Source organism: Anguilla anguilla, chromosome 10 (genome assembly GCF_013347855.1).
Source record: "Anguilla anguilla isolate fAngAng1 chromosome 10, fAngAng1.pri, whole genome shotgun sequence".
NCBI lineage: Eukaryota > Metazoa > Chordata > Actinopteri > Anguilliformes > Anguillidae > Anguilla > Anguilla anguilla.
Genome location: NC_049210.1, coordinates 44,881,363 through 44,998,771, shown reverse-complemented (window position 1 = coordinate 44,998,771; position 117,409 = coordinate 44,881,363). Strand labels below are relative to the sequence as shown.

Below are 117,409 nucleotides of genomic sequence, written 5' to 3'. Positions count from 1 at the left end.
GGAAAATAGAGATACCAATTATTTTCAAATATCTTACTAAAACGTGGGATTCATATCTGTTCAATTCATATAAGTTCAATAATACAATTTTAACCGACAGATAAACAAAGGAAACAAAAAAGAGAGAGAATGGGGTTGGAAGAAAGCTGTACCTTCAGAAAAACTTTTTAGACTTTTTAGATAGGTTTGTAATCCTCATAACAAATCGAATATAGCTATCATAAGCATATAACAAAACATTAAAATATTAAAATGCAGTTTGCTTCTCTGTCTCTCTCTCTTTAAAACCACTATCTAAAATGTATGACCATGATTGTAGGTTGTTTGTCGATTTGAGGAGGGGAAGGGGGTAGGGGGGGTAGGAAGCTGCCTATTCTCACTCTGTAATCAACCAGCTGTGCTACTGCAGCTAATGCTGCTAGCGGGAGCACTGCACAGCTAATGCAGTTTATGAGTGGTGTCAGGTCACTGGTACCCAGAGACACAGATATGGGGGGGGGGGGGGGGGGGGGGGTCAAACCGACACTCCCCCACCCCCACCACCGCCCAGCAATGCCAAAGATATGTGTAAAATGTCCAAGCTGATCACGAAGAATGTGGATGTCCCCGATATCAAAACAGAGGCTAAAAGCTCATTACTGGGGAGACAGTTGAAGTAGTCATTCCTCTCCCACTCCCCAAACCAAATTCCCAGCCCCGCCTTCTGGCCCCCAATAGGCCTGATAACGGGATGGGGGGGGGATTACACTTCTGACCGGCTCCCTCCCTCCCTGGCCAACGCTGTGACCGGAGGATTCCCGCAGTGGGAACCCAGATCTGGCTCTTCATAAATGTCTGAGCTGCATCTGAGACCTGGCATTTGTCTGGTTTGAAAAGGCTAACACTAAACAAAGACTGGATTTGTCTGGAAATTAGAATCATAAAGAAAGGAACTTTCGGACTCAAGACAGAAACAGAAATAAACGATCATTGAAGAAAACTGACTTACCCTCCTTGGGTTGACAAGCTGGATAAAGTAGTCTTGACATAATGAACATAAGTTTAAGTCTCACTTGTAGCCTTTCACCACAAGTACATGTGAAAAAACCACATTGAATAGAAACAGTCCAAACTACTGTCTGTATGAACTATTGTCTTAAACCAGTTAGACTGTTGTTTACATATATTTGTTGTTGAATTATTTAGTTAATTTTGATGTCATTCATGCAGTACACCTGCACTTTGTGGGGTAATCTCGCTGGAATTATAATCCTGGAGGCTTCGGTGTGGTGAAGCAGGGTGGGAAGCAGCCTTCGACACTGTTTCCAACCTTTTGGTTTGTCATTTAGTCTCAAAATTCCTCACCCCGCTGTTGATTGGCTCTCGTAAAGAGGCAGGTGTTTATGATGTTCGCTTTACAAGCCACCGCATTGGCCGATCGAAGTCTTTATTTGCTAGTGACAGATGCGTCTCCACCCGTGGGGATTTCAGATTTGTTGATGCTTCCTTGTCTCCTGGCGATGAAGGCTAACCTTTGTTCAACACGAGATTCCACAGACCTGTGTCATAAACTGTACGCTGATATTTCTGTCAGAGATGATGAGTGAGGTTGGTGTTGGGGGTGGGTTGGGTTGGCGGGGGGGGGGGGGGGGGCACTCATTAGAAGATCTGCTCTTGTGTGGTCATTTTACAGTGATAAACTTTTGGTGGTAGATGTGACCGACTTAATTTTGCAACTCTGTGCAGAAAAATGGCAGTTACTCAAATCTCAGAGGGGAAAAGGATAAAAGATTCTTGGAGTTCAGTTTGAGTTCCATATTCCAACTTGGAAGTCTATCAAGGGATGGGTCTGGGCTACTTGAAAACCTGTTTCTTGGCACACAACAGTCAGCCACAAGATACCTGTCAGTATTGATCTATTCCCCAAGATTGCAGCTTTGGCATGTTCAAACAAAATAAATCAGCTGTTTTCTTTTTGATGACCATGGGAAAAGTTAAAAAAAAAAAAAAAAAATCAGATTCCCAATGCACCACAAATGTGTTGTTGGCCCAGACTCATAGACCTCTGCTTTAACTGAGGAAATGAACTATGGCTGTGGATGTGGATGAGAAAAAGATCATAAACATTACGATCACCAGGATTTAACACATTTTGTTGAACCCGAGTTAGCATAAGCTCACACGGTTTTAAAAAAAGGTGTTGTTTCAAAGAGCAAACGAAACCACCTCCTACCTGTTCTCTCTTTAATTATCAAAGAGATCCAAAATCCCTGTGGGCTCGTGAAACACATGAGATTCTTGGAACAGAGTTGTATTACTATTATTGCGCTATGGCGGTAAGCTGGGAGTTTCCCTTGAACAGCTATTCAGTTCCTTTACCTTTGAACAAAAGGGTGGAGAGAGAGCGCCATTGTTGTGACTGCCACACAATACATTTCAGGATCATACACAATGTGTAGATTAGAACTCAATTCGCTTCCTTTATCAGGTACGCACCACGCCCCTGGATGTCCAAGTTGCCATTCACTTATAGCGGTTCACGCACAGGCGGCCATTTTGGACCTTCGACGATTCAGTTAGGCCGCTGTCCAATTGCTCAGTCAACCTAACTTGGCATTCAACAGGTAAAGCGTTGGCGTGAGCAGGCTACATGCTAACAGTGCACACACACACACACAAAAGCAGCCGCCCGTGCACATACTGTTAGCGTGTTTACGATACTTCCTACAGGCTACATGCTAACAGTGCACACACATACACACACACACACACACACAAAAGCAGCCACCCGTGCACATACTGTTAGCGTGTTTACGATACTTCCTACAGGCTACATGCTAACAGTGCACACACATACACACACACACACACACACAAAAGCAGCCACCCGTGCACATACTGTTAGCGTGTTTACGATACTTCCAACAGGCTACATGCTAACAGTGCACACACACACACACACACACACAAAAGCAGCCGCCCGTGCTTATACTGTTAGCGTGTTTACGATACTTCCTACAGGCTACATGCTAACAGTGCACACACACACACACACACACACAAAAGCAGCCGCCCGTGCACATACTGTTAGCGTGTTCACGATACTTCCTACCCTTTTCACGTATGATTTGATTCCTCTCCATTATTCAGCAAGAGCCGCTGGAGTCGAAACGCAATTCTTGATAGACTACTCAGGTCATATTCTGAGTGGGGGGGGGGGGGGGTTGGGGTTGGGTTGGGCTGTGGGGGGCTGGCGGGGTTGGGGGAGGGGGCGTCTCCACCTGCAACATGCGGCCTGTCTTTTACAACATTTCACTCTCTTCGTATGGCGGGTTTCGCGCCCGCTTAATTGGTCTCTCGGAGGGTTGCAGCGAAAAAACCTGTTTCTCGTTTTAACAGGATATCAAGGCAGCACACCTTTTGAGCGACTCCAGACACATTCATAACACATTGATTTTTGCCACGGCTAATCGCATCCGAGAATATCGGGTCGTAGACAAAAGGGAACGGGTTGCGTGTTCCCTGTCAAGAAACACCGGTGTGTGTGTGTTCATGAAAGGCTGTCGACAGTCTGACAGACCTGCCCACGAAACCGGTAATGACTGGAACTATTTATTTTACCCTCTGTTGAAAAAAGTTTCTAAGGAGAGAAGAAGAAAACTTAAAGTGTTCTCGCACTGGAAATTCCGTCATCTTTTCGAACGGGGGCACAGGACATGTAGGATCTAGTTGTTTTTTTTTTTTAAAAAGTCGGGCTGGTCAGGAAACGACTTTGGCAGCCCCTGCAATCATCTCATTGTTTAGCCTCAGATGTACGTTTTAAAACTTGAGTGAAGTTTGAGAGAAATAATGACAATAATGAGAAGGGGCTCGCACAAGCAAAGCAAGTGGTGCAACCCCTCATTGACTTTTGAAGAACGCTGAAACCCTTCCTTGGCGCGATCCACTTTTCAAATCCCGACGGAAGTAAACAGTAAAGCTAATAAGCACGTCCGCTTTCTTACTCATGGATGTGGTTAATTGGTGAGTGAATGGGTGAGATACTTCAGAGGGAAAAAAAGAGTTATCGCTCTCTCTACCTTGATGATATTTTAATTAATGGCAAGAGAGAGTGTACAACTACAGAATCCACACATAAGACCTTAAAATATATGTGTCTCTATGCTTATTTTTACACCTCATTTCTCAGTTTATATACTTGCTCTCTACAGGAGAACACAATTCTTAATATACCCAGTGAGTTTTGTTTTAAATCGCATGCAAGCAAAGTAAAATATGAGACTTCAGTGCTATGGCACCAGTTCAAAATGGCCCAGGTAGATATGGAAAAATGGCGATTCTAGAGCTTTTCTGAGTGGTGGATCCACATACAGCAGGAGTCATTAAAACAGTGACCCATAGAATGCAATCCTTACCAATACAGTGTGGCAGTGATGGGACAAGACTATAAATATGATCAGGAAATCAAACTTTGGAGAGAGATGAATCATGTTATGTGGGATCGAAGGGGCTGTTGGGGGAAAGTCATCCAGTTGAAAAAAGTGTAGTGGCACACTCTGCTATCTGGTATTAAATCTTGACCCTGACCAGACCAAGACTGTGAAGGACATTGCAGCAATGAGTGGAGTCAACAGATGCCTCTGGGAATTCCAATTCTATAATTCCAGAACGTTCCTTGAGACTGCCGATAATGTATCGAACCATCTAAGCACACCGCGTGTGACCAGTCAAGGTGTTGTATAATTGTAAAGTCCTGTCACATTCAACTACTTTTCTAATGGAGTGGCTTCACCTCTGAAGCCCTATGGCCGTGCCTGATCATTACTTCACCACATCACTCCCACTGTAAAACTGCAGCCAGCGTCCCCCGAAAGCCTCATTTAAGCGGGGACCTTAATCCACAGTCAAAACTGCTGATGCCGTTCTAATCGCCGTTCTTTATAATCCACTTGTTATGGTAAATCACTGCATACATTCCCCCCCCTTGTGTCCTGATGCTGCTGCCAGCCAAACAAGACGACTGCAGTATCGAAGAAATGCGCTTTCGAGACGAGTTAATTGCTCTTTTAAGGCCAGATTTGCTTAGATCAGCCCTTCGGATGATCTGACCTTCTCCGCGGGGTCCTGACCGGGCGGCGGCGAACCCGTCGCCGATGCCTGCAGAGAAGAGGCATCTGCTCCTTCACCGTATCCACGCCTGATGTTTTGGGGACTTAAGCGATCACCTTGAGCCGGGTAGGCGGCGCGGACAGAGGCTAGCGTCAGGCCACGTGTTAAAATCAGCGCCCCCGTCCCCCTGACGAAGACGGGCGGGCCGTTTTAAGAACCGGCCGGCGTGAGCCTTTTTAGACGGGAGCAGCCGCCGACGTCACTGTCACAGCAAGCGGGCCTCTCGCGAAGAAAAACAATTAAACAGAAAAGCCGCCGCCCCCGCCCCCCCCGTTTCGGACGTCGGGGAGCCGAGGCCACGCACTACCGCCGGTCTGTGCGTCACGCGCGCGGAGGAGTCACCCCTCCGCCCCCCCCCCCCACCCCCCTTTCCTGCCCCGACTCGGGATGCTCGCTGTGTGTAAACCAGCTGATTTAATAACAGCCGCGCGGCCGCTGCTGAATAAATAATCCCAGCGCCAGCGCCAGCGCACACCGTAGCGCTCATTAATTTTTCAGCCCCTGCATTTTCGCTTACGCGCCGCGTGCATGCGGAAGGGCTGTTTTCCGCCGATTCCACTCTTATATTTTTCATGCTCTGAATTTCCCATTCCAGCCATTCATCTTTCCCTGAGTGCTGCGCGGAGTGCTTGTTTTCGTACTGCGACTTCATCCCAGAGCTCGTTTCTCCTGTTTTTTTTTTTCTTTTTTTTTCTTTTGCAGTGCGTGGGGTAGCTGGCGAAGATGGATTGGGAGGCTGTTCGCCGTTCGTATAGTGAGCACATGGCGCTGCGCACGTTGCAGACTGCTGGGAATGCCCAGGAGTGCCAAAACACCAACTGCTCCAGAACAGATCACAAAACACGCAAAGTAGCGACCAAGACAAAAGGAAAGAGTATGCATGGTGTGCACACAACAGAGTGCATTACAGAGGCGTGCAATGTCGAGCAAAGTAATGCAATGTCACTGTATGCCACATGATACACAACACACAACATTGAAATTATGATACTACGCAACATTGTGCGTAGGCCAATTATCAACATACAAAAACAGGCAAACACGGCACGCAGTATTGGGAGAGGAAACCCGGGCCAGAGGGCGACGAGGTTGGAACAGAAATTATGGCTCATGGCGAGAGAGGAAGGAAGAGAGTTTCACTCTCAGCTCTGACTGAGCTGTGCCCTCGGTCAGGGCAGTCCTGTTTTTTCTCTCTCTCTCACACAGCTGTTAATAACATCGGGCTTACACTGCAAAAACAAAAAAAAGTCCATCTCAACAAGAATTTAAGGCTGATATTTAAGTCTAAAATTTGTATTTCTGTTATTCTTATGCGAAATAAAACTGATCGACAGTGAGGTGAGACAGTTTTACTAATTTCAAGATTTATCAACGGGGTATGACAATTTCACTTGTCAAGCAAAGAAGTAACTTAAAAACAAGCTACTATTTTCTACTTGAGAGAAAAAGATAAGATTTTAAGTGTCATTACAAGCCTGCATTACTTGTTATGACGTGTTTTTGCAGTGTATTTGAGTCAGGATGACTGCCCCAGCATGCGTTGGGGTGAAAGGCAGGAATACATCCTGGACAGGTCACCAACCATAGCAGGGCGCACACAACATTCACTCACACGCTCATACCCCAAGGACAATTTGGACTCCCCAGAAGACCTAACCTGCATGTCTTTGGACTGTGGGAGGAAACCCATGCGGACACGGTGTAACATGCAAACGGTACACAAAAAGGCTCTTGGCTGGGATTCAAACTCGGTACCTTTCTGCTGTGAGGTGACATCACTACTGACTGCATCACAATGCCACCCATTATGACACTCATTTCAAATTCACTAATCTTTATTGGCAGGTAATAATTTGTAAATATAAAGAGAAGAGCAATAAACTTGAGCTAACACAGATGTGTTCTGTCTCTCTCTCTCTCTCCCTCTCTTTCTCTCTCCCTCTCTCTCTCTCTCTCTCTCTCATTTCTACAAAGCAATTAGTGCATATCAGTTATACATTAATTATAAAGTAATGCAGCTGGAATGGCTTCAGTTTAGACTTAGCTGTATAGACGATTAAATATTTAATTTAAGTAAAATAGGTCACCTTGGCAGAGGGTCGCCGGCAACATAAATAAAACAGTTCTGAAAATGGTAAAAGCATGGGCAAGGATCACAATTCAATTATCATTTGCAGGCCTGTCATTGTCAAGCCTAGATTTCCTGCAAACGTCTCTGACACATTTATAATCTTTCTACATAAACCAAAAGAGCAGATAATAATGTGCTAAAATGATCAGCTAATCCAAACTGAAAATGTCATGGCATTTTCTGCAGGCAAGATTTCAGGAGTTATTTCTACCATTCATTTCTGAAGCCTGCCATGTGATTATAGAGTCAGGTTGTCATTTTGTGTTTTTCCACATTAGCTAAAATGCTAATTCCTGAACTTGCGCAATATGATCCCTGTGCAAGCCTCTAGGACGTGCAGCCTTTTTAATTTTACTCTGAAAATAATTAATGCATCTTACTTAGTCACAAACTGCCTGAAATGCTAAATTGTTTAACGAGAGACAACGCACTTAATTACTGAAACGGAAAACAACCGCATCTTTGATTAATTAGACGTATTACACAAATATTCATGAGAAAACATTTATTCAGATAGTGTTTACAGTTGTTGGAGACATCACTGAAGAGAAGAGGTATGTGACCAGAGAACATACTTTGTATGTAAAGAGAAATATACGATTTTGACTAAAATCCATAAACTAGAGGCCTGGGAGCTGTCACATTTTTTATTTCTAACACAATATACCATGTTCCTTCCGTCCCCTCGAGTCCTGAATGCACTTTTGTGCTTAATCTTTCTCAATAAACTGGAAATAAGTAAGTATCCTTGTTTTACCCCTTTTCAACATATTATTATCAGGAGAAAAATCAACGCATGAACGAATATGAATAGCCATTATTTTCAATAGAGCTTTGAGACAATAATGACGCACTTAAGCGAATCAGGTCCTCGAACGTCCAGGAGGCGGAGTTAACCTGCAGGCATTCTGGCTCCAAGATCAGCAATAAGCGCGAAGTTCCCCTGAAACAGGAGCATTTTTGGTATTTTACAGAGAAATTATGACGGTGTGCTACCCGTGTGTTGTGTTACCTGAGTTACGGTTTGTTTGGCAGTACCCTTTTTGACCTCCCAGATGAGCAGAAAATGACAGGCAGGGTACAGGAAGGCAACACATTTTAAGTCTGCTTCCTTTACCACGGCACAAATATACCTTTTTTTGTGTTGCGATGTTGAAAACCTATCTAGTTGCCCTTGGAGTCAGGTATGAATTGTGCTGATGCACACAAAGGGAAACTCAGCCCATAATATTGGATGATAGCTTGAAAGATAAACGCTCTGCTGTGGGTTCAAATAACCCACTTACAATGCTAGCAATGTCGACCTTACACAGATGCTTTGACCGATTAATGCTGTACGATTTCTTTTAGTGGATCAGTTCAGGTAAAATACCTTCCTCACAACAAGGTTTTCTAGCTAGGGACACAAACATATCCTCCTGAAGTTCACTATCCAGTCCTGTCCTAAAAATACTGTCCAGCACAGTCATTAATTAATGTACAGTTCATCCAAGCTGCTTGGATCCGAGTTTAATTAATTACAGTCTGTGCTGTGATACATTTTTAATTGCCTTTTTTCCAAGTAAGCACACATTTTCAGATTAGAGTGCAAGAGTATCTGCTCTTTTGAGTGTAATAAAACGTTTCCAACCTGAACGTGTTTTTGTAATTAAACTTGCTGTGGTAAGTGAACCCAGAGACTTGTTCCAACTCTATCCTGTGCTGTAGGTCTGACTTATAAACATATGTGATAAAGAGTGATTCAGCAATGAAACATTTTAGACAAATACTATATCAGCACCCCACCCCCCTCCTTTAGACATGTTTGTGAAGCAAGATAAAAATTCACATGGTACTGATATAGGAAACAAGACTAGAGTTGTCACCTCAAGGTGAAAGTATCAGTTGCTGAATAGTTTCTTACCTGATGCCAAGTTGGCTGTTGAATACAAAACTGCTCATTAGAATTGCTCTTCGGTAAAATAATGCAAAAGAAAGGGTAAATTTACCTTGCTATCAATATGAGTACTGCATTATTTCATTTACTAAAGGCATTTGGTGGATGCTGTACATAAAATTTGTCTTCTAAGAACACCATTTCTGTGCTATAGGCTATATTTGAACCAAAGCTGATGCAATGGGATGCCACCTATGGTATGTATCTGAGGTTCAACAACAGCTAAAAAAAATTAAAAGTCAATTTTTTAAACTGACATACTATGAAAAATCATCATTTCACTTGCTCCAGTGGATCACTAAAGGGTTAATAATTGTCAGAATAATAAGTACCAGAATCAGCCTGTTATATCAGATCTTGTAGATTTCCCTTGATCATGGTGATATGCTATTTTTAAGTGTGTTATTTTTAATTGATTAAAGGACTGCTGAATCCGCAATACTGCTGTTTGCAGCAGAGGAGCAACTTGTTAATCTAAAGTAAACAATTTTTGCGATTGCTTCGGTTATGCAGAGTGATGGTGAATTGATTCCATTAAGAAGATAGTCGCGTGGACTTACAACTGTCTACCAGCTCAATGCCATTTTCTTTGCGTTGCGTTTCTTTTTTGAATGCACGGTTAATTAAACAACAACTCAGCTTAAGTAGGCTACTTGGCAGAAAAGAGAAGTCAACATTCGGGAGCGGCAAATTGCAGCAAAGATAAGGACAATATCAATAAAGTCACGTTGTCATAAAGCTGTCAAAATCCATTCTGGATAGGCGGCAATAAGATATTGGTTCAGAGTTCGCAGAGCCGAGCTGTGAAGGAGAGAGCCACGTTAGGCATACTATTTTATGTTTTGACAAGGCCGCCAAGCTCGCGCGGTCTAATCGAGCAGAACGCCGTGCCTCGATCCTATATTGGGTGTAATACAACAGAAGTGACAGGGAGGCCTGTGAGGTGTGTGCCTGTCCTGTGGGTTTTTTTTTTCAGCTCGTGGTATTTAGCATCCGCCGCCCTCACGTGCTAACGTTCGCATGCTAACTTGACGTTCGCAACTGCATCCAGTATGCGCGTTGATTGGAAGTAGGCTACTGTTTATGCTGTGGCAGCGTGCCCTACAAAAATAAGTGTTAAGGGGGAAAATAGACGAGCTAGAAACATTTTAAGAGGATCTGCGTAAACAAATACCCCCCCCCCCCCCGCCCATTATTCATTCTCAACCAGCTCCCGGATATTTTATGCAAGCACTAGCCCTGACTGAGCATGGTCGTCAGCGCGGCTGCTGATTTAAACGGTGACAAAATGGAGAAATATTCTGCTTCGCTCATTAAACCGGCTCTCCCTCCGGGCTTCACATTTCTCCAGGCCAAGACAGGCATCCAGATAAGGACCAGTGCAAAGCATTCAGCTCTCCTAAAGGGAAAGTCGATACACACCCCCATAAGTAAATCAATATAAGCATGAGACATCACTGCTTATACTTAAGAGTGAAAAAAGAGGGTCCAAATGATCGCGCTTTCATTCATTTAGCCAGGGGCAAAAAAAAAAAAAAAACAACAAAACAAATGGATAAAGAATCGAACATGCTCATCAAAAAGAGCTTGTGTATGTGCTGCGTTTGGAAAGGGGGCCCCTGCCAGCAGTGCAATTATTTCTGGTAAACAGAGCAAAATCTCGGGTAGTCGTCGCTGTCAAGGTTACTGACTGAATCAGGTCATTGACTGGCTTTTTCTTCGCATATCAATATTTTACAGAATGCAGCCTGGGCCTAGGCGCGGCGAAGCAGCTCATGCTCCTCTCGTCTCGGTGCATCTGATTGCCCGGCTCGCTTAACCGAATCATTTTCATCTCCAATTCAATTTTATATTAATTTTTTTTTTCTTTTTCCAATGGCTACCCCGTGGCCTGAAAAAAAAAAAAATCCAGCGGAGATTATTCATTTCTCAGTCATGCACCGATCGGTGCGCCCCGCGGAAACCGAGCCACTGAGCCACTATTAAACACTGCCGGTCTTCGGTTTTCATTGGCCGTCTGCGTAACAGGTATAATGTCCCCTGATGACGGGCTATAATAAGAGCTGGAGCGGGCTCAGGGACCCCGAGCGAGCCTTTGGGGGGGGGGGGGAGGGGGGGTTTGGCGGGGGAGAAAGTTCTGCTGTCAGCACAACGACGGCAGGTGATGGACGAGAAACGGGGGCCAGACGAGGAGGTGGGGGTGGGGGGGGCCTCCCTCCCAGCCGGACGACCTCTCCCGACCTCTTCCTGGAGGACTCTGGGAAGCGCTGGGGGAACAGCGCACGGCTAATGCTCCGGGATATCCTGGCTGCCACGCCCACCCCGTCCCTCGCCCCCGTCCCTCGCTGCCCCTCGCCGCTGTTCCCACAGCCCGAGTCACCCGCGCAGGATGCCGAGCGGTGCTGGACCTGTACCATGTGCCAGGGCGGGGCCTCGGGGGCTGGGGGGGAATGGAGAGGGGGGGGGATTGTTGACGTCACGGCCCCCCCCCCCCAGCGCGAGCGTGGGACACTCTCTCGCTGACGATGGCAGGGTGATGAGATGAGGGACGGGCGCGTTGGGGTGGCATTGGGGCCACAGGGCAGAGGAAACGCCATCACTACCTGAGGACAAAACAACAGCTGGACGGGTAACGACCGCTCAGCGCTGTCCCATCATAGCCAGCTCTCCCCTCAGCCCTGGCCTCCGAGCCCTATGTGTGTGCTGCTCAGTGCTGTCTCTCAGCCCTGCCCTCCGAGCACCTCCTGAATGTGCTGCCCCAAGCGCTGTCTCTCAACCCTGCCCTCTGAGCTCTCCTGAATGTGCTGCTCAGCGCTGTCTCTCAGCCCTGGCCTCTGAGCTCTCCTGAATGTGCTGCTCGGAGCGCCGCAAGAGCACCACAGCGACACATCTGCGCCCGATAGCTGCGAAAATTAAAACCAGCGCCCCGACACGGCCATCTTTAAGCCTTTCACGGTGTCACACTACCACGGAGCCTCACGCAACAAAGACGGGGGCACTTCGGATCCCCTGCGCAGATGTCATAACGCGTTATTCTCGCCACACACCGCTCTCAGCGTAATCCTGTCACCGACGCTCTGCTGATGACTGCCTGCGCCTGCGTTTGAAACGTTCGCCAACAGCCGAACGGATTTGCAGCAGGGCGACTTCCGACGCTCTCTGGCACCACCCATTTGCCTCAGACCCTGTAATCATGGCTTGAAAGGATAATGCCAACGGATATCACAATTACTCCGCTTTCAGGACAGGATATAATAAGGCTGCAGAAATATCAGGAGGTCTCAAGTTTAAAAGGGAGGAAATAATGACAAACATATGGATGGCGTCGAAGAAATAGCATAACATTTTAAAGCAGATGCATTCAGGCAGTTGACTTGCGCAAAGCCAGGCAGGAGCGTGATTACATCTCGACAGCCTCACCTGCCCAAACCCCTCCTCCCTACTGAAAAAGGAGGAGCCAGAGGAACATCAACGCTGGAGACAAAAACCAGGTATCACCTGTAGAGGTTCTGAAACGCAGCAGCCACCATGCAGTCCGGTTTAACGCTTCAACACTGCCCCCTTGTGGCCACTGCTTTACACTCTGTATCTGCTTGGCAAACTGTCATGTCCATATGCTTACAATTTTACGTATACTGTTACCAATTTATACTGCTTCTTCTTGGAACAATCACGATTTTACGGTGATTAATGGTACTTCATCCAACAGATGCCCGTTCATAGCAATGAAGATGAATAAGCATTCCTATCAATTAAAACTGTATTCTAGTATCCCATAATGATCATAAACATAAACACATTATAAGTCTATGTTACCTCTTCGTTTGTGTCTTTTGTGTTTAACCACTCACTCTAAAGTAACTTGGTCAAGGCTGAACATCACACCTGGAAATAAAAACCTCAGGTCCCTCAGGTGCAAAACACAGAATACTCATGACCTCATCACCTTATACCTAACAAACAAAGGCTGACTACAAATAATAGATATATTTAATAAGGGCCTTATACAGCAATATGGCATTAAAACCACCCAGTAACTACAAAAGTAGATCAATGTTAGATATTAGTACTGTTCGGATGACAAGTAGTTTCTCTCTCTCTCTGTATGTGTGTGTGTGGCACATATGTTGGAACAAAGACATGAATTTGCAGGGGGGGTGGGGTGTTAAAAATTGGGTACGTGGTACATGGCATTTATCAAACCATTCAGTCTGTGACGGGTTTTGTTGACAAATAATGTATGAATTGCATTTAAATTTGCGAGGAGATTGGTCTGCATCCCCTCCTGCAGATTGGGCTCCCCGTTCCCTGTAATTGCCTGCTCTCGGACGGCTCGAATCGCACTGAGAAAGACAAACTAGATTCTGCGGTGATCGGGGAGGCGGCAGCGACGAAACGTCCCGGCGCATCAGCACAGTCGAGGAAAAATGCCATTTTCCATGCGAGCTGTTACGCACATGTAGAGGCAGACACTCAGCCAATTCCGTGGCTTTTACAGTTACCCTAAAAAAAAACCCATCTCTGGCGTTGACCCCCAGAAGTGACACAGCGCCGAGAGTGACGGCTTCCAGAAATTGCCTTTTAAAGATTTCTCGCGCACAGTCAGGGGAAGTTTCAAAAAACACAAAAGAAACTACAAAGAGCCTCCATGATGTTGCTGTCATGACTCGAGTCAATGTGACATATTTTCAGGGGGGGGGGGGCGGAGTGGTGGTGGTGGGGGGGGATTGGAAGCGACTGTGCTTTTTAGAGCAATGCAATATTTAGTGTGTGGCATAAACTGCATCTTTAATAGCTCTGTGACCTACTTCCGTGGAGCACTGTAAACCGTTTTCGCCAACTGCCTTTGCAGCAAAAAAATAAATAAATAAAAATGTCCTTAAACCATCTTAATGTCAATGACATGTAAAGGCTTTTAATTATTCACAGGGAGTCGGTCTGTCCTACTTATCTCTTCTACTCTTAATTGTGCTTGAAATGCCCTTCCTGCACTTTCCCTGTGTCAAATGTTCTGGCAGACAATATAGACTAACAAGCGGGTGTTGTCCAAAACGCACCTGCGATCATGTGATCCACTCCGGTTCCAAAGCCACAACCTGGAGCACTCACATCACACAAAATTAAGGGAACGCCTCTGACCCCAAACAGGTGACTGGCACATCTGTGTGAGCTCCATGTATACGAAGAGTTATACAGACAACCAGCATGTGACATGCCAGCTGAACCCCAACCAGATGGGTGTACAAGGTTCATGGTCCAGTGGAACTGCTGAAGTCTTCGGAAATGAAGGGTTAAATATTTTATGATAATTCCAGCAAAAGCCTTGACAGAACCTGCTGTCGTAGATTGTTATTCTAAATCACAACACTTCCGCTCTGGATCAAGCTTTTAAGGCCACTTCTATTATATTTCCTTTACAATCTAAATATTTGACAGTAAAACAAAGTTCATGAAGACATCTAAGGCAACAAAAAAAGAAAAAAAAAACTGAAAAACCAGATAGGCAAGTATCCACTTATGCAATGAGAGACAATAACAGATTAATGTAACAACTACAAATAACTAAAACAAAGAATTAATCAAAATATGTACACAAAACACACACAGACACACACAGACACATTAGTGTAGACATGTAGATTGAGGGAACATGATTTGAGGTGATTTATAATCCAGATGAAAACTGTGATTGGCTAAATTTGTGATAATCAGTGAGCTGGCCTGTTGTGTTGGGTGCTTCTACAATTTTAACCATTTTAGCCTAAAACATGATTTTTTATACACATGTTCATTTATTTCACATAGCAGGCTTTTTTCCCCCAAACACAGCAACCACATGCAATGTGCCTGGTAAAAAAAATAAAAAAATAAATGACCATTCATTCGGCTGCTCTGGCTTTGTGAAGCTGGGCAGCCATTTGAGTGAATTGTGGCCCGTTCTAAGCCAGAAGACAGCCACAGAGAGCTATGCTGAAGTGAAGACTGTCTTCACTACTGCAAAAAAAAAAAAACTCTGTCTCCACAACGCCTCTACAGGGAGTGAAGCAGGCAGGCAAGAGACGGACAAGAGACCCGCAGCTCAGGTGGATGCTGTCATCGCCGATAATACAGGGGCTTGTAAGATTGGCCCCGGGAGCCGTAGCGGCCGACGGGATTCGAGCTCGGGGGTAATGCTGTGATAGCCACAGACAGGGTCAGCGCCGATGTGGGACGCAATCTCAGCACGTCCTCCCCCAGTCTCAGCGCGTCCTCCCCCAGTCTCAGCGCGTCCTCCCCCAGTCGCCGAAGGCTCTCTCTGCCGCCGGCGGGACGCACCAGAGGCTCGGTGCGAGAATCCCGTCAGGCGCAAGGCGAGATCTCGCGTGACACATTGCGTACTGGCAGCCGGAGGCGCCCGGAGACGCACAACCTTTGCTTCACCGAGCTTCGTACGGCGCTGCAGGCACCGAGCACTTTTAGGGGTTCAGGCCTCGTAACCCCCCCCACCGACAGGAGCACTTCTCCTAGCCTCATTGCTGCTCCAGTAAATCCACAGCCAAATACTGCCAACCGGGGCCCTCCAACTTCCACTTCATTCATTGCGCAGTTAAGCAAACGCATCAAATATATGACCTGTAAGACAGCGACAATATCCAGGTGATTTAAGGTTTTATTATTTCTTGTCTGGAAAATTTTAGGCCAGCATTAATTAGAAAATATACCTCCTTGGGCGTAAATTCCTGAAATGAAATTACCAAGCATAATAAACACAACTGCAATTTAATACCACCAATATGTGAGAATTGTACATTAATTGTAACCTGGCAACCTGAATTTGGTAGGCTATAAACAGTTCTGATCAATGTGTATTTAATTGCACTTACTTCATATATAAAATATGCAGGACAGAGGTTACTACAGATGAAAGGGAATATGGGTAAAACCATTTTGGGCTAAAGTGTGGAACGTCCCATGTAGCAGGAAAATATGGCAGCCCCCCCACACCTTCAATTTGCACACATTCTTTCTGAGCCACCTTGTTTACGAAAAATGTATTTTTTATTTTAAACAATTTACACACCGCACCTATTTAGCCTTTATCTTTTTGCCAGGTTTTTGTTTCTTTGGAGAAATGGTTCTATAGCAGAGGAAAAAGAAAAAGAAAAAGCCTTTTATAGCAATGTGGCATGCTCATTGAAAAAAATCTGCCAGTGAACTACATCTGCGCAGGAGGATACGCCAGTCATAAAACATAATTTTCCATATTCGTGACAAATTCCATATTCATGAGACAATTACAACTTTGGAAAGCTCCTGCTTACTTTCTGCATAAAATGTGGCTGAACCACTGTTCATTGGTCTGAATGAATGACTGCAACCCGTGCAAGACAAAAACCGGAAGTAAAAAACTTGGAGTAACTCTGCAGGAAGTATTTTGCAGTGCACTGTAAGTGTTTGAGCTTCTGGTAGCTGGTTGAAGTCATGTGTTATAAAGTTGTACGTGTTAACGTTTAAGAGATTACATGTAAACTAACTTACGTTTCAAACTGAAAACAAGGGCTCAGGTTATGGCATGTCAAGTAAGAGCATACATGACGTCAGCGTAGTAGTTTTTGTGGACTACAGCGACCATAGTGCACTGCCTTATACAGCCCAGCCAAACATGTATCCCACGTCTGAAATTATTTAACTGATAAATTCTACATGTAATTTATGTTAAATGTCTCGTGACATGTGTCGGTTCGAATGGTAGCTTATAATAAGCACTCTTTTTTGTGCCTCACATTAAGCAGCACAGTAACGTTCAGCTTGCTAACCAACTAGCTCGCTAACTGGCGGTTCGTGTTGAAATGTTAAATCTTATCAAGCTAGCAGGCTATATTAGCAATCGCTGGGTAGCCTGCTAGCTACATAGCTACGACGTATTGTCCAAGAAAACGGGACATGAACACAGAGCGGAAGGTAAGTAGCAAGTTTGTTATGATACCGAACCTATCTAGTTCGCGATATAGCCACGCTACAGCTATATACTTACAGAAGCTAGCTAGTTACGTTCCGGCAAACTAGATTGCAGGGAAGCTGACACGACATGCAAAGCAAGACAGCTCGAGATATATCGAGTTTCCAAGTCAGTTAATAAGGCCAGGTAAGCGAGAGAGTGAACCTGCATGTCGGTGTTAATTCCTTGAGCACTTGGCACTCCCCGCCATTTGGTAGCTAACGTTAGATGCTCAAAACAAGGTCTTTCTTTTTTTTGTCGTTAACGTTATAACCACTGACTCGGGTCCCACTGTCTTGGCCTGTATGAAGTGATAAGTCATACGTGTCACTGTCAAATAGTTTATTTTCACTTCTTTCCGACGAAGTAGATCACGTGATTAGATACATGGAACTAGTTGAAGTAGTGTCTTGCTAGCTAATTAGCTAGCTAGCTAGATTGCTAATGTTTGGTCACACGCCTGGAGGCCCGTAAGCAATGAACTGGGTCATTTGGAGGCGAAAAGAGTCCACTTGGCCAAATATGAAAAACGTGTTCCGTAGCTTTGCTAGCGTTAGCTATTTCACTCATTAACAGGTTTTGGTAAATGACAATGACATAACTGAACCAACTGTATTAACTTGACTAGCAAACTAGAAGGACAACTAGTTGGACACCGCGTAAAAGTGTTGACTATCAATTCTCTTGACGTCTACAATAACTTATGTAGTTTCGTGGTTCACTGGCAAACCTACAGTAACGTTATTCAACTGCAACTTGAGTTAACTGTAACTACCAGCAAGCTGTATATCATTGTGCAGGTAGGCTGTTTCATTTACATGAATTTTGTGAATCCTGTGTGAATGACGCTAGCTGTTTCTTTAGTTTAAAAGCTCAGGAAAGTTCTCTCGTGTGAAGCTTATTGTATGGATTTATTTCTACGAGAAATCCGTGTAAGTAAATAACGTGATATTATGCGCTTTCATTTAATTATTTTTACTTTAGAATTTGAATACAGGTATGCCGGCATAGTAGATGGCTTTTCTGGCAATGCTAGCAAAATATAGTGTTTGCCGATTGGTTAATGGCGTTATCTTGGTTTGGATTAACTAGACGGCGAACCCAGGAACACGTTTCAACCCCGCCACGACATATCTGCTGGAAGCACAGACCCGAAATTATAATGTCATTGGCTTCATCGTGCTGTCCTGTCCTGGGTGCAGCTCCTAGTGTGATGCCACGCTGAGAAAGGGAGGGTGAGAAAGAGGGACGTACAGCATTAAGCGCCATGAATCTACACCAAGTCCTCACGGGGGCCGTCAACCCCGGTGACAACTGTTTCGCTGTAGGCAACATAAACGACGAGCCTTTCACGGTAAGGAAGTTCATCTAATCGCTTTTCCAAGTAAGGTGTTGGCCATGTTCATTAAAGTGACTTTGCATTCCCGTGTTTGTGACTGGCAAGCAAATCCACGTGCAGAATCTGCTTGTGGAACACCAGTAAAAACTTGTAACATACAGCGAAATTCATGTGCCCATTTTGTTGTTTTTTTTTTGGGAATGAATCCAAAATATTTTTTAGTACATTGATACCCACGTATCTCTGAGTCATGTGAACTCGTATGAGGTCTACCATCCTTCAGAAATCCTGCTGTACACTCTAGGGCAAAGAATTCAATACCCTGGCGAGCCAGATCTTCCCTCAGTAAAGATCAATGGCAGACTATTTCTGCGCCTGCCCTGCCTTGTGTTGGCAAGGTAAAAACATTGCTGATTCAAAATGACCTTTAGTTAACTCCTGTGTCCAACAATATGTCCTCTGTATTCTGCCTTTCTTTCTGTGCTGACAGACTGCATGCTGTGTCGTGCATGAGGTGATTACAAATGCCTTTGTCTGCGGGAGTCTATTGCAGATAATATGGAACTGATGATCAACTGGTTTTCTATTTTGGTACCGGGATATATTCAGTCACCTGAACTGGCATAGGAGAAGAAATTAGAAGTCTAAAACTTATGAACTGGTGGGGGAAAAAATGAATTTTGGGAGTTAAGTTTCTGCTGAACAAACATGAAAAAATATATTGCCAGCTGACTTGATATTATCCTTGTTAATGTGGTCTATGTATGAGAACCAACTGTTTTGTCTACTCATGCCTTCTGTGGCGAATGTAAAGTTAACATTAATGCTAGTGGATATTGCGCTTGTTTTGTTAGAGAGCACAGTAATTATCCTGACGTTACAGGCTAAGACCAACACATTACAGGCCAATTTGGATATGCACGGTCATTGCACACAGTCTATTGGACAGCTACTTTATTAAGTAGCTCTGCAATTTTGCCAGATACATCCCAGTGCATCTTGTCTTGCCCAATAGTTTTGCCGATGCGTCACAAAATCTCTCCACGCAGTTTTGCTGGCCAAACCTGGCCGACACTAGGTAAGTTGAGCTCAGCTGACGGTCGTTTGCAACTGCGGCTCGGATACAGGTAATAGGAAGAGGATTTGGAACCAGTACTTGGTGAGTTAGCTTGGCTCCAGCTCTGAAAAAATGGGAATTTCACAGCTATAGAAGATGCAGAACTGAGAATTGGCAAGCCAAAATAACAGGCAGCAGAATAGCCTATGTTGGTACACACCCAGAAAACTGTGAATGCCTGGATGTGGCCGTGGTCTAATTGATGCACTTTCTCTGCTCTCTCTCTCGTCTTGCAGGCCTATGCTTCTGGCTGCGACATCGTGATCCTGGGCAGCGACTTTCAGAGGCTGCAGATCATTCCGGGGGCGAAACATGGGAACATCCAAGTGGGCTGTGTGGACTGCTCGCTGCTGGGGGGCCAGGTAGGAGACCGTCCCGCTTGCTGTCCTCTTCATCCCCTCTTACCCGTCTACTCTCTCTTCTTAATCTCCACAGCGACAGTCCTCTCGTTGCAGTGCTCCTCTTAGCGCACAGGCTTGCAAAAGCTTGGTTTGATCAATTAAGTCTCCTTTGGCTTAAATCAAATTTTTTTTTTTTTCTTTTTTTTTTTTTTTTTTTTTTTGAGCATTTTGGGTTGCCTTTGCAAAGTCTGGGTACTTGGGAGGTTCTGAAATCTGCAGGTTATGAAATATAGCTATGAAATATAGGCCTGTGTTTCTGAAATCTGAATGAAGCGGGTGATCAGAAATAGGGCTTTGAATGATTTGCCCTAGTTGATGAGGGTTGATTGTAAACTGCTTATTGCCCTAAAGCTTTTCAGCTACCCATGTGAAATCTAGCACACTGGCTGCAGGGGATTGTTTTAAGTTGCCTGAGATCTGCATAGAGGTTACATGTAACTAGCACATAGTTACATGTATGCATCTTGCAGTCATTGGAATTGATTTCTTTTTTTAGACTTCACCAATAGGTATGATTGCAAAGTATTTCTATGACATCTCTAAAACTCGACGGTGAAAATAAGAACACAGCTAATCAGTTCATCACTGGAAATATTGTGGCACTAGTGAAAGCCAAATGTAGCTTTGTCAGGTTTCACTTGAAGGCAAACTAGCGGGGAACATGCAAGAAAGAGTTATTTGTGTTATTCAAACCTCAGGCTTCTGTTACATTTCAGTGTCTGCAGTCTGATGTTATTTCAGACGATTTTGCAGTTTTCATGTAGGGGTTAAGGCCTGCTGCCAGTGCGTAGAGCGATTGTTTTCATCATTACTGTCTGACTGAAATATCAAAATTCTGAAGTCTTTTTAATTTAGCTTTACACAAGACTAAAATGTAGTCGCTCAGTTTGTTCTGTTTTCTCAAGGGCAAACATTTTCTGTCAGTTAAGTCACTTGTATTTCCGTTACAAGTGTCCAAGGAATAAAATCTTGATCTTAATCCTCTTCTGCATAAATTTCTTTCGCATGAATCCTCATCTGTGGAGCAACTAGTTTTCCTTTTTGAACTCAAATCCCAGTTGACTTCAGCATGGTGCTGAAATTGGGGGGGCGTTCTCTGGAGAGCCATTTTGTTTTTGCTGTCGCGGTTACCTTTTCTAATGTCTGTGGGAGAAACAGTCTCGCGTTTGTTGCAAGGCCTTCCAAGCATCACTGCATTTCCCAGGCTTCGCTTCCCGTATTCGTTGTGCGCTGGACACACAGCGGTGACTAGCGCTGGACATGCTAGCAGTGAACATACCTGCAGTGACTAGCGCTGTACATGCTATCACTGAACATGCTAGCTGTGACTAGCGCTAGACATGCTAGCAGCGACTAGTGCTGAACATGCTAGCAGTGACTAGCGATGAACATGCTAGCGCTGGAGATCAGGTGATCTACAACACAGCTTGGCTGAAGACTCACAGCTGACCAATGCCAAAGCAGAAGTAGTGCCTTGTGGTAATCTGTCATTCCACGAGCCTTGGAAATTTAGTCACTGCAGCAGACAGTCACTTGCGTAGATGAGCTCAATCAGTATGACTCAGTTCTCTGCTTTCCACCCAAAACCATGAGCAGCTGGAGCAGAGAATTCAAAAGAAAATACCTTTCTTATAATGGTCTGTGTACGTAACGCTGTATGAAGATGTGGCTGCACATATGCATGCGTTAAAAAATGAAACCTCCATGGAGCAGTTATGCAAGTTATTGTTGTCGTAATGCTGAGCGAGTGTGGAATGGCTTTTCTGCATTTTTTCCCCCCCTTTTGTTTAAGCCACAAAATGACGCACGGAAAATTGCAGGCAATTTCATGGTGTTTGAGAAAGCGGTAGCCTACGTAATAACCACTCAAAGGAAAGCAAGTGGTGGTGCATTGTCCCAATAATTCCGTCAGCAATGATGCCGGAAACGTTGCAGACGTACACAGAACGATTCGTCTCTGTTAAAATTCGGCGAACGAAACGCGGCAAAAAACGTAATTGACCCGGCTGATGAGATGGGCACCGCTGCCAGCGAGCGTATTTGGGTGAGAATGGGGCGGTGTAAATAAGAAAGCCACCCGTCATAAGTGTCCTCTTCTACACCGACGCCACGATTATGATAAAGACCACGCTATTTTGGATCGCGCTAGAGTGTTTGAGGTCCTCACTGTTGTCGATTGTCAGTTTGCGAGAGGCGAGTCTATTTCCTCCCCCGGTCAGCCGAAATCGTGCTTCCCCTCCCTCGGTCTGTTCGGAAGCCCAGACCGTGTTGTTTACAAGTTTACTTCTGAACTCGCAAACGGATGGTTTCAGTGCCAGTTTATCACAGAGATTAAAATGGCCCGTGTGGTCCTTCTCCTCGACTCGTTATCCCAGCAGGAAATTACAGCTTCCCCTGCGAGCTCCTGCCTCGGAACAGTTTTTCTGAGCTCACGGCCTCCGCTGTTTCCAGGTCTGAGTTGTAGGGCCCCCCCGGGGACACAAACGGCCCCTCTCTCTCCGTGCTTCTGCGCCGCGCAGCGTTAGCACACCAGCTGCCAGCGTACCAGGAGGGCCCTCTTCCCTGCTGCAGAACACTTTCCTCTCATTGCATGTAACACGCATATAACACGCATATAACACGCATCGCAAGTCCTGGAGTTGTCCTGCCGTAATCACCGCTAATGCACCCCCCCCCCCATTTTCTTCTGGGTCCTCTTTAGTACCTGCAAACGACCAAGGCCGAGCCTCCTCCACGCATCTCTAATTTGGACTCTGCAGTCTGTAATTTCTTTACACGGTCCCTTCCACCCAACCCCCCCCCCCACAGTAGTCATCTGTCAGGCGCTTATCACTTCGATCTCTTATTCTTCCTCTGCGTAGTGTTCTGCTTCTGTAGAGAGAGTCTTACAGTGTGGTGCTGCTGCTGTGGTGGTGACGGTGGTGAAGGGAGGAGGGGTGGGTGGTGAAGGGGGGAGGGGTGATCAAGGGCAGAAATGCCCATAGAGCCATCACAGCTTCTGTCTGTCTCTTCTTCCGGAACATTCATCCACCATAAACGGGTCACGTTATTGGGTTTCCCAGCGCTGCTGAATATTCACCCCGGTGTGAGAGCTGCTCGACCTCCGTTGAGACTGCGTTCGAGGTCATGTCTGAAACCGCAAATGCGCGATGTCTGCCTTTCATTCTCGCTTTCGCTTTCAGATTCGAAAAGGGGGGGGGGGGTGAGCCTTTGTGTCGCTGTCACTCCTCGCTGACGCCTCTCTCTCTGTTGTGGCAGGTGGCGGCCTCCTACGGGAACGTCGTGTGTGTGTTCGAACCCGTTCGCCTCCTCAGTCCGAAGGGAAAGACGTCTGCGGTGAGTTCTCCTGAATCTTTGTGTCTCTGCACACGTGTACAGTTTGCTTGTGTCCTTTACAGTCGGGATACGTGTGCTTATTATACTCTTGTACCATTTTAGTGTTGCTTTGTTTTCTGAATTTTTGTTTAATTGATGTTTGTTTGCAGAAATTGAGCTACCAGTGGCAGAAGAGTGGGCAGTTTGTTTTGCAGTCGGTCGCGCACAACCTGGCGTGGGACCCCACAGGTGCGGCCGAGTCACGATTTCGACCCCTTACCGCCGAAATCATCTAAAGCCCGAGCCTCCGCACATTGCTAGCTTACCACCGAACAGTCAAATCCGTTCCATATTCCTTCTGTTCAAAACCAACGGGTAACCTTTGACCTGAGACAGCTAGCTGACGCTAACGCTTGCGCTTGTCTTTGACCAGGGCGCCGTCTCCTGACCGGGTCCTCCAGTCTGCAGTTGTGGTCCGGCTCCGGTTCGGACCCCGAGGACGAGCAGGCCGACGCGCCCATCCGAGCGCCCCCGTCGTCATGGAGATGTGTCTGGGAATGCAAGTAAGGTTCTGGAAGAGCTGTGCTGTGAAAGCTGCTGAACGAGCTAGACAGGCCCGACGGGCCTGGGTCCACTATGAGGCCCAGTTTGCGTTTAAAAACCAATGAAGAAGCTGATTCTTAAGTTAGGCTCCTATTTTAGAAGTGAAATTTGCTGTAGTCTTAAGACCAAGAGGAGACTTATTACAGCTACTTATTTAAAAAAAAAAAATTATTTATTTATATTTTTTACCTGCTTGAGACTATGGAGACACACTTTACATGTGCGCATCCTCGACTGCTTTGCATACCTTGGACAGTTTTCTGTAGTTTCATGTTTCATGCTAAATTTGCTAAAATTGCTACCCACCCTCCACCACCCCCCCTATTGTTTTTTATGTGAATGGTCTGGTCTAACAGGCGGCAGTGTAGTATAACGGGTATGGAACTGCTCTTGTAACCTAAAGGCTGCAGGTTTGATTCCTGGGTCAGACTGTGCCGTTGTACCCTTGAGCAAGGTACTTAACCCACATTGCTTCAGTACATGTCCAGTTGTTTAAATGGGTCCAAAAGTTGCGTATGTCGCTCAGGATAAGAGCTAAATGGTGATAATGTAGTGATGTAACATTCTTCATTCTTAATCTATTAGTCTTCCGACAAACCAGTGGTGCAACCATCCGCTGGTACACATTCAGCTGTAAGGCAAAAAATCGTATGAGTATCACCATCATCACCTCCACTGAAGTAACGAGTGACAGAATAATAAGTAATCCTATGCATATTTTATGTAGTCATCTTTGTTCTATATATCTTATCCACGTATTGTTTTATAAATAGAACATGGAAAATGTTTGCTCTGTTTGCACCATTTTTGAAATTGGGGGGGGGGGGGGTTGGAAGTAGTCTCCGGGGAAACCGAATCCAGAAGAGAGAAGACGTGCACTTCATAAGCTTTGGAAATCTATTCATAGAGCTACTGCTGTCTTAATGACCTGTAGCTGGATCTTCTGTTGTCTGTCTGTTTCAGTATAGCGGGCCGTCACCTCATGTGAGCCACACCAGCTCAAACACTCAAACGCTTCGGCCAAGGAGCAGGAGATAAGATCTGTCCCCGTTTCTGTCTCTGTGTTTGCAGAACCGCGTCCTCGACACACCTGATGAAGTTCTCCCCGGGGGGCGAGTTTTTTGCCACGGCCGGGCAGGTCGGTCTTCTTCCGTCTCATTTAACCCCCCCCCCCCTTTCAGACCCACTTTTACAGGATGTTAACAAATGTTAACAAAACGCTGCCTCTGCACGGTGCGTGTGAACATATGCAAACCTGCAAAACCCATTCATCTCCATGTAACTGTACATCAAACACTGGCGAACTGCACAGAGGCAAACTGCTCATATACATGCATAATTTGAATAACAGTTTCTCTTTTTTTTATACTGCTCATGGCAAGACTTAATTCGACCTATGCTTTATACTTCTGGCTGCTCGTTGAGAAGAGGCATTTGTTAAACTGGCGTGCGGACACAAACTGTAAAAATATGTACTTAAAATATGCGACTTTGCTCCCTTATGCATATGCATGTTATGATAAATGTATGAGGTAAAATGACAAAAGAAGATTTAAAATATGTATATAATCTAAATAAAGGAAACCTATTCATTTTTTGTGAAATTGAATTTTGCTGCCTGTTAGTGAAGATGCATTTCTGCACTTGGCGCAGAGCTATAGATCAGCTTTTAAAAAGTGATTTTCGTTCCCCAGGCGTCTGAGATCTGTATTATGGGCTGTGTAATGAGATAAGTCTCCCCTTCCACGCATCAGGGGATTCGTTGGCTCATGCGAAGTGTCTCACCACTTCTCTCGGATCACTTTTAGAGGATTAGACTCAAACAGATAGTATGACGGCTTTGCGTTTTCTCGTTTGCGGATATGTTATAAACCCCGTGATTTTGGCTACGGCGGGGAGACGGCCTTCTTGGCGTGCCGACAGCTTGGCGTAAGCGCGTGTGGCAGGGCACGCTTCACGGGTGGGGTCCTTCCTGGGTCAATCTGGGGTCAATCGCGGTGATATCGATGTGGCTAGCGGTTAGCATGAAGCGCTGCCTTAGCCATTAGCCGTTGCGTTCAGAACCAAGGCGTGCGTTTGACGTTTCATCCGCGTGTTATGGTTTTAGTTGCTTTTCTTCTTTTGAGGCGCGTTAAGAATTTATTCTTTTTAATTTTTCAGTTCTCCAAAACGTTTCATATTCAATAGATCGCTGGAAAACATTTTTTTTCCCCTTTGTGCTAAAAGTTTATTGGCGCGTTCCTGCACATAAAGTAAAGTCGGTAGAACTACATTGTATCTTGCTCTGGAACTTGCTGTCAAATATAATTTATAATACACCCGGTCATCACAAAAAAAGTAACCAGCATGGTATAATTAAGAAAGAACAGTACGTTTTCAGTACAGGGTATTATTAAAAAAGAACAGTACATTTTCAGTTCTTGGCGTTACTTAAACATTTTCAAGAAAGTCTACTCGCCCGGTGAAGAGGGCAAAGACTCTCGATACAACACCAAGATAATCTAGTCATGTGCAGATCGAAAGCCGCAGAGCTGTAAACTGAACCAGAGCAAGGGCCCAGGTCACCACAACTTCGATTGGCCAGGAGGGGGAAAAAAAGTCAGCCGCCATCGCCGTGGGAACAACGCGCGTGCCGACATTCGGGACTGCCTGAGAGGGGGGCCGTTCCAAAGTTGGGCGTATCTCACCCAGACCTTCCAAATTAGCCGTCGCCCCGGTCTTGTGACAGTGCCCGGGCTGGTACATGTGTGGTGTATAGTGAGGCAGGGAGAGCCAGAGTAACTGCCACAGTGTTGGCAGCAGGACTCTGTTCCTGGTCAAACAATGACACACTGTACCATTAATGAGTCAATAATGGCTGTGATGTCAGACTTGGGCAGCTGGTTAGTGATTAAAAAGGGGTGTGTGTATATGGGTGTGTGTGTATGTGTGTGTGTAATATACGTATGTGTGTGTGTACACACTGACTGGTATATGTAATTTACATTAGTATTATGTTGTACAAATATTTTTGGATGTTCAACTTTGTAACTTTGTCTTCCTGCATGTATGTGAGTGCATATGTATATACACAGGAGGAAGACTGATATATAATATGCAATGTGCACATAGTTTGAGTAGTATTACAGTAGTATGTTTGTGTGTGTGTGTATGGACATTTGCTGTACTTTCTAAGCGTGTGTTGGGTGTTGGAGTCATGGTCCCCCTCAGTCACCGTGTTGATGGTCCCCTCAGTCACAGTGTTGATGGTCCCCGTCAGTCACAGTGTTGATGGTCCCCCTCAGTCACCGTGTTGATGGTCCCCTCAGTCACAGTGTTGATGGTCCCCTCAGTCACAGTGTTGATGGTCCCCCTCAGTCACAGTGTTGATGGTCCCCCTCAGTCACAGTGTTGATGGTCCCCCTCAGTCACAGTGTTGATGGTCCCCCTCAGTCACAGTGTTGATGGTCCCCTCAGTCACAGTGTTGGTGGTCCCCCTCAGTCACAGTGTTGATGGTCCCCCTCAGTCACAGTGTCGATGGTCCCCCTCAGTCACAGTGTTGATGGTCCCCCTCAGTCACAGTGTTGATGGTCCCCTCAGTCACAGTGTTGATGGTCCCCTCAGTCAGTGTTGGTGGTCCCCCTCAGTCACAGTGTTGGTGGTCCCCCTCAGTCACAGTGTTGATGGTCCCCCTCAGTCACAGTGTTGATGGTCCCCCTCAGTCACAGTGTTGATGGTCCCCTCAGTCACAGTGTTGATGGTCCCCTCAGTCACAGTGTTGATGGTCCCCTCAGTCACAGTGTTGATGGTCCCCTCAGTCACAGTGTTGGTGTCGCCCGCAGGAGGACTGCCTGGTGAAGGTGTGGTACAGCACCCATTGCTGGCAGTCGGACGGGAGCGCGCTCCTCACCCTGCCCGAGTGCCCGTCCGAGGGGGAGCTGGACTTCTCCTTCGTCTACCTGGCCCACCCGCGCGCCGTCACCGGCTTCTCCTGGAGGAAGACCAGCAAGTACATGCCACGGTAGGGAGGAGGTGCAGGGGAGCAAGGAGGAGGCGCGCATGAGAGGAGGCGCGACAGAGGAACGAGGAGGCGCGGGGGAGGAGGGAGGAGGTGCGGTGGAGGAGGGAGGGAGGAGGCGCATGGGAGGGAGCGCGTGCTTAAGTACCAGCTCATTTCTCAAAGCCCTAATTCTGTTTACAGATGCGTAATCCGCTCCTTAGACACACCTCGGCTAAGGTGTCTTTTAAGCAAGCGCGCCTCGTCGTCGTTATCTTGCCAATCTTGAAATACGACTTCGGCTAACGATATATCGCCGCTCGTTCATCATTCCGTAGTTTATCGCACGGGAGGGAATTTCTCAAAATGAGCTCTGCTGGGCGTTCTTGCCAGGCCTTCGCCGATTCGCAGCTTTAATTACCTTTCGGGCCTAATTATCGCGGCGTTCAGCCCGCTGTTCGCCCGCGGAAAGGCCTCACGCTGAGTCCGGGGTAAAATGACGCCAAAACCGCCTTCCCGTTTCCATGGCGATTCGTTGGCCCGCGACAGACCCTTTTGTCTGCTGTAATTTTGGCGTCTTTATCGCTGACACATCATTTCCTGTCGCTTGTCAGTCTCGAATCTAATGCAAATGCAGCGAGCTCTCCTCAGGGGTTACAGAAACTGGATCAAATTTCAACGTGTTGCCTTTGAGCCTCGTCTCACAATTTGTGATCGAAATTCCTGGTTTTTCACCGCATACTCAAAAGCAGCTTTAGCGTAGCGATTAGCGTTCGCGCATGGCTGCGCGGGGAGCTCTGTGACGGCCGTGTGGGTTCGGTGGGCTTTAATCCGGCGTGTTTGATTTCCCGCGGTTATGATGCGTGTTTTTCGACCTCCTTTTCCTGAGGTGAGGGAATGGTTTCCCGGTTTTTCTCTGGCACGGGATTGTTGTTTCCCGCTCTCTGCTTCCCTTAGGCGGGCACACAGTGTTTCGCACACTGATAGTCGTCATAAAGATGCACTATAACAAACATGTTGTCCATTCAATTATTTATTTATTTATTTTTAATATCTTTTAACAAGAATAGGTTTTCATGCTACCCCAAGCAGAACTGTCAATTTGTTGAAATAATCTCGCTGTGTGGGCTTGGTTGCGATCTCTAGCGGTCCCATTACTTGATTGGTGCTCTTGTCTGAGCGTGCTCAGTGGGTCAGCAGTTTGTAGTGCTCACCCTTGGCTTGCCTTTGCCCTTCCCCCTCCTCCTCCTCCTCTCTCACTCTCTCTCTCTCTCTCCTCCTTCCCTCCTCCTCTTCCTCTCTGTCCTCCTCCCCCTTGTCCTCCTCCTCTTCCTTCTCCCCCTTCCCCTCCTCCTCTTCCTACTCCTCCTCCCTCTCTTCTTCCTCTCTCTCTCCCCCAGGGGCTCAGTCTGTAACGTGTTGCTGACGTGCTGCAAGGACAGCGTGTGCCGGTTGTGGGCGGAGACTGTTCTCCCGAGTGACAGCCTGCTGTCCGGCTTTGGCGGTTGTCACGCCAACGGGGACGTGCTCCGGCCCGCCGCCGACGTCAAGAGGTGCCCCTCCGTCACCAAAACGCCGGGCAGGGCCCCCCAGGAGGTGAGCGAAACGTGGGACGCCCCCCCCCCCCCCCACCTTCCCCCTTGGCTTTTGCAGGACCCGAGGACGAATTTAAAGCGTGTATCTAAAGTAAATAAAGAGTAATAAAGACTGGGAGAAACACAGCACTCCCACTTCTGATTTTCCCAAAGATCGTACCTAAGCTCGTTAGCTCGTGTCACATGACGTACTGGTGTCCTTTCAGTCCGTTAGCAACAGTAAAAGTAAAATGCCGAGACCAATTAGCTTCTTAAAAAACGAAGAAAGGAATGCTTTTTAGGGGGGAAAGAAAAGGGATGTGATAATGACTGGACAGAGGGGCTCATAGCATAACCCTATCAATGCCCGCTCCAAAATGACCCCCCCCCCTCCCTCCCCACGGCACGCTCGTGTTGCCTGGGAGCAGAGAGGCCCCGCTCGCCGTTACCGGGGGCGACGGCAGCTCGGCAGCCGAGCGGCAGTTTTGTTTATCGATGAGAGCGGCCCGAGGAATGCGAACGCCGCGGTCATGTGACTTTCCTTCTTTGTGTCGCGGGGACAAAGAGCGAGCCTGAGCCGCTGCTCCCGCCCGCGCGGACGGCCGGCGGGATTTCGGCCTCCGGGGGGGGGGGGGGGGGGGGGGGGGGGGCGGTGGGGGGGGGGGGTGTAAGGATGTTGGCATTAATCCGCAGGGTAAAGTCAGAGAAAGTTCGGGGGGGGGGGGGGGGGTCAGCGGCGATCACATGGTCGCGGGCTCGCTGGCGGCTGTAGGCGCTGACTGTCGCATGATCAGTTTGGAGGAGGGATCATGGATTACATTTTTTACAAAAACATTTTGGGCATAATTACAAAATTCTGAGACTGTGGAACAGGAAATCTTTTTCTACGAACATAATTTTGGATTTGGTGGATCCCTACAATCTCACTGGCATTTCAAAGTCCCATGTGTTTGCAGTCATGTTGACCTCTGACCTTAGTGACCCACAGTCATGTTGACCCACTGAAACAGTGTTCATAAAGCAAGGATCTTCACTCCCTGTCCTGGAGCGCTGCAGGGTCTGCTGGATTTTACTGTACCTTAGGCCTGCATTGCTAAAATAAAGTTACGTAATTAACTCGTCTCACCTGGTTTCTTGCTGTGAACTGGTTGCTGATTGTAAGGTGGAAATAACAACCATTAGCCCCAAGCCTACATCATAGAGTCAGAGTACCAGTGTCCTGCCTGTAGTCTAGCTCACGCTCATTGTTCGTTTAGCCGAAGACGTCCCGTCGATAACTCTGAGACTGTGCTGGTTTTTTCGGTTTTTGCCAGCTGCACCTGAAGGACGCGTGGAAAGGCCCGGCGCGGAACCTGGCCCAGCCCTCGCACACAGGCTTCCTGCCGCACCAGCGGGACCGGCACCAGGCCCACCGGGTCAGCGCCGCCCCGCATGCCAACGCGCTCTGCCACTTCCACATCGCCGCCAGCATCAACCCTGCCACAGGTACACGCGCCGCGCCCGTTCCCCTTCTGAACTGGAGTCGGTTATGGTCATCTTTCTAGATTTTCTGTGGGGAGGATTATGCCATATTTCAGATTTCACATCACTCTGAATTCAGATTCAGATCATATTTCAGATCACTCTGAATTCAGGTTGAGTGTTGCGAAGTTGAGCATTGTGCAGTTAAGCATTGTGTGGTTAAGCTTGTGCGGTTAAGCATTGTGCTGTTGCTTGCTGTGCGGTTCAGCTTGTGCAGTTAAGCGTTGTGTGGTTAAGCATTGTGCAGTTGAGCATTGTGTGGTTCAGCTTGTGTGGTTCAGCTTGTGTGGTTAAGCATTGTGCAGTTGAGCATTGTGTGGTTCAGCTTGTGTGGTTCAGCTTGTGCGGTGAAACAGCGCTGTTAAGCTTCACAGGCTCGCTCTGCGTTGCAGACATTCCCCTCCTCCCCTCCATCTCGGCGCTGAACGGGTCGGACGACGAGGAGCCCGGGGGACCCTTCACCGTCCACTGGCTCAACAACAAGGAGCTGCATCTGACGCTGGCCATGGAGGTCTACCTGCAGCAGCTCCGAGCCAGCCTGGAGCAGCAGACCCCCGAGCAGGCCGCCCAATCAGACGAGGGTAGGGGCGGGGCTCGCGTTCCCTTCCAGCAGTGCCATTGGCTGGTTGTTTGTTAAAGGCCTTCTTGGGCTGCCGCAGTTGCATTGTAACTTGTCAAAACCTTTACAGTGTTAAAGCTTAACTTAAAAACTAAAAAAAAAAAAAAGAATTTGCTAAGTAAATTTAGTGAAGAACCTCTCATTCTGTTCATCTAGACATGAACCTCAGGGAGAGAGCTTAGCTGAGCATGGTTCCTAACGTGGTTAGCATATTTGAATGCGGTTGCACACGGTTGGCATGCTAACTCTGTAGCGCTCACAAGGCTGAGTCATAAATTCCAGGCCCGCTTGGTCCAGCCATACTATACTGTGTGTGGGTTTCATGTCCTCAGAGCAGAGCCTCTAAGTCAGTGGTTCTTAACCTGGGTTCGGTCGAACCCTAGGGGTTCGGTGAGTCGGTCTCAGGGGTTCGGTGGAGCCTCCGCCGCAGAGGTCCACCCCTCAGTCTAGTCTGCAGTCATATTTTATTTTTTACTAAAGAAGGGTTCGGTGAATGAGCATATGAAACTGGTGGGGTTCGGTGCCTCCAACAAGGTTAAGAACCACTGCTCTAAGTGCTTCTAAACGCCATTTCCGTCGACCGTTTGACAGAAGCCGGCTGCGACGAGGAAGATCCGCCGTCTTCTCCCGGGAGGCGAGCGGGAGGGGGCGGGGGCGGGGCGGAGGCGGGCGGGGTCCCTCTCCCCGCGGCTGCAGTGGACCACCAGGTGGAGGTGCTGCTGGAGGACTGGAACAAAGGCGCCGATATGCTGTTCAGCATCCACCCGATGGACGGCTCCCTGCTGGTCTGGCACGTGGACTGGCTGGACGAGTACCAGCCTGGAATGTTCCGGCAGGTGCAGGTGGGCCAGCGCACCGTTCACACACACACACACACTCACACACACACACACACTCAGGCATACACACACACACACACACACTCAGGCATACACACACACACACACACTCACACACACACAGGCACACGCACACACACACACACACTCAGGCATACACACAGGCTCACACACACACTCAGGCATACACGCACACACACACACACACACGCACACATACGCGCGCACACACACACATACACACACACACACACACACACACACACACACGCACACACTCAGGCATACACACACGCGCACACGCACACACAGCTGCCCTCCGTATGTCTCTAAGGGCCCTGTTCCTGTAGAGGCTCATCCTTATTTGTATTCTCCGTGCTCTCCTGACTCTCGCTTGTGTTGATGGACGCGACGCTCTCTTAATTGCGCATCAATTAAAATCTCTTTGGCAGTTTCGTGTACATAAAAAAACGGTGTGTAAAGCATTAAGCAGACCGTGTTTGTTTTGATGTGCCGTTCAAGGCTGCCTCTAGAGCGTAAGGGCCAATTCAGACTGGAGCCGCGGTGGAGCAGATGGTAAAACGTAAATACAGATAGTCTTATTTATTTTATTTATTTATTTTTATGTGTTTATTTACTGCTGCGTTCCAGCGCCCGTGGCGTATAAATAAAGCACTCAATGTTGTCGTTTTATGAAAATAAGCACTTTAGCCCAATTATCCCTGGTTTTTTCTGTACTTTACAGGGCTGCGCGATATTCTGAATCGAGGTTTTTAAAGTGTAATAAGAAGAACGGCCGCCATGGGGCATGTAGCTGATCTTTTTTCTCTTTCCTTTAATCGTACCTGATGCGGTACTACACAGCCAAAAATCTGAGGCCTTGTGAAATGCTTCAAGGATAAAAAAAAAAAATTACATCACTGATATCTACTGGGTGCTGATAAGACAGCCAATCAGCAGCAAGGTCGTACAGCTTCCATGTGATCACGATTTCTTTTTTCAGTCACTTGAAAGCTGCAAGGTCTTGCTGCTTGATTGGCTGTCTTATGAACACCCAATCATATGTCAGTGCTTTTTTTTTCTCCCTGGAAGCATTTCACATGGCCTCTTGAGGTTAGGTTGTTTACTAGTGCATCAGGTATGATTAAAGAAAAAAAGAAGAAAGATCGCCTGTATGCCCCGACAGTTCTTATTACACTGCCATTCGATATGTCGAGCAGCCCTAGTACTTTACAAAGAAGAGATTGTATGTGACTGTGGTAACGCGGTGACCGTAGTAACGCAGTGTCTGTGGTAACGTGGTGACCGTGGTAACGCGGTATCTGTGGTAACGTGGTGTCCATGGTAACTTGGTGACCATGGTAATGTGGTGTCTGTGGTAACGCGGTGACCGTAGTAACGTGGTGTCCGTGGTAACGCGGTATCTGTGGTAACTTAGTGACCGTGGTAACGTGGTGTCCGTGGTAATGCGGTGTCTGTTGGCAGGTGTCCTTTGTGTCGCGGATCCCCGTGGCCTTCCCGACGGGCGATGCCAACTCGCTGAGCCGCAGCGTGGTGATGTACGCCTGCAACAAGAACCTGGAGCTGGCCATCCAGCAGGGCCGGCAGCGGCCCGCCGCGCTGGCGCACTCGCCGTCGGCGCCCGTCGCCTTCGGCCACGCCAAGGCGCCCGGCGGCCCGCGGCTCAGCATCTTCACGCCCAGCGTGCTGATGATCTCCAAGCACGCCGACGGCTCGCTCAACCAGTGGGCGGTGGGCTTCGCCGAGGAGTCGGCCTTCTCCACCGTGCTGAGCGTGGCGCACAAGTGGCGCTACTGCGGGCACCGCTTCCACCTCAACGGCCTGGCCTGCCACCCGCTGCTGCCCCTGCTGCTGACCACCTCGCACCACAACGCACTGCGCACGCCGGAGACGGACTGCGCCCGCGGCCGACCCGCCGCCGCCACCGCCGCCGCCACACCCGGCCCGCTGCTGGGCCGCCCGGGACGCCTGTCCGCCGGCGCCATGTCCCAGGACCCCAACGCCATCTACAGCGAGCTGATCCTGTGGCGGGTGGACCCTGTGGGGCCGCTGTCCTTCTCCGGGGGCGTGTCGGAGCTGGCCAGGATCAACTCGCTGCACGCCTCGGCCTTCTCCAACGTGGCCTGGCTCCCCACGCTCATCCCCAGCAACTGCCTGGGTAAGAGCCTCACTGACCCTGTTAACCAATCACATGCCTGCGTAAGAGTCTCACTGATCCTGTTAACCAATCACACGCCTGGGTAAGAGCCTCACTGACCCTGTTAACCAATCACACGCCTGGGTTAAGAGCCTCACGATCCTGTTAACCAATCACATGCCTGCGTAAGAGCCTCACTGATCATGTTAACCAATCACAAGCCTGGGTAAGAGCCTCACTGACCCCGTTAACCAATAAGATGGTCATCTCCAGTGGCCCTTCCTTCCTCTCGGCTTCCAGGCTGCAGGGTATTCGGTTTGGCAAAAGCAGCTTCGATCACAGTTTATGGAAGTTTATGAGCGGGCGTTCCCAAGGAAAGAACATCCACGGCTGCAATATTGTCCTTGGGCCTGTGCCTTCACAAATATTCATAAGGTTCATCCAGTTGGCTTCAGTAATTGGGCGACAGAAGTTTCAGTGTTAAGAACGCAGACCTGAGTGAGTGGAGGGTCAGCAGTCTTTGCTAGAGAGAGCAGAATATGATTTCTGTGTTTACTCCCTACTGCGTGAGGGTAGGCGGGTCCAGTTGGTAATGACACAGAATTTTTAGTCAAACCAGATGGTCTGCCTCCGCTTTACTTCCTTAGCAGGGTCCAGCTGGTAGGAGGAGGTTCTGGTTCTGATAGGCTTTGTCCTAGTTATCCTGTTCAACTCGGCCTTATGAGTATTCACCATGAGCTAGATGTCAGCACAAACTCAAGTCCTCCCTAACCCTCCCCCATCCATTTTTTGGTATGCACTTATTGTACGTCGCTTTGGATAAAAGCGTCTGCCAAATAAATGTAATGCTATTAGCTTTCAGTATTATGAATTGGGAGCTGGTGGTTTGGCGAGCGTAGACAATCTGTGAGAGAAATCGTTTATGTTTCTGTCCATGTCCCGGTGTGCTTGCCATATATATTTTGTCTTTAGATTAGTTATCCTTATGAGAACCATCTGGAGCAGATTTTCATTTTGCAATGTTCTTTTCCTTGATAAATGCGTCGGGCTGAACATCTCTGCGGTAAACACATTGTATTTCACGTTGCGGTCGTTCTGAATGGCCACCAGCGTTGTCATGGCGTTGTCTTGCTCTCCCCAGGTGTCTATGGCAACTCCCCGAGCGCGTGCTTCGTGGCGAGCGACGGCCACTCGCTGAGGCTCTACCAGGCCGTCATCGAGGCCAAGAAGCTGCTGAGCGAGCTCTCCAACCCCGAAATCTCAGTAAGGGACCGCGCCTTCTGCGATTTAGTGGGGCTTGTCCCATGGCTGGCGTGGAAGCAGCCTTTTGTGTAAAGGCCTTATTCACATGTGTTTCTCCCTTCATGTACTGAAAATGTTTTAAGACTTGTTGAAAAAGGAAAAGATTTAGATATAATATTTGTCTTTTTTACCCCCCCCCCCCCCCCTTGAATTTCAGAAATATGTTGGAGAAGTATTTAACATCATCAGTCAGCAGTCAACGGCGAGGCCAGGCTGCATCATCGAGCTGGACGCCATCACTGAGCTTGTATGTACACTTTTCTGAGCGACTTCACAGTATGAATCAGATGATTTGGTGGAAAGCCCATTATGCTAAAGGTTGCAGAAATGCCATTTTTATTACATTATAAAGTCATTAAGCGAATGGGTACAATTTGTTCCATTTGCAGTGGTGTGGTAATTGATTTTAAGATGGATGTTCATCTGTTCTCATTAGTGGAAATTTAAAACACACCTGATTGGTTTAATTTATTTAAAAAATGTATGCCGAAAAGTCTAAATAAATCCTTTCCTTTCTCTCTGAGCCACCCCAGGTGTCTGCTAATATACAGTTTACACAAAATTACCACCCACTGTTCAGTTGTTTCAACTGTGGCTAAAATAAAAGTTTTAGTACTCAGACATGATTTACTCAGGGTTCACACTGAAATAACGGCACTCTTTGTCTGTCTCTTCAGCAGGGGAAGGAGACCCAGCTGCTGCATGTGTTTGAGGAGGACCTGATCTTAGGGAGCGAGACGGACCCCACACAGGATGTCCCACCCACGGAGACGGGTAGGCTGCCCCACCCAGCCCACCCCCAGCCCTCTGCCACCCCCCCGGCCCCCACACTGTGCCCGTTTAGCACGGCGCTAATGCTTCTCCCGATGATTCTGTCCCCCCCCCCCCCCGTGCTCCCCTCCCCTCCCCGCCCCCCACCCAGCCCCCGCGCTGTGTCCATTTAGCGCGGCGCTAACACTTGTCTCGATGTTTCCGCCCCTCCCCAGACCACCGCGACTTCTCGGCACGGTTCTTCCTGGTGGTGCTGGAGTACACGCAGACTGGGCGGTCCCTCCTGCACATGTGGCACCTGCAGCTGGCTGCGCTCCAGGTCACTGTGGGTGGGTACCTCCAGCCCACACAAACACGATGCCACAAGCATGACCGGTGTAAGACTCTGACTGTGCTCTGCTGGTTACGTATGTGAGGGTTAGAGAAGAACGGTGGACAACCTGCAAGGTGTAACTCGTAGCCGTCAAGCTTCCATTAAAAAGTAGCCATTGTCATGCCGCCCCCCAAGTTGGTCTCCTTTTGTGTATGAAAGCCTGTGTAGTTACCCCACATCTCCTCCTCACAACACACTAAAGGTCCAGCTCGGCAGAGTGGAGCAGGCACGAGCCCTTCCTGGCCTTAATCTAGGACACAGCCCCGCCTCACATCGTCACGGCAACACAAGCTTATTTCTCACTTTGGTTTCCATTTAATCTCTTAAGGTAGAACTTCACACCCTATGGGTTGGGAATCTCTGGCTACATGGTTAGGGCTGTGGAAACGGGCGAATATGAGAGGAACTAGTTTTTGTTTATTACCCTCCGACAGATGAAACCCCGACGGACCCGTCTGCGTCTCAGAACGGCCCCCAGTTCGCCCCCCCCTCCGAGCCCCTCGGCACCTCGGGCTCACAGAGGCCCCGACGTCGAACCTCGAACCTCCAAAGTGCCTGCCGCCTCACGCTGGCCACCCACAGAGTGTACAGCCAGGAGCTGGGGCTCCCCGAGGGCGTGGAGGTCATGCGGGTCACCCCCTCAGCAGGTCAGCATTAGCACGTTAGCATGTTAGCACGTTAGCATCCCATATGCCCCATCACATCGTCATTCTTCATCATTATTATCAGGACTGCCTACTCTGGTTTCCTTACACCGAGGTTAAATTAAAGCTAATTTTAATTTAAAATGACTGTTTAAGATATTAAAAAAATGTTTGTTTATATATGTCATGTAGCTGCATTACAGACCAAACACACACAATGCAGGTAGTAGCACAGACCTTTCTAAAGTTAATGGGTTGAATGGAGTGGCTTTATTTTTTGGGTTTATTTAAGTCCTCTTTTCTTGTGACAGGGCATCTAAGCTCCTCCTCCTTGCAGCCGGCGGGGCGGGCTCCCTACCTCCTGGCCACTTCCTGTTCTGACGGGAAGGTGCGGTTCTGGCGATGCCGGACGGCGACTGAGTCGGTCGCCCCCGGCGACGTGGCGTACGCCTGGGAGGAGTGGCCGCTGCTGGTGGAGGAGGGGCGGCCCAACAGCAGCGCCGTCAGCGTCCCGGGACGGCCCGAGGAGCTCAGCTGCTGCCACACCAGCCGCATGGCAGTGGTGTACAGGCAGGAGCGCCCCCTGCAGGCCGGGAGGGGCACGTCCACCCACGTGGCGGTGTTCCAGTGCGAGTCCACCGGCGGCTCCCAGTGGACGCTGGAGCAGACGCTTGGGCTGGACGACATTAGCCCCGCCCCCGCGGTGGAGTGGGTGGAGCCCGGCTCAAGGGCCCCGGTGCACCTGGACTGGGTCTCCAGGGAGGACGGGTCGCACATCCTGACGGTGGGCGTGGGGTCCAAGCTGCAGATGTTCGGGCCGCTCTCGGGCAAGCCGGCCGAGCTGGGCCTGAGCGAGGGGGGCGTGCAGCGCCCGTCCCGCCTGGTCCTGCTGCGCTCCGTCGACCTGGTGTCGTCAGTAGAGGGCGCCCTGCCCGTGCCCGTCTCGCTGTCCTGGGTGCGGGACGGCATCCTGGTGGTGGGCATGGACTGCGAGATGCACGTCTACTCGCAGTGGCAGCCGCCCGCCAAGCCGCCGGACGCGGACGCCGCCGGCAGCGCCACCTCGCTGACCGGCCCGGCGAAGCGGGCGCCGGGGAACGGGCGGAGCCTGGCGCCGCCGCCGCCGCCGTCCCGGAAGGCCCTGACCCGCTCCATGACCAGCCTGGCGCAGAAGCTGAGCGGCAAGCGAACGGTGTACGACCTGCCGGAGGAGATGGAGGACTCCGGGCTGTTCGAGGCCGCGCACCAGCTCTTCCCCACCCTGCCGCAGTACCACCCCTTCCAGCTGCTGGAGCTGATGGACCTGGGCAAGGTGCGGCGGGCGAAGGCCATCCTGTCCCACCTGGTCAAGTGCATCGCCGGCGAGATCGTGGCGCTCCGGGACGAGGCGGGTGGCCACGAGCGCCGCCTGCGCTCCCTGACCATCAGCGCCAGCGGCAGCACCGCCCGCGACCCCAAGATGTTCGGCCGGGCCGAGAACCCCGACTACACCGAGATCGACTCCGTCCCGCCGCTGCCGCTCTACGCGCTGCTGGCGGCCGACCTGGACTCCGCCCCCAAGGCCAAGGACAAGACGGCGAGCGTGGGCGGGGACAGCGGGCACGGCTCCAGCCAGGCGGACGCGTACGACGAGCTCTTCCAGGCCCCCGCCCCCGGGGAGGCGGCCGACCCCCTGGACAGCGACCAGGAGGACGAGGCCCCCAAGGTCATCGACCTGTCCCAGTACGGCCCGGCCTTCTTTGGGCCCGAGCACGCCCAGGTCCTGTCCAGCCACCTCCTGCACTCCAGCCTGCCCGGCCTGACCCGCATGGAGCAGATGTCCCTGATGGCGCTGGCCGACACCATCGCCTCCACCAGCACCGACATCGCCGAGAGCCAGGGCAAGAGTCAAGGTAAGAGCGGCCGGGCGAAGCGACCAGGCCAAGCTCCCCGCGACGCGCCCTGACGATCCACGAGCCTTCCCAGAGCGCGGCCGTCTGTCTGTCTGTCTCACGCCTTCCGGAACTTTCTCCCGCGAGCGCGGCCGTCTGTCTGTCTCACGCCTTCCGGAACTTTCTTCCGCGAGCGCGGCGGTCTGTCTGTCTCATCTCACGCCCTTCCGGCGCTTTCTCCCGCTGAGCAGGTGGCGAGACGCTGGACGAGTGCGGCCTGAAGTTCCTGCTCGCCGTGCGGCTCCACACCTTCCTGTCCACCTCGCTGCCCCCGGCGCACCGAGCCCAGCTGCTCCGCCAAGGTAGGCCTCCGCGAAAAAGAGGGGGGAACGCGGCGGGTCCGGTGAACCAGAGCACCCCCCCCCCCCCCCCCCGGCCGCGCCGCGAGCTGTCGAATCTGGAGCGGCACGGCTGACCGCAGTCTCCTCAAACACAGTTGGGAAACGCTGAGGATGCTGGGAAAACCTTCACAAGTTTTTCTGGTTTTGCGTAATGTCCTCTCAAAGGTTACAAAGTGCTCAGAAGTTTTTCTTTTTTTTTGGACTTGTTCTGGGACATAAGACTTCGTAAAGTCATTCGCATTATCAACTGTCAATAGCCAATACAAAAATTAGCTGGAGTACACAGGGAATTGATTGTACCAGTATACAATGATCGGCATTGGCCAAAGTGCACAACAAAAGATTGTTAAGAAACTTTCTATTAAGCAAGAAAATTTTATAATTATTATAATATTTACAGTTTGAGAGTCTATCTCACCTTCCTGATTACAAACCCTGGGGCACAGCCCTGCTTGACAGCCGTAGTGGAGAATTTGTGATTTGCATTGTTAGATTAGCAAAGCAAACAGCGATGCAGTGGTGTAGTCTGCTGTCGTGTAGGATATTTACTGCGAGGAGCAGCATTTTCTCACTGTCAGTCTGTACATGCAGTCACTGCTGAACTCCAGAGGACAAGCTGAGTTGTCCAGCTAAATCTGCCGTCGGCCTGTACATGCAGTCACTGCTGAACTCCAGAGGACAAGCTGAGCTGTCCAGCTAAATCTGCCGTCGGCCTGTACATGCAGTCACTGCTGAACTCCAGAGGACAAGCTGAGCTGTCCAGCTAAATCTGCCGTCGGCCTGTACAGTGTAACCGAATACTCAAGCGTGCTGACTTACACAGTGTTTTGACGATGGTTGCCAAACCAGCCCTTTCCTGGAAAGGCTCTTTCATTGTACAAGTCAGAATATGACTGACGCACAGAATATGTGGAATTTTAAAAGCAGTCCAAATGGAATTGAGGTTTTTGTAAAAAGTGAAAACTGACTGTATTCTGCAGAGGCGTGCTTGCTCTAAGAAGTAGCACTACAAAATTGTGGTGATGTAGTCTTGCTACATTTGCTATTTGCTTTACAATGTAAATGTAAAGGTAGATGTACATATATACCCCTGAGGTAAGGGAACCCCAGGCCAGGTAATGGGAAGAGACACACAAGGTTTATTACCACCTGACACAAGTACCGTTTACTTACAGCTGCTGCTGTTTAACCAGCTTTGTTTGGAGTTAGCTGGTCCTTTGAGGAATTCTAGGAAACTGGTTCCATTGCAGAGAAAAGATTGAGCTCTGAGACGGATCTGTACCCCTAAAGCTGTGTGGAAATGGCAGTGCTGGTAACCGTTCACTAGTCTGTGATGAGCAGCCAGACTGGCAGGTTCACGTTTGCATGTGAATTCACCAGTGAGCCGTTAAGTGACTGAAATGTAAAATAATAATAATAAAACTGCACACATGACACGGCGGACGTTCCACTCCACAGGCTATCTGTAAGGGTAGCCACAATTTCAGCCAACTAGAATTCTCTTTTCATCGAAAGTTGGGTAATACAAACGTCAGAATGGGAAACGTGTAATACTTTGTGTCTGTAACTCGAGGACAGACTCAGAAACGAGGCGTAATCCAACGATATGTGATTTTCTGTGAATGGATGGGGTTGGGTGGGTTCTAAAAAAAAAATGAGATTCTGTATTCCGCCGTAGCATTGTGGTTACTGGCAGTTCACATGGGGCCTCCAACCGCATTTAATTGCATTCAGGAGAATGGAATTTCCGTATGGGTGATTTGAGCGGTGGCGCCGCCATCGCCTCTGATTCTCAGGGATCCCACGGGCCCTTGAGAGAATGAGAAAGTGCCCGATTTTTGAATGTAGAAAATTCAAGGTTGTGAAAAGACATCAATTCAGAGCAGTCAAAGGCACTTCTGCTTTGGAACTAAACGTCCCATTCACCACACATTTAGCTCCTGCGAGTTCTGTGACATCCTGCTTGCTGAGGCGAGTGGTTTCCCTGGCAACTGGTTGCAGTTTGAGGGTGTGATTTTTTGAGTCTGCAGGAGGCGTATGCTTTCGCTGTCTGCCGTGAGATCTTTACAAATGCATAATGACTGCTGCTAAGATCCTGGAATGTGACTGCTGTGACTATAAATGTGACTGCACTGTGACTCCATGAATGCAACTGCACTGTGACTCCATGAATGTGACTCTGCTCTGACTCCATAAATGTGACTGCACTGTGACCCTGTGACTCTTAATGTGACTGCACTGTGGATGTGACTGCACTGTGACTCTGAATGTGACTGCACTGTGATCCCATGAATGTGACTGCACTGTGACTCTGAATGTGACTGCACTGTGACCCTGTGACTCTGAATGCGATTTCACTGTGACCCTGTGACTCTGAATGCGATTTCACTGTAACCCAATGACTGTGACCCCCCCCCCCCCCCCCCCCGACTCGCCCCCCCCCCCAGGCCTCTCCACGTGCCACTTTGCCTGGGCCTTCCACTCCGAGGCGGAGGAGGAGCTGCTGAACATGCTGCCAGCGCTGCAGAAGGCCGACCCGTCCTGGGCCGAGCTGCGCGCCATGGGGCTGGGCTGGTGGCTGCGCAGCACCAACAAGCTGCGCCGCTGCATGGAGAAGGTGCGTGGGCCAGACGGGCCGGGACACCCCCAGCTCGCCCCCTCGTCTGCTCGCCCCGTCTCCACTCACCCCCCCTCGCCCCCTTGCTCGTTTGCCCCCCTCGCCCGCTCGCCCCCCGCTTGCCCCCCTCGCCCACTCGCCCCCTGCTTGCCCCCCCCTCGCCTCGCTCGCCCCCTCGTCCCCTCTCCTGCTTGCCTCCTTGTCCCCTTGCCCCCTCTCCTCCTCACCCCATCGCCCCCTTCCACGCGTAGCGTTCAGAGTCGCGGTTCGGTAATGCCGGCTCGTTTTAAAATGCCGTTCTCATATTTGTCTTCATTTGAGCTCTTTACGGGGACTGGATGGGCCTCGTGCTGTTTGCAGTACTCTGGAGCCGAGCGCTTTACTGCGTAAGTGCCCTGCTTGGCGCTGATGCAAATCAGGGGAATAGGAATGTAATTTACGCAGCGTTTATTGTGAATTTACTGCCATTTCTTGTCCTTAAGATTAAAAAACGGCATCCATTCTCCTTAAATCGCATTTGCCTTAATGTTGAAGGAGCTAAGAGCAGGGTTACTGTATTATCGAGGAGCCGCGGTTCAGGATGTTGCGTTGCGCTGAAAAGAGTTTCTGTAATTTTACAAACGGCCCGTCCAAACGATGATGCATGTAGGGCTCACGTTTTATATGCCGGTCAGTTTGGATGCGTCGTACTCGATTATGTTTAATACTCGGATTGTTTTGTTCTCTCAGGTGGCGAAGGCAGCCTTTCAGAGGAACAACGATCCTCTGGACGCAGCCATCTATTACCTGGCCATGAGGAAGAAGGCCGTGGTCTGGGGACTGTACAGGTAGGGCCCTCTGAGCACCGCACCTTAAATTAGCCTCGTCTGCTCCTCCCCCCCCCCCGGAGAAACGCAGTGTTCAAGCGTTCACACGGCGTGGGAGGGGGGAGGAGGGGATGGGGGGAGAAAGCCTCAGACTAACTTGGATCCTCGCCTGCAGGGCCCAGAAGAACGCAAAGATGACGGCGCTGGGGGGGGAGGGGGTGGGGCGGGGCGGGGGGGGGAATGAGGCCTCACACTAACTCACATCCTCGCCTGCAGGGCCCAGAACAACACGAAGATGACGGCGTTCTTCAACAACAACTTCGGCGAGGACCGGTGGCGGAGGGCGGCGCTGAAGAACGCCTTCTCCCTCCTGGGGAAGCAGCGCTTCCACCACTCCGCCGCCTTCTTCCTGCTGGCAGGGTCCCTGAAGGACGCCGTGGAGGTCAGGGAAGACCCCCCCCTTTATCAAATTAAAAATAGATGCTGATCAGCTTTTTCTTTCCATCATACAGGTTTTATTTCAGGGATTAATTTGGACATCCGATAATGATGCTGTCTATGTGCATGTTATAGAGTCAGGGTTATAACTGTCATTTTAATGAAGTTGCTGCTATAGAGATTGCTGTTTTCAGTTATGAATGTGCAGTCACAGCATGCGTCACGTTTGGCCTTTGGCTTCAGGTTTGCCTGGAGAAGATGCAGGACCTCCAGCTGGCCCTGGTCATCTCCCGGCTGTACGAGTCCGAGTTCGAGGCCTCCTCCACGTACAAGCACGTGCTGCAGAGGCAAGTTTTGGGGCGGGACACCCCGGCGCACCAGGACCCCTTCCTGCGGAGCATGGCCTGCTGGATCCTGGAGGACTACAGCCAGGCGCTGGACACCCTGCTGGAGCAGCCCAGCCCCGAATCAGACACAGGTACGCAGGGCGCCGAATCACCACCTAGGGGTCCCACACAGTCCTGCATTCTGTCTCGGTTTGTTTTAGTGATGTAAAAATACATCTGTGTGCATTTTGTGTAGGCCTGTGTAGGGCTGTACAGTAATTATGAAATGCAGTAATGATCTTCGCCGCCAAGTGGTGTATTAGCTTTATTTTAGCCTTTTGTAATCATATCTGAAGTGGCAGTAAACATCCAAACTTCAGTGGCTCAGTGAAATGCTTCTGAGGAAACCGATTACCTGTTGGATGTTGATGAGACAGCCAATCAACAGCAAGGACTTGCAGCTTCCATGTGATCATGTGACGGGTTTCTGTCAGTTACATGAAAGCTGCTAGGAAGCGGCGATGCTCGTTATAGCATTCTCCCAGCCCCAGGCCTGAGTGTCCAATTGCATGTTTCTGATGTCCATGTTACAGTCCGGCCTTTGAGTCCTTTTCTCCCGCCCTGTTGTGACAGGTGCCCCCGCCTCGTCCCCCGGCCCCCCCGAGGTCTTCAACTTCTACACCTACCTCCGCACGCACCCCCTGCTGCTCCGCCGCCACTTCGGGTCCTCGGAGAAGGCCCCCGGCAAGGCGGGCCTGACCGCGGAGAGCCGCCGCCTGGCCGACTCCATCAGCCTGGTGGAGCGGAGGCTGTTCTTCACCGCCGCCTACGCCCACCTCCAGACCGGCTGCCCCATGCTGGCCCTGGAGGTGCTCTCCAAAATGCCCAGGGTGGTGAAGAAGTCCCGGCTCCACGCGGGCCAGGACGGCCGCGCCGTGCCCTCCACCCCCACCGGGGCCAAGCCGGACCGGGCCTCCGACCTGGACTGGTCCACGCCCGTGGTGAACGGGTTTGAGTCGGCCTGCCACAGCCTGTCCAACAGCCAGTCGGACTCGGTGCTGAGCTTCGACTGGAGCCAGCCGTCGGCCACCGTCCCAGACGAGTCTCTGGAGCTGAAGTGGGAGAGCGACCGGGACGACTCCGAGGACGAGGAGTCGGGCCTGGCCATGAAGAACCTCAGCGCCGACAACGACGGCGTCTTCAAGGGCACGCCGGACACCACCGCCGCCTCGCCGGAGTCGGACAGCCCCGGCCCCGCCCCGGGGGAGGAGGAGGAGGAGGACGCCGCCGCCACGGTCGGCCCCTCGGAGGACGTCCTGACCGCGCAGCTCAAGTTCGCCGCCTGCCTGAAGATCCTGACGACGGAGCTGCGCACGCTGTCCACGGGCTACGAGCTGGACGGCGGGAAGCTGCGGCACCAGCTGTGCCACTGGCTGGAGCGCGAGGTGGCGGCGCTGCAGCGGAGCTGCGGGTACCAGCCCGGCCTGGCGGAGGTGGCGGAGGGCATCGACCCGGAGACGCCGCCGGGCGGGGCGGGGCCGGGGGGCGCGGGGGCGGGGGCCGGCGGGGGGGAGTGGCAGCGCAGGCGCAGGCAGTGGCTGCTGCGGAACCAGCCGCTCCTGCGCATGTTCCTGAGCTACTGCAGCCTGCACGGCTCGCACGGCGGCGGCCTGGCCTCCGTGCGCATGGAGCTCATCCTGCTGCTGCAGGAGTCGCAGCAGGTGAGAGAGCCGCATGCATGCATGCGCGCGCAGCAGAGCAAGTCCCGCTCGCATTTCACTGCAGTTATGCAGCTGCACGTGCACTCCACATAGGCAACCTCATCCGAGCGTTCCTGTCCACAGATTCAGTCTCCCCATCCCTAACCCAGACACTGTCCCTCAATGTATGAAGGGCGCTAGTCGATTAGCTAGATTGCGGTTGTGTCCATAGACATTGTCTTTTTCTATTTTTGATTAAGCTTGTGTTTACTCCTATTGTGTCATTTTTTACTCATAATTCTCATAACCTGTCAAAATCCCGCTGCTACTGCTGGCACAAATTAGACTCCCACTTTTTAAATTCTGACTGTCCGTTAATGACAGTGTGAGTATCAGCCAGTGATCTGCGGGGGCTGTTTGAAAGGTGGCCAGGGTGGTTTCATAAAAACACTTCTTTTTTTTTCATGTACTTCTAAATTATACGGCAAATTTTAGCAGACAAAGACAGATGTACTCGAGGGCGTCAGTTTAAGTCCGACATCACCCCGTTTAACTTCTCGGCAGTGATGAAGTTTAGTCGCGGCCATCGTGATGAAGATGAATTGCACGTTAATCTGAACCGTCATGCAGGTGCGAAGGGTGATTGTATGGGAACGAGGGAAGGTGCGCAAGAGATTTTTCTCAATTCTCTTCGCTCTCCTGAATTCTCCTCGCCCTCATAGATTTCCATTACATTACCACGGCCCAAGAAATACAAGACCCTTCTGTATTTAACTAAATTTATTCCGGTGGGTTTTTCAGTTTTACTCCAGGAATGAAAGTTTATCACGATCACAAGCACAATGGGGGCTTCAAGTCAAGGGGTTCCTGTGGATATTTTAATGTTAGTCAGGAAAAAATTTGTCAGACTACTTTGGTGTTGGGTCTGTGACCGCAGGTAGAAGTGTGGAGTAACTGACCGGCCTGTGTTTGTGTGTGTGTGTTTGTGTGTGTGTGTGTGTGTGTGTGCGTGCGTGCGTGCGTGCTGTCCCAGGATGACGACGCACAGGCTACCGTCACCCCCGCCCAGCAGCAGCTCCAGGCCTCCGTCCCGCTCCTGCTGGCGTGCACGGCCAGCGGCAAGACCGTGGTGACAAATCCCATAGTGCACCTCACCAACCTCACCCACGACATCCTGCACACCGTCAACGCCCTGGACTCGCCCCCTCACCCGGACGTCGTCAACAACAAGGTCAGGGGCTTCCCTTCTGAAGGGTTCTGGAATGTTTCTTTTTCAGAATTCTAAAGTCAGTGTGTTCTAGAACTCCGCTGCTTTCAGTCGCCAGCAGTGATTGTGACATCATCAGCGTTAGAATGTTGAGAACATCCTGTGACATCACTGACTGACCGTGCATTCCTTGCTGCTCCAGATCTACGTCATGCACACGCTGGCGGCTTCGCTGTCTGCCTGCATCTACCAGTGTCTCTGCGATGGTCACAGCTACAGGTGCGTGCCGTTCCGGAAGCTTCTTTTCAGGAGTGCCTGCCATCTCTCTGTCTGCCGTGAGCTCCCTCTGGTCATTAGAAAGCTAGTCTGCGTTTCTGCTAACGATGCAGAAATGCTTGTCCATCGCTCTCACATACTGCTGACTGGACTCCATATCGCTGTTCCTTAGCCAGAACACACATGAATATACGTGTAATTGCACAATTCGGGGTCGTGACATTGAACATTGGATTTCCCAGGCCTCTCAGATAGCACATGAAGGAAATGTCTCCAGGAAGTGTACATGGTTCTGGAGCTTTTCTCTGTGAAACGTGACCCTCCCGCCTGTGCTTTCATGTCGTTGCTTCTGGCCTCGTCCGGTGAGAACATGACACCCTGGAGGTCACAGTGGCGGTGGTGAGGCTGGAATGGGCCGGTCTGGCTCAGAAAGCTTCCGTTCCCTCTCTGCACACCACTGACCCTGCCCAGCGATCACATTACAGTCCCAGGAGGGGGGGGGGGTACATGGGCAGTTTTCAGGATACCACCTGACATTTCACAGCCTTTAAGTATTATGTCCTGTACGGATGCATGAGGAAGGTTCAGAAGTGAGAGCTCACGCACACACACACACAAACACACACACACTCAGCTACGTCGTGGGTGTCAGAATCCAGCCCCGGGGGGGCCGTGGAGTCCGCTGGGTCAGTTGGGTTACCTGGGTCCGCTGGGTCAGCTGGTTTTCAGTGCGCCCTCAGCACCGCTGATTTGCTGAAGAAGTCGATTGGCTAATGAGCTCACTCACCTTGTTTCTCAGTGCTTTCATTGGCCGCTGATTGACAGGAAACCGCAGATACTTGCTGACACTGCGGCCCTCCAGGACGGGAGTTTGACGCTCCTGATGTGCAGCGTGTACGTGTCGTTGGGAACTGAACTTGAGTCTACTATTGATTTAATACTGAGTTTCAGGTTATTGATTGCAGTATTTTATTAATGGGGTCCAGCTTATGCATCCATACATGTTATAATAATGCTGTTTTACGGTATCCCTTGTCCACATATTATTTTTTCATTCTTTTAGTGAAAAGGCAAAACTCATGAAGTCGATCATTTGCTGGTGTTTAGCCCTGAATGATACCACTGCACCAACCTGGTCATTAGTAGCAGTTTCAGTAAGTGTAGGCTGGCTGTGAAATTATTGAGTGAATGTCAGTGGTTTTGACAGAGATTTGAGGCTGTTTGTTTAGAATACAAACGCAGTTCTCTTCTCTGTAAACCCATTGCTTCTTAACCCAAAGCCGCTTTGTTTGCAGCTCTTCAGAGATAATTGAAGCTCGTACATTATTGTTCGTACATCCTCTGTACGCTTATTCGTACACTATTCCTGTTGTGGAGACCCTGAACTGCGTACAGTTACAGAGGGTGTGCAGCACTGTGTCAGGACTGAAAGCTGATTGGTTTGTCAGGGTGGGCTGGCTGCCTGATGCGATTTGTGAACGTTTGGGACAGGGAGGCATTGTGGGAAACGATCGGCCGCTCGGTCCCCTGTTCCGTTTCGTCCCCGCTGTTCCGTTACTGATCCCGCCGCTCGATGGCTGACCGCGGCTTCCTGTCTCCCTCAGCCATGTGAACCCCTTCACCGGGACAGTGTACCAGAGCTCCCTGCTGTCCCAACAACATCCTGTCAGAACCATCAGCATGGAGGAGACCGTCCTACCCAACACCTCTCCCGCTCAGTGGCCAGGTAACCTACCCAACACCTCTCCCGCTCAGTGGCCAGGTAACCTACCCAACACCTCTCCCGCTCAGTGGCCAGGTAACCTACCCAACACCTCCCCCGCTCAGTGGCCAGGTAACCTACCCAACACCTCTCCCGCTCAGTGGCCAGGTAACCTACCCAACACCTCCCCCGCTCAGTGGCCAGGTAACCTACCCAACCCAACACCTCCCCCGCTCAGTGGCCAGGTAACCTACCCAACACCTCTCCCGCTCAGTGGCCAGGTAACCTACCCAACACCTCCCCCGCTCAGTGGCCAGGTAACTTACCCAACCCAACACCTCTCCTGTACTGTGGCCAGGTAACTGACCCAACACCTCCAGCGTTGCTCTGGAGACGGGCAAAACCAGCTTTGACGGGCCCAGTGTCGCTTTGACTGACAGAACCCGCTCTGATTGGCTCGGTGTCGCTCTGACAGACAGAACCCGCTCTGATTGGCCCGGTGTCGCTCTGTGACAGACAGAACCCGCTCTGATTGGCCCGATGTCACTCTGACAGACAGAACCCGCTCTGATTGGCCCGGTGTCGCTCTGACAGACAGAACCCGCTCTGATTGGCCCGGTGTCGCTCTGACAGACAGAGCCCGCTCTGATTGGCCCGGTGTCGCGCTCTGACGGGCAGAACCCGCTCTGATTGGCCCGGTGTCGCTCTGTGACAGACAGAACCCGCTCTGATTGGCCCGGTGTCGCTCTGACAGGCAGAACCCGCTCTGATTGGCCCGGTGTCGCTCTGACAGACAGAACCCGCTCTGATTGGCCCGGTGTCGCGCTCTGACGGGCAGAACCCGCTCTGATTGGCCCGGTGTCGCTCTGACAGGCAGAGCCCGCTCTGATTGGCCCGGTGTCGCTCTGTGACAGGCAGAGCCCGCTCTGATTGGCCAGTGTCCCCGCAGGCATGGGCGCGCTGGTGCGGCTGCTGAGCTCGGCCGGGGAGGAGAGCCAGCCGGGCCTGACGGTGCTGCTGTGCGAGATCCTGACGGCGGTGCTGCTCAGCCTCTTCGTGCACGGCCTGGCCACCCACTCCAGCAACGAGCTCTTCCGCATCGTCGCCCACCCCCTCAACAGCAAGCTGTGGGTGGCCGTGTTCGGGGGGGGCGCGCGCACCCCCATCGCGAAGAAACCCAGTCCCGTCAAACAAGCCTCAGGTGGGTGTGCCTCTCCCTCAGACTCACTCTGAACCCGGATCGTTACAGTCATGCATTTACGCGTGATTCTAGTCCTGTTTTACGTCATCATTTTAGTAACCATGCAGTATTTTCATCTGACGAAAGATATCTCCCTTTTTTTGTTTGTGTATGTAATTCCTGTCCGATAGGATTTTGTCATTTGTCATTTCAACATTTATGTCATTGGACCTATATCTAAAATGATATGCTGCTTCTGTATTATGAAAACTTCATTGTTTTCTCACAGCCATTGCTGTTACGTGTGGAGTAAGAAGAGGTCGCTGGAGTACGCACAGTGACTGAGCAGCAGCGGTGGATCTCTGTGGTATTCACAGCTTCCATTTTGTCTCTTTAAGCGTCGTCCCCAGGAGAGTCCGAGCGGACGCAGAGGCGCAACAAGCCGCCGTCCTCGTCCGCCAGGAGCCAGTCCAGGGAGGATCCGCTGACCCCCCCGCCCAGCCCCGTCGTTCAGCAGGAGCCGTCCATCTTTAAAGAGGAGTTCGTCCCACCCGAGCTCAGCATCTGGGACTACTTCATCGCCAAGGCAGGCGTTGGGTCCCGCCGTCTGGGTCTTTAAAATTCAGTCGCTGTTGAGTGTTGGTTGTCTGTTCACTTTAGGAACTTTCTGGAAACCTAAGCTTGAATTGTACATGTCATCAGGCAGTCTACGTTCATGCTTAGGCATTTGGGGGAGGGGGGGGGGCGCAGGAAGACAATGTATATGATTATATCCTTCTGTGTGTATGTTTGAGTGTGAGTGTGTGTGTGTTTGAGTGTGTTTGAGTGTGAGTGTGAGTGTGTTTGAGTGTGAGTGTGAGTGTGAGTGTGAGTGTGAGTGTGAGTGTGAGTGTGAGTGTGAGTGAGTGTGTTTGAGTGTGAGTGTGAGTGTGAGTGTGTTTGAGTGTGAGTGTGTGTGTGTGTGTGTTTTTAATTGTGAGAGTATGAGAATGACTGCGGGAGAGAAATTCAAAATATTTCTATAGTATACAGAGAACCATGTTGTTTTGCTCAGCGTTGATTTAAGGATTGATCATCCATTCACCGGACTTGGTTTCACCCTCTCCAGTAAAACTCCAGCGTTCATCCAAATCTTCTGTTTGTCTTCATTCATTTACTGTGATCTGCTGCATGTGTTCATGCGCGCGCAGCTGTGCAGTGTATTGGCTAGTTAAATGTCCGTTGTTTGTAACTGTGTTGTCCGTGTTTTTTCTCTGTGAGTTTAAATTTTCCCGCTCTTTTTTGGCGCTGTTCCCGCAGCCTTTCGTGCCGCCCTCGGAGAGCAGGGTGGAGTACGACTCGGAGGAGAGCCAGGGCAGCGAGGACGAGGATGATGAAGATGAGGGCGAGCGCGGCGTTTTGGACTCCGACACGCCCGTTCGGGAGCACGCCAACCCCAGCTCTTACAGGTGCACGCTCTGCTCCCCCCCAAGGCCCCCTTCCCCCCAGAAATCGCCGCGCTGGGTTTTTTTCCACAAACGTCAGCGGTGCTAACGACCACCGCCCATGCTAACGAGCGCCGTCCATGCTAACGAGCGCCGTCCGCTGTTTCCCCAGCTGGTGTCTGATGCGCCTGGCCATGGTCCAGATGGTGCTGGCCAACCTGAAGTCCTTCTACCCAATGGCAGGCCACGACCTCTTAGGTAACGCCCACTGACCTTTTCACTGCTCGTCCTGAGCCTGTTGTGAGGCGGTTTTAATGACTGCCGTTTGATGTTTTTACTCGTTTGTACTGGCGAATGTGTGTGTCGGACTAGTGAGAGTTTTTTGGAAACTGAGTCCTGCGGGATTACGTCCTCTTTAATTTTCAGCACTGATTACCAAATGCAGCTGGCACCAACTGCGAAAGCTTCTCACTTATCCAACATGTAAAATATATTTCACTGGATTTAATTTGCTGATTAATATCAGGCGCCAATTACCAATTAATTCTGCAAGTTCCTTGATGGGCGGAACAACCTTGTGGATCGGATCCTTAATCACAAGCCTCCAATTGCCACCAGACTGAAATTAAATGGTTTATTACCTCCGTCCAGTAGGTTATGTGAGGACATCTGTCCATTTGTCCTGCCATCTGCGACAGGCATATCTGGAAAAGCAGGGGCCAGATTGCCCTGTAATTTACTGTGCTCTTTGAAGTTCAGAAGAGGAAAAAACCCAATTGATCTTAATGACCCAATGACCTTTCCTGTAGTGCCATCATCAGGCCAAACATAGTATCTCAAAGTAATGACTGGATTGCCAGGAAATTGGCTGTACATGCAAAGGGAGATTGTTGTGCCCCCACCCCCCCTCCCCTGCCCTTGGCACATGCTCTCTGCATTATACCTCTGGGCTGAATTTGCCCCCGGCCTTTTCTACAGCCCAGGAGCAGCCTGAGGGCAAAAACAGAGGCCCTGCGGTGTGCATTGATGCATACTCAGTACCTCAGTCCTCAGCGAGTCCTCTGCAGGTGATGCTGATTGTTTTCTGGGTCTCGCTTGTGTCAGAACGCCCCCCCCGTCTCCGCCCCCTCCATTTAGTTTTTTTTTTCCTTCACACACTGGGGAGAGAGACATTCTCCAGGTTGAGTATTGGAAATGGGTTTTGAGGGTATCCTCGAGTGAGCCTTTCAAGAGGACGTCTGAGGAGGTGTGGAGGCTCAGCGTTGCCATGGCCGCGTGTGCACAGCTGTTGGAGGGGCTGTGACTAATCTGGAAGAGGCACATCCGCATATATTGCTTCCTGTTCCTAAGCAACCGGTGTATAATTTATTGTGCTATTTTAGCCGTTCTCACTGCGCTTATGTCCACCTCTGTGCGTGCGTGCTTTATGTAAGATGTATGTTGAGTACGTAATGTGTGTGTGTGTGTGTGTGTGTGTGTGTCTAGTGTATGCAGTGTGCGTAGAGTGTTCAGTGTGTGTAGGGTGAGCAGTGTGTAATATCTGTATAATGTGTGTAGTGTGTGTGCAGTGTGTATAATGTGTGTAATGTTTGCCATGTGTATATTATATGCAGTGTATGTAGTGTGTGCAGTGTGTGTAGGGTGAGCAGTATGTGTAATATCTGTATAATGTGTGTATTGTATGCAGTGTGCGTAGTGTATAATGTGTGTATAGTGTGCAGTGTGTGTAGTGTGTGCATAGTACATGCAGTGTGTGTAGTGTGTATGCAGTGTGTGTGTAGTGTGTGTTTTGTGTGTATAGTGTATGCAGTGTGTGTAGTGTGTGTGTGTAGTGTGTGTATAGTGTATGCAGTGTGTGTAGTGTGTGTATAGTGTATGCAGTGTGTGTAGTGTATAATGTGTATAGTGTGTATAGTGTATGCAGTGTGTGTGTAGTGTGTGTTTGGTGTGTATAGTGTATGTAGTGTGTGTATAGTGTATGCAGTGTGTGTAGCTGCCCCTGTCCCGCCCTAACGCTGCCGTCCCGCAGACCTGCCGGTGGGGTCCCCTCTGTGCTACTCGGTGCTGAAGACGCTGCAGCGCTGGGAGCAGGTGCTGCTGAAGAGGCTGGAGATTTTCGGGGGGCCTCCGCCCAAGTACATCTCCGCCCACCCTCTGGACGACAGCCTCGCCTCCGGCCCCGCCCTCCTCCGCCACAAGGCCTTATTCGAGCCGTCCAACACGCCCTTCAGGTCCGCCCCCTCCCTCCCTCCCCCGTCCAATCACAGTGCTCCATGCCCAAAAGTATCTGGACACCCCTTGGTCTGGGGCTGTTTTTGTGGTTTTGGGCTAGGCCCCTTAGTTCCAGTGAAGGCAAATCTTAATACTACTGCATGCAATCACATTCTAGACGATTCTGTTCTGCCCCAAAAGTTTGGGGAAGGCCCTTTCCTGTTTCAGCATGTCAGGTGTCCACACACTATTGGCCATGTAGTGTACAAGGCTAATATGACGACACACTGTAAGAACGAGTGCACAAGAGTAACCACGACAACAGAGAAGTACAGTAAACTGGCTGAAAGTCTTGAAAGGCTAAAATCTACAGAGGCATTGCCTAGCAGTTATCCTTACGAGCGATAAAGCCCTTCTCGTTTAGTCAGAATGTAGAGCCTAACAAGGAACTGTAAAAGTGACGCCGTCTGAAGTTATGTTTATATGGATGCGAGCAGCGGTCTGCAGCAGCGGGGGGGTGAACGGCGTCGTTCTCCCCGCACGTGCGATGACTAGCGATGGCCCGCGAGAGAGGCGCGTGTCATGAGATTCGGCTTAACAGATGGAGCGGGGAGGTGAGGGGTGCGGGGCGGAGGACGCCCCCCCCCCCCCCGATTCTGATCACCGAGCTCGGAGACCTGAAGGACGAACGCGCGTTTAGAGGGAGAAGTTCGCCCCACGCGTCACCCCCAATCTGCCCACCGTAGAGCCTGATTAGAGGAGCGCTGATGAGCATCTCTGCAGAGTCCCATTGACATAATGAACAAAGAACTTTCAGTTAATTGGGAGCTTCGGGCAAGGGAGCCGTTGAACTGGCCGCTCGCGTTGTCTTTCAAGGTGAAGTTTAAGGGGTGGGAGCCGTTTATCAGGTTTAATTTGTATGGATTTTCTCGAGCAGGTCTTATAAACCCGGTGCATCAGTGTTCTCTGGTGCTTGTGTTGTATGCAGGTGGTAAAAAGAACTTGTTTTTGGGCGAATGTTTCCGTTATATTACGACTTTGGAACGACCGGCGGCTCGTCGTTCTTTGGGTTTTGATTGGTGTGCCTCCGGTGCCGCGAGCCAATGAGGCGCTGTGAACCGGTTTAACCCCACGATGCCCGCCGGCAGGTCCAGCCACCACTCGGCGCTGCCCGTGAAGAGGCTGTGGCAGTACCTGGTGAAGCAGGAGCAGGTCCAGGAGACCTTCATCCGCAACATCTTCACCAAGAAACGGGACCAGAACGAGGTACGGCTCGCGCGTCCCGCCCCCTCCTGCCCCGTCCCTCCCCACACCGCCCTGACGACCCCCCCCCCCCCCCCTCAGCCCGGGACGAGAGCGCCGGCGCACTGGGGATAGGGTTCGCCTCCTGGGTTTCGGGTTTTTTGGGTTACAGTTTAACGGCGTCTGTCCTCTCCTTGCTGGCTTTCTCTTGAATCTGTTTGGGCCTCTGATGCATTTGTGAATCCAGATTGGGAATTGGGAATTGGGCAGTACGCACAGGAAGGAACACGATTCTGTTTCCTGGTGAAGCAAAACGGATCAGATCACATTCATTAAAGGATCATTAAAAATCACTTAAATGAGTTCAAACTAAGTTTACCAACAGACTTGAAACCAGAAACCAAATATTCTGTGTCTTTAAAATATAGACTAGCATGCAGTGTGTGGTGCATTTACCTGCTTTTCTTATCCACTGTTCAGTTTGGGTTTTCAGGTTTATTCACGGTGCACTTCGTCATTGTCCCAACTCCATAAGTAAAAAAAAAATGTTGGGGCAGGGGTGTTAAGATGAATGAGAAATGTAATTGGTGTAGAAAAAATGCTAAATGCTGGGGGAAAAATGCTAAAAACGCAAAAAAAAAATTGAGGACAAGGCATTTGGCAGTCAGACGAGAGGCCCAAGTATTTCTGGATGAAAAACATGTTTTGTGTTTTCTCGATAATGAATGTCACTGCTTATGTTGCAAACTGTGTCACTCTGCACTCCTGTCTGTTCGGTGTCTACTGCATGATCTGTGTTGTAATCTAATTGCAATGTAATTAGTCTTTGAGCTTCTGAATAATCCTGGTAGTTGTTTTTTACTATATTAAGGGTCACATATGGGACACAGACGCATGTTGGATGATCCTTTGTGTTAATGTGAAGGATGTAAAGTGATCTGTAGTGGTATATTGAACAGTGTATAGAATAGTGCAGAATAAAGCTCTGTTTCTCAGAGCAGATGGTCTGACCTTATTTCATATATATATATATTCGTAGAGGGTAAGAGGGTTTCATATAGAAATTGAATTACACAATTCACAGGTGGGCATGAAACCTCCGGCCACAAGGGGGAGCCCCACAGACTGAGCAGCACTTCTGGCTCTTTTTTTTCAGTTTTAACGGCAAGGCAAGGCTGGAGGAATGTGTTCTTTCATACTGACACATCGGAACATTTACTATGACGTTTCCTTTTGAGGCCCTTACGTGACCCTTAAGAGACTTGCTTGTTTCTTTGTCAAATCCAATGAAAAGCTTTCACTGTTGGTTTTCACATTGATTTTTTTTTTTGACATAACCACCTGGAATCATTTCATGGCCTTAATCTCGATTCATTCATAATCAGGGTAAAAACATTTTTGACAAACATCCAACTGTGCTGGAAGATTTAGCTTAGCACTGGTGTGTGGAACTTATCAACTGTTAACAATCTAATTCTAGATTTCACTGTGTCCTGTTGACTTGCATGGTTCATCACGTTTGTTTTTTTTGTGTGTCTGATGTCTTGTGGCAACTCTAATGATTTAGTTGGTTGAAGATCGCAATGAGAATGTCAGATATTCTGTGACGGAGGAACCTAGCTTCAACCAGGTACTGATTACCACTAATCCAATGGGGGGAAATCAAATTTGCGGGACATTTGTCTGATTAAAAACATGCAGTTTTCATCCCAATTAATAATATCAGTGATTTTACACTTCAAATATCAAACCAATTTTTCAGAATTCAAATTTGATATATTTTATTTGTTGATTAGAATTTTCACATACAGCTGCATGTTTTTAATGCTGGGGCAACTTTGTTGTGACATTAAATCGTGCATCATAACAGAACGTTTTACTGTGGGAGACTTTTTACGTTCAACGTCAATTTGGTTGATTGCAGGTGTATTTCATTATAAAAGCAGCCTGTTTGTGATCTATGCAGAATGTAGGAGGGATTGATATATGACCAGAAAAGGACTGCTCTTTTTCTGAAAATATAATCTCAAAATAATTGTAGCCGAGGAATATAAAGCCTCATCGATTTTGCGTGCTTTTTATTATGAGAGGCAGTTGATCTAACAATTTCTTTATTGCGGGCCGATGTGCTAAAGAGCAGCTAAAGGTTGGATTGACATGAAGTGAAAGATGATTTGTATGTAAATGGCCCGCGTAGGTCATTTCCGAGCCACGGCTCTTTGACTGGACTTTGTAATTGGCCCAATAGGTCTTCAGAGGCCATGGAAGAGGCCCCAAAACAAGGCCTGAAAATGTCACATTGAATTTCAGAGGGCTAAGATTAAAAAACAGAAATGCCAAATAAAAAGCCTTTCACAGTTTTAATATTCATGTTGCGCCACGGTACGAACGGTCTCTTTCCTTCGCCGCCAGTTCCCTCTTCGTCTCCAAGCCGCGGCGTACGACTTGACCTAGAAGCAAGCGCCCCCAAAATGCTGAACGTCCACTGCCGTGGTCTCTTAATCGATCCACGATTTTATGTCTCAAGCATGTTTGTCGTTTGTTGCTTTGTCTTACGCGGCACCACATACTAACAGCTCTATAACTCAGAGTGAAGTTCTAATTCCATGTTTCTTCCATTGTACGGTGTATATTGTCCCAACGCGCGATACTGTAATTAAGTCTTTAGACCGGGAATAATCATTCTTGGTCCTGAGAGAACTCTGTGTCAATAGGCTTCAGTTCCCACTGGTCATGTTATCGAGCTAATTGTTCTCTCAGACCTGTTAAATTTTCCCTCTCCGTAAGAAAGAGATATTCTTTTAAAAAAAGGGAAAAAAAGCTGCTTGAATTGATCTGAAAGACCAGAGTTGTGTAATCCTGATTTTTAAGGTCATCGTGGAAGCTCTTCCCATGAGAGTGTGCTTCTAAAGGCCCCCCAAGATGCTACTGTGAGAAACTTAAGCACCCAGGGAAAGCGTTTGGTTGGACGCATCATTGATGCATTCATTGCATCAATGAATTACTGTTGCGTCATTTGCAGATCAGCTGCAAAATGCACCGCAGACTTCGTGCATGCTCTGTCTGGCCATCCAAACGCCCTCCCTGGGTTCCTTTTTAAATTGCTCACCCCAGCGAACTGTTTTCAGACTCCTTAGGGATACGCAGTTTTTTAAAAATAGTCGCACGAGAACAGTCATTTCTCAGAGAATGGCCGCTAGCTGGCCTTTTGAAGCTACGCTCTGCTGGAACGTGCTGGGGCTTCTCACGATTCTCCTCTGCTTCACAGATAGAGGCAGATCTGGGCTACCCGGGAGGAAAGGCCAGAATCATCCACAAGGAGTCTGACATCATCACAGCCTTCGCCATCAACAAGGTACAGACAGCGGGAGGAAGGCCCTGTTCCTCGAGGGCAGAGTTCCAATTGTAGTTCTTTTTTTGTAGTTTTTTTTGCCTTGCAGGAAGAGGCGGTTAAAAGTTAAAAAAGCACCAGTGTGTGTGTGTGCGGTGTTAAAAGTGGCGTCTGCTTATTTCCTGCAGGCCAACCGCAACTGTCTGGTCATCGCCTCGACCCACGACATCCAGGAGCTGGACGTGTCCTCCATCCTGGCCACGCAGATCCTGACGTGGATCGACGACGAGGCGGAGGCTGAAGCCAAAGGGTGAGAGGGAGAGAGAGAGAGACAGCCATTGCCACGGCAACCGGGGCAACCAGGCCGACGGGCGCTGCCTGTGTAGGATGTGGCGAGACGGGCAGGTCTGGCCTCGTCGCCCCGGTGACACGGTGCTTAATAAAAGTGTTCCTGCCGAGCCGTCGCGCTCACGGTGTGCTGTGGCGATGTGAACTTACTAACACAGCAGAGCAGCGACTACGGCAGCCTGACCGATTCGGAGATTTAAGGCACTTCTGTGAAAAACGCAAGCTTTGTGGTGAGGAAATGAAGTGGAACCTTTCTGTTGTGCCAGATTGCGGCATGTGTATTATCTGAGATCACACACCTCGGCACAGTATGATTGACAGATGTGCGCACATGCGCATGGTGTGGTCTTGACGGACCGAAGCCTGAAGGCCCGACTCTTTGCCGCGTCTCCAGGGGGGACGATTTCCTGGTGGTGCACGCGCGGGAGGATTTCGGCACCCTGCACGGAACCACGCCCTACACCCACAGCAGTCCCGGGACGCCCATCAACATGCCCTGGCTCGGGGGCGTGCAGACGGGGAGGGGCGCGGCCGTGGTGAGAGGAGCGGCCGTTTGTCTTTTATAACCGTACCCCCCCCCCCCCCCCCCCCCCCCCACGTGCTGTTACAAAGCTCTCAGAAACTGCCCCCATTTACCATAGGTTACATTACATTACAGGTGTATTTAGCAGACATTTATCCAGAGTGACTGACACAACTTTTTATACTAGCATTAGCCTTGCATCCATTTATACAGCTGGACATATACTGAAGCAAGGCAGCTTAAGTACCTTGCTCAAGGGTACAACGGCAGTGCTATGTGCTATAAGTAACCTTCCTCAGCCACTTCAGCTCTTCCTGTAACCTTTTAGTGGATCCACATTTCTGTCTAGGAAGGTCTGCGTAGTTCTCAGTCTAAATTTGCTGTTAAAAACGTTCATCGTAGTGCTGGTGTAACCGCCCTCGCTTGGACCAGTCACCCATCGTACTGACGGTTCAGTTCGGGACACGGTCTCGATGCGAATTTGTACTCTCCGAGCGTATGGGAGCTCGCTTCTTGATTGTTGGCTGAACAGCTGAGTTTGGAGTGAAATGCTGACCTTTGTGTTGGCTGTGTTCCCGCCCTACACAGCTAATCAAACGAAACATAAACAACGTGCGACGGATGACCTCCCATCCCACGCTGCCGTACTGTGAGTACCCGCCGCTCTCCTTTCTGGAACACAAGCGAGACTGCAGTCGTAACTCTGGTCGTAACTTCTTAGCTCTATGGTACATTTTTTTAAGCCGAATTGTGGAATGTGGTGTACTTGTCACTTGTTCCACTCCGTACTATACCAGATGCTGTGTCAAGATTTTGAGAGTTCCTCCATATATATATGTATATTTTAGGCAAAATTGCGCTTGAGAGAAAACCTTGTGTCACCAGCTGACTTGGTGTATTCACCTGCATGCTTTCCCTGGCGGTAATGTGAATGTTTTTCTGGGAAGCCTCGTAGTTAAAGTATGATTTCACACGCCATATGCGGCAGAACGTGCCGAGCGGTAAGTGTGAGCTGAACGTGCCGAGCGGTAAGTGTGAGCAGAACGTGCCGAGCGGTAAGTGTGAGCTGAACGTGCCGAGCGGTAAGTGTGAGCTGAACGTGCCGAGCGGTAAGTGTGAGCTGAACGTGCCGAGCGGTAAGTGTGAGCTGAACGTGCCGAGCGGTAAGTGTGAGCTGAACGTGCCGAGCGGTAAGTGTGAGCTGAACGTGCCGAGCGGTGAGTGTGAGCTGAACGTGCCGAGCGGTGAGTGTGAGCTGAACGTGCCGAGCGGTGAGTGTGAGGTGGTAGCGAGCGGGCGGACCCGTGTGATGATGATGTAAGCGTCTGGCTGGCTCCTCCCACAGACCTGACGGGCGCTCAGGACGGGAGCGTGCGCATGTTCGAGTGGGGCCACTCCCAGCAGATCATCTGCTTCAGGAGCCCCGGAAACTCCCGGGTCACCCGACTCCGCTTCAACTACCAGGGCAACAAAGTGAGCCACAGTACAGTTTCCCTTATACGCTGGGTCTGTAGGTGTACAGTGTTTGTGTGTGTGTGTGTGTCTCTGTAAGTGTGTGTGTGTGTGTGTGTGAGTGATTGAGTGATTGAGTGATTGAGTGATTGAGTGATTGAGTGTGAGTGAGTGTGTGAGAGTTTGTGTGTGTGTGTGTGTAAGAGTGTGTGAGAGTGTATATGACGATGTGCGTACATGCACGTGTGTGTGTCTGTGTGTGTGTGTGTGTGTGTTGTTTACAGCTCCATCTGTGCTTGTTGCTGTGTGTGTGATGACTCCTGTTCCTCCTCCTCCACAGTTTGGCATCGTGGACGCAGACGGGGCCCTGAGTCTCTGGCAGACCAACACCACCGGGACCGCCCCCAAGCCCTACCTGGTGAGCGCCGAATCTGCGCGGCTACGGGGTGGGCTGTAACCCCCCCCCACCCTCCTCCCCTCCTCCTCCCCCTGCCCCCGCCCCCACCCACCCCCCCATCTCCCTAACGCAATGTCACCCCCCTCCCCTCTCAGACTCTGCAGTGCCACAACAAGACGGCGCACGACTTTGTGTTCGTGGGGTCGTCCTCCCTCATCGCCACGGCGGGGCTGTCGACCGACAACAGGTACGCCGTCAGAATGCAAACGGGCGCTAACGCTCCCTAGACAGGAAGGAGTACAGTGCTAATGCTCCCTGAACAGCTAGCCGTGCGGCACTAACCCTCCCTAAACAGCTAACAGCTAGCAGCACCGTGCTAACGCTCCCTAAACAGCTAATAGCTAGCAGCACAGTGCTAACACTCCCTAAACAGCTAACAGCTAGCAGCACAGTGCTAACGCTCCCTTAACAGCTAGCAGCACAGTGCTAACGCTCCCTTAACAGCTAACAGCACAGTGCTAACGCTCCCTAAACAGCGTGGGGCTAATGTTCCAGAGACAGCAAACTGCATTTTTGCTGCTGTAATTATCCAGTCAAAGTCATAGAAGGTCGTATGGAAAGTAATGACGCAAGTGGAATGACGACTGAGTCATATTCATGATGATAATAGTCTAATTAAGTCGCCTAATTACTCATCTTGATTGTCTGTTGTGGCAGCAGGCAGTGACTTGCACAATAGCAGTAAGCTCGTCTTTAGCCGGATTGGTGGTGAGCTGTTGTCTGCGAGCTGTCGGTACATGCTGTCTGCGTCGGTTTGAGTTTCTCTCGTTTCCGTAGGAACGTGTGTCTGTGGGATACGCTGGTGACTCCGGTCAACAGTCTCGTCCACGGTGAGTCAGCCCTCCGAGAGGGAACAGGAAGTTCAGCCGCAGCGGCAGTACACTTAGCATTTGCTCACAGCACCAGTACGACACCATTGCTTCTCCTTCTGTCGACTGAGTGCAGTCCCATCAGCGAGTTATTACAGTACATTACATTACAGGCATTTAGCAGACGCTCTTATCCAGAGGGATTTACACAACATTCTGCATAGCATTTACAGTACACTGCAGCCATTTATACAGCTGGATATGTGCTGAAGCAATGCAGGTTAAGTACCTTGCTCAAGGGTACAACAGGAGTGTCCCATTCAGGAATCGAACCTGTGACCTTCAGGTTACAAGGTTCCTGACCCATTTTACTGCACCGTCGCCCATGTTGTGGAGGAAGCTGTGGCGTGGGGGCGTAACGGTAGCTGCTGCTGGTGTCAGTGTGGTTTAGGATCAGCGAAGGGGGCAGAAAGCGGTTTTGGGCAGAAAGAGGAGCTGGGTGATTAACCCCAGGGCTGGGAGGTGGAGAGAGAGAGAGGTCACCCCTTCCTTTCGTTTCCACGGTTACAGCGTTTAACTGCCACGAGTCGGGGGCGACGGTGCTGGCGCTGGCCCCCAGGCAGCAGCTGCTGATCTCGGGCGGGCGGAGGGGCTGGATCAGCGTGCTGGACCTGCCCCTGCGCGCCCCGCGCCAGAGCTTCCAGGCCCACGACTCGCCCGTCAAGGCGCTGGGCGTCGACCCCACCGAGGGCTGCTTCGCCAGCGGCTCGGCCGAGGGCAACATCAAGGTGAGCCCCGCCCGGGACCCCCACCCCCCCGCCCGGGACCCCCACCAGTCCACCCCCCCACCCCCAGAACAGTCTGTCTACCTGCGTCACGTCTGCAAGGCTGACCGATGGGGTCGTGACACGACCGCTTTTCTCCTTGGAGTAGAGCAGTGTTCTGTACTCATCGAATTACCGATGCCACAAAAAATTTCAATTTCTGCCCCAGTAATCAATGTCATTTCGACCTCCTCGAGGGCGGATTAGACCGTCCAACTGACATCAGAATGTTTGGTGGGCAGTTTGTTTTGCGGGTAGCTGCAACGCGGTTACCTCTGGTTTTATCTGCGAAAATGAAAAGTATTGGCCAAAATGGACAGTCGTCTTTATATTATTTGCATATCACTTGAGTATTGAATTATATAGAATGGTCTGGATAATATTGCATAGAATTTGTACAAGCTGGTTCTTTCTATCATGGACCTGTTATTTGGGCATTGTTGTGGTTATTATGGTGGAGTCTTAAATGTAAAATTGCACTACTGCTTTATGAATGAGCTAGCTTGACTGTTCGTGGACAACGAAAGGTAAACCTGATTTGAATTGAACAGCTGTTTTGAGTATAAAAGACGCATGTGTGATACACCGCGTGTGTTGGCTGTACGCGGTGGTTTGGGATCGTACGTTCGCAGTTCCTTTTCCCTCCCGGGTCGCGGTAGTAACGCCAGCGCCTCTCCGCGCAGGTCTGGAGCCTGTCCACGCACGGCCTGCTGCACGCCTTCCCCAGCGAGCACGCGCGCCAGTCCATCTTCCGCAACCTGGGCACGGGCGTCATGCAGATCGAGGCGGGGCCGGCCAACCACGTCTTCTCCTGCGGCGCCGACGGCACCATGAAGATGCGCGTCCTGCCCGACCGCTTCGGCGTCGCCGGGCGGAGGAACGACGTGAGGTTCGTCCTGTAAAAGGGGGGGGGGCGGGGCCTACGGGCGGGGCTCCGCCTCCGCACAACCCCCAAAGGGGCGGGGCCTCTGCTGCAGCACAACTGGCGGGAAAGCTTGGGAGGATAGCACAAACTTTTGGTTTGCGATTTTAGTCGTTAGTCAATTAAGCCGGCTTGACCTCCCACCCCCCCACCCCCACCCCCGCCCAACCCTGGACCCTACCGTCCCCCGAGTTCATGCTTGCCTTCGGAAAATTGGGGAATTTTCTTCGAGAGAAAGGAATTTCATCCAGCGTATTATTTTTTTTTATTTGAGGAGTGCTTGGGGCCGCGTTCGTTGTTTTAAATTTTTATTATGTAGAAATGAATAGAAGCCCTTTCCTGCTAAACGTAGACAAAGCAATAATGGCGCTACACGAAGAAGAGCTGAAGCACGTCCTTGGGCCACTAGGAGACAAGGACGCGACTAAGGCGGCCATTGTAGAAACCATTAAACGTAGACCAGAATTAGAAAGCCATTATTTAGCCTTGACAACAATATTGATATATTAGGCCTTTGTGTACAGTATTATTGTGGTAATGTGAATTATTGATTTAATACCTTCCTGTGGTAAGGAAGTGGTGGAGGTGGTCATACGTTAGCCTGTCACAGTTATGAAGTTTTAGAGTTTCTAAACGCCTACCCAGTGCTAGCACAAGAGTACTCTCGCACTGTTGCTGCAAAAATGTATATTTACTGCATCTGGGGGTAAAACTGGAGGACTGCCTGCCCTCTGTAAATAGTACCGTACAGAAGAGGAATTCAAGTTGATTAACTGCTTTATTGGGTATTAATAGAGTGCTTTACGATGAAATAATATATTAGCAAGGTATACTTGAAAAACATTTTGTGAAATATAAGTAATATTTATGAATAGTGCTATTTGTGTACAAAAAAAATAATTTAAACCAGGTGAGATAGGTAGCTGCTGACTTGTCATGCTTCAACTTCCTGTGCTAAAATAACTCAGGAGTCCGCTTTCTCCTAAAAGCTTCATTCTATCAAATGGACGCGATTTCTTCTGTTACAGCGATTCCCATAATGCAAGCACACACTGATTAACGGGTTCCGTGAAGCGAATCATTTAAGGAACAACTCTTTCAGGCAAACGTACGTGGACATTTTCGTATCTGCTTCATGATTTAATGAATATGTATTTTGTTGCAGAATGCCAAGACATATTACCCACTTCTGCAGGGGAGGGGGGGTGGTGAGTGGGGGCGGGGGCGGGGGGTGCAAACAGAATCAAAATGACGATCACCTTTATTTGCTTCCCTTTAATCTAATGTGAATACGTGCAGATAAATCTAATTTTTATAATGCATAAACTGTAAATCAAACTGTATTATATAAAATGGTAACGATATAATAAATGACTTTGATGTAACGGACTTAATCATGTGGCTGTAATTACACTGTTATGCTGGAGTATGAGCAGGTAAAGAGTGAGTTTGTCGTGTTTGGTATGTGGACTGTGTGGCTCGTTACCTGCAGTAGTCTCTCCCTGCCTGTCCTCCTTTTGTCTGCAGTCAAAACGAAACGCTGCGACAGAGGACCCTGACTGCAAGGTTTTGTTTTGTATACCGGGGGAGATATTCAATTCAGTCCACACTTTATTTGTATGGTGCTTTTTGAAGACACTGTCACAAAGACGCTTTACAAGCGAAACGCAGAAGAGAATTGGGCAAAAAAAAAAAAAAAGTTGTGAGGGAGCTGGACTCATCGCTAGAAAAGTCTAAAGACACTCATTCCCCAGGAAGAAGAAAATCTCAGGACTGCGGTGTATCGGCTACAAAGCGGTTTACAATCAAAAGTTCATCAGTCAGCTGCGCTCAATCGACTTGCGACTTGCGCTCAACATAGCGGAGAAGAGCCTAGCGACCCAGAGCCAGGGTCACGCTGCAGAATGGTTATGACCCCATAATTACCGCCTGCCCGTCTCTACTGGACCTCCAACACAAAGAAATGTGATTCTGCATATTTTATTTTATTTTTTTTTAATGAAAACAACCCAGAATTAATATCCTGGGCTTCGGTCTTGGACTCGGTAACGAGCCTCGCCTCTTTGCGGTTTTCGGCGTGAAGCGCATGCTGATCTGACACCGCTTTCGTTAGCCGCCGCCGCGGAGATGCTTGTGAGGGCAACTTCACGAGTAACGAGGACAGCGAAAGGAAAAACGTAAATCTGCAGGAGGAGGGTTCGCCAGACGAGGCTCACGCAGGTGCAGCTCGAATCTCAAAGGTAAAGAATGAGGCCGCGGAGGGGGGGTGGGACACACACACACACACACAAAAGCTCTATGAATTTCCTGTCAGAAGCTTCCGTGAAATACCAGCGGGCCCCCAGAGGAGAGCCGCAGGTGAGTCACTACTTTAGTACCTTTGGGCAAGGTAATAAATTACAGAAGGGCATTTGCTAAGCAGATATATTTAAATAATGCAGCGTTAATATGAAACTCGTTGGCTACACGTGGGTGTTGCTATGGTTCAGTAATCAAGCCAAAGCAATTTACTGTAATCTCTGAATTGAATTTTTTTTTTTTTTTAAACAAATATTACACGAGCATGACATACCATATGGCATTCTATCAATTTCCACCTATCAATAATGGGATGGCCATAGTGTATATACTGTACGCTTTCAGAATGCTCATGAATACTGCCTTGCTGTCCGGAAGTAAAATGCATTACATCTGACATTTACAGTACACACCCGTATCTCACAATTTTCCAAAGGGAAAAAGAACTCCACTTCATCTGTCATCTTTGCCAAAATAATCTTTATTAATATTTCCGTTAATTACAAAAGCATTTCACGAGCGACTGTCCACTCCCCATGCCTATTCAGATTGATTTGCGAATCTTGGCGATTGTTTATGGTGATAGTGTTTCGGGAGCAAAAGCAGCATATTAAATGGCTATTAGACAATGTAAAAATAATTGTGTCCATGATCTCGCGGATGTGAATTTTCCTGATTAATCAGGAATTCCGACCTGAAATCATGATCCACGGATCACGGTCTAGAGAACAGTTAGGCGGTTAAACCATTTGATCGTGACACTGATTCCAGGAAAAAAGATCAAAGCCCATCTGGACAGATTCACACTTAAATTTACAGTTCACACATTTCTCAGGGTTCTCGCATGTAAATCAATGCGTACAGTACCTGATGCAGAGGTTTCTAAGGTCAGTCAGAGCGGGTTAATGCGAATCACATTTCCTCACAGAGAAGGATGACTAAAGCCGCGTTTCCACCGCAGGAACTTTACCCCGGAACTAGGAACCTTTTGAGGAACTCGGTGCGAATGAAAGTGAATGTTCGCATAAAAACATAATGAATGTGTTTGAGGGGGTATATAAAACCGTTACAATGTGACTATTGGCCTGTTATATCCTATTTGTTGCATAACAACGGTCCAAGTTCAACTACCAACGACAGTTTTGCTTGACAACGGTAAAATATGCCCAAACGGCTGCAGAAGAATATTTCAATTCCAGGTGATTAAATCGATAAAAATCAATAAATGCAAAAGTAACCATATATAGTCATTGTTAGTAACCCGTTGCATATAAGTGGAATAAACCCCTCCGGGCTGTCCCGGTTATTAGAAAATAATGTAGGCTACTTCGGTGGTAGTATGGGGTTACAGAAGAAATCATAGGACAGATGGACCGACGACAATGTCGCTTTTTCATACGTCAGTGGGCTAATTTGCCTAATCTTTGCGGGACTTTAGACCATGGTGGAAACGCAGACAACAGTGGGCTGAAGGAACCTTTTATTTTATTGAAAAGTGGTTCCCGGGACTAAAGGTTCCGGGTACTTTTGGTGGAAACGCGGCTTAACAGTTTGAAGCTGAAGTGGGAGGTCCGGTCGCTGAACGCTCACAGCTTGGCGTGGTCTTTGAGGATCATCTCCAGCTTCTGGCTCAACATGATATTGCCCCTCATCTTCAGCTTACCACCAAAAAATGCCTGGGGAATGGGGGGGGAAGAGAAATAAAAGTAATGGCACACTTCAGCATTTATGTAAGTAAACATGAACAAGTTCAGCAGTGAAGAGAATGTCAATCTTTAGCTTAGTCGAGTTATTATTATTATTAACAAATAAGAATGTCTAATAATAATAATACTAATCTGCTCAGCAAGCACCTATATACAAAGCTACCTGCATAGATTTCCTAAATATGATATAATATGCATTATATTTGGCTTTTTCACCCAGCTTATATTCTCAGGAACACCTAGAACTTTCTGAATGTCGTCCATGTTCTGTCTGTATGTCGTACGCACCGACGAAGCAAACTGTCTGACCTTCACATCCTGATCGTCCTGGTATCGCTGTTTACGTTCAGCCTGGCTAATCCTGCAATTGCAGAGGCCACCTGACACTAAATCTTTCTGAAGGTCAGAGGAGGTCTGTTTCCGAGCGCCTGCGCCCTGCACCTTCTGCGGGTTGAGCTTCCCCAGCACCACGTCCATGAAGTCCTCGTCTGAGAGGGTCAGCGTCACGTCCACTTTCCCGCCGAACGGGCCCTTGTGCAGGGAACCCTCCCCGCTCTTCAGGTCGATGGCTTCACGAAAAAACATGAGATCAACACCCGTCACTGCAGTGTAACGGACACTCCTTTACCATGGCAACAACTGCTGCGGAATTCACGCTGGAGAGTACGTACTGCTTCCACGAACCTACGTGGCACATCAAAGCTGACGGCCATTATGACGGCTGGCTACTCTGTTCATGGTGTTCTTCAGTGTGCTGCATTTACTACCATTGCTTTGACATATGCACAAAAGGAAAGAAAAAAAATGATTTCAAAAGTGCTTGTGCTAATAGATTCGTAAGTGCTATTAACGAGTTCCTCTGCTCTGTTATCTAAACATCAGCACTTCTGAAACATGTTAGGTTTCCTCTTTTTTTTTTTGTTGGGATTTTTGCTTTGCAGTTTCAGTTCACTCAGTACTGAGACTACTGGATACCGAATCTTAGTTTGTGACTCGGGCACAAGGCCACCCCACCCCCCTCCCCCCCTGCCCCCGTGTGCGTGTGGCGAGTGTGTGCGGTGCGTGTGCGGTGCGTGCGAGCCACGCCCCGTCTCCACTCACTCCACTGCGCGGCGACGCTTCCCGCCTTGGTGATCTCCCAGCCGAAGACGGCGTTGACCTTCCTCACCATCTCCGCCCCCAGGGTCTTAATGCGCCGCCCGATCTCCTCGAACACCAGGTCGCTCTGCAGCGCCCCCGCCTGCGCGGGACGGGGAAAGACGTTTTATTTTAAACGCACCCATACCACCACCTACTGAGAAGGAAGCTCAACCCCCCCCCCCCCCCCCCCCCCCCCACTTTTCCCGCCTCCCACTTTACCTCGGGAACCTTCTCAGGCGTAGCGGTGTCGTCGGACCCGTGCAGATCCACATACGCTCCGGCCAACACCACAGCTCCAGTCTCCTTCACCTGAAGCAGAGACGATGGGCGTGAAGAAACCGCGCCTCCGCGGTAGGAGGGGGTCGGGGGGGTCAGAGCGCCGGGGGAGGGGGGGTTTCAGTAACGCTCGAGTGAACCGCTCTCCCTCCAGGGCACTCAAGTCCTCTTCAGACAGAGCGTGAGCTCTTCAGCTCGAAGGAACCTCTCACGTTTTTACCGCTCCATCTTCTCATGATTCTCAACTTTAATGCTTTAAACGCACACATCACGTCCTGGCATAAGCGCGTCACAAATACAAGGATATGACATGAGGTAAATAATGAAAGAAAGAAAAGATCACAGTACCACTTTCATGTAAAGAAGCAAAATCAGTCATTTTCATCATCATCATCATCATCATCCTCACCTTGCACTGAATGTGGATTCTGTTTCCTTCTTTCCACATCTCGGTCTGCAGAGACTGGCCTGGGAACACCGGCTTCACAAAGCGCACCTGGGGGGGGGAGAGGAGAGACAGAGCAGGGTGGGGCCGCTAGGTCATGTGATCTAACCACGCAGCAGCATCATCATCCCAATCAATGTAAGCGCGTTACAGAAGGGCGTCGGCCGGTGGGCGTCAGCTTATCGAATGCGAGGCCACGCCCACTCCGCACAAACCCAATCAGAACTCGTAAACGTGCGCGCCCTTCGATCGCCTTCCCGCACGTGCAGGGTTCACCTTGATGGCCTTGAACTTGGAGACGTCGTTGTTGGCGTACTGCTGCAGAACGTGGCGTCCGGCGAACCCAAACGAGCACAGCCCGTGCAGGATGGGGGACTGGAACCCTAAAATCAGTGAAGTGCTCTTGATTGATATCATGTCGCAGACCAGTTTCATCCTGCGTATTTGTACACTGTCATAAGTACATTTCATACATATGTATTAATATTTCTCCAGTTCTAGGTTATAATATATAATCATTATTTCAAAGTGTGTGTGTGTTCAGATCTCCCTTGAGAAAGATGTATCTTGCTAAATTCATTGTGACATCTTTGGGGGGTTTTGGTCATAAAATAACTCTTGAAAAGCCAACCCCCGCAGTGCAAAACATGGGTCTTTTCCCTGTAGTGGTCTCTACATCCGCTGTGGATTAGCAGGGCTCACCTCCCATGGCAGCGAAGCTGGGGTCTATGTGCAGGGGGTTCCAGTCTCCACTCAGTCTGTACAGGGCAGCCTGCAGCACAGAGCGCACAGCTGAAATTTCACCCTGACAGAGCCTCCCGTTCCTGTTTCGGGTTATCCCTCTAACAGAGCCTCCCGTTCCGGGCTATCCCGATGGGACAGAGCACGTTTTAACTTTTCCTTACGATGAGCTCGGGCCGCGTTCTCCGGGCGTGGCGTGGGAAGCGGTTGTGATGTGATGGAGGACCGCGTGTGACAGTGACTGCGTTTAATCGCATGCCAATTACAGCTCTGGGGGGGGGGGGCGGGAGGGAGGGGAGGGGGGATCTCGTATGCATGAAGAAGCACCCGCCAGCGACTGCTCACGAGACGCCGCAGTTTTAATGGCTTAAAACAATCAGAGCACTAAAACACTTAAAACCATTTAGATCAAGACAAAGTACTAAGTGAAATGACTAATTAGCGTTTTGTAGACCACTGGTAGTCATAGTCCTTCAGTAGGCTGGAAGTCTTCTCTCATCTCAGGGGAGTGCAGGAATACATGCTGAAAATTATGCAAAAGCCCCCCCCCCCCCCCACCCACCGCCACCCCCTTTCTCACGCCCTCTTTCCCAGCCCGTGTTAATGTGAACCCCACTTTATTAGACGGCCACGCCTTTAATGAGCTTCACAAGCACACGCGTGGCCTGAGGGGCTGACTCGGGGGCGGTGCTACTGAATCTTTCAGAGTTACCTGATCCCTGGTGGTTTGGTCTGTCAGGACGGCATCTGGAGCTCTGTCTGGGGGCGCCACCGCACTCTGTGGGGGGGGGGGGCGGCAACATAGCACAGGTCTCAGTCGGAGAGAAACGAGGGAGAAAAAAAGGATCACACAGGCGGGCCAGAGCTGCGAGGGGGGTGGGGGGTGGGGGGTGGGGGGGTGTTTTTTTTTCGGGGGCGCTCGCAGCATTACAGGGAGAATCACAGGCTGCTTTGTTTAAGAGGTGGGGGGGGGGGGTGTTACCTTAGCTTTGTCAGAGGTTCTCTTTCCTCCAAAGCCCCCGGCTCCCACGATGAACACGGAGAACTGGTTGAAGCAGAGCAGCTCCTCGCCGTCGTACGTGTGAACTGGGAAGAGAAGCCCGCCGTTAACACGGAACAGTTAGCGACACTCTCGTCGCCGATTAAATCAAAAACGAGCAAAAAAAAAAAAAACCCTGCTCGTTTCGTAATGAGGAGAGCCCATTCCTTACAGCACTTGGACCTTTTTTTGTATTTCTACAATGAAACAACTGGTCCCTTTTTTTTTTCCACTGAAAATATTAAATATCATCTATGGGATCTTCCATCGGTTACATTCCTCATGCAACTCAGATTTTAAAAAATGGCTCTAGCACCTCAGGACGATACACAACACCAAAGGATCAGACACCCCAGTGCGAGCGGCCGGGTTTAGCGGGCGGGTCTAGCGGCTGGGCCTAGCGTTAGCGCTCCCCGCCGCGCTCGCAGACAGACAGCCTTTCGGCAGATGAGCAGCGCTACCGTCCAGGAGGATGACGGCTCCCGACCCTTTGTCCAGCACATCTGCGACCGTTGCCTTGGAGGTCAGCTTCCCTGCAAGGCACGGGAGAAAGCCATTAAAAACACACACACACACACACACACACTTCACTCCTGGGGGGTCGTGAGAAAAGGAAAACGTGGCTTCGGCGCCGGTACCTGACGTGGGCAGAGGTTTGTACAGCTCCAGGTACTGCTCACCATGCAGGACCTGGGAGAGAGAGAGAGCCAACGTGAACGCGTGGCCACACCAATGCTAACAAAAGCTTGTCAACTGACTTCCAAACCCCTATGAGACAAACACACCCTGAGCTAGCACAAACAGAGCCGCCAGATTGTGCTCTTAAAAACCCCTATGAAACAAACGCACACCCAGAGCTGCCAGAATCTGCTCTTCCTGTTTGCCCAGGCCGAGACCAGCGTGGCAGTTGAGATTACTGTACACTGTTTCACAAGCTACGACTACGTCAGCTGCATTCAAACCGACAGGAGGCAGTTTCCTCCGGTCGCCAGCAGGGGGCGTTTGGGGGGGGGGGAACTCGAGCGCGTACCCACCCGAGTGAAGTCGAAGTCGAGCCCGGGGACGGAGCCCAGGCCCCCGCCCATCATGGAGGCCTGGGCGGGGATGACGCCGAAGGTGGGCAGGCAGGCGAAGTCCGCGTGGCCCTCGTACAGGAAGCGGAGGTGGTCCTCCTCGCGCGTGGTCATGCCCACGCCCAGCGCGTACAGGATGCACTCCGTGTGCGAGTAGCTGAAGGCCATGTCCGGAAGCTTCTGCCCCACCGCCTCCAGCTGCACAGGGGAACGCCGTGGCAACAGGAGGCGTCGTGTCAGCGAGGGCGGAGAGCCCTTTCTTTTTATTCCTCCTTTTCCACGTTCAGCTCTTACTGAAATAGACGTGTGTGTGTGTGTATCTGGGCTGTGAGCAGCACTCAGAACAGCTATGCTGGACGCGATTTCATCTAAAACACATTCTCCACAGCGCGGGAAAAAGCAATTCCCCGCTCGTCTGGACTCGGTGTTGTGCAGCCGACTGCGGCAAACGCATTAGGCTTGAAACTGGACACGTGCACGCGATCCAGTTCTCCTGGAGAAAAGTGTGTGTGTGTGCGCTGTGTGTGCGCTGTATGTGTGTGTGTGTGCGCTGTATGTGCATGTGCGTGCGTGTGTGTCTTCGGGAAGAGAGGTCCTGTAGCCTGACTATTGGGGGGGGGGTGTCTCCGTACGGCCTAGTCTGGAAAATAATGATGTTGGCCCCGCCCCCTTGACCTCCGACCCCCCCCCCCCCCCCCCCCGTACTCACAGGATTGATCCCGCCGGACGGGGCGGCGGCCACAGTGCTGGTGGGATTTGGCGTTACTCCCTCGCTGGTGTCCACCCGCGACAGCACCTCCACCAGGGTGCTAATTGACTCTTACACACAGGGGAGGGGGGAGCAGGGAGGGGGGGGACAGAGAACAGCGTTACTCACTCAGCTCTGCTCCAGTGACACACAGAGAAATCCTTACTGACAAACGTGCAAAGCCTGCATCCTCACTAGCAAGATTCATTTAACCAATTACATCGCAGGCATTTAGCAGGCACTCTTATCCAGGGTGACTTGGATAGTATGTCATTTATACAGCTGGATATTTACAGAAGCAATGCAGGTTCAGCTCACTGCTCAAGGGTACAGTGGCAGTTGGCAGTTCACAAGTTTTAATAGGAGCATATTTTTATCCCCATCAAGCAAGATATATATATATATATATATATATATATATATATATATATATATATATATATATACACAATATATATATTACAATATCATTACAATATGCACACATATAGGGAATTAACTGGTTTGCTGGTGCCTATGCAGATGCAAAACAGCCGCGGGGCTGCAGGGTCCGCTCGGCGCACAGGCTGGGCGTGTGTGTGTTTCATCCTGACGTGCAGGCTGGTGCGGCCCGGTCAGCGCGGCGCTACGTTAGCCGTTAGCCGTTAGCGGTTAGTCGTTTTCCGGGCGCGGTCGGTCGGTCGGTCGGTCGGTCGGTCGGTCGGTGGGCCGGTACCTCCGATGGTGGTCGGCTTGGTGGCGTCGGTGAAGTCGCAGATCTGCTCCCAGCCCTCCCGCACGGCCTCGGGGGTCATGGCCTCGTCCCTGCGCCGCACGATGTGGCCCTGAGTCCGCTCCCAGCGCACTGCGCGGGTACGAACGACACGGGGTCACACACACACACACACACACACACACACACACACCCGCATGCGCGCACACACACACACCCGCACACACACACACACACACACCCGCACACACTCACAGCGTACTGCGCAGGTACGAACGACACGGGGTCACGCACAAACACACACACACACACACACACACACACACACACACACACACACACACCCGCACACACTCACACCTGCACACACACACACACACACACACACACAGCGCACTGCGCGGGTACGAACGACACGGGATCACACGCGTGTAGGCACACGCGAACACACACACACACGCACACAAACACACACCCGCACACACTCACACACACCCGCATGCGCACACACACCCACGAACACACACACAAACACACACCCGCACACACTCACACACACACAGCGTACTGCGCGTGTTAGAATGACACAGAGTCACACACGTGTCTGCACGACACACACCCACCCACACGCACGCCTGCCTGCCTGCCTGCACACAGATACACTCAGCCAAACACACACACATATATGCCCACACACGCACACACACAGACACACACAGCACCTGCTTTATTGCACAGGGAGCTTTCATGCTGAAGCACTACCCTTACAGAGCTTAATGGCAACTCTGAGATTAAGCCAAATGAAAACAAACTGCTTGGATAGAAGCAAATGGATAACATGCTCCGCTCCTGTGTAATGTTTGGTTTCGGAAACTTTTATCGCATTTTCCAGCTCCCTTCACAAAAAGGCTTCGTCATGCTTATTTTAATGCCCCCCCCCCCCCCCCCCCGGCCCCCACCCCATTTTAAAAGTATGACCCCATTCCGTAAACTTGCAAAAGAAAACAGGGAGAAAACCGTTTGAAACTGCACTTACACTTCCCGATCCAGCCAGCTCCTGTCTGAACACACACGATCAGAAAATAATTAGGAAGTGCTGCACTGCTTGGGCAAACAGCCAGCTGGAGATAGCATTCACCATTCATTTTCTCCTTTCATTTTTAAAAGTCGTATCGTTATTATTCTGGGCTTGAAAACGTACCAATAAATTAACTGGATTCTGCAAAACTTAGATAAATTTTAATGAAGTTATGGGGTGGACTTTCTAGAAAATAAAATTACAATGTAGCCATCGAAAATTTAATAATCAAAGAGTTTTCTACAAAACTTTAACATGAGGGTGCATGTATAATTTTTTACAGAATGTTTCCCCATAATGTTAAACCTGAAAGTAAAATGCAAGCAGTCAGTCAATAAAAAACAAGGATAAAATTGTCTCTTATTACTGATCCACAATAATTCCTGCTGTTTTAATTGCTTTATTGTCATGATTAGCATGATGGAGTGCAGTGGAGATGTGTCCTTGTTCCCCTGTTTAGATAAACTCCAGACCATTCACAGGTTATTAAATACAGGGGTATGGAAAGCAGGCTAACATTGTCCGCTATTGCTGGGGGGGGGTGTGGGTTGCGTGATCGTTGCTATTCTCAGACTCACCTCAAACAGGCTGCCCGTCTCCTGGCACTGCTCGTGGCACAACCACAGAACCAACGGAGCCACGTATTCTGCTTTCAAAGACTCCAGCAGATCTGGAATGGGGGGGCGGGCGGGGGGGGGGGGGGGGGCAAGGATTTTTACAAGTAAGAATTTTAAAAATACTTCTGCAGCTTTCAGAAAGGTGACGAAACAGACCGTTTCGCAACGTGCTGTCTGGGCATGACGAGTGGCACAGTAGGAAAATAATGCATGACACACGGGTGTGTGTGTGTGCGCGCGCGCTGGTGCGTGTGAAACAGAGAGTGTGTGTGTGTGTGTGTGTGTGTGAGACTCCAGACAAGCGCACATCTTGCGGCGGAGAGACTCCCACATCCCAGTGTCCCCGACTCGTATGCAGCCAAGAAAAAAATTCTACAATTCAACCCTGCGTGCAACGCTGAAATGCTCCTCAGTGGGAATTCTGCGCGCGTCTATTCCGCCAGCCAATCGGTGGCAGGGGAGAGAGGAAAATGGGTCGAATAAGCGTGTTCTTATTTATCCCTTTCAGTGTGTCACAGCTCCGAAAATGCTGGTCAAAATAAGCACTATTCTTTTGGAAATGGAATGTTATAAAATTACAAGGATGTGTCGGCAGCAGGTTTAAAAAGGGGGAGATTTGGAGAGTCATGCTATGTAAAAGTAGCTTTGAAAAATCTTGAGAAAAAAACATTTTCCTTTCAAGCGCTAGCCTTCAAAGGGGAACTGTCACGCAGATGTGATGCTGTCATGCAGATGTGACGCTGCACCGCGTTCCTTAAACGGCCAGAAATTCGACGCACCCCTGGAGGCACGTTGGGGGGGGGGGGGGGCGGGGTGGCGGGGCGCGGGGGCTGACCTGGGGGCATGACGGTCTGCGTGAGGCGGGACCCGGCGGTGGGGGCGATGGCGTTGCAGTGGATGTTGTACTTGCGGCCCTCGATGGCCAGCGTGTTGGACAGCCCCACCAGGCCCATTTTGGCCGCGCTGTAGTTCCCCTGGCCGAAGTTCCCGTAGACGCCGGCGGCCGACGACGTCACGATGATCCTGGGCACAGACGCGTTCGTGAGCCACCGCCAAAACGCCAACCCCCGCCACTCTAATCCCCCCACCGTGACAAAGTACGGCACAGTCCCAATACCCTGTTCATCTGCTAACCCAGGACCATGCTTTGAGGGACTGCATTTGCTTCCTACTTCCTCTCGTGTTTTTCCACTGGTTTTTGTTACTTTTGTAAGAAATCTTACTAATGCTATTAAAAAGAGCTCCACCTTTTATCTTCCACAGTACAAGTGATTATTTGGGTAAAATGGTAATTTTTAAGTAAAGCTCTAGTTTGTTTAATAAAAAAGTAAGCATTAGTAAGGCTGTAGTTCATTTAATAAAGAGTGCACTTTTACTGCAGACGAGTGTTTCCGTACCCTCTGGAGAGGATAAGAAATAGAGTCACACCTACACAGACACAAGATTAAACCTACATAAGAAATCCCATGCAAAGGGCCAAAAGCGCACCTGACTACCCTGCAGAGGAACCCTGATGCTACGCTGCAGAAAACGAAAGGCCGATGTCCAGGCTTCGACCCCCACAGAGGTGCACTTCTCCCCCCGGTTACCGGACAGCTTCGGGCCGAGCCTGTGACTTTCCATTTGCAAATAATTCAGGGCATTTTAATGGTGACTCATCTGGAGAAGCCCTTGGGTACGGCCAGGGCTAAAATGTTTTTTCAGAGACCCGTTTTAGTGCCTTTTATTTAATCTGGATCGGAGTTCAGACTTTAGATTGAGTTAGCATGCTGCTTCTTCAGTTCTGTCAACAGGAGCGCATATTTCGTTTCACTATGCGGTGCCCACACCACAGAAACTATTTTGTGTCACTATGCAGTATCCACACCGCAGAAACTAACTTCCACAACTTCCACACAAGTCCACAACTAGCCTAACATATTTGTACCCATGTTAAGCAGCCCTGTGCTCTAAAACTTTTAGATTTACGTTGTATATACAACAAAAGTCCCACGTTGTTTTCAATTGAAATATTTTCAGTTCAAATTTCAATAGAGAACAAACACCACTGTGAAAGTTGTATTCGTGTAAATCCTAAGCGGATCCTAAGCCAAGTAAATATATGCCTTTCTTGTGTTTTTTTTATACTGCTAGTTTCTGCTTTGTGGAGATCATTTTTTCCTGTAGCAAAAAAAGGTCTTAATAAAACAATTTGGAGTTCTTTCAAAATTTCATCACACCACCTGCTTACAATTGGCAGTAAATTTTTGTTGCCTCAAAAATTTTGCATGGACATGGAAGATGGGAATGCCACCTACATCTGCTTTAAATGGATGCCAGAATGGATGACTAACATTTTTTGATTATTCATAGTATGCATAGTATGTGTATATAGAGACAATGTCCCACATCCTACAAGTACTACTTTATTTAGGCTTTCACTAGGTGCATGCAAGGCTGTGCTTTTTTCTGATGTTTATAAATCATAAATTCCAGCAGCAAACTCTGTGAAAACATCTAAATTCTGTCAGACACTCTCCATCTGTAATGCTGCAATTTTTTCCAGAAGTGCATGAACTTGAATTATCCTGATTTTAACTGCGCCCTTTAAAACACAAAAACTCGGTTTCACAGCTCCTCTAATGCGCATAATTACAGCCTCAGAACACGAGCAGGGGGCAATGGGGGCATTGGCCGGGGTACGAAAAGAAGATTTGACTGATACAAGACCAAACAGAGGCTCTTAGAGAAATCCCACAGTGGAAAGTGAAGTTTAAGTAAAGACTGCAGAGTTAATTTGAGTGCAGTTATAGGCTGAGGCCAAACATACCAAACCTGACCCCCATGACAAATTGGCACGACTGAAGCTGAATTTTCTTTAGAAATTTAGCAGTCTGAATTGAGAAGCAGCATTGGCCAGTAACGCTTAAACACTTCTCCTGTATTCCCCTGACTGACTTGAGTCCACATTGATCATTACCTGCCATACTTCTGGTTCTTCATGTGGTTCCAGGCAGCACGGGTGACCAGGAAGGAGCCCCTCAGATGTACTCTGTGGATTAGGTCTGACGACCGAGAGGACAGGAGAACTGGAGCAGTCGCTACAAATCATGTTTTGTCTCACTGCTCAAGCATGCTCGTGGATAAGCCAACCTTGATATGACAGGATTAGTCATGTCTGCATGCAAACTCCATGGCACAGAAAAAATGCCTCCGACACACTTTCAGCACAGATGGAATTCACTTTTAATTAACAGGTTAATCCTTACGGGGTGTCAGAGAAACATACCCCAATCTAAGTCACTGGTCCGGCCAAAGGTGCGATCTCGTAGAATCCTAAAAGGAAAAGGTTTAAAATATTTTTGTAAATACACTACTTTTTAAGATAATCAAAGACAGAGAACAGGGAATACATGGGACATAAAATTAAGAAAATCTGTCCCTAATTATAATATCACATCATTATTATGCAGCTGTGAAGTGGGAGTTCTCACCCAAATTACACACCATAAACTCACAACTTTACTTGAACTGGTACAGGTCAGGACAGTCAGTCCTACAATAATGACTATTACTCAAAACATTTGCTATTCACCAAAGAGGATTTGTTTACCTAGAATGTATGATATCATTTCATAACCAACTTAAATCTTAAAGTATTAAAAGTATTCAAATATGTTACTCACCCAGCATTATTTATTACAATATCTGAAAAAGAACATTTAGAGTATTACTAATGCAGTCAGTTGTGTGACCAGTCCAAGTAATATCTCTTACACCCATCAATATTAAACAAGTGGTTATGTATACACATGAATGCACATGTGTAAACAAACTTCAAATATGTTATCCTGTTAAGGCGGAGAAATATGTGAAATATTGCTTTTAACACAGGATTTATCTTAAAGGCAACTGCAGGAATGCAGTAAAAGAGCAATCCAGGTCACTCAGACGTGAAACCTAGAGCAGGATACAAACAACATGAAGTCATAGCTCTATTATTAGTTCCTGTACTCAGTGGGAGCACGTTTAAGCCTTTAATCTGGACCCCTTATTAAAATACCTATTCGTCCAAAAGCATCCAGGGCTGTCTGGACCAGCTTGTCTCCGTTTTCCACAGAATCTGGAACGGAAAGCACAAAGCCCGGACAGAAACGGTGAGGGAGGGCCGTGCTGATGTTCCGTCGTTTCGGCCCCTGATCTCTGATCCACCACAACAATGCCTTCCTCGTTCCCGATGGCCAGCTTTGTGCACTTCAAAAGTAGCTATGAGTCACTGGCAAAAGGGTTATTGATCCAAAGGGAAATACATTTTAAACCTCCCCAGGGGATTTTTTCCTGCTGAACTCCTGTCTCCTTACCTTGAATAGCAGGCTATTCAGCCACGGCAACAGACTGGATTCAGAGACAAAAATGCAAGCATTCCAAGCACTATGGATCTGGGATGCCTACTCATGAAAAGTAATCATATAATGCAATATCCTTGACATTCTTTAGGGTGACCTCAACATCTAATCTCATTACACTTGACCTTCAAGAATGAGGTCCTTCCACTGAAACGAACAACGCTCTTTGTGGTACATGCATAAGCAAAGTAAAACTACACAATCTTTTCATCCATTTTTTTGTATTTGTATAATTTATCCACTTGAATAGATTTTCAACCGTCAGCAAGAGAAATGCACAGGCCACGCGCTGAAATATAGAAGAGATTATGAAAAATGCAACAGAGTCACTAGGAAATCTTATATTGGCTGTGCTTATTCGAGACAAAGGACCTGTAAAAACGAGCTGAACTTCTGCATCAGAGTCTCTGTGGATGGGAAAAAAACGAACCGCTTGTATTGAGTAATTTAACAAAAGGCCTGCCTTATCTTTCTTCAAGTGCACACACGCACGTGTTTATTCAGAGTAATAATCGTTTTCCAACAAGCTTACATGCATACACACACATTATTTGGCAAAACAATAGCCCTGATTTAAAATGGTATCCAAATAACTGGCAGGGCAGATAGCTTTTCCAGTCAATTTGCAGGCTGCCATGCAAAAACAATAACCATCCTTTTCAATATTTCTTACAGAAAAAGCCAAAACATTTAACACAGCTATTCCGCATAGTTTGGTACATTTTGCTAACACGCAACCCTTGAAAGACCACATTATCTTCCGGTAGTAAAAAACAAAATCTGTCAGGTCAAGTGACAAGAAAGACCAAAGAAAGAATTGTGGGGTGTGAATTTGAAACAGTCACAAGGTAAGGTGGCCTTCAGTTTTATCTTCAAGTCTGACATGCTGACACTAATACTTGCAATGACACGTATACATTTGTGTGCATCTACTGACGTATGAAGAATGCAGACTATGCCTTGTAGTAGATGTAACTAACTTTTTATTACTGGATTCAAATGAGAAAGACAGTGAATCTGGGGCATCTGGATGAATATAGTTATCTCTCATAGTTATGCTGTCAAAGTAAAACCAAATGGGACAAAACAGAATTCAAAACATTTCCTCAGTGAGCACCTAGAAATGTTTTTTTTTTTTTTTTAAATACAAATAACCTACTGTACGTACCATAGTTAGCTACTGCCTTCCCCCCCTTGGCCTTGATCTCTTCCACCACTTTATCTGCTGCAGAGGAACTCTTCCCGTCTCCTTTAATGTCTCCTCCAAGGTCGTTCACTGGAGAGGGAAACGGAACAGAACTGACGCGCGTGCGAAGTCTCGTTCTCAAGTGACCGCCATTTTCAGATACAAACCGTACGTACGTATAGATAAATTAAAAATTTAAACGAGCCGTGGGAGACGTTTCTTTTCTCACAGAAACCAACCAGCTCTGTGGACGACATGTAGGCTACTGTACCACCAAGGGTCTGTCTCAGCAAAAATAAATGAATAAATAAATGGCCATGAATAAATAAATGACCAAAACACCCGAGCCTTCAGTAATTCTCAATGTTCTTCTCCCATTTTATCACAATTATATAGAACAATGGATAGAAATTAATTTTATGAGAATTGTTACCCAGTATTCAAATTAAAATGGTTATGAGCACAGCTGTTGCATAAATAATTCATTATAGTCAGTTACATGCCAACGGATTATAGACCTTGAATATTAATTGAGGTATGAAAACACTTTACCACAAAAGTGAAAGTAAATCTTTTCAAAGGCAGTCTAGTTACTCTGCAAGGACCAATATGCTCGTGCGTTCTTATTTTTGCAAGGACTAAAGGATAAAACAGTACATTACATTTATTTTTATTTACTGTTTTACATAAAACAGTACTACTACCAATAATCTCCACATTGTTCTCCTTTTCATATTTTTGTTCATTTCCGAGGGGGACGCATTTGTGAAGTTGGTGTAGGCTACAAGAAAGAAGTTCAAAATGTTTCAAGAATGTCAGTTAGGAATGGAAAATGGGTTGATGTAGAAAGGGGGTGTCCAGCCTCTGAACCGCAGTCGTCGTCCCCACCCCCCAAGCAGCTGTTTCGCACCTGCGATCTATTTTGATGTCATTAAGCCCTTTCACAGTAGGACTAGACGAGTATAGACTTACCTACAACGGAGGCCCCGCGCTCACCAAAGGCCAAAGCATACTCTCTCCCAAGCCCTGTGGATAAAAAGCGAATTTGTAAATAGGCTAAGTCTTGACTTAGGCTACTAACTGCTGCACTACGTATGCAGTAACAGCAGTGATAAATGGTTAAATTCTTAAATTATTCACTTGGCTATCCATAGCCCTCAATACAAAATGGAAAAGCTACATTCTTAGCTATGAATATCAGAAGCAAATATTCTGATGCATTTTGAAATGAAGTGTATGATTGTAATTGATGCCCACATAATTCCCCAGGTCGTCACTGCATAAAGGAACTGTGTAATCAGTTGACCTACTCGGGTAAATTAAAGCAAAATTCAAAATGTGAAATATTTTCGTCGCAACGAAAACTTACTGGGACCATGTGTCTTGACATGGTTTAACCAGTGAGCCAGCTGCTTATCAAGAATCAACTACAGAAGTGGTAACAGGGCAGATAGCTTTTTGTGCTATATCATAATAAAAACTGCGAACCTAAAAACTTTATCCAGGCAAAACATGAATTCAATTTGTGCGCCATTTAAACAGTGGTCCTAATCTGAAGCTGGACCTTGGTTTGCGCAACCAGTGAGCTGATGTTCACCTTTAACACAGTGCAAGATCATCGCGCACTTTGTTCTACTATATTGGTTGGGAGCACATTCTATGACGGTGATAATGTAGACAGCTAGAACAACTAGCTAATTTGGTTAACGTTACTCTGCCGTAATTTTGATGCCATTATAATTTTGTCAACAGCAAGCCTTTTCACCGACAGTTGATAGCATTGCATTATAACAGCCTTATTTTCAGTGAATCCTGGTTTCTTAGCCATGTAGCTTACAATGCAAAGTTAGCTGGCAGCGTCTATACATGCTCGCTAGTTAGCACACCAACATAAGCATTTTATTATTAGCTGCATTTCATATTTGCTCACTATAAGTTTTTAGCTACCATGCATGCTGGCAGTCTAACAACTTTAGCAAATGTCAGCAACGTTAGCTGGCGAACACTGTAGTTTTGCGTGCATGTATCCGTACATAAGCATGGTTAGTGCTACAACAAGCTAACTAAATAGCTAAATGGTGTTGGTCTCATATGCGGATTACAGGCCGCAGACGATACGTAGGTTCCCTTGCAATTATGATGAAGTTAGCAATAGCTAAGCAACGTTATTTTGTTTGGTGACGGCTAGCCTGTTAGCTTTTTTGTAGTAAATAAATGCTACACACCTCCACCTGCTCCAGTAACCAGCACAACTTTCCCATCGAATCTCAACAGCTCGGACATGATGACAAGGTGACAGTTCTCCCAAAACAAAAAGTCAAGCGCACAGACCGATGTGTGACAACAACAACAACAAAGTAAGGTTAAACACGCTTTCCAATGAACAGCAAAAGATATAGCAAGCTATAGGTTAACGTTGTCTAACTAGCTAGTCATCTGCTGCATAGCTAACGTTCCTTACTTCCGTCTTCTGTCTCTTGAAGGATAGCAGCCTAGTTAAATTGCAAGCAGACAAACCCTTGCTGCTTCTGTCTGCACAAAGGTAGCAGAGGGAGACTAGCTTTACAGAATTTATTTTTATATAGCTACTTCAATTAACTGCTTGACTAAAGTTGGTACTGTACTTGAAACAGCAGCTGGGGAGCGTTCTGTAAGTGTAAAGTACGTTTGCTACGCATGCGTACAGATGATATCAATGTGTTCCAATCGCAGAACTGTGGCTACAATTACGTTCACGAACTATCTAGCACAGTGGTTTTCAACCTCGGTTCTAGGGACCCACTGTGTAAACTGGTTTGTGTCAAAGCCAATCTCTAGATCTATTCATTTTGTAGAATTTGTTTTTAATTTATCCCATAATTGTGTGGGTAAACTTATTTTAACACAATGCATGTTTGGCTTGTTGCCATTTGCTGTCAGTAAATGCTATTCATTTGACAAAGATGGATTCAAGTTTCCACACTCAGCACACAGAACCCAATTGATTTCTTCTGACAGTTTGTAATTGAATCAATTAAAACGGAACCTCTTTCAACTGGATTTATTTGTCATATAGTACATACAGCACAGAAAATGAAAGCATTAGTTGGTCTAACTGATTGGAATTTCTAGGATGTGAATATGGGACATTTTTACTGCATCCATTGCTATTTTCCCTTGAGGAAAAATATTCAAAAATACATCCTGAGAATAAAACAGTGAGTGTCACTCTTATTCTCAGTCCAACTGATGTAGACTCACAAGTGCCTGTAGGGTGGCCCCAGACCACATAGGATTATGGGGTTCTTGCAGAAACCCAAAAGTGCAGAGCAAATATTTTGCCTGAAAGACTGTAACCTTTTTAAACACACGTCTGCTGCTGAAGGGTAAAGCAGTAGAGCCTCATCCTGAAAGTGAACCGTCAGTCTTTTCGGTAAGTCCATTTCTCTACCTCCTGTATTAGTTTGTTTTATTTCTGAACCTGTAAAAGCTGCTCTTGGAGGCCTTTCTGTGCACAGTCTGTTTCATCTATCCGTTTTCAACCTCCGCTCCATGTTATGCACTGACTAAACACTGCTGGTGCTTCGTAATTTGCATTAGTGCTGTTGGTTTCTGGTGGAAATCTGGCACCTTAAACCAGCCATTATTTGTACAAATGTGTCATGAATAATCAACAAGACATGTACAGAGATTACTCCAAACTGTCCAAGCACACCTGACTCATTCTCTCATCTTAACACCCGTCTGTCCAGGTGTGTGTGATTATTCACACTCAATTATGTGGCAGCAAACTGTTATTTGTTGAGGTATTTTATGTTCAGATTTTGTACCAGCAAATGTTTTAATTTCTGTTTAATTAGGCGTTATTTTAAAATCTTAAAAAGTGAACTGAAAGAAGCCCTTAACTTGAGAGAGGTTATTTGTTTCAACATTTATTAACAAATTCATGCATTTACTTGTTTTGGAAACATTTGCATGTAGGCTATATATGAATTGTTTGCAAAAACAAACACTCCGAACTCCGTTCTCTGCATGTTGTGGATTGAGGACTGGCTCCCGTGGCTCCCGTGATACGTCGTCAACGTACGTTTTGCACGTCGTAGTGTTTTAATTAGGCTACAGCGCGCGCCAACACGCAGAACTGCGTTCAGCTGCACAAATGCAATAAGTTGTCCACGCAGTGCCGATTAAGTTTCTATGATTTAACTGTCACAGTCGACTCCGAAGTCATGCCACATGGATTATTCGATTTTTGTACCCTACATGTCAAGCGCACCCCCTCCCCCACCCACTGTCTCATTTATGCATTTATTATTTTTCTTAAGTGTTAGCTTTAGTAATTACTCCTCTAAAACTAGTGTTGCATTACAGTATATGTAATATTTTATAATACAACCGGCCTGCAAGACGTGCCTGAATATCGGAAAGCTGTACGACTGTCAAGCCAAGCCATCACTTTTCAATTCATACACTGGGACGGAATAGCCTGGTGATGCAGCCCATTCTCATTACATATCAGCCCTGCAGTTGTTACGAATGCCATCAGATGAAGAATATGCCATTACCGCAGCTGGGTTCCCCGTTGAAATGGTTCGTGAATGCACGATGATACCCATTAATTCGTCTAGAGATGACGGTGACCAATTATGCGCTTAGAAGGAACACTTGAACATCTTTGTTGGTATGATTCTTTGGCAAGATTGTCGAATGGAGGAGCGGATAGCATCTTTCGTGAGGCGAACAAATGAACACAGCCGATGTCGGGCATCGATGTTTGTGGATTGTTGAAACTGTTTAAATAAAAAAAACAGATTTTTTTCAATGGAATAAAATAGCGACCGTCGTCCCCTCCCGTTCATTCTACATTTTAAAGGGTTTAAGTACTTCCTGACACTGTTCAGGTGAAGAATATTATGAGAAATGGAGAAGCATGCCGGGCTTCAGCTTGGGAAACGACACCCTGGATATATCCTCAGACAAGAACATCAGGCGAAACAGTGGAAAGAGCTACTGTGGTGTTACACAACTTCACCATTTTTTTGTTTCAATCTTTTAAAATAATATTAATTTCAATATGCTCTCTTGCGCAGGCGTGCTGCCCGAGGCTCTGGCGATGTGCTTCGCTACATCCCTAAGCAATGTGTAAATGAAAGCGGGGAAACCCTCAAAATGCACGGACGTACCGTTCTTATCGCTCGAGAGGATTTATTCGTGATCCTTGAATAATTATTGTGCTTCACCGAAGAATGTCAGGAAAAACAAATGCGGAGTCAGAGGGAGTAGTCTCCAAAGTTAAAGTAAAACGGCAGATCAAGACAATCGTGAAGGATCTAGAGAACATCCTCGGAGACTTAAAGGATGTAGCTAAGGAACTCAAAGAGGTTAGTGTTCTGTATGTTGATTTGCGCGCGACTTGTGTTTGTTTTTTCTCTGTGAAATAATTAATCGCGGCGGTTTCTCAGACTTGGTAGATTGTTTTTTTTTTTTGTAAAGAGGCAGACCTGTATTGTGGACCACCCCCGTGTAAAGCTGTATTAGAATGAATTGGTCCAAGGCCTACGTATATTCTACGTATATCCACCGCACTCGGACCTTTATGGTCGTATTTATTTATTTATTTATATAATTATTTATTTTTATTTACTTATTTAGAGTCAGTGTTAATATTTGGGATGACAAGGTCTGGGGGCACGACACAGTTCCTCTCGTCTTTTATGTTCATTTATGATTAATATCTAACAATGTAGCCTATTTAATGTCATTTTGTATTACGTGAATTTTCTTACATTTGAACATGCAGAATGGCAATCTTTGAATGAGTATTTTTCGTCATTGGTCACATGCTTTCTGCCCGGTCATATTGCTGGCCATATATGAATGTGTTCCAGCATTGTTAAGGACGATTGAAAAGACAGGTAACAAAATTATGTTGCTTTTATCTGTACAAGTGAGATCTACACTGTGCTGACAGCCATTGGTTTTTGTTATGTCAGTGTGCATTTTACGTGTGGGAAAACCTTCAGCTATGTAAATAAATTTGTAAAGTAATGAAAACATTGGGCCTTCTGTATTTTACAACAGAATGCTGTCTCAGAATACAAGAGTAGTAAGCAAGCAAGTTATTTCGATATTTTTTCTTAGTCTAATGATTCATGATGAAATCAATTAGCTTATTGCGTCAAAACATTAATTATGTAACGTAGGTTCATTATAATTCTCCTAATGTACTATATACACAGACGTGTGTGTGTGTAAATTCATAAGTAAATATATGAAAAACTCCTTGGCATAGATTCTGTTGGCTTCTAAAACAACAGTGCAATTTAGAGGGCCAAGATGTAGGACACAAAGAAGTTAATTAAAATATACAGTGTCAGAACATATAAAGCATTAATTTAATAGTTTTCCATAAAAGTGACAGGGTGGGCTATTGTTGAACTTGTGCCCGTAAGGGAGTGGATCCAGATGCTTGCAGAGGGGATGCTTTAATCCATTTTGGTCTCTCAATTAAAATGCATTTAAATCACAACAAATCTTAGTCCGATATTAGAAAAAGTGTCATCTACTGTATTTTATCAAGGACACTTTCATACATTCATGGAACTGTATCGGTTTAGATATGTTATCAATATTATTGGTTGATAAGGAGAAAATATCCCATCTTATATTTTGTCAGCAATGTCTTGTTGTTTCTCTCTTTGTCTTGAACATTGTAATATTTGACAGGACCGTTAAATTTGTCAACCTCTAGTTTGTGAATAGCCACACTTTGGTGATTATGCATTTTTTAAAAACAGAAGTAACTATCCAGAAGTACCAACAAGACAGAATTCACTGAAGTACTGATTTTGTTAGGTCCTTAGTCCTCATAAAAACAGAATGTCGTTTATATCGTGTTTCAGCCAAACTTCCTCGCTTCTGATGTGACCCATGTAGGGTGGCTCACGAACGTGTGCCCCTTATCAGACCCCCAAATGAAAACAGACTGTGCTTACGCTGCTGACAGGGAGTCAGGAACTATACTGCACAGTCGCAACCATTCTGCCAGTACTGCGTGAAATAGCATTATGTAAACCATAGGTTTTCCACGTACACAACGATCACGTTTGGTGTTGTTGGAAAACCGATGTCATGGGGAAGAAGTCGGTGTCATTGATGGTGTCGTACAGGGGACGCTGACTGAAGGATATTGGAACACCATTCAAAAGTGAACAGTAGGTAATGCGAGCTACCTATGAAATCTGCTGCCAGCTGTGTTACCATGGTTAACATGGTTTGATAGGCTTACAGAGATGACACTAGCTGGATCATTGATGTTGTATTGTTGTGATCATGTCTTTTTTTGGATGATTTTGGCGTTTTTCTTTGGTCCTTGGGAATATGAAGGGAAAAGTGAAGTGGTTTGAGGAGACGTTATCGTGATTACCTGCACACCATTCGCATATAGCCATTCCATTACATGCACAATTCGCGGCATTGTATATTACCATTATTGAACATATACTGTAAAATAAATTGCATTTACTTTATCCTGGCATTCTTCTTTGACTATAAACCACGACAAACCTGGCAGTTTTAGGGCCCAACATATACATAGGACTCAGGATATCTGCATCCCAGAGTCATTCACATGTACACTAGTGCAAGATACACATAGTACCCTTGTCGGCTACACAAGCCAAAGGCACGTCCGCGTCTACCAAGACAGACAGCAATCCATATAGAGTCACAGTAATGGCAGAAAGAGGCTGTAATCCCTAAATTGCAGTCTCCCTTTGTGTAAAACTGTTCGAACAGGGGAAAAGTTTAAAACGTTATTTTGGAGTCAGATAGCCGAGATGTCATTAAATTAATCCCGTTCCAGTCGCACTGCACGCGCTCCGTCACTTCCGCAGTTTGGTGTGTCTGATGGGACTCTTGCACCCTTGTTGGTGGGGCTTGTTTCAGCTGATGGATTCCCATTTCGTTGCTGTGGAAACACCCCTGATTGCCTCGCTTTTAGCTGACACATCTGAGGTGGGTCAGAGGAGAGGTGTCACACACATGCTTCAGTGAGTAAATATGACTAGCAGCGCTACATCATTAGCACATACGTAGTCAGAAAGAAAATATGAAATATTAATCGGGGGGGATGTCAGGGACCTATACGGAACTAACTCTCCTAAAAAAAAAAAAATAAAAAAAAAACTGTCTTCAATGGGCTTATTGGGTGTTATCAAGGAGATAAAGGGAGAATCATGAATGAACAGTAGCAGGGATGTCTTTCCTAGTCAGGGAATCCAGTCCAGCCAAAAACACCAGTCAAGGGATCTACTTTACGACATTCAAAGCTACTGCGTGGAGATTATTGAGGCTTAAGATAACGTGGGGCGAGAGCAGAGGGTGTTTCCGTTCCCGCTGAAGTGCATGGTGTAATGAAGAGACCGACAGCCGCTTTGGGGATGGGCCTAGGCTACCTTTATAATTGTGCGCAACTCGCCAGAAGGTGAGAAACTCGCGATAATTTTTCCATTACCGAAATGCCAATCTCTCTCTCTCCCTCCCTTATCGGCAGCCTGCTCCTTTTTTTAGCCGGCGAGCCGCGGGCACACGGGGGCAGCCGGTTGACCAGGGGAGTTGCTGTTTGTTGCATGAAGAAATGAGGTAGAACCCTGCTGACCGAATCCCTTCCTCCCCTCTGTGCGCTATGGGCAATGGTGTTCTGACCTGTGGTAGCCATGGCGACATAGTCGGCCCGGGCTTACGACCCTGGGTCAGGTGCGCATTTTTCTGCCTCCTTTAACAATTAACAATGGAATCGCGCGCTCGTTCCAGCGCAAGCTGAAAGTTCAGTGGCTTCTGTAGAAGAGGAGCAGATCCGGGCATCACAAATGGTGCCTTGAAGGGTGCCTTTGTCTTGTATTTGTAAGGCTCTTTGAAAAGATATTATTTATGCCTTTGGCAACTTACTCTGGAGCATGGTTTCTGAAGTGAGCAAAGTTTACAGTACCTCATTGTTCTAACAAAAAGGGTGGCATAGCTTTCATGAAATAGGCCACAGGAGAATGCATTGTCCTCATAATTGTCTGTTTATGAATGCCCTTAGAAGTAAATGTGAGTAATTTGTCCCTTGATAAACATCCTTTTTTCGTGTGAAAGCTCTTCATCAGCCTGTTATCGCTACCATGCAAATGTTTTCCATTTGTAGTTTCAGAAGATCAAACCATTTTCAATTATTTCTTCTCGAACAGAGACTCACTTGGATAATTAAGCAGCCCAGCGGTGGGAAACTTGCATTGCAAATTAGTGACAGTGCACCACTTTTATACTGCAACTGTGAAACCATTTTACCGACAAACGGTGAAAAGATCTCACGGCTGTTAACACTGTGAAAATGATCGCTGCTATAAACTGTGACCAGATAGTCTTTCCCCTAGTAAATTATCCTGCAAACATGGCAGATGCCACAACTGAAATAGTTATAGAAACACAATTTATTTCAAATGTTAATTAGGTCTGAGGCTACAATGGCACAAAAGCTCAGGAAAGCAAGGTAGGTGAATAAAAAATAATCTTTGATAAATTGCACATTTTATAAAAGAGGAATGTAGTGTGGAATTAGTATCCTCAGTTGTAGTGAGCACGTTGCAGGTTAAATCTGATGTTGAATTAAATGCACGCCAAGGTTCAGTGTGAATGTCGTCTTGTCACGCATAGTAAAAATACATTAGTTGGGTCCAACACAATGTCATTGCATAAATTTCCTTTACATCCTTCCATAATAATAACCTTGAATGTGAATAACAGAATATGTGCCTCTTTCCAGTTCGTGGAGCACTGTATTAAGTGTCGTAAGTATTTTAGCATTAAATGTCACTGTCACAAAGAGTAGTGTTCAGGGTCATATCATTTAGAGTTCCCGCTCCACTGGTGCTTTACAGTAACAGAATGTGAATCGAGATGTTTTGCTTTATCGTTTTTCTTTGAAATGATGCGGAGAGATTTGCTAAGGGCTCATTGACTCTGGTCAGTGCAAAGGTATCTATGCTAAATATATCAAATTTAACTAATGTGACTGATATGATGGATTGGAGTGTTTTCTTTCATAATATTGTGCGCGCACAAGGTTTATTTCATACGCTACTTTCCATATCTCAGTTGGTTAATTTCAGATGATCCAGAACTGTGGATAAATTATGCAAAATTGCATGTTAATGCAGGTCAAACTGCAATGAGTTAAAGTGGCATCTTCCTCTTCTAGATAAAGCACGCAAACTGCATTTCACGGGGGAAGGAAATATTCTCAGACATTTTGCTTGTGCTCAGCTTCAAATTGGGAAGCACTCTGGGACGGTGGTGTAGCGTAGTGTTTAGGGAACTTGGGCTTCCCAGATAGTAAGCGATTCCTGGCCGGATCTGGGCCGACGCTGGCCCGAAGTCCGCACTGCTGGGCCGGACTTGGCACAGGTGTGGCCCGGAGTCGTTTACTATCTGGGTTGTAACCTAAGGGTTGCAGGTTCCCATGTAGAACGCTGGCATTGTGCCCTTTATCAAGGTACTTAACCTGAATTGCTTCAGTGCATGTCCATCTGTATAAATGGATGCTGCGTGAACAACGCAGAGGCCGTGTCAGTCGCACTGCGCAATGCCTGTAATATAAATTTAATGTAGCTGCCGACATTTAGCGGATCTGTCCATACGAACTGAACCTTTGAGCATAATTTTAATCCATTCCTTTGCTGTCGACGTTTGCCTTGCTGCTTCAGTCGTTCTGAGAGAGACTCGAGGAAGCCACGTCCTGTAGGACTTCATTGGCTGCTTAATCCTGGCCTTAAAGGGCTAAGGTTCACTAGGCTTCCTATCTCTGTGAGGGCCTGATAAGCCTAGAACTGGGAAAACGCTGTGCGGGGTTCAGCTGAGGTAATGATTAATTGAATCATGTGGTTAGGGTAGGTGCTCAGGTGGAGAAGAAACGGTGGACAGTAGAAGCACTGCAGAGAGGTGACCTGGCGACGTTGCCAAGAATTTGCAACCGAAATTGTCCCTGACCTGACTGACAGGATGTGCGAAAGATAATGGGTACACAGGAACAGAACACAGAGACTATATAGAATGAGTCATGTCTCAATAGAAGGCGGAAAAAAGACAGGGGGGAAAGAACTAGGTGGATCTCTTCCCTGAAAGCATCAAATGTCTCAGGAGTGCAAGTAGGACATGATGAGTTGCTCTTGAGAAAAAGGAAAGGTCCAAGGACTGACCCCTGGGGAATAGCTTTTCAGTGCCATACCACAAACTGCAGCAAACAAGCCGTGCTGGACCTACAAGCCCCAGGAAATGGCTGCTCGTCTCTGAAGATCAAAAAGGGGTATGCATATGGAAAGAATAAGACAATCTAAGTAAGCTGGTTTCCTCGAATGAACATGAGCAGAAGCTGAGGGCAATGTTTCTGTAAGAAACGGGAATCGGTTGTGTGCTACCCTTCAGCGGGACAGTCGCACAAGCTGATGAAAGTAATTGGAAAGTTGACACTACATTTTTGGAGGGGGAGTGGAAGTTTCGAAGTATATGCAACGCTGAGGAATAAGGAAATGGTAAAACCGTCAAGATCCAGATCGAATTTACAATGACAGCAGAATTTTACAGCAGTTGTTGGAGAGATGCTGAAGATCCCTTGCTGTGTGAGTACCAAGCGAGAGTTGACGTCAAAAGGGAATCATGCACCGATGAGTGCTGTTAGGAATGTACTCAGCATTGTGGTAGCCTGAATATTAAATGTCAGTTAATATGTGGAATTTCTTTCTTTAAATCTATTTATGGGATTTGAATTTTCCGATTTAGAGGCTGCATGTCTCTCTTCTTAACCTCTTTCCTGGGAAAACATGGAGGAGAAATGCTCTATTTGTGTAAGTCCTTCTGCCAGTTAGGAAAAGGGGTGTTTATTGTGTGCATCGAAGCAGTGTGTTTACATTTTTATATAAATAAATGTTTAAATAAATGTTTTTCCCGTGCAGTACTGTATTTGGCCTGTAGCACATCTTGTTGTCGGGCATAGCTTCGTGGCGTGCGCTAGCAAACAAATCTTCAGGGGGCCTTTTCCACAGGCTTTTTTTTTCAGCTGGATAAAATGCAATTGTTGTCGATCTTCGAGGATCCTGAGAATCGGCTACCCGGGAAAAGAGAGAAAATCGTCAACATGCATCAAGTGTTAACTCAATACCCCGGATTAATTATTGACAGTGCCTTTCAACAAAAAAACGAGAGCGTGCAGCTTTATCCCAGGGGAGAAAAGGGTAAAATTGTGTCTGATAGACAAACTATAAGGCAAAGTATGTGTATTATTTAAGTGTGTATACTGTTTTCTGAAGCCCCAGAGACTCAATAATTTGAGGTCCGTAACAGAATAAACAGTGCCTGTAGACATACTGTATTAGATTATTTTTTGTGGGTCTGCTATCAAACAGTTTACTGCAAATGTCTGGTATTTCTCAAAGCATGGTTTCACCGTAATCCAACAGAGGCACAACCTTTGGTCAAAAACAGCACATTTGCAAATGTCAACGGATCAATATCACTGTTAGTGTCCCACCTTTCACCAAAAATGAGACTGACATTAAATTATTGCCTCCGGCTCAATATTCCCAGCTCATACATATATAATTCATTGTCAACATGAAAGTTAGCATATTCCAGTGAGTTTACTGCAAATTAGTTTCGGAAAGTAATCATCGTTTCACGAAGTAATCAGGCTTTCCTTTCATTTCAGAAAGTAATCAGGCGCAATAATCAAAGCTCATATATATATATATGATCTTGGAATATTATATATATATGTATAATATGAAAGGTGGCATATTCATGCAAGTTTACAAGCATTTGTTTCAGAAGGGAATCGTTACAGCAGAAGTGCACACATTTAGTTGTACAATACCAGGGGTACAGCAAGACACACGTGTGCGCATGGCTACTGTCTCTAAGTCTATGTCTACAGTGCACGTCTTGATGCCTGAATGTGATTTTTTGCCGACAACCGGTCTTTCTCCTGTAGTGTTTACGTTACACTGTCTGCGTGTGGCCTGTGCGTACATGTCCGTGTCGCTCGTGTGACTAACATGCGCAGGTATGGTTGGCTTGGCAACAGACGGACGCCAACATGGAGGATGATGCTGCGTTTCGTCCAGTGGCTTGCGCCTCACACGCAGAAGTCGCTAATATCGTTTTGTTGTTTAATTTGATTGATTGGTACCAGGTAAGAGTACTATAAGCCCATTTGGGCTTTCTCTTTTACTCACCTGCACAAATCAGTGTGCAGCCGCTGTTGTGTCTGTATGTACGTCTGCTTCTGTGCTTTTCCTTGTGTGAATAAATAAAACAAACAGACGAGTGAATCGATAAAACGCGCGACGGCAGTTGACGGTAGGGCGGCAGGAGTAAGGCTACCTCGTACGGTGCCTTTATACCGCCACAGCCTGCTCCGATACCGCCGCTGAGAGAGAGGGCTGCTCAGCGGGAGCCCAAATTTTCAGAATGAGAGGGGAAGCCGTCGCCTTTCCCGACAAAGCACTCCGCTTTTTTTTTCGCCTGCCGGTTTCTAGTCGGGAAGCGTGTGGGAGTCGAGGTGTAGCGGCTCACGGGTCCTGGAGGATATCGTGTTTTAGCGTAAGCACATCCTTGGTGTGTTTGGATAGTTTGGGCAGTTTTTCAGGCTCTAGTAAGGGAAACTGTTTTTTTTGAGGTGGTCAACTCCTGGATGTCATCAGCAGCTTCAGAACAAAGTGCCGCTTCCCTCAGCATCTGTGCAGTTAATGCTCTGGACAATGGGCAACACCAAGTCACTTTATGGGGCAAAAATCCGATTGTCGGATGTGTGGGAAAAAAATCAGAATCGGATCATGTGAGAATGGTAATGTAAGTGCGTCCTAAGAGTCTTAACTAGTACTAGTACTCCGTACTAAGTGTTGTTCTCATAACCCTTTTGAATGCGCGTACTGTATGTACTTTTGTTTGATGAGACTGGATAAGAACGCCTGTTGACCGGATGTCATGTGACTGACTGTCGAGACCCAGCTGTGATCCCCTCTTTCTTGCGCCTCGCAGGTTGTGCACGACATCGACTCGTTGACCTCTGACCTGCGGCTGGAGGAGGAGCTGACGGACAGCTCCAAGACGGACACCTTGAACAGCAGCTCCAGTAGCACCACCACCACCACCACGGCCTCCAGCATAGAGAAGGTGAAGCACCACCTCGACGACTCCGCCCTTCGGCTGGCTTTGGTCAGCCCGACCGTCCTGACGGTGATGAGGAGGCCACACCCTCCCCTGCCCCCGCCCCGCCTGACCCCCCTCCGGACCGAGGAGCGCGGGCCGAGCTCGCTGGCGGGGCACCTGGCCAACGGAACCCTGTTCCGGAACGGCCTCTTTCCCGGGAAGCCCGTCGGCGTGCCGAGCAGGGACCTGTGCTGCATCCCCAAAAACGTCCCGGAGCGGGGGCCCACGCCGCCTCCCCCGCCCCCGCCCCGGCACGAGAAGAGCAGGTGCCCCCAGGCCACGCGGGAGCGGGTGCGCTTCAGCGAAAAGGTGCAGTACCACGGGTACTGTCCCGACTGCGACCTCCAGTACAACGTCAACAACACGGACGCGCACCTGCACTCGGACCTGATCGACGCGAAACTCAGCCCCGCCCACTACTGCTCCTCCCCCCCTGGGGGCGGGGCCCTGGTGGAAAACGGCTGCCTAAGTGCCAGTCACAGTTTCCCCCCCGCAAACACGCCTTGTGTGCCTCACCCCCTGGCCCCCAAACCACAGAAAACTATTCTCCGAAAGTCCACCACCACGACCGTTTGATGTAAATGAACCGCGTTCTAACCGAAACACTTTGAAAATGATTTTCGTTTTATTTTTATGAGCACTTTCTACTTTGGCAAAAAAAAAAATTGATTCATGGATTATCTAAAAGATGCGAAATGCCATCAGGAAAACGAAACGAAACAAAGCAAACGAAGAGGAAAGAAAGGGTGAGTTTTCTCCTCAAGTAACAGATAAATCGAATGTGCTTTATGTGGGGCGTTGTTTGCGACATTTACCCACATCTTTAATTTCCTGGAGAAATGTTATCATTTTTTCATGTTCATTCATACAAGACTGGAACTGAAGTGAAAATCTAATCTAATATTTGACGGTGAAGTTTCTCTCTAATAATATGCGGGATCATTCGCTGAAATGTGAATGCAGATGAACGTTCTGTCATTCTTGTGTCACAAATTCGATGTGACGTGAGAAGGCCGCCGTGTCCAGACAGGTGCTAACCTGCGCTGGGCCTGGCCAAAAAGAGTCGCTCGCTGTGATTGACGGCTCCCTCCCCGGTGGGGGGGGGGCGCGCGCAGGGCAGGGCAGGGGGCAGGGCATTCACCTTGAGACAGGACTCAGCCGTCAGCTCAAACACATTTTAATAACCCAAAAAAAAACGAGTCGGAGAAAATTAAGAGTGCTGGGGCTCGTACAAAACAACAACAGAAGTAATTTACGCCCGTGGGCACGTGCGGCCGCTAATTTCGTGCGGTGAGATGAAATGCGAAACGTTTGATTACGGTGCACGGATAGCTCGCGGCGCTTTCTCATCTAGATCCAGTTGTTTTTTTTCGAGGGAACAGCACATCGAATGCTAAGGAAGTTTTTTTTTTTTTTTTTAATCTCACTTTATGATCATTTTCCTTGCTTGCTTGCCTTCTAAAAATACATTTGTGTGTGTGTGTGTGCGCGTGTGTCTGTGTGTGTATATTTGAAATGCGCAAGCACACTTGAGGTTGAATGTTCTGGACTGAGAGGAAATTTCAGACATGGATCGCATACGCCAGGCCCACCTCCCCTCCCACACTGTGAGTAACGAGTTTGAACCCGGGTTCTGTGTTGAGTCACTCCTGGCTGCCAGCTCACTTCATCAAGGAGGCATAGCCGGGATTAAATCCTACCGGACGCCGGCTTTTTCTGGCTCTCTCCCTAACCCCCCCGACCAGCGGCTGCGCTAGGTTTATCTTCTTTTAAACATCCAAAACGGAAGCGGGGAAATGACACCAGGCGCTTGAAAAATTTCAGAGAGAAATGACGGCCTTGATGCTGGCAAAAAGACAGACCTGCGTGTTTGTTGTCTGACTGTCACAGCTTCACAGCCGGAACACGACAGTTAATGCCCTGGCGGTTTGGCAAACTTTGAGATTCTCACTTGCTAATATTCCACATTTTGTGAGTGATTTCACAAAACACTGCACAGGGCTTCTTAACAAACAGCACAAACTGATTTGCTTAAATTAATTTCATTAGGTTTTCAGCCAGGGATAAACCAATAGATAGAGCATTAAAATATTTAGAGTAGATATGCTCATCCTAAATTATATTACGGTGCGACTGCTCATCGAAGTATGTGCTGCATTAATAGTGATTAAAATTAGACCAAATAATCATATAATGGTGATGACAGTATGAACACAACTGGCCTAGATATTATCAAACCTCTCATTAATATTCATAAATCTGGATCAGATCCAGTTAGGCATGGAATAATGCTTTTTTGTTATGTCTTCCAAAAAGTAGTATATCTTTTTTTTTGGCACTTGAGGATTTTCAAACTTGAGAGAATAGCTTATTAGTATGATATATCTGAATTTAATTTCACAGCTTTCGCCAAGGGTGAGTAGCAGCGTTAATGAGTGGGAAGTCTTTGGCATTCAAGTGTACCAAAGTGTACATCAGCTTGTCTTTGAAAAGCTTAGAGAGGTTCTTGGGAAGGAAACCTGGCTGTTGTAAGCATTGCCATTGTGAGAAAATCCTACATTTATTTAGATGTTAGGATGTATTGTGTAGGCCCTAATTACACTCATATCAGATCAAGATAAAGCTGACAAATCAATTTCTGTATATCCAATATATGTGGTTGTCAGTTTACAAGTAATTTTTTTCATGTGTGGAATATCCTACTCAGAGAGTTTAGTTTTGGGCATTTCTCCTAGTTGTTGTATTTAGTGTTCCATACAAGCTGCCAACCACTTTTACAACAGAGTGTCTTGCAGCTCCACCACGCTTAGTATGATGCGTCATGTGCCAATAGAATGTTGGTGACAGAAGAGCACAGTCGAGTACTGGCAAAGTCACACATCGTTCAAACTTGGAAAAATATGATCCATATCTGGATTTGTGTGTTTAGACTGAATCACCAAATTTAACGCATATCAGATTTATCAACAACAAATCTGTTGCATAAAAGGCAAGCGTTTGCACTTGACTTTATGGATTTGGCGTAATAACAATGAATGCATGCTTCTATTCGTTTCTCATCCCATGGTCATCGTTAATTGACACGTTTCTCAAGTAGTATGTTTATAACTGTGGTATGCGTATTCATTGTATTTTACCCACACATCTTTGGTAATGGCATAAGATAAGTTTTGCTCATAAAAAATGAACTGTGTGCTGTGGAGAGGCAAGACTTGGTGCAAAATAGGTCATAAATAAAGATGACAACCCTCCTGAATTGGAGATGGATGACGGAGCATGCCCTAAATTTACATTGCATTCTCTAGCTTCTCGTGTGGTTATCATATATCTTTGGCTAGCAGGTGATCTCTCTTTCGACGCATATTCAAAATATTTTCAAAGAAGCATTTTTCTCACCTGAGAAACAAAGCCCTGTCCTAATGCAGATATCAAACCGCTAGGTATAAGCCAATCTGCAGTACCAGCTTTTAGTACAGCAAGTGAAGCCAAAGTCTAAGACTTTGTGGAAGGTCGCTGTGCCATTGTGGCAGGTGTGTCCACTCCATTAGGCGACGAGTGGACAGAAGAGCTAAACTGGGAATTAGCCAATGGAGCTGGGAAATAGAGGAGAAGAGAGTTCATAAAAACAAACCTCTAAAAACATAACTTCTTGCCTCACAAGGAGGTTGCGGGTTCAAGTCTCGGCAGGCCCGGATACTCCGCGTGAGCTTTCATCCTCTCCCCGTGTTCGCCTGGGTTTCCTCTGGGTACGCCAGTTTCCTCCCACGGTCCAAAGACATGTAGCCCAGGGACTACTAATGAAAATTAGCCTTCCTGGCTAACTCTGGCACATTTACAGAAATGATTATTAATGTCCAAATTGACCGTGTCAAATAAATTGATATATTAAATGAATCAAAATTAATTTCATTTGCAACTATGGTTACGAATTAAATCCCAAACTAGTGATATTAACTGTAAGAGTGGTGAGGTAATTACTGCATCTACTGTACCTGGCATCGGACTGTTACCAGCCAGCCTTCGCTGTGCATACCTGTTGGTGGGGCTGCCGCTGTCCATGGTCCTGAAGCCATCCCTAGGCTTTGAGAGACAGCAGGAGACTCTGACACTGGCCTTCTCCACACCACTCCACTCTGCACTTAATTTTGGACAGTCCTCGCGCATTTAGGTCTAGTTGACATCCTATTATTTATGAGTAATCTTCCATAGGACAGGTTCATCAAGGTCATTTGAAGATTTTTTTAAAGATTATCAACTTTCAACCTCACAACATGGATGGCATATGTAATTACTCCTTTTAAACATGGCTCACCTTTTTAAGCGCTTGAGTTACTTAGGTAGTAAAGTCTGCTTTACAGAAAATTGCAGTCATAATGTCATGAAGACATGTCAATGTCTTCAACCAACTAAAACAAGGAATCAGTGGTGGAAGGGCACTGTTTTTACGGGGTCTACGTTTGCGTTTCTCTAGTTAGACGCAATCTTTTCCCACTGTTGTTGGCACTGAGAGGTACATCTCTCCTCTGAATCTCTTGTAGCACTGCATGGCTTGCAGAAAAAGAAAGAAGAAACGGTTGTCTAACACATGAGCAGAAATGGAATGGTATTCATGAAGATCATTTGCTTTAATCATTTAAGGTTATCCATTTTTGGTAATATGCATTAAAAAAATAGGCATCAAAGGAGCTTTTCATCAGGGGAATCTACTACCACCACCCACCTCTGGATTACGTGCTTTTATCTGTCTCCATAATTTATCGGAGATACCAGAACCACTGATTTAAACTCTAATTCTTCCAGTCTCATGTCCCCTGGTGCTCATGCCATAAAATAATGATTTATGAGAGTCCAGAAGTCTCTAGTTTCTCCCTTCAGCACATAGAGATCTTCTGTTGGCATGCACCATTCAGACTCTCGGTTTAATTGCACAGCTCACGTTTTACAGTCGATGCACACGGTCCCCTCTATCTATTCTGTTCTTTGATATTGATTTTGCAATTAATTCTCTGTGATGCGCATTGCCACAGTTTAGTTGAGATGTAATTGCATTTTATGTGATTCTTACTGAGCATGTCTCTGGGGAGGAGACTGTCACTGTGCTCTTTGAAAACCGAGCAGATAAAAGCAAATCCAAAGTGGGAGGGATGCCGTTCAGTTCAATGTTATATTTTAATGCATAAAATATGAAATTTAGAATTAATTAAGTTGGATGTGTCAATTTCAAGTCTTAGTAGTTAGTGCATATCGTAATTTCTTACACGTTTTATCAGTGTTGAAAGTTTCATTGGAATGTATCACACACAATCCATGACTGCGGTAATTAAGAACTCATTTAATTTCTGAGAGTAATAGTGGAGACTTGTAGGCCAGACCTAAGGCTACCTTTAAACTACAATTGTTATTAATATGTTAGTTTAATAGTTTAAAGGGGCAGTTCACCCTAAAATGAAATGTATGGGTATGTTTCCACTTACCCAGAGTACTATACAATCATCCAGATAGTTTCGCTGAGATTTGGTGAGTTTCCTTGATTCCTGCATGCAGCTCACCCTGATACAACAGACCTCGGCGGAACCAAAAATTTACATTTGAACAATTCAATAGCAAAGTTTCTTTCCAAATACAATGCCACGGTTACTCTGGAACATCCGAGGTAATTGGTGCGCGGTTTCATCAAAATTCTGGGTTGGCGCTGCTACAAAAAAAGACACTGACAATGGTAGGTAGAGGCTCATTTACAGTCATATGCATGGAACGTATGCTATCACAGCTAATGTGCAAACCAAACGGAAAGAGAGCTCATTCTCAGCTGTCCTCAGGTGCACCTGAAGCAAGTGGAGAAATGCCTGTTCGTGATTCCAAAGCTTGGCCTTAGCCTGAGTCAGGCTAATAGAACAATAAAGCTACACTACCGCTAAAAAACGGCAGTTTAAAGACTCTTAACCATAAGCTTCCCAAAGCCAAATGCACATGGCATTAGATATTAATGTGCTCATTCATTACACTCTGCATTGTAAAGCATTTATTTTAAACATACATGCCCAGTCGTCTATGTCCAGAGGTCTCAGCTGGAAAATACTCTGAATACTTTAATGCTCTAAATTAATTTGAGGACCTGTGCCAATTAATTTGTGCTGACTTAATTTACATGCCTGTGTTTGTGTTGGAACTCCGTGACCTTGTTGTGATTTGTCTGTTAGCCTTATAGGACACGTCACTTTTCAGTGTTAATTATACATAAAATCTTTTTTTCTCTTTTCATTTCATACTGTTTAAATGATTAAGTGTGTCTGTAAAAGGTGATGTTTTTGTTTTGGGGGGTGGGGGGGGGGGAAAGCTGGTTGTATATAATTGTGTGCGGTTGATTAATTGAGAATCTACACACAGCATATCTGGTGACATTTAGCTAAAAAAAAAAAATCATTTGTCTCCAAGATGAACTGCCATCTGTTCATGATGGTGACCTGTTTGAGTACAATCACTGAGAGGTGCTTTTTCACTATGAGTGAAATACTGTGTACCAACAGTAATATGTTCTTTGGCATGATGTATTGTCCTTCTTAAGACTACCCAGGGCAGACATAATTTACTTTGTCAGCGTATACAGTGCTTGATGTGGGTACATTGTCTGTGGCAGTCCAATCGGCTCCCAACACCATGCATCAAACAAAGCATGTGGGCTTAAATTATCAAACTGTATGCACGGCTGAACGGACACACTTTTAACAGATGAGCCATGGAATGGTAGATCTTTGCCAACGTGGTGTGAGTGATCTGAGATCAGCACATGCACATACATCATCGGAAAGACTGTAGATATTTGCGTTTTCAATTTCAGTTACACTGTGTGTGTGTGTGTGTGTGTGTGTGTGTGTGTGTGTGTGTGTGTGTGTGTGTGTGTGTGAGAGAGAGAAAGAGAAAACCGAGTGTGTGTGTGTTTGTGTGTGGTTACAAATCTGGCGTTTAATGGCTGTCGGTGTTATGCAAGTTCGACCCATTCCCTTTTGTCATTAATGCGCTTTTCTTGATCCCCCTGCAGGTCCTGCTGGATAACTGTGGGAACAGCAATCACAAGACAGTAAACTCCGATCTACTTTATGTTCCATCGCACAGCGATGTAAAAAACCCAAGGCGCTCACCGTTCAACAGAAATCCCTCCAAGCCACCGTCGCCAAATAATTTATGACCACAGAGAAGGAGGCTCCGGACCAGAGGGCAGGGATTTGTCTGCGGTGAACACGAGACGGAAAGGAAAACATGAAGCTAAAGTAAACAAAACCCACATAGTAAAAAAAAAAAAAAAAAGGAACAAATTCATTTACAAAATTTAAATTCCGGTTTATTTTTCTTTTTTGTCTAAATGGTTTCATTTCGAGTGTGGAAACTTGCGCGGTTCTCGGTTCGATCTCCCACTGCGCTGAGAAAAGCTGGCTGCGGAAAAGATGGAGGAGGAGTCAGCCTTGACTGAAACAAATGGACCAAGTTCAGTCGTTTAAAATCATGATTTGCACACGCGCCGACCTGCAGTGTTTGTTTTTGTTTTTATTTCCGTTCTTCGTATCGCTTTGGTTTCTTTTCATTCAGAATAACCAAAGTGAGTTTTGTCCGTTATATCATTAAGGCGACTGAAGTTTTCTAAAGTTCTAAAACAAGGTGATGGCTTCAGTGGTTTTGTATGTCATAAAGAACTTATATCAGTTGCTTTAATTTTTTACTCATGTGTTGTATCAGCTTGAATCTCAACTTCAGGCCTTTTATTTGAGTTCTGTAGAGCCAAAAAAACAGGTAAGACAAAAATAACCATAGATATTTGCATTTTCAATTTGCATATTGATGGTCCTCCTTAATTTCCACACTTCCTGTTGTGAAGGGAGATGATTGGTGCAGGGCCCAGAGCTAGACATGCAGAGGAATACAGGAACGGCACTGAACTTCCTGTTTGCCACACACAGGAATTGATAAGAGCTTATCGCTGGAAACCAGAAGATGAAATAATCTTAAGAGCAAGCCAAAAGAAGCTGTGAACATAATTAGAAACTATCTGCTTTATAATTTATTACTAGAAACCATTTTTTCATTAATATTTTTCTCTTAGGATTCAGTGTGTTAATCTGTGGGGCCCATTCAAATGAGCCACTGCTCTGCTTTGTCTTTAATGCAATGAGTATATAATTTAAGCAAATATAAGCTATTTTTTAGATTCCCAAACAAAGCTATGAATTAATTTACCATGACCACAACATGTTTAAGTGTCCAAAATGGGTAACATTTACTTACATACTTTGCTCAAAACAGTCAAATCAGCATAGCAATTAGTCTGAAAACCCCCAAGTATTTGATATCTATGTAGGATGATCTGTGTTAGCATCCGTGTAACATACAGCTTTACACACACCTTAAACTACAATAATTTGCATCAAATTTTATTTGTATATCTATATATTTAGAGCCTTTTTCTAAAGAGATTTTTAGAAAGTAATTTAAAAAGAGGATATTTTTGATATTCCTTAGAGAGATGGGTATTTTAAAAGATGGCTTTCGACCTTTTGCAGTGCATTTATTTCTGTAGGGCATGTCGGACTAATTTATTTCTATATTTTTCGACAAAAAGAGGAAGTGACTCTGTATAAACATGGCGTAAATTAATTTAAATGAAATGGACAGGCTGAGAACAAACGGCGATGTGGCAAAGCGAAATAAATCAAACCAAATACATTCCTTAGTGTTCCTGAGCGGCACTGGCAAAACTAGAGAGGGCGCGAAGTGTTAACAACGGCCATTTCCCTGAGTCATCCTTTCATGGCTGTCGTCCCCAGTGCCATTACTGGCTCAGAAAAACCGTCGTGTCTTTCGCCTGGCACAGAAGGTTCGGCGTCGCAATCTGTAGCCGGTGGACAGTTTCCTGTCGGATGATGTCATTTCCTTTCCCCGTCGGTGGTCCACGTGGGCTCTGCAAAATGTTTCCATTTCCAATATGTCCCTTATCAGGGAAGGATGATCAGTCCGGACAGAATGGAGACCAGCGAGCTCTGAGTTTGTATTTACAAACCTGATGTCATTAGGGGAGAGAGAGAGGGGTATGCACTGTTTATGTTACCTGTCATAAAAATGTGTATCTCCCTGTTTAATACATGGATCAAATATATATTAATTTTCAGCCTGTGTGTGTTATGTGTTGATTTGAGACCACATGCTCAGTTTAAATGCCTGTGTTAAGCTGGAGAGGGCACTTAACATTTTGTTATCGTGCACAAGGGCCATTTTGAGCTTCAGGATTCGCAGAGGTGGGATGTTCAGGGTTCAGAAAGTTAAAGTCTTGGCCTGCAGGGATTCCTGCAGATGATTGGTCGTTGGAAAAGAAACATCTATTTTCAGCATATTACCGTGTTTTGTGAGCTATATGTTTCATGGAAAACATTCTCAGGGACCTCTAGGACCGTTTTGGGTTTTACCAGCATCTAGAGACTTTAAAGTATTTCAAATGCATATTTAACCCAGGTCTGCTTCGAACCTCAGTTTCCCTCCGAGTGGTTTTCAAACGTTCATGTTTGTTGATGTCCAAACAACCGAAAATTGACTTGAAGTTCAGTTCAAATTACCCCGGACTTTAGCATACAGATACTGATTCTACGCCGAGTTTTCGCGATTCGAACACGTTTTCTTGCATTCCCGCCCGCAGAACTCGCCCGGTTGTGTATACATAAGCATCAGTATTCATGAACACAACATCGGTTGTGTTTGTGCCTCAGAGTTAATGGCAGAGCGCTGGACTGAGATAGAATGTGGACCTAGACACAGATAGCGTTTCGGAGAAATGGCCCAGGGGTCTTAGCGACGGGACGATGATTCGGTTCGTATGCATGGTTACGTACTCCATTTTCTCTGACTGATGAGGTTTAATAACAAGGACTGTGAGTATTTATCAGATGGACGTCCCTTTATGCACTGGCCTGTTCATAATGTTTCACAGGTAATTGCTGCATACAGTCATATTAGATGCTGATTTTTTTTTGAAGGGACATTTTATGATTGTGTCTAAACTATCTTTATATCTGTGATAGTACAATTTTCCTGTCGTCTTACATTGCATTATAATTGGTTCACTTGAAGTTTCACTTCCCTTTAGAGGCTGAAAATTTTTTTAAATCATTTTCCAAAATTCTGCAGAATAGAGATGAAACATTTCAAAGTGTGATCATTTATTATTTAATGTATTTTCTCACTGTGGAATATTTCATTTCCTACAAAGCAAAATAGAAGTGCTTAGTCGGTTTAAGTTCTAATTATCAGTAATTACCGTTATTGTTCTGATGATTTTATTTGAAACATTTAAATTTTACTTGGAAGAGATCGTTATGGGCATGCCCACAGATCCCTCTTTTCTCCGTGACATGCAGTATGAGGCACAATTAATGTTCGATACTTCCGCGAGTATCTGAGGTTTTACAGAAATCGGGAGTAGCTCAGAAGATGTGTAGCATGCCACAAAAGTCCTTCAGGCTGAGACAGCCTAATAGGCGTCCTTAACAAGCTTTGCACAGATCGATATTTACTCTGCTTTCAGAAAGTGTGTGTGAGTGACGTGTGTGTGTGTGTGTGTGTGAGAGTGTGTGTGAGTGACGTGTGTGTGTGTGGGGGGGGGGGGGGGGGGGGGGGGGGGGGCAGCAGAAGGGTTATAAAGCAATAAGATGCACTCATGTGGCAAATTAAAACTTTTCATTCACTCCAGCTTATCAGAACACCCTTATTTCATTGAGATGAAATATGAAAGACTGGGTGTACGTGAAAGGGGGAGCGAGGGGGAGAGGGGGAAAGGGGGGGGGGGGACAAAATTTGTGAAAACAAACATGCAATGAGCTCACCACTTCCGCATGGCTGTATCAAGTGTGTGTGTGTGTGTGCGCGTGTGTGTGTGTGTGTGTGCGTGTGTGTGTATTGCTTTGGCTGCGTATGCGATGTTAAAGTAAGAAAAGATGAAAAGACAGATAAAGAGGCTGGAGGCGGCCTCGTGCGTAACCCAGAAGAGCCAGACGTGGTTTTAAGGGGTCTGTCTGCAAGCAGCGGGGCCCACCTGGTGAATATACCTTCCGGCCATCATGCATTATATATCTGACTGAAGCTTTAAATAGGCCTTCTGAGTAGATTAATAATGACATAATTATATAATTAAATTAATTGTCTAGACAGAATAATAAATGGTGCTGCACGGGCATTTTTGCTGGGTACATGCAACCAAATGCTTTTTCTTAAATTTTAATTATTTACGATTTTGAAGGTGTTACGAGGCATGAAGCACCACTGATGTGTGATTTTTGTTCAATCTTCTTGGGAATTTGTCATTTTGTCCCATCTATAACCTTTAAGGCAACATAATCTTTCTTAATAGTTCTGAGCAGTTAAATGTTTCATGGTTCAGAGGTAGTAGCCCAGAATCTGACCGCCCCATAAAAATCTGAGGTGTCAGCATGCATACTTAACGAGTGTATTAAGTGTACCAAAGTGGGGGCCGTGCTGCTTTTACAGGTAAAGGAGAAGCATGCTGCTCTTAAACCACCGATTCAGGTCCGGACCAGTGCTGTGGGACATGCAGTAAGTTGTAAAACGCGTGCTCCTTCCTGTGCGTTATTTACATTCCGTGTATTACATTATTTACATGAAGGGCAGATGCCATGTGCAAACGATTAATTTGGCGATGCCAGATGGCTGGAAGCGTGTTCTCCAGACCACACACACACGCACCAGCTTTCCGGAAAGATCTATACGCAGCTGTGTCTCGGGGCCTTGGTCGGGGGGGCAGGTAGGTACAACTTCCTGTTCGACATTAGCATCCTTCTTCTGACAAGAAACCCACGGCTGGCGTGTGCATGTGAGTGCGTGCGTGCAACTGTGTGTGTGTGTGTGTGTGTGTGTGTGTGTGAGAGAGAGAGACCGTAAAGCTCAGTTTTCATCTCTTCTGCATTTGGGCCTTCAATGGAACCAAGAGCGTTGTCCTTCACACAGTCCTAAAAACAGGAGTACTTCTAAATTGGAGAGATTTCTTTTTGGAAAACGAAATTACTTGCATACGATACACACAGACAGACAGACAGGCACACATGCACGCACACAAACACATGAAAGTTAGAGGCATATTTATTCTCAGTATAAACTGTTCTTTCATATCCATTCTAAAACAACTCTGAGGAAGGAAGACACCAGAGAAAACCATTAACTCAGAGTGAAGGGACAAGGGCAGGAGTCTGTAACTAAAAAGGTCTTTGTCCTTCACATTGATTCACTTATCTCGGCCAGATTTACTTCCCTGTTACAGAGAAGCAAACGCATAAATCAGTGTCACGGGTGAACTGCATTGTGGTTAGGCTTTGAACTAGGCCCTACTCGAGAATACTGGAATGCATTGCGGTCAACAAAACTCGCGTGTCATTCTCATTAACGCCACGCCTTTTGGCTCGTAAACGTATTCGTTTGCTCCGTTTTTAATTTTGGGAAGCTCGGCTCGTTTTACATAAAGATAAGCTCACTGCGTTGCCCTTTTCTGATTTTACTGCTGTGTTCCGTGTGAAGGAATATTGAAGATTTATTATAAATTTATACCTTGACTGTATCCCGTTGGGAAAGAAATCGTGCAACTCTGGTGTAAGATTGAGCATCACCCCGTGGAGCACCACAGCACTGGATGTTATTTCATCGTGACACATGCTCTGGATCTTTTAATCGGGTAAGACGGGCGAGGACCGCCTCTTGCGTATGGCTTGGTTCTGGGCCTTCATTTGGATTCTTAATTACTGTTCAGTGGAAGGGTATAAAATGCATTATTTATGTTGTTTTGACTTGTAATTTGTCAGCGCTTGGGTCCAGTCTTCATTTATTATGACAAGCAAAAAGTAACAAAAAACAAAAACGACAATCATAGCAACAATAAATATAACAATAAAAATGGAGGACAAAATGTCATCATTTTGTGGAAATGTACTGGATTTAACTCCTGCCATAATCAGCATTCTTTAAGAGAAACTAATTTCCGTAAAGGACCAATACAAACAGAGCCCTGCCCAGGCAAGTACGGTCCAAGAGCGGAGTGCTTGTGTGTTCTACTTCTCCGCTCACGCCGAGACCAATGCTTTGGAATATCATGACGGTACTTTGATTGATCATGGTACTTTATTCTTAATGGTACATTTCACTTGATGAAGTTTAACTAATTGTACTGTGAAAATTGCTAGTGCACTACTCGACGTCTGTAAAACTTTGGTGGTGTACTGACTATTTTTAGAGAACCATCAATTTTCACCAATATCCTCCGTGATTCTCTCATGATTGGACGTTTGTTATTGAAATATGTTTAACTGAAAATTCTCAGGGATCTGGAAGGGTGTTTTCATTTAATGAATCAAAGTATTACAGATACATATGTGACCCAGGTCACACAGGAATGTTCTGTTGCCTAAATATGGGGTTTTAGGAATAGGACATGGGTTGAATGGGATTCTTAAAATGCATGTTCTAATGTGAAACTCTTAATGAACCTTCACAGAAATGGAACATATTGCAATATATTGAAAAAAGTCCAAATATATGCTATATCTTGTTGTATATTTGTATATATAGGAATTCATTTCATATACTGCCCTTTTTGTGAGGGAAAAACATTGAAATATTTATGAAGGCAGTATTTTTCTTGAATCTTCAAAAGATATGCATTCATAGGATCTGAATTTGTTAATGTTAGAATTTCAGAGCCTTAATTCAGTGTACATTTGAGAGAACTAGTATTAGAACTACATATTTCCTCCCCAGGCCCCACCCATATCGGCACGAGCGTCCAATTAGAGAACAAGCCAAAAGCCTGGCACGTTGGCTACAAGTGTCGCGTCATAAAGAAGAATCGTACAAACTCCCAGCAATTAAAAACCTTGCCGTTTTCACGGAGAGAAGGGAATGTCATCTCTTGTCTTTTAAATGACGATAAGTAAAACTGACATCACCAAGGCTCAGCTGTCCACACAATAATTCTTTTTTTCCTCCATGAAATAAAATTGATTTTCCAATCAAGGCAACTGCAATTTTTCACAAACGGCTGCTAAAATGGAGGGGAAACTGATTAATCTGCCTCTCAATTAGGTTTTGAATCATTTTTATCCAAGCGCTCGTGATCACTGGAACTTTTTTTGCGAGTTTAACGGTTGTGATTAGTTGATACAGAAGCACAAAGGGCAAGCAATACACCCCAGGGCAGTCACTGCAGACTCAAATGAAGATAATCTCATCATCATCATCATCATCATTTGAAGTTCGGGTCAGCCCTTTCCCGGATTTATTTAGTGTAATGTGGGAGGGCTGCGTGTCGCAATGGCCAGATCTGGCGATAAAAACGAGAAAACTTGGCAGTTTGTCGTTGGAGTGCAGAGGTTCCCTGAAGATAGCATCATGCAGCAGAGGAGGGCGGGAGGGGGGGGGGGTGAGGGTGAGGGGTGAGAATCTCCTACCGACAGGAGATGGCCAGCTGATAAACTTTCATAATCTTTAACCTCCCGTGGGTTTATCATCTGTTTCATATTCAGGTTGTCTTAATAACTTCTGTATGGGTGTGTGTGTGTATGTACATGTGTGTGGACAGTATGTCAGTATGTGTGTTTATACGCATGTATGTGTGCATGCGTGCATGTGTGTGCGTGCGCGTGTGTGTGCATGTGTGTGTGGATGTTACAGCCTGCACTCCTGAATTCTGAGCAGGTTTGTAGTAATTTAAGGAATATATTTGAAGGATTTTCATGAGGCAGTAGTTAAGCCAAAATGTTGTGCTTAAGAGTCATGTGAAATAAGAGTCTTCATCTTTGCTGCAATACTTTAAACATCTTCAGATAGACTCCCACAGAAATAACCAGCTTACAGATAACTTAAAAAAACATATAGACCACAGTACATGGGTTGGTTCAGTCAGTACTCAGCTGAATGCTGCAATGTTCCCATAAAAAAGCCACATAAAATATACACATACACCACACATATGTAATATTCAACCAGGAGTTTTATATTGAAATTGCTGCAGGATAGGGGTACGGTTAACCAACAGGGGGCAGTGTAAACTCAATGAAGCCAAAAGAACTAGATTGACAAAAATCTAAAAGTTTCTATTGTATTGTTTTTCAACGTTTACAAACCTATACAATAGCAATTTTACGAAACTACACAATAGCAATTGTACAACAATTGTACAATCAGAGCTGCTTCTCACACTCAAACACTTTTTGTCAATATAATGTTGTTCATTTGCTTGCTTTTGGGGGGGGGGGGGGGGGGGGGCTTTTAACACCGCAGCCAACTGTGTCTTTTCCGCCCTTACTGTTCCCGACACCGTTACCAGTCTTTCCCAGCGATGCTGGAACAAAGCCACCTGCTGTAATCTCACCTTAGAGACCGTTCATACCTGCCGCTGAGCTGGAGATTGCACATTGTGAATTGACCTGGGCGAATCTCCGGGAGTGTCATCTTGGAACTGATCTTAAAATTATATATAAACCCAGACGTCTGTGTCACTCACAATACCCCAGAAATATTTTTTTGTACTTCTTTAGCTACTTCCTGTCCGTGTGAATCTTCAGCAGCGATGGCATAGAAATTGCGAATAACTAATTTTAATAGTCTCCATTGCCGCTTCGCACAGCTTCCTACGTCTCCAAGCAGTCTTAGCCTTTCCGGGGCACGCAGTCATTGCTGCTGCTCTTGTTATCCTGCAAGATGCTAACGGAATGCAAACTGTGCCATTCGGTATCACAGAATGATATCAATCATACAAATCTTTTGTATTATACTCCATTACCCCCCCCCCCCCCCCCCCCCCCCCTCGCCCCCTCCCCCCGGGTCATAATAATGTTACAGAGCAGATCTTAGTTTACCTTGTGTGGTGAAGTTAATTAAGTTAATTAATCTGTCAGTTTTGGTCCATTAATTTCTCTGTTGGTCAACACGCTGACTCTGAAGGATGCCAGGGGCAAGGGTGGTATATTAGTGTAATAAGTAATCTATCAGGGGGGCTGACAGATCCCCCTCGAAGGCAGTAAAAATCAAAAGGTTTTAATACATCAAGGCTCACTCCGGAAACAAGAAGGGAACCGCCGGGTTTGCACAGTGCAGTGTGAATAGCACCACATACTACGGACGATCAGTCGACAGCGAATCGCTGTCTGGTGAGGTAGGAGTCGACTGGCCTGTTTTATCTTAGGCATCACATTTTACTGATGCTGCTGCAAGCGTTTAATCTGAATGTGAACTCAATATTGGCATGAAAAACATGGCACTTATGCTTCAGCTGCGGAGAGGAGGTACTTTATGAACACAGTAGCATCCGGGTCTGGACTGAATCGTTAAAAGTTATCCGCACATTTTTTACTCCTTGGTATTTAAAAATGTAAAAAAAATTTTTTTTTTAATTATGGAAAATACTCCATACTGTGGATGCACTTTAAATTAATGAAACTGCATTTTTGTTCCACTTTTAACATTTAAAGGTTAGAAGTGGAACACACAGTACTGCAAAAGCATGGGGAACATTTAATTTAAATAAAAATCCTGATCAGTATAAAAACTTTTATTTTTTTAATCTGCATATTTTAATGCTGTCATTTTTTTTCCTGGGATGTCTAGTTTGGTATGCAGCAAACTTTGCAAGAAGAGCTTAACGACACCCAGGCGAACGTTGGATGGAGCGCTACAGAGCAGGTTGCATCATGGGAAGTAAATGAGCAAATTTTCCCTCTTACGGGGGCTAAATCAGTGCAAGTACAGAAAATTACCACCTCTCTGCTTTGCAGACGATGAGGTGTTCGTCTCCACGGCGCCCTCAACAGACTTCCTTCCAACTGAACGACTACCGCCCCGACCGGCTTGATTTATGTGTCATCATGCCAGAACCTTTCAGCGGAATTCTCTTCCCACATTCCACCCTATTTATACAAACTTTTTTTTTTTTTTTTTTTCCCTTTTCCTCTCCCGATTGTCCAAAATGGCTGACGACGGCTTTCGTGAGAGCGCCTCTTCTGATTGGCTCCCAAGCCGCTGAAATCTCAGTGGTGCCACCGTCAACCTATAATTCGCATGAAAACCTCAGTCCCTCTCGTGGTCAGTTTTTGCTTTTAAGACGTTTGGAAACCTAAAACTTATTTTTCCCCGAAGTCCGTCTGAGCCATTTGACTTTTTTTTTTTTCCTGGCTGGAAAAGTATAATTTTTTTGATCTTTTATCCAGATGGAGGAAGGGGTGGGTGACACCTCTTATAGTATATGTTTGTTGTGGGAATCATTCCTGTTATACTGCAAATATTTCAGCGCATTTTTGTTTCTCGTCCAACATTTCCTTTTCTAAGAATCTGGCCATTTGGCTGGTTTCCACAACATTTACATTTTCTTACCATTATGATGTTGAAAGGCATGCAGACCTACACTGCCAATTTGTACTGTACTATGAGTTCTGTGTCTTCTGGTATAGGTGACACATCAGAATACACATTAGATTAATAATGCATCAGTAACAAATACAGTGTTATTTAGCCAAGCATTAATACATGTACAGAAAATACTACTTGTTTGGAATATTTTAAATTTACCAAATGTCTTTATGCAGGGCTACTGAAGAAATCTTTTCAAATCTGAAACAAGGCCACACTGGTGACTGATTTAGAAAGTAAAAGTCCTTCTCAGTTTTTTTGTCGCAATCCTCTGCATTTGGTCATTAGCACTGCTGTTCAGCGAGGAGGTAGAGGTGGAGGAGAAGTCAGCTGAGTGCAAGGGGTGTAAGAAAGACATGGCAGGACTGTTTAACTTTCTGACCGCTGGACTTTCCACCTTTGTGGCTGACTCTGAAACCTTGTATCTGTCCTCCTGCGCTACGGGAAGTTTAAATCCCCTGCTGTGGAACCTTCTGTGCACCCCCCCCCCCCCCTCCAGCCCCCTGCTCCCACCTCGCGCTTCTCCCCTGACTGAGTAAAGCAAGCAAATATGAAAGGAGGGCCCACTATCAGGTCTCCTAATAATAAATCATAAATAACAAGGCAACTCCCAGAGAGAATTATAATGTTATTTTACCACGCCTTAAATATTTACTGACTTTTTTTGTGTGTAATGGAGGTTGTGAGTGCAAGACACTCAGTTTAAACAGTTTTCACAGTCCACACACATCACACAGTTGTGGGTGATCAGATGGCGGTGTTGTGGTGTGTGTTAGATATCCCCCACCTTGAACATTTCCTAGAGTGAAAACACAGTTCTGGGCTTACAGTGGGGCGGCAGTGTAGTATAATGGGCAAGGTGCTGGGCTTGTAACCTGAAGGTCACAGGTTTGATTCCTCAGTAGGACACTGCCAGTGTACCCTTGAGCAAGGTACAGTACTTAACCTGTATGGCTGTATAAAGGGATGCAATGTAAATGCTATGTAAAAAGTTGTGTAAGTCGCTCTGGATAATGTAATGTAATGTAATGGGGGGGGGGGGGGGGTCAACTGTAAAAATGCTACAGGGTTAGCTACACCTGAATAGGAGGTGAGACGTCCCTTTCATGGAAATGAGAATCTTGTACCCAGATTAGCCCTGGACAGCTAACAGGGCCTCTGCTTTGAAGCCAGAAGGTGCCAGTGACATTAAAAGGATGTGAGTAGCGATACGAGATCAATAGTGGTGACTCAAAACCTGTCAGAATTTAGTCTGGCCCCGCCCGTCTGTGGAGCTTTTCCTCAGATCAGTTAAACAGACCATCTCCGTCTTCCCAAGAGGGAGGCTTGGTTGAGGTACAGCATGCAATCTCTCAGCAAGAGCGGAAGAAAAATACAACTTATTTTTCAATTCCTTTCACGCTCTGTCTGTTCCCCTTGGCTAAACAGGGGAAAAGGTACCAAAAGGGAGACTGCCTCTTACCTGTTTCTCTCACTTTGCTATTCGAAGTAAAAGTGAAATGTATGTTTGTGCAGGCTATAACACTGAAATAGCAAGTTCTAGCGTGTTATATTCATATATTAGCATTCTGTCTTTTCTAGTGAACTACCTGATGAATGTACAGGTGAATCAGGTGATTTCAGTTTTCCAGCATTTGTGATTAATGAGCATCCGCACAGTAAAATGTCCAGTGTTAATTCAACTCTGACAGAGTACACCTGGGTCCAACAGGGACCATATGCTCTCCGTAAAAGTTGATTTAACACTGAACATTTTACCGTGCACCTGAGTCTATTGTAGAGGGCACAATAAATGGAAAGTCAGAGCAGGCAGCCGAACGCATGAATGCACGACTTGCTACGCGCTGCTTATTCATACTCAGCTGATGAAAAATCCCTCTAATGACTGCGATGCGGCTTTCTCTCGGAGCCTCCAATAGAATTTCGGTCACGGATGTCATACTACCTGAATAAAAATTTTATGGTTAATAGGGATTGATGTCATGCCCGCTCCATTGTGAAATCTGGTGATTTGAAATTTACGCATTGAAACTGCCGCAATTCATTTTTTATTTTTGTTAATGTGGAAGTTATTTACAATTCAGCAGAACCCAGTTCTGACATTTTAAGTTCTCTAAGATAGTATTCGGCTACTGCAAAAAAAAAAAAAAAAGTTTTAAATGCCGCCGTATTATAGATGTGAGGTGTATGTGATGTGAGAAGGTCGCTGGATTTTGGGAGATTGATAGCGTTCCGTTGGACCGCCGGACGGACTCCTGTTCTTTCTCTCAAGATAATGCTTCTTACGTGCTTTACGTGATGAAACAGAAACAGCTGGTCGGCCAGCCAGGCTGCACGTGCTCAGTGCCACGTAGGCCGACCGAGCTGCGCTTAAAGGGGGAGAGCCAGCTGTGGCTCCCCGCCCAGACCGTGAGTAATCAAAGGCTGCTGTTTGTGCGGAGGGAATCACTGCTCCGCACACAAGGGGCATTTAAAGGTTCACGCGCTCAATTTGGCGGCAGAGTGAAATGTGTCTATAATAAGCCCGAAAATCCACAAATTAAAGATTTTTTTCCTCTCACGTGGCGTGTCAGATTTCATCCACCTTACGCATTCTCAGGTTTTAAAGTAGGCTAGGATTTTTATTTTTTTTTAAACTGAGGCTTATATCAAGTATAAATCCCTCTTAAAGTGGACCGGTACAATTTTGAAAGTCCTGTAATGTTTACAGAATCACATTTTGCCTATGAATTACAGAAAAAACCCTTCCCTCTAAAATGTATTACTTTGAACAAGTGCAGACAGAAAACAGATTACTCCACTGTTAAACAATTCACGCAAGTTCAACAACTTTCCCTGTATCCTTGGAATCATGAGTAAACTCCACTAAAATTGAACTGAAAAAGTTGGTGCTATTACAATGTTTTCATTGTTTCATTGTCGTTGTTAAAGTAATTTAATAATTTGATCATTTGTTGTGTTGTATTTAAGTTAAAGTTAATAAAATCACATAATCATTTCTTGTTTCAACTTTATTATCTGATTTAAAACAAGAATGACGTCACATTATTTATATGAAAATACTCACTCATATCAACTCACCAGGAAGAAAGTTCAAAAGCTCAAACGACATTAACTGAATTGCCATTTGAAGTTTAGTGGACTAAACGACTTGTTTGTGTTTCACCTTAGAGATATTGGTTATCTGAATGACATTATTCTTCGGCTTAACGTGATGCCGTGGTTCCTTGCTGCCTTGCCTGCACACCTGTAGGTGGCGCCAGGTGCAGAAGCACAAAATTCAATAGGGTTAAAAAGAATCACGTGACCTTCTGTCAATCCTAGTTGACAGAAGGTCACGTGCCACCTCTTGCCACCTTTTTTGGATTTAAATTGAGTTGAATGGAGATTGTTGACTCTGACTGTTCTCAAATAGTCAAGTCAATCAAGGGTTCAAGTTTTGAAAGTTGAGTTTGGTGTCCAAACAATATCAGCATACATTAACGTGAAGAGAATAAACAAGTGTACACAACTGAAGAGAGCTGTTGATTTTTAGAGTGTACTTGTGAAAACAGGGAGTGCATTTTGAAATGAAATGTTTTGACCCCGCCTTCAAATTAACTTCACATATAACTGTATCAAATAAATAGAAAATGACTAATGCAAAAGCACTTCGCCTTCCAGTCCAGTGAATGAGGCTGGAATGTCAGTAAATGAGAGCCTTGTGAATAACGTTTATTTAGCAAACTATTCTCAGATTGCTGGAGGGTTGAAACATGCAGTCCCATCAGGTGAAAACGCTTGGCTGAGTGAAGCTCTGATTCTGAAGTCTGTTCACCAAAACATTTGCACACATGTCATAAATAAGTCAACTTCTCAAAACCTGTGAAATTATTATGCAGTTTACATTTGCAAAATCCTCAAAATGTATGTTTTTTTTTTCTTATATGATTTGAAATTATTTTCGTTGTTTTCATATTGCCTTCATATTCGCCATATGGCCTGCTAGTGTTCTTGAACATTTTGCTGTTGTTTCACATGATACACTTTTCCAGCATTTGAATCCAGCACTTTGTAAACCCACAGAATGACAGACGGGATGGACGGTGTCCACAGTGTGTTTTTCTGTCGTCTGATGTAGCTGACGACTCACAACACGGCGAAGATTATAAACCTCCCTGAGGTTGTTTACAATCTGGTCTCTCTCCTCGGGAAAATGGGTCAGTGCATCTATTTGTGAGTTAAGAAAGTTGTAGGATGCATTTAAAACATTGGGCCTCATTCACAGAACTTTTCTTAAATCTTAATTCTTACTTTTGTTCCTGTGAGAACACAATATGAGATTCATGACACATGAGCAGACCTTTGTTTTTTGTGCATTTCCCAGGTGAATGAGATGATGCGTGCTGGCCGTTTGTAAATTTGGGCTCACTATATAGGCTGTCCAGCTGGTGAACAGAAAGTTTACCAGTTAAAAGTGTTGAAACACAGTTTAAACCAGCTTGACC

At 47.0% G+C, this 117,409-nt stretch overlaps 3 protein-coding genes across 9 annotated transcripts; 2 read left to right on the top strand and 1 right to left on the bottom strand.

Annotated features, from left to right (window-relative positions):
- Positions 1-16,642: 16,642 nt before the first annotated feature.
- On the top strand, positions 16,643-65,202 carry dmxl1 (Dmx-like 1). 5 transcript variants are annotated; one of them, XM_035379766.1, is made up of 45 exons: positions 16,643-17,156; positions 18,286-18,547; positions 19,886-20,011; positions 23,309-23,386; positions 23,536-23,614; positions 23,799-23,928; positions 25,040-25,106; positions 27,791-27,969; positions 29,346-29,541; positions 30,833-31,004; positions 31,433-31,621; positions 32,251-32,501; positions 33,984-34,677; positions 35,798-35,919; positions 36,116-36,205; positions 36,636-36,732; positions 36,945-37,058; positions 37,537-37,749; positions 38,058-39,638; positions 39,869-39,979; positions 42,466-42,635; positions 43,365-43,462; positions 43,718-43,883; positions 44,123-44,357; positions 44,839-45,926; positions 46,939-47,136; positions 47,315-47,391; positions 48,993-49,114; positions 50,040-50,291; positions 50,669-50,856; positions 51,570-51,718; positions 51,867-51,952; positions 53,724-53,925; positions 55,054-55,171; positions 56,715-56,777; positions 58,416-58,502; positions 58,667-58,788; positions 59,221-59,362; positions 59,938-59,998; positions 60,695-60,822; positions 61,142-61,219; positions 61,354-61,445; positions 62,036-62,088; positions 62,638-62,855; positions 63,575-65,202. In XM_035379766.1, exons 2-45 carry the CDS (start codon positions 18,461-18,463, stop codon positions 63,791-63,793), a joined length of 8,988 nt encoding a protein of 2,995 aa, XP_035235657.1. In that variant the 5' UTR covers positions 16,643-17,156; positions 18,286-18,460; the 3' UTR covers positions 63,794-65,202. The 5 variants fall into 5 exon arrangements, with proteins under 5 accessions (XP_035235657.1, XP_035235658.1, XP_035235659.1 ...); XM_035379767.1 differs by having other exon boundaries at positions 18,396-18,547; positions 63,575-63,793; XM_035379764.1 differs by lacking the exon at positions 16,643-17,156 and adding an exon at positions 17,164-17,340 and having other exon boundaries at positions 63,575-63,793.
- Positions 65,203-67,576: 2,374 nt separating this feature from the next.
- hsd17b4 (hydroxysteroid (17-beta) dehydrogenase 4) lies at positions 67,577-83,955 on the bottom strand. The gene is made up of 24 exons (XM_035379769.1): positions 83,483-83,955; positions 82,230-82,283; positions 81,240-81,347; positions 79,729-79,788; positions 79,352-79,373; positions 78,955-79,001; positions 78,646-78,730; positions 76,522-76,709; positions 75,648-75,739; positions 75,028-75,052; positions 73,995-74,123; positions 73,241-73,350; positions 72,493-72,729; positions 72,097-72,148; positions 71,920-71,991; positions 71,402-71,505; positions 71,132-71,197; positions 70,381-70,450; positions 69,955-70,061; positions 69,643-69,729; positions 69,177-69,266; positions 68,919-69,057; positions 68,259-68,386; positions 67,577-67,787 (listed from the first exon to the last, which is right to left on the bottom strand). The coding sequence occupies exons 1-24, from the start codon at positions 83,538-83,540 to the stop codon at positions 67,698-67,700; spliced, it is 2,220 nt and encodes a 739-aa protein (XP_035235660.1). The 5' UTR covers positions 83,541-83,955; the 3' UTR covers positions 67,577-67,697.
- A 1,301-nt stretch (positions 83,956-85,256) lies between these two features.
- On the top strand, positions 85,257-104,637 carry prr16 (proline rich 16). 3 transcript variants are annotated; one of them, XM_035379770.1, is made up of 3 exons: positions 85,257-86,617; positions 95,310-96,226; positions 102,520-104,637. In XM_035379770.1, exons 1-2 carry the CDS (start codon positions 86,483-86,485, stop codon positions 96,054-96,056), a joined length of 882 nt encoding a protein of 293 aa, XP_035235661.1. In that variant the 5' UTR covers positions 85,257-86,482; the 3' UTR covers positions 96,057-96,226; positions 102,520-104,637. The 3 variants fall into 3 exon arrangements, with proteins under 3 accessions (XP_035235661.1, XP_035235663.1, XP_035235664.1); XM_035379772.1 differs by lacking the exon at positions 85,257-86,617 and adding an exon at positions 91,767-92,806; XM_035379773.1 differs by lacking the exon at positions 85,257-86,617 and adding an exon at positions 93,085-93,118.
- The last annotated feature ends 12,772 nt before the right edge of the window (positions 104,638-117,409 follow it).

Excerpts from the sequence above, each read along its gene's own strand:
- dmxl1 (XM_035379766.1), top strand. The coding sequence starts at position 18,461 with ATGAATCTACACCAAGTCCTCACGGGGGCCGTCAACCCCGGTGACAAC. Across the intron at positions 35,920-36,115 it reads TCTCCAACCCCGAAATCTCA|AAATATGTTGGAGAAGTATT; the intron begins GTAAGGGACCGC and ends CTTGAATTTCAG. Across the intron at positions 62,089-62,637 it reads GGTCAACAGTCTCGTCCACG|CGTTTAACTGCCACGAGTCG; the intron begins GTGAGTCAGCCC and ends CCACGGTTACAG.
- hsd17b4 (XM_035379769.1), bottom strand. The coding sequence starts at position 83,540 with ATGTCCGAGCTGTTGAGATTCGATGGGAAAGTTGTGCTGGTTACTGGA. Across the intron at positions 79,002-79,351 it reads ATTGTAATAAATAATGCTGG|GATTCTACGAGATCGCACCT; the intron begins GTGAGTAACATA and ends TTTTCCTTTTAG. Across the intron at positions 74,124-75,027 it reads AGCTGGCTGGATCGGGAAGT|TGCGCTGGGAGCGGACTCAG; the intron begins GTAAGTGCAGTT and ends GTACCCGCGCAG.
- prr16 (XM_035379770.1), top strand. The coding sequence starts at position 86,483 with ATGTCAGGAAAAACAAATGCGGAGTCAGAGGGAGTAGTCTCCAAAGTT. Across the intron at positions 86,618-95,309 it reads TAGCTAAGGAACTCAAAGAG|GTTGTGCACGACATCGACTC; the intron begins GTTAGTGTTCTG and ends TGCGCCTCGCAG.